This window comes from Pistacia vera, unplaced genomic scaffold (assembly GCF_008641045.1).
Source record: "Pistacia vera cultivar Batoury unplaced genomic scaffold, PisVer_v2 Contig27, whole genome shotgun sequence".
In the NCBI taxonomy this organism is placed as follows: Eukaryota; Viridiplantae; Streptophyta; class Magnoliopsida; order Sapindales; family Anacardiaceae; genus Pistacia; species Pistacia vera.
The window spans coordinates 327,830-444,301 of NW_022196079.1; the positions used below are offsets into that span (position 1 = coordinate 327,830).

The window sequence follows — 116,472 nt, forward strand, 5'->3', positions numbered from 1 at the left end:
AGTTGTTTACTTGCTATCGAATCAATTTTAGTTTGAATTGGGTGAATATAGTGTTACTTTTTTTTATTGACAAGTCATTCATTTATATTTGTTGAACATTTAATGAGTTGATTTTTATATGCATTCATTCGTTTAATTAATTTGTACAGCTAGTATTATTCATTCAGTTTTTACATATTGAATCTACAATCAGAGACCTGCCTTTCCAATTTCCATATGTACTGATTTAAAGTTAGATAAGTCTTAAATGGTTCCAGAAGCTAATTGTGGAGATTTTTTTTTTTTTTTTTTTTTTTTTTTATTTCTTTATTTTTAATAATTCCTATTTTTTTGAAATCTAGCTGGTCATGCTCATCTGAGTACTCATTGCATATACCATCAATTTAAACTCTATTTTCTTTTCAAATTACGTTCTTTTCTAGGTATACAGGGCAGGTGATAAAATTTCTAGCTTATCTACTTACAAATATGTTCAAACTGATTTCTTTTCGGAGACTCCGTCATTGTTAGAGATAAATGAATACCATCCAATCAGTCTCTGTGGAACCGCTAACATCAAAATTTGAGTCAAATAGTCAAATTACAAGCTAGATCCGACAATACCCATCGACGCCTCAATTTAATTCAAGCCCAACAAAGAATCAAACAGATCTGAAGTACATAACAGCATAAGCCATGGGGTTATCAACCTTAAACAGAGTATCTTCACTCGTTTCTCTTGTCCTCTTTTTTGTGTTCCATTGTCCACTTTATACTGCTTCTAGTTCTACTGAAGAAGCGCGGCTCTTCTCAGATGGAAAGCCAGTCTTCAAAACCAGAGCCGGTCTTTCTTGTCTTCGTGGACCTTCTACAAGTAAATGCAACCAATTCTACTCGTCCGAAACTGGAATCTCTTGCAACCATAGCGGAAGTGTTCTTAGTATTACCCTGATTAATACAAGCTTAAAAGGTACGCTACATGAATTCTCCTTCTCATTATTTTCCAGTCTTGCTTACCTTGATCTGGGAAAGAATGAAATTTTTGGTACCATCCCACCTCAAATTGGTTACCTCTCGACACTCAAATACCTTGATTTGTCAGCTAATCAGTTTTCCGGTAAAATACCTCCAGAAATTGGCCTCCTAACACACCTAGAGGTTCTCTATCTGGCTGATAATCAGTTAAATGGTTCAATTCTACAAGAAGTTCTCTAATTGAACTCACCTTGTACAATAACCATTTGAACAACCTAGTCCCAGCTTCTTTGGGCAATTTGAGCAACCTGGCTCAGTTGTATCTTTATAATAACTCACTTTCTGGCACCATTCCTCCAAATTTGGGAAACCTTTCTAATTTGGTTGAACTTTGCACAGATTCCAACTATCTAACCAGTCCGATCCCTTCTAGCTTTCAAAATCTAAGAAAGTTATCTGTGCTGCACATGTTCAACAATCAACATTCCGGTTCCATTCCCAAGAGATAGCCAATTTGGAATCTCTCATCAATCTAAGGTTACATACAAACAATTTTTGTAGGTTGATTCCAACGTAACTGGGTGGTTTGAGAAACCTCACCTGTCTTTTCCTAAAGCATAATAAACTTTCTGGTTCTATTCCTTTGGAGATTGAAAACTTGAACTCTCTTTTGTATCTAGGGCTGAGCTAAAATCAGTTTGTTGGTAACATGAGTAATTTGAAAATTTTAAACCTCCAAGAACCAGCTTTTTTGTTCCATTCCCTGGGAGACAGGAAATTCGAGGTTTCTCACTCATATATGGATGAGCCAAAACTCAATTCAGTGGTTCCCTTCTTTTTTGGGAAATAAGAGCAACTTGGAACTTCTATATCTCAACATAAACAAGTTTTCTGGTCCGAGATAGGAAATCTGAAGTTTCTTTCTTATCTATGGTTGGATAAGATCAACTTGATGGTCCTATACTCCTATTCCTCGCTCCCTTGGTAATCTTAGTAACATAATGATGCTGTACTTCAGCAACAATACTCTTTCAGGTCCCATTCCTGATGAGATAGCAAACCTAAAATCTCTTTCTTTTCTCGGGTTGGGCGTAAATAAACTCTCTGGGTTTCTTCCTCTTTCTTTAGGTAATTTAAGCAACTTAGAAATTTTGCACCTCCGAGAGAATAAGCTTTCTGGCACCTTCCTCCGAGAAATTTGGAAACTTCAAAAAGTTTATTAGTGTTACAGAAGAATTTCTCTGGGTATTTGCCCCTAACTATTTGTGCAAGTAGGTTCCTAGAGGATATATCTCTTCGTGACAACAATTTTGTTGGTCCAATCCCCACAGATTTACGGTTGCACAACTTTAGTCAGACTTCGCCTAGAACGTAACCAGCTCACTGGAAACATATCTGAAGATTTGGCAATTATCCAAATTTGGAATTTTTAGGTCTCAGTCAAAACAAACTTTACGGAGAAGTCTCAAGCAACAGGGCAAAGTGTCCACAATTAGGCACGCTAAATGTTTCAGGGAATAGTATTACCGGGAGCATACCTCCGGAGTTTGGAAACTCTCCTAAACTACATGAATTTGATCTTTTAACTCGGAAAGTTAACTAATCTAACCATTTTGAATTTTAAGGGGAATCAACTTTCTGGTGGTATACCTGATGAGTTTGGCTCACTTTCCAAACTTGAGTGCCTTGACTTATCTGCTAATAGATTGAGCAAGTCAGTCCCCACAAATCTTGGGCACTTATCAAAATTGTACCACTTGAATTTTAGCAACAATCAGTTAAGCCAAGAAATTCCAGTCGAGTTGGGAAATTTAGCGCATTTGTCGGAGCTAGATTTGAGTCACAACTTGCTTGGAGGAGTGATACCAGATCAAATATGCAATTTAAAGAGCTTGGAAAAGTTCAATCTGTCCCACAATAATCTCTTCGGCTCTTCGGTTTTATTCCCATAGAAAGTTGAATCATTTTAGTACATGATGAAGATTCTGCTGCAGAAGAAAAGGCATGCAGTGAAGAAGCAGATGCAAGAGGATGAAACATGTCCAGAATGTGGCATGCTGCAGCAGAGAGAAAAGAATGCTGCGGCGGAAGAAGAATGCCGCAGCATAGATAAAGTCTTGTCGCGGTGCCAAGAAGTAATCTGTTCTGGAAAAATTCCAGAAAGCAGCATGCCGTGCGGAAGAAAAGTGCTGCGGCAATGGCCAATGAAGTACAGTTTTAGATTGGGTTAACTTATAGTTACTTTCAGTTATATTTAAACTTCTCTTCAGTTATTGTTTAATTATATTTGAACGGTTAAGTAAGTTATGAAATCTCATTCCTTTACAAATCTATAAAAAGGGATTGTAAGATGAATGTATTATGAAAAAATATTAAGAAAAAGTAATGAAGTGAAATTTAACTTCACAAGTTCTTATTTAGAATTTAGAAACTAGAGACTTGATTTTCTTGCCTTCTAAATTCCAACAATTCCGAACTGTTTTGCTGATATGTATGGCTTGTCAAGCATTGACATATCCTATAACAAGTTGGAGGGTCCAATCCCCAAGAGTAAAACATTTCAAGAAACTCCTATAGAGGCATTACAAGGGAATAAAGCATTGTGGGATGATGTTAACGGACTACAACCTTGCAATGCTGCCATGTCACATAAACAAGTCTTTGGGAAAAGCCTATTAATCTTGTTTGGAATTGTGCTTCCTCTTTAAGTAGTCCTTACTCTTTCAGTTGTGGCGATTGTAATTTTTTTCAAGTTTCGAAGAGGGAAGATAAACTCACAAAAACAAAGCAGTGGTACTAACAGGGAAGAATTCTGTTCAATATCAACTTTTGAAGGAATTGCGTATGAAGAAATTATAACAGTGACAAGGATTTTGACAACATGTACCTTATTAGGAAGGGCGGACATGGAAGTGTTNAAGTTTCGAAGAGGGAAGATAAACTCACAAAAACAAAGCAGTGGTACTAACAGGGAAGAATTCTGTTCAATATCAACTTTTGAAGGAATTGCGTATGAAGAAATTATAACAGTGACAAGGATTTTGACAACATGTACCTTATTAGGAAGGGCGGACATGGAAGTGTTTACAGAGCAGAGCTACCATCAGGAGATATTAGAGCAATAAAGAAAATTCATTCCTTATCTATTGATGAGTTAGTAGATCGAAATGAGTCTTTAAGTGAAATAAGGGCATTGACAAAGCTACAATATCAAAATATTGTTAAATTTCATGGTTCTTGTTCAAATGCTCAGCATTCATTCTTAGTATACGAGTACTTAGAAAAGAGGTAGTTTGGCTACAATTTTGAGAGCTAAAGCAGCAACAGAGCTAGAGTGGACTGTGGATGAAGAGAACAAACATTTTACAAGGAGTGGCTCAAGCTTTGTCTTATATGCACCATGATTGTAGTCTACAGATTGTCTATCGAGACATATCAAGTAAGAATGTGTTGCTAGATCATGAATATGAGCTCATGTTTCCAACTTTGGAACTGCCAAATTTCTCAAGCAAGACTCATCAAATTGGAGTGAAGTACTTGCAGGCACATATGGATATGTTGCACTAGGTATTTGTTCATTCATTCTAACCTTTATTGGATGTACATGCATGGGTGATATTCAAAATATATGTCTTTCACTTTCAGAGCTTGGTTACACAATGAAGGTAACTGAAAAATGTGATGTGCATAGCTTTGGAGTTTTAACACTGGAAGTGATCATAGGGAAACATCCTGGAGATTTTCTTTCATCTCTTTCAGCTTCGCCTCCCAACATGGGACATTGAGCTTAATGATATATATATATAGACACACTAGACTCAAGGCTCCCAGCACCATCACTTGAAGTTGAGGAAAAACTGAAATGCATCTTGGAGGTGGCCACATTGCGCTTAGATGAGAATCCAGAATCTAGACTAACCATGCAGATTGTCTGTGAGAAGTATATACTTTAGCTGCTGGTAGACACCCAAAAGGTTGTTTGCTTTCTGTTGTAAGTACTAGCCACATCAATTTCGAAGCTCCAGAGTGATTGCGAACAAACTACAGATCCTTCTCTGTTTTATATTTACTCATGAATATAGCTTAGTTGTCACCTCAAATGTCGCAAATTATTGATTGGTTAAAAACAAGAATTATTTGAGAGCTGCATGGCTTTAACCCTACCATCATCTACAAGAAAAATCCTTTAGGTGAAATGGTTGTTGTGAAGTGTGAACACTGATTGAGTTTGAATTTATGTGTAAATCCTAATAAACGTTCGAAAGATGCAATCCATGGATTGATTATATGATGAATGATGTTTACTTTTTGCTTAAATATCCCTTTCTTTTTTCTATTTGAAAAATTAACCTTAATGAAAATAATTATAAGAGCAAAATAGTTCTAACACACTTGTGTTACTATTCATATGTTTCTTGACCATAAATCATAATTTATTAGATAGTCTTTAAATTTTTAATCTCTATACATATAAACATTGTTTCAGCTCAATCCTATTTGCTGGAGAAATTACGTGTTGTGAAATCTCATCAACAGGGAAATGCAGTGGGCTCTTGGAGCCTTTCACCAGGATACTCAAGATTAGGGCTTGAGCCAAATCAATCACATAGAGAAAATTGCATTTGCATTTCATTATTTGTACCTATCTTAATACGTACTTTTTATGTTAGAAAATAAAACAAATTTACAACACTACTTTTTAAGAAAAAATTTCAGTGGAACAGTTCAATTGAAAATTCTTGGTAAGGAATCGGATTTTTCTTTAAAGTAAACGACTTTGTCCACCCAAGGTTTGCCTTAATGACCCTTACCCGCCCAAAAGTTTCAAAATACCACTTTTCCACCCAAAATTGATATTCTGTTACTATCTAAAGTTGAATCTAGCAGTGAAAATTATCTTGTCATCACCAATTGAACTCCAATTTTCTCTCTACAAAATCCCTCTCACTACTGTACCTAATTTTTGTCGACTGTGACTACTGCAAAGCTAGAGTTTTGCTTTAGTTGATTTTTTACTTATTCCAAGATGAATGTTCAATTGGTCACCACCATTCCGTCCATCGGCCTTCACTCTACAAGCCCTTTTACTTTGCTCTTGGTAACTCCTAAACGCCGATTGAGAAAGTGAATATATTTTGGACATTAATGGAATAAAATGTGGTGGGAAAGTGGAATTTTGAAACTTTTAGGTGGGAAAGTGTAATTAAGGCAAACTTTGGGTGGGGAAAAACGCTCTTTTTTTTTAATATTTGAGGTTTTGGACCTTTTGGTGGTCATTTTCTTGGAAAAAAAATTGTGGAAAATTCATAATTTTTGTCCACACTAGGTGCAAGTTGCAGGAAATTTCTCTGTCGAGTAAATTAAAGACGGTGGTAGACTTTTTGAGCACCTAAAGATCTTCTACAGAAATATTCCGTGTTATGTCTAATTATGGTCAGAATCAGAAAACAAGAGAAACAATGGAGTTGTCAGCTTTAACAGAGGTTTTTCACTTTGCTGTGTTATGTTACACTTTACAAATAATCTTGTTCTGATTCTTCTGATGAAGCGATGCCCTCGTCCAATGGAAAGCCAGTCTTCGGAATCAGGACCAGTCTTCCTGCCTTCGTGGACTCTTATCCCGTTAATTTCCCAGTAAGCGCATGTACTTGGTCGGAATTTTGCGACCATGCCGAACGTGGTGAAAGCATTATCCTTACGAGTACAAGTTTAGAAGGTACACTGTGAATTATCCTTCTCATTATTTTCTCACCTTGTATCTTGATCTGAGCATGAATCAACTCTTTGGAAGCCTCCACCTCAGATTGGTAATCTCTCCAACCTCAGACACCTTAATTGTCAAATAATCGATTGGATGGGAATATACCTCCAGAAATTGGCCTTTTAACACACCTTAAAGAGCTTGCCTTGTCCCATAACCACTTGGGCGGTCTCATTCCTTCTTCTTTGGGCAATTTGAGCAACTTGGCTCAATTGTCTTTTCTAATAATTCACTTTCGGGCTCAATTCCTAAGGAGATAGGAAATCTGAAATTACTTTCAGCTAGAGTTGAAGCAAAATCAATCAGTGGTTCTATTCCTCCTTCTATCGGTAATATGAGTAACTTAGAATTTTTGTATTAGGTAAGAATAGCCTTTCTGGTCATCCTCAATTTATGGAAAATTTGAAGTCTCTTTCTGATCTAGGGTTGTGGAAACTCAATTAAGTGGTGTGCTTCCTTCTTTCATTGGTAATTTGAGCAATCTAAATATTTATACCTCTGCCATAACAACTTTTCTGGTTCCATTCCAAAGAGTAGGAAAATTAAAATCTTTTCTTACTTAGGATTAAAGAAAACAACTCAGTGGTTCAATTCCTGTTTCAATTTATAATTAAGTGACTTAAAATTTTGATCTTGTCGGAATTAGTCTGCTGGTTCTGTTCATCAGAAATTGGAAATTTCATGAACTTGACTGGACTGGACTACAGGACAACCATTTCACTGGAAATTTGCCCATAGGTTTGCCGAAGTGGATCACTCAAGTACTTCAATGTACAAACAACCATTTTTTTGGTCCAATCCCATAAGCTTGAAAAATTGTATAGCCTAGTCAGAGTACTGGTCGGACACAATCAGCTCACTGGACATATCACGAAAGATTTTGGCATCTACCCAAATTGACTTTCTTAGATCTCAGCCATAATAAATTTTATGGGAAATCTCATCCAATTGGATAAAGTGCCCGCAATTAAGTACCCTAAAGATTGCATGGAATCAAATTACGGGAAGGATACCAAGAGATTGGAAATTATCTCAATTGCATGTGCTTGATCTTTCTTCGAATCATTTGGTTGGGAAGATTCCTAAGGAACTAGGAAAGTTGGTTTCTATGAACAATTGGTTTTGAATGGGAATCAACTTTCTGGAGGTATACCTCAGGAACTTGGCTTACTCATTGAACTTGAGTACCTTGACTTGTCTGCAAATAGATTGAAAAGTCAATCCCAAAGATCTTGGGTACATGTTGAAATTACACTACTTGAATTTGAGTAACAATAGTTCGATGAAGAAATTCCAGTTCATTGGCAAAGTTATTCAATTACAGCTCTAGATTTGAGTCAAACTTGCTAAAAGGGAGATATTGTCAAATATGGTTTGGAGAATTTGGATAGCCTTAATCTCTTTACAATAACCTCTCTGGTTCATTCCGGTTGTTTTGCAGAAGACTTTGTCATTTATAGATATACCTATAATGAAGTTGCTGGGTCGAATTCCCAATATAGAGCATTTCTAGCCGCCCTGGAAGCATTAGAAGGGAATAGAGGATTGTGTGGTGCTGCTATACTTGCAAAAATTTCCCATTACCCAACAGAACTTAAGCAAGGGCCGGCAATTGGTGTTCAGTATTGTGTTCCCTCTTTTAGGAGCACTTACTCTTTTAATTGTTGATTAAAATGTTAATTATTTGTCAAAGAAGGAGAAAGAAAAACGAGAGCACATTAATTAGTTGTCCAAGAGGGGAGAGAAGAAATCATGAGAGCGTGGGGGAATTTTGGATTTCAACTTATCAGTCATTGCGAAAAGGTAACTTAAAGAAATCATGAGAGCAACTGAAAATTTTGATGCCAAGATTGTATTGGGAGGGGAGGATGTGAAGGTGTTTACAGAGCAGAATTAACAGTGGCTGTTGTAGCAGTAAAAAATTTGAACTCATTCTTTGCATCCTGTGAGATGGCAAACCAAAAACATTATTGAATGAAGTTAAAACATTAACGGAATACATCATCGAAATATTGTGAGGTATTTTGGTTTTTATTACATGCTCAACACTCTTTTTAATTTATGAGTACCTTGAAAAGGGTAGCTTGATAAAGTTCTGGGATGTGAGATAAGCAAAGGAACTGGGGTGGAATAAGGAATAAGTATTTTAAAAGGTGTGGCTCAGCCTTGTCTTACCTACATCATGATTGTTTCCCACCAATTGTCCATCGAATATATCAAGCAAGAATGTGTTGCTTGATTTAGACATGAAGCTCATGTCTCGGACTTTGGAGCTGCAAGGTTCTCCAGCCAGGCTCAACAATTGGACTGTAGTTTTGGGTACATATGGATCTTGCACCAGGTATACATATAATTCATCTATTGCAACCTTTAAGAGAATGGATGAGGATGACACATGTATATGATGATCTATTTGTCTGTCATTTTTGCAGAGCTTGCTTACACAATGAAGGTAACTGAAAAATGTGATGTATATAGCTTCGGAGTGTTAGCACTAGAGGATCAAAGGAAAACATCCAGGTGATATTATTCTTTCTCTGTCTCTTCTTTGACTAGGGTGAAGAAGAACAGGCTACTGAGATATTGTGGACCAACGTCTTCCATTTCCTCCACCTGCACTTCATGCTAAACTTACAGCAATTTGTAACCTTGCTAGTACTTGCTTGGATGTCAATCCACAATTGAGGCCAACCATGGACATGGTTTCCAAGAGATTATGAGCACAAAAGGCAATTTGTGGGTATCTGCAAAAGCAGTGCGTTGTAAAATCAGTTACTTGTGTAAAACAATGAATCCTTCTGAACCCTCCAACTGCGGAGTATTTATCTACATGTAGTTTGATTGTTATCAGTTATCACAAGTTATGAAATAAACCTGGATTGTCATTATTTAGAAGTTAGATCACACTTTTAGAGTTAGATCCTAGTAAGGTTCATCAACAAAAAATATAAGTTTCAAAGTAACTGTATGCGAGCATTGGGATCGAAGGACGCCACAGTATCCTTTTTGCGTGATTAAAGCCTCTTCTTGGGCTGCAAAAGATTGGGGATTGGGGTTCATGTTGCAGTCATCAGTTTGGTGTCCTCTCAATCTCATTTCTTTCGTCACACGGGGTTTAATAGGACTCCGAAATATATATATAGCTGAGTATTAGCCTAAATACATCACAATGAATCTGATATTTATATATCTTATTTTTTCATAGCTAATTTTATATTAGGATACCAAATATTAAATAATTCGATTAAGCTAACACATTTAATTTTAGTTGATCATTTTTTCTTCTTTTTGTTGAATTCGATTAGTTCAAGATGGGATTAGATCAAATATTTAAAGAAGGTTTGATAGATTGGAATAAATTAAAAAATTTTAAAATTAACTAGTTGATGGTTTTTCTTGTGATAATTTATCTACGATAAAAAACAATGCTAAAATTTAAACTTAACCATTCATATAATACAGCACTAATTTATTCCTTCAGATGAATTGTACTTACACAGTACGATTGAATGAAAACTGAATTCATTATATTTTCTAAGCAAGCTATATCTTGTATTGCTGCTTGTCATTGTATTTCCGATCCAAACGAGAAGGTAGCTAGGTAGGCGAAGCGGCATGGCAATCAATTTCTATTTATTGAGCAACATATTAATTGAATCTGAAAATAATTGAAAATTAGAATTATTTGATTAGTAAAGATGGTGATTGAGACAATAGGGGGGCCGAGTCATGAAAATTCGTTTAGAAGTACAACCACTCACACGAGGGTGATCTAAGCAAATAAGATAAAGACCCTTACTTAAATCAAATACATTATCAGTATTTACTTGAATGTCCTACTCTGCCAACGATCAGATTCCTTCTTCAACATAACCTCATTTTTTTCTTAGTGCAATAATAGGCAAATTTATGTGTAGATTTTCTCAACAAAAAAATAAACCTGAAATGAAGACATTGGAGAGTTTTCAGCACCGAGGTCTTGTGCGGTAATGTTACAAGAAAAAAACTGAAAGTGATCATAGGGAAACATCCAGTAGATTTTCCTTCACACTTTCAGGTTCGCCTCCCAACGTGGACATTGAGCTTTAATGATATGCTAGACTCAAGGCTCCCACCACCATCACGTCAAGTTGAGAAAAACTGAAATGCATCTTGGAGGTGGCTATATTGTGTTTAGATGAAAATCCAGAATCTAGACCAACCATGCAGATTGTCCTTGAAAAGTAATATTTTAGCTGCTAGTGACAACCAAAGGGTGTTTGCTTTCTGTTGTAAACTACTTTTTGTGTTTTCCAAGTTAATTTTTGTTGCAAGTACTGGCTACATTTTCACTTAACATTTCGAAGTTCCAGAGTGATTGCTAACAAACTGTCGAACAAAAAATTCTGATCACACAGAAAAAAAAAAAAAATAATAATAATAGAAGAAGAAGAGAGATAAATAGATCGATTGGATTCAACGTTCTGCCACATATGGATACCTTGCACCGGTAATATAGCTAGTTGTAAATGACCTTATTCAAATAAATGGTATATGAAATGAATATTCAACATTTGATTTTTCTTATCAGAGCTTGCTCACACAATCATCCTCTCTCTATCATCTCCTTAGACGAGGTTGAACATGGTGCTAAGTATTGTCTGGACCAATGCCTTCCACTTGAAGTTCTTTTTGAAGTGATAACCATAGAAAGCTATCAACTGCTTGCCTAAAAACCAACCTACAATCAAACCAACCGTGTACATGATTTCTTAGATGTAGAATAAGTCCTTGATCTCTTTACACCGTCAAACCAAGACAAATTACTATGTTGTGAAAGGTCATAAATCGAGGAAATGCAAGTTTCATCCGCCCCACGCGGTGGGCTGTGAGGCTTTGAGCCCAAACCAATCACATAGAGATAGAGATTTTACATTATACAAATCAAACTATGTTTGCATTTGTATTTTTATTTATTTGTACTCTTTTAATACTTCTTTATGAATTAATTACGCAACCTTTTCTAGGGGTCAAATTAAAATCTGGCATTTTCTAATGGTTTATAAATAAGACCTTTAATCCAATTCTTTTTCACTTTATCTCTTCATTCTGGCAACTAGGGAAAACCACCTAGCACTTCAGTTGCTATAGTCCAATCAACTCTAGCACTAGAGTAATTTCTTTTTATTTTTATTTTTTAGAAACTTAACAATAAATATTACACATACAGTATAATCAGTATAGTTTTAGTTTGTTTAGTTTGTTAATAAATTCAGTTTAGTCTGTTAATTTGTGTAAGGTTGTACTTAATTTAGTTAACTTTGGTTAGTGGTAACTATGGTTATCTTGTTGTATATAAAGAAACATTACTCATCATAAAGACAGATTGCAACTTTCCCAAATATTTTCTTCTTTGTATCATTTCCATGTAAATCACATGGTATCAGAGCATCAGAAGCTTTCTGCATCTCGATCAAAATAGTTCGATTAGGGTATGATTTTACTTTAATCGAGCTCAAAGAAGCTTAATCTTCTTCAATTTCTTTAGAATCTAGCTCAAAAGCTATTGTTCTCTCATTTCGATTCCAGCTTTATTTGTATTCTTCTAATCGAAATAGCTAATATGATTGAAGATTTTAGTTGCTCCTTCAATAGACTCCAACTCACCTCTCTATGTTCATCCATTAGATATGCCAGGATCTGTGTTGGTATCTGAACAGCTCGTCGGAACTGAAAACTATGGTATTTGGAGTCAACCATGACAGTTTCATTTTGTGCAAAAAATAAGTTAGGGTTTGTGGATGAACATGCAAAAGCCTCAGTTCATTCTAGCTTAGTTCCGCAAGGGAGAGGTGCAACTCGCTAGTTCTTGCTTGGATCTTTAATTCTGTTTCAAAGGACATTTTTAATGGGATAGTGTATTCAACAAGTTCTGCTCAGGTATGGCAAGACCTAAAGGAACAATAAAACAAAATCAATGGTCAAGAGTCTTTGGTTCATCGAGAAATTTTTAATTTGACTTAAGGCACAACTTCGGTAGCAATCTATTTGAACAAGCTTAAGTTGCTTTGGATGACTTGATTCATTAGTAACTCTGCCTGCTCCAGATAGTGTCTTGGAAAAAGTATATCTGGAACATCTAAATCAACAAAAGCTATTGCAATTCTTGATGGGATGAATGATTCGTACTTAAGTCAAGTGTTCGAAGCATTCTGCCTAGTGTAAAAAGCTATTTTGTGGTTCATCAGGACGAAGTGAAATTTTTTTGGCTAGGATGAATAAAAATATGAAGTAATACTGCTTTGTATGCACACAATAATGGCAAAGGACAAAACCAGGGGCAGAAGTACAAGGGAAAAAACCATATATTGAATGTGACTTTTGTCACATACCTGGACACAAAAAAGAGAATTGCTATAAGCTAATTGGTTATCCAGATGATTACAATTTACAAAAGGAAAAAGTAATTCAAGGCTGAAGTCTCTACAACCAAGCAAATGAATAGAATTTGACCACTGAGTCTTCGGAATGGAAATTCCACAGCACTGGTTGGACCAGTTCTAACCACTGAGCAATACAATCAAATCTTACAATTGTTGAGCAAAGAAATGTCTCACCTTCAGCAGCCAATCTCGCAGATACCTCTATTGCCTTACTTTCTGTTTTGATAACAATAAATGGATAATTGATACAGGAGAAACCGATCATATGACCTTCAATTTTCATCCTGAAATCACCTGCTGCCATAGGACCTTCACCAAGTATCTTGTAGGTCTACCAAATGGTACTAAGACTATGTAAAAAATGTAAGGTCAGTTGATCTAGACAGTAGTTTGCATTTATCTAATGTCTTACATATCCTACTTTCACCACAATTTACTCTTTGTTTCCAAACTTACAACCTCTAATAATTTATTTGTTACCTTTTATCCTGAATTTGTTTAATTCAGGATACTACAATGAAATTGAAGGGGATTGGTAAGCATAGTCAAGGTCTATATTACTTTGATCCAAATTTGAACATTTCTTCTTTTGTATCAAACATAGGGCATATGAATAAAATGTTTGTAATATCTTACATTCATCAAATATTGTATCCCTTGTTTTGCAATCAAATAAAATGCCTATTTTTCCTGCAACTTTTATGTCTAATTCTTTGAATCATGATTCTGCATTATGGCACCAAAGGCTAGGACATGTGTCCTATACCACTTTACCACTTATACACCCTAAATTGTATCAATCAAATTCATCAAATCATTCTCACTATTCTTTTTGTCCACTGGCAAGCATACTAGACTACTTTTTCCTCATAGTGAATCAAATTTGCACACATTTTGACCTTCTGCACATGGACGTTTAGGGTCCATATAGGACACCTACCTGGCAATGCTAGATCTTTCTTACCATAGTTGGTGACCATTCTAAGGTAACATGGTTATTTCTTATGCAATTTAAATCCGACACTTTTTCCACCACAAACAATTTCTTCAAATGGTTCACACACAATATCACTTACACCCGAAATGCATAGGTCAGATAATGACACATAATTTTTAAAAAAACCTTCATGATATGTTGCATAGCAAGGGGATTATTCATCAAAATTCTTGTGCTTACTCCCCTCAACGAATGGAATTGTAGAGAGGAAGCATAGACACATTTTAGAGGTTGCTAGGGCCTTAAAAATTCAGTCCCATGTTCCCATTCATTTAGGGGCTACTGTGTACAGCTGTTGTTTACCTCTTAATAGAATTCCTACCTCTGTTCTTAATGGATTGTCACCCTTTGAATTTTTTTTTCATAAACCCCCTGCATTGCATCTAAAGGTGGAACATTTGGGCAGGGTTAGGCGGGTCAACCCTAACCCGGTCCGTAAAAATGCGGGTTAAACCGGTAGCAACCCTCGGGCAGGTCGGGTTGCACAATGGCAACTCGCAACCCGACGGGTTGTTGTTTTGTCTCTTTTGCAGAGACCCGCCAACCCATCAGGTTGGCTGTTGCAACCCGGCGGGTTGGCCGAAAAAAAAAAAAAAAAGTTTTATTTTATTTTTCAAATTACCCCTTTACCCTAGAAATATAGCCGTTTTATAGTCGTTGGGGGGTCTTTTTCGTATTTTTCTTTCCCATTTTTTCCTATAAATTGGCCCTAAACTCTCACATTTTTTCACAACTCAAATTCTCTCATTCTCTAATCTCTAATCTCTCAATTATTCATTTATTCTCTTAATCTCTTTGTTATCAATTTGCTCGTATTTAATTTTTATTAGTTTTTGCAATTTTTAATTCATATTTCCAATTTTCCAAATTCAATTTCCAATTCCAATCTCTTTCTTTAATTTTATTTCTTCTACATCAATATTTTTTTTCAACTACAATGGATAGATATTTCTCTCCCATCATTACAATGATAACGGAAACTATTATCCTAGTCTTAGTCCCGCTGATTTTATAACATAAATGCAGGAGGAGATTTTAATAGTCCCGCTTTCTATCTCAGAATCCGATACACCCAAAATATGCCTCCGATTCCAACAGCTCCCGGTGGTTCTAGAAGTCGTCCTCGTAATCGTCGTACGTCCAACGTCATCTCAAGCTGAGGCGGGATCATCAATTGCCGTCGAAAGTGAAGACAGACACACATCAGACGTTTGGGCGCATTTCGACAAGTTTTACGAGACAGAAAAGGTGTTCAATTCAAGAAAGCGAGATGCAAATACTGTGGAAATATTTATAGCTGATTCAGGTAATTGTACTAGTACTTAAAAAGGCATGCTATAAAACATATTAATTAACATGGAAATAGAGAAAGCAATCAAACTCAAATAACTAATATGGGTACTAATTGCGTTATTATTCTGATGTATATAGGGAACAGTTAGTTTTATATATATTGCAACTGATCAACCTATTAATATGGCTGAAGATAAATATTTTGAAAGATTTGTTCAAAATTCATTTTTTCCAGGATAAAAGTTATTCTAAAACTGCAACTAGAAATGATTTAATAAAATTGTTTAAAAAATGAAATTAGAATTAAAAAATAAATACATACTTGTCATGTAGTGTGGCTCTAACTACCGATATTTTGAGTGGTAGAGCAAACAAGATTATATTTGTGTGACAGTCATATTTTGATAATGAATGTAAATTAAAAAATCTTTATTAGGATTTAGATTAATGGGTTGATCATAGTGGTGAACAATTTATATAAAATTGTTGAAGTTTTAGAAGATTATGACGTGTTAGTAAAGTGATAAGTTTAACTTTAGATAATGCAAGTTCTAACAGTAAAGCTATAAATTATTTCAAAGTAATTATCCTTTATATAACAATTTGAAGTTTTTTCACCAACGTTGTGCATGCATGTTATTATTAATTGTGAAAAGTAGACGAAAACAATTAAAGAAAATATTAATAGAATTAGAGATTGTTTAGCTTGGATTACTAGTAGTAATAAAAGAAATGCTGAATTTCAAGACGTTTGTATAAAATCAAATATGTCTCCTAGAACTTTTGCATTAGACATGCCTGTGATAGAAATAGTACTTATTTAATGCTTGATTCATGTTTACCTTATGCTAATATAATTAGTTATTTTGTAGAAATAATAGAGATCCTCATTATTTGGTAGAAAATGATTGGCAATAGCTAAGGTATTTATCTTTTCTTAAAACTTTTTACAATCTACTTTACAACTTTCTGGTGTGTATTATCCTACTAGTTCAGTGGTAATATACAATTAAAAACTTTCCGAGTTATTTATAAAAAACAAAGACATGTAATTAAATGACCAATAAAGGCAATGAATTTTTTTTTAAAAAAAATATTGGGAACCCATTCCTTTTCTTTATTGTTTAGGTGCTATATTTGATCTCTAGAATTAATTAGCAGGTTTAGAAAATGGTTTTGACAATTATGTGAAATTTAGAAACGAAGACATAGCCATCAAATAGAAGAGGTAAAAAATACACGTTTCGAAGTATATTTCCAGTATGAAACAGGTATGGGAACCGCAAAGAGGCGAAACATCCAGGAAGCTGCATCAGAAGAAACAAATGAAGACTTCTACTCTTGGGTTCAATGAATAGGCCGAAGAGGACCCGAATCCGAAGCACAACCTCCTCTCAGAAGCTCACCAAAAAACAACTAATGTACTGTCTTCCATGTAGTCGCAGAATAAGAGCTTCAACAATATTTGGCAATCCCCTGAAATGTTACCAGTTGATCCAACAGAGAGCCAACATTGATCTCTAGACTATGGAGAGCCAGAAAATGTATTTTCCGGATTATCAAGACTTGCCTTGATGTTTTCGCTGTTCATGTCTCAACCGTCTCATCCGAACAAACATTTAGTGCAATGGAAGAATTTTAAATGAAAGGAGGACTAAACTTTCACCACAAATGATTGAAGTCCTCACATGTCTTCGAGATTGGGAACGGTCGTGCCATCAAGGTCAATACGAGGTTGTCGACGATACTTTAATAGAATCATTTCAATTTTGTAATATAGATGATACAGATGAGGGAGGTCTAGTGAACCCCAAAATAGTTGTTTTGTAAATGTAACTTGACAAATTAATTGTCAATTATTGCACTCTTTTTTCCTTACTAAGTTTTTGTCCTATTGGGTTTTTCTTGGTGAGGTTTTTAACGAGGCAATAATTATTGTAATTTCTTATTTTATTTTTAATAAATGAATAAATTTAATTATTCTATATTACAATTTTAATGTATTAAAATTGAATAAATTTGGAATGTTAACAAAAAAAAAAATTAATTTAATTTGATTATTGATATTTGAAAAGAAATTAACAATTAACTAAAAACAATTACGTTTATAAATTGTTAATTATTCATTTGAAAAGTTAATTAAACATTTAAACTAAACAAAATAAAACAAAACAAAATTAAAAAAAAAATTCAAAAAGCGGGTTAACCCAGCCCAACTCGACGGGTTAGGGTTGGCGGTTCGGGTTGGGCCAGCCAATGTCATCGAGCGGGTCAGAACCGACCAGCCATTAACAGCAACCCGTCGCGGGCCGGGTAGGGTCGGGCGAGGTGGGTTGCTTTTCCACCTCTAATTGCATCATTTGAAAGTTTTTGAATCCTTGGCTTATGCAACCATCCTCCTTGCAAAGATAAACTATCTCTGAGAGCTATTCTCTCAGTTTTCTTGGGGTATTCTTAACTCAAAAAGGTTACCTACTTTACAATTGTCCTCCATTCTGTGACTGTCATAGGGATGTTGTTTTCTATGAAAACATTTTCCCTTTTGCTTGTCCAAACCTTCACAATGTTTTTTCCCCTGATTCTGATTTTCTTGTTTCAGAATCAGATATTTCTTCATCTATACCTCTTCAGATAATGCTCACCATCAGTCTAGCTCCAAACACTACTACTCACCTCTTTTACCTTTCTTAATCACCAAGTTTTAGAGTCTTCTCCTCTTCCCTCTACTGTTTTCCTCCTGTTTTGAGGAGATCCAACAGACAATATGTCCTGACATGATCCATCCGAATTTTTCATCCCGTAGGATCGGGTGCTCCCAAGACTCGAGATACCGAGACGTGCCATGTAGAAAACTTTGAAACTTGTTAAAGGACTTACTTTTTCTAGATACATCAAGTATTTCCATTGAGTAATACTAGCCTTACAAAGAGGCATACAAGACCCATACAAGAGTCAAATCCAGCCTTTGAAATTCATGATTGCTCTTTCTCTCTTCTTTTTCCCTTCTTTCAAGGCTAGATTTGACTCTTTGTATGAGTCTTGTATACCTCTTTATAAGGCTAGTATACTCATTTCGATTTCCAGCATCTCAAAAAAAAAAAAAAAAAAAAAAAAAAAAAAAAAAAAAAGGTAAAACCGTCTTTCGTTTACAAAAGAAAGATTTAGGGAAACTTGTGGTGTCAGGTTTTCCACTTATACAATACTTTCCAAAAACTAAACAAAAGGAAATACATGATGGGAAACATGAGTTTTTGAAGCGGAAGTCAAATACAATACGACGTAATATAAAACCACATAAAAAGATGTGACGTGTGGCACAACCTTGAGCGGGGCTATTGCTCGGCAAGATCTCCGGAGGTCCTGGTAAGGGGGAAAAACATTTAAAAATGGGTGAGCTAAAATACTCAGTGAGTGGGGGAAAGAGGAGTTTATAAAAGTTCTTAAAAAAAAAAAAAAAAATAATGATAACATACAACAATTCTTAAGCAAATCTGATGAGAATATAATTCTATGAATATGCAATGGAAGCAAACACCCCATTCACGTATACAATATGTGATTTATTTCTAACCACCCTGCACTCAGTAAACTATACTCTGACTTACTTCCTTTAACTGTATCGGGTTCTGAATAAAACCTCAACATTTGGTATTAGAACTCTCACCCACAACTAGTACCCTGGGGAAACATTGTCATACTTGGTGGGCATCCCACAGCAAGCAGAGTGAGGTATGTACTTTCATACCGGCAAGGTCTATCACGCACAGGCAAAGCCTCAAAACTTCATACCTGGCAGACTACTCAACGCCTAGCAGAGCACTGATAACTGTCATACGCATGCGTAGAGCCAAAATCTGTATCACTGGGGGATGGGTACTTCGTAGGGTGGCATAGAACTACCAAGAAAAATCCATGCATATTCTTAATTGACATATCACTCATGAATATGTCACATATTGGCTTATAAATTCTGCATGTTGACATAACATTCAAAAATCACATACAAGGGTGAAACTACATTTTCTAAACATGTTTTAAAACTAACAGTTCAACCTTTTTTTTTAAAATAATAATGTCCAACTAAGTAAACCCCCCACCATAATTAATCCATATTCAAATAAGCCCACAATTAAGAAATAAAAACCCAACAGTCAACTATTTCAATAAACCAAACACCTTTAACCCTATTTACTAAAACTCAACACCATTGGCCCAATTTCTCCCATTAAATCCCAAACACCAATTTAATTAAATCCAAAACCAAGTCCTATACCATCAATTAACACATATAAGATGTCAAACTCTAATTTGATCACATATGCAGATAATATAATCAAAGATATATATATATCAAGGAGTAATGATTTATTATGCATGCGAAAATGTGCATCTTATGGAAATAAAAGGGGCCACCGAATGTTTAAATGCATACTCAGAACTCAATACAATTTCCACTCAATTGCCTTAACTTCCAGCATTTTAAACACCATGGAAACAATTTTCTTAAAGCCGTTCCAGCTAGAAGCATGCAAGCGTATTCAACCAACCAACTTTTAGTTCAAAAATATAACTCAAGCATCTCCCAAAATGCTGTCCAGCCGAATGCATGAAATCAAAATATCCAGCCACCATAGAGTTTATTGAAACAACCAAATGCATGCAAGTTCAATTACATTCCATTTTAAAAACTCAAATCAACCACTAAATATGTCCGAAAAACATCAAGAGAAAATAAATCAAGCAAGCTTCACTTTAGCTCAAACCTCATCAAAATACAAAAATGCATACTACAATTAACATGCAGCATAGATCTAAACTTTTAAGGAAAGTTTTCATTTAATCCACTCACTATTCTAGCTCAGCCAAAGCTCCCTACACTCTCCTCCACTCTCTCTTCTGATCCTAGCATCAGGAACAACAATGGTTAGTTTTTTTCTATTGGATTGAAAGAATGAGAGACTACCTCCCAAGCTGCATGCATGAATTACCAGAACTTGGGTTACAACCAGTCTGCTCTTCTTTTCTCCTCCCATTATTTTCATTCATCTCCTCCATTTCTCTCTCCTTCTACCATTTTCAGACGAACCCATTTCTTCTCTTCTCCTTTTCTTATTCTTCTTCTTATTCTATCCTCTTTCTATCTTTCTCTCTTTCTCCTTTCGTTTTCCTTTTTTTTTTTTTTTTTTTGCTCAGCTCTCGCTTTCTCCCTCAGCTCTCGTCTTCTTCTTCTTCTTCTTCATTGGGTGAACAGCCCATTTCTTTTCGAGGAATTTAATTCCCAGGCCATCCCAAGTTCCATTTAACAAAATGGCCATGAAAATCTTTTTGATATTTTTTGGGTTAAAAAATATGACATGGCACACTTAAGGGTAATTAAGCAGCAAAAAGGATTTGGTGAAAAGATTAAACATTTGTGGTTAAAGTATAATAAAGAGAAGTTGATTTAAAATTGAAAGGCAAAACACATTTCTCTCAGCTTCTCTTTCTCCACAACAGGATTCAAACACCTTTCTCTCTCTCTCGTTTTTTCTTCAATTTTCTGCAATTTCTCAATTTCTTTGCTCTTGCATTTTGTCATTCTGCCATTCCTGATTAAGTTATAAGGCTGTGAGATCCTTAAAGAAACAGAAAAAAACTCATCTACTCCCAAATTGTAGGCACCACTAGGTCTACCAAAAATGGAGAAGAAGAAGTTGTGGTGGAGTAACTTCCGATGATGAAGTTGCTCCACCAGGAAGGAGACGACGTTGACGGAAGACATTCTATTTGCAGAACAAGGGAGGCAAGAGTTGAAATTGAAACTGAGGGAGGATGCTGACCCAAATTCCAAGCGTAGGACATGATCGCTAAGCGACCAAGAGTAAAAGCAAAGGATCGCTTAAGCAAGCTGGTATAAGCGATTTTAGATCGCTTAAGCGATCATGCATCTGGGCAGAAGTTGATTCTGCTTGGACATGATCGCTTAAGCATTATAAATCGTTTAAAGCAACAAAGTTAAAAAAGGATCGTAAGCGATCATGCGTCTGGGCACTTATTTATTATCTTGTTCATGATCGTTTAAGCGACCAATAGTAAAAGCGAAGAATCTCTTAAGCAATTGTGCATCTAGGCAGAAGTTTATTCTGCCTCGGACATGATCGTTAAGGATTTGTAATTGCTTAAGCGACCAAGGTTAAAAGCAAAGGATCGCTTAACGGATAGAACAAATCGCTTAAGCGATTGTGCGTCTTGACACTTATTGATTCTGTCTTGTTCGTGATCGCTTAAGCGACCAAGTGTAACAGCATAGAATCGCTTAAGCGATAACATAAATACAACCAGATCTCTTAAGCAACTAGTCTAAAAACAGGATTGCTTAAGTGAGAAATGAAATCTCTTAAGCGATCCAGTGTATTTGGATTATTTTTATTGATTTCACTAGATTGGTTAAGCGATAACGCTATCTTAGAAATATAAGATTACGATTCATTCAGTGGACTATGACCATTATTATATTTAATTAAATTAGTTCTTTAACGGCTATATTAAACATATATGGTGTAGAATGTTTATGTCTATATTAAACATATCAGGTGTACGATCGTTCAGTGGATCATGACCATTATTATATTTAATTAATTAGTTCTTTTACGCGATATTAAACATATATGGTGTAGAAGTGTACATCTAATTAAACATATCAGGTGTACGATTTGTTCAATAGACCATGACCGTTATTATTTTTAATTAAATTAGTTCTTTTACGGCTATATTAAACACATATGGTGTAGAATGTTTACGTCTATATTAACATACAGGTGTATGATTCGTTCAGTGGACTATGACGTATTATATTTATTAATTAGTTCTTTTACGGCTATATTAAACATATATGGTGTAGAATGTTTACGTTTATATTAAACATATCAGGTGTACGATCATTCAGTGGACATGACCGATATTATATTTAATTAAATTATTCTTTTACGGCTATATTAATATATATGGTGTAGAATGTTATGTCTATATTAAATATATCAGGTGTACAATTCATTTAGTGGCCCGTGGCCGATATTATATTTAATTAAATTAGTTTTTTTACGGCTATATTAAACATTATGGTGTAGATGTTTACATCTATATTAAACATATCAGGTGCACGATTTGTTCAATAGATCATGACCATTATATTTTAATAAATTAGTTCTTTTACAGCTATATTAAACACATAGGTGTAGAATGTTTATGTCTATATTAAACATATCAGGTGTACGATTCGTTCATTGGACCATGACCGTTATTATATTTTAATTAAATTAGTTCTTTTACGGCTATATTAAACACATATGGTGTAGAATGTTTACGTCTATATTAAACATATAGGTTTACGATTTATTCAGTGGACTGTGACGTTATTATATTTTATTAAATTAGTTCTTTTAACGGCTATATTAAACATATTGGTGTAGAATGTTTACGCCTATATTAAACATATCAGGTGTACGATTCATTCAGTGGATCTGACCGATATTATATTTAATTAAATAGTTCTTTTACGGCTATATTAAACATTTATGGTGTATAATGTTATGTCTATATTAAATATATAGGTGTACGATTCATTCAATGGACCATGACCGATATTAATTTAATTAATTAGTTCTTTACGGCTATATTAAACATATATAGTGTAGAATGTTTACATCATATTAAACATATAGGTATACGATTTGTTCAATAGACCATGACCATTATTTATTTTAATTAAATTAGTTCTTTTACGGCTATATAAACACATAGGTGTGTAGAATGTTTACGTCTATATTAACATATATAGTGTAATGTTTACGTCTATATAAACATATTAGGTGTACGATTCATTCAGTGGACTATGACCGTTATTATATTTAATTAAATTAGTTCTTTTACATCTATATTAAACATATGTCCATAACATGGAAAATAAATATTGAAGTAAATTACCTAATCGCTTAAGCGATCCCGTCTATTTAGCCTTGGTCTACAGAGTGCCTAGCAGATGGTTGCAGAGTTCAATTTATATCAATATTATATTTTTTTTATATTACTTTCTTGCCAAGAACTAACAAAAATAATAGAATAATAATAGATTTTTCAATTTTATATACGGTGCTGATTGACAAAGACGAAGTGTTCTTTTACATTCTATTGAAATGAAAAAAATAATTAATAATTATAAAAAATGCCTAAATATTAAATAAACATTATGGAATATAATTCTTGCCGAAGTATATAGCTTACTGCATCACTTAAGCGATCCAGTATATGCCTAAGGATTAGTACAAAAACCTGATCGCTTAAGCGATCTGCGCATATATATGATCGCTTAAGTGATCTGCTGCCATTACCAGACTTAACCAGATCGCTTAGGCGATCTTCTTTCATATACCAGATCGCTTAGGCGATCTTCTTTCATATACCAGATCGCTTAAGCGATCTATCAGATCCAAACACATTTTCAGCCATCTCCACCTACAATCGTGTATCACCCCTAGCTACTCACAATGCAAGAAATATTCAACAAATTTCACTCCTTTCAACTTGCATTACATCAACACAACCCAACAACCTAAACAACTAAATCAAAATCAAAATCATAACCCAAACCCCATCCATATTAAATCTTTGTAAATCTAATATAAAATATAAAGAGGAGATACCATACTTAGATGAAATTTCAGGAGGAGGAGGAGGGGTTCTTTGGCAGAGAAGATGTTAATGGTGGAGGAAGAAGAAAGTGTTATGGAGGAGGAACAAGAAGATATAGAGGAATGAGGAAGAAGAAGATGCGGACGAAGAAGAAGTGTAACGAGTCTAAGAAGAAACAAAAAACCATGGTGGAGATGCGTTAATGGCGGGAGGAAGAAGAATGTGTTTGGGTTTGTTTGCAAGAATTTCAGGTTTTTGGGAATATAGTATAATTTTTAAAAGATTACATAATACTTCTTTAATCATAATTAAGCACTAATCAAGTTTAATTACCTTTAATCAATAATATGGCTATTTAGTTAAAACTTTAAAACTTGATAGCCTTTTAATTAAATTCAAACTTGAGATGTTGATTTAATAAACCGCCCCTTTCTTTTTCTTTTAAACAAAAGTCTTTCTTTTTCTTTTTCTGAAATTTTATCTGCCCCCCCAAAATTCTCTTAATTTCGTCTAACCCCACCACATAAGCTTTTCCTAGCAAAAGTGTCCAGATTTTTCCCTCTTGATACATGCAAACCCATCAGAATTTATTTCTTTTGCTTTCACCCCTCAACGCACAATTTAAAAACTGACAGAAATACCCTTTTCTTACAACAATACCATAAAATCAAATAGAAAGGGAAGTAAATAACTAAATAAAATTCATGCTATTACTAAATTAGAATGGGGTTTTACATGTCCCCCTATTTGGACTCAAAACTTTATTTATCCCACTATTGCTCGTTCTTCATCAGCTAACCACATTCAGTACCCCATTTCAAATTCTATTTCTTATTCCACTATCTCACCCTCATATAAAGCCTTTCTCTCCAATCTTTCACTAGTTGAAAATACCTCATTTGCTCAACCATCCAAAGACCAACATTGGATAAATGCTATGAACAAGGAAATCCAGGCTTTGGAGCTTAATCACACCTGGTCATTGGTACCCTCACCTCTTGGAAAAGATCCCATTGGCTGCAAATGGGTTTACAAACTGAAATATAAGGCAGATGGTACTCTTGATAGATATAAGGCACGTTTGGTGGATGAAGGCTACACACAGCAGGCGGGTATCGATTATGCAGAAACTTTTTCCCCTGTTGTGGAGATGGTTACTATTAGGAAAATTTTAGCCTTGGCTTCTATGCACAATTGACCTCTTTATTAACTAGATGTTGATAATGCTTTCTTGCAAGGAGATTTGCAAGAAGAAATTTATATGAGTCTTCCTCATGGTTTGTCCAAGCACAAGGGGAAAGATCTTGTCTGCAGGTTGCACAAGTCCCTCTATGGCTTGAAACAGGATTTTAGGGCCTGAAACTACAAGCTCACTTTAGCTCTCTTGGATGGTGGATTCCAACAGTCGAAATCTGATTACTCTTTGTTTGTTAAGCACCAAAATTCTCACATTGTCCTATTGTTAGTTTATGTAGATGACATTGTCATCACTGGTACTAGTTTGGACCTGAAACAACAGATTAAGGACTTGCTACATTCTAATTTCAAACTAAAAGACTTGGGGCTACTAAGATATTTCTTGGGATTAGAAGTTGCAAGATCCTCCAAGGGCATCAGTTTATGTCAAAGAAAGTATGCCCTGTTGGAAGTATTAAATCAATATAGTTTTAGTTTGTTCATAAATTCAGTTTAGTCTGTTAGTTTGTTAGGAAGGTTGTTAGGTTGTTACTTAATTCAATTAATTTAGTTAACCCAGGTTAGTAGTTAACTATGGTTATCTTGTTGTATATAAAGTAAAGAAACATTACTCATCAATAGACGACATATTGCAACTTTCCCAAATACTCTCTTCTCTGTATCATTTCCATGTAAATCAACATTGTATTTACTATTCTTTTTTTCGAAATAATAGATTTTATTCTTTAATTATTATAAAATATAATTATTTAATTTATTTATTAGTTTAAAGAAGTTTTAATATTTAATTAATGCTAATTTGGACAATAATAATAATAATAATAAAATCTAATGCTCAAGTAGAGTCACTCCAGTGCTAAAGTCACATGAATTAAAGGGTTGGAGTTGCTAAAGTGAAAACATAAAAGTAGTAGAAGGGTAAAAATAGATGAAAAGTCTTATCTATTAAATCAATTATAATTTTTCAAAAATAAAAAAAAAAATCTTTTAAATAATATTTTTATTAGAAAAAAAAAACTTGACAAAATCACGTTCTAAGAAAATTTTGAGTGGAACAATTCAATTGAAAACTTACTCCGTTGATTAAGGAATCGAGTTTTCTTTAATGTATGAGGTTTTGGTAGTCATTTTCTTGGAAAAAAGTGTGAGAAAATTCATAATTTTTGTCCACACTAGGTGCAAGTTGCAGGAAATTTCTCTGTCAAGTAAATTAAAGACGGTGGTAGACTTTTTAACCACCTAAAGGTCTTTGTATATACAAATATTCCGTGTTATGTCTGAATTATGGTCATAATCAGAAAACAAGAGAAACAATGGAGTTTTCAGCCTTTAACAGAGTGTTTTCACTTGTTTCACTTTGGGTGGCATATTCACTGCATGCAGATACTGTTAGTAAAAAAGTTCGCTACATGCAAAAGCAAAAATTTTCTAAGACTGCGGACACTTACGAGTTAAGGTTTCGAAGGTCGCTTCCGAATTGAAGAAGCCGTACTTCCTCAAATTTACAGTTGTCACGAGCAGTTTCACGTCGCGACAATAATCTGACAGGTTACTAAATGATACTATTTGGTTGAAGTCAGTGAGATTTGTCAACCTGGTCAACTTGTTTCCTGTGAAGAGACAAGAAAGATCGTTAGAAAGCAAAGCCAAAAAGAAAAGAAAAAATTCACTAAGTACAAGAAGGGAAGACCTACTCAGTTCCCTGAATTGGCAGACGCCGTCGTAATGAAAAAATAAAAACTTAGTCTCATACGCCCTGACATTGCTGGGGTAATTAAAGATGCCTCCCTCTATCAAAGATCGCTTTGAGAGGTAATAAGAATCTTTATCCTTGCTCTTCTTCAAGTAATACGAGCAAGCGAGCTCTAGCGCAGTTAGCTGGCCGAGGCCATTTTCGACGCACGCGATATACATAGCCACGACTATCATATATGCATTCGGTGTCAGCTGTAGAGGTGCGACCTCGAAGTAATCTAGGATCGACCTAATAAAGGGGTGGAAAGGAATTAATGCCCCGCATTTGAAAATGGACTCGGAGACCATGGCCATTCCCTCTGGGGGAATTTCAACTATGTACGACATGTACTGGACTACGTCTACGCTAAGTGCGTACTAGTCTACCATCCTCTGTATCTCCTCCATGGTGTCCAGTGATAGAATCTCCTATGAAGAACCCTCTGGGGCTTCCTGCGCCTGCGAGCTCGTCCCCTCATTTGTTCTGGTCATTGTAGGGTTCATCTCTTCTACAGTCTGAAAAAGGGGGACACGCAGAGATTACTCAGTCTCCGTACATAATTTTGTATGACGACATGGAAGAACAAGACCCTAGTATATCTTCCAAAAACCCTAAAAAATCCTTTGGGACCACCCCCAATGATTCGTACCCTAAAAACCTATTTTTTACAGAAGACTAGCCATAAACACCATTATCGCCTGAATAAGCTACATTCGAAGCAGAAAAAAGGATAAGTAATGGAAGGATCTTCCTTACCTCTTGGCTATAGAGGGTGAACTTCTTGCTATAAACAGAAAGTGCGCACCAACTTGAAGGATTGAAAATCTGGTCTTGCGAGAGCTTTTTGCTTTTCCTGAAAGTATGAATGTTGTGACATTGCTTAAGGCTAGCCTAGGGTTTTATAGTGGAGGAAATGGCGATTGTCTTCCCGAAGCCAAGCGACATTTGGGTGGAATGCGTCTCTCGCCGTTGATCGCGACCATGTGTCATCAATCGACGAGAAGGAGTAATCACCACACTTTGAGAAATTCAATCGTCGCTTCTCTCTGTTGAAATAATCGAACGACGGCTCGATTCTCTTCTCCATATTAAATGCGCTCTCATCCGCATTTAATGCCCTGATAAAGAATGTCATTTAAGTATGGCTCGCATTTAAGGCGCATGGCTGGCACTTATTGTGCACAGGACACGTTTGTCAGAATAAAGGATACTTCATTAATGGATTAGCTGTCAAGCGCAACATATAACATCTGAAGAGGTAGTTGGAATAGAACACTCTTCGTCACATGTAGGTTGCAGAATGATCTGATTACTTGCCTCCAGCAGAAATCTGCTAAGTGTAATCAGGTCACGGACCTTGGTTAAGATAAGAGGCGCATCGATACGACACTAAGTAGGGTCTAATCCAGGTCGTCAACTTTGCGGAAGAAGACCATCTCAGGTCGCTCGTAGAAAAATGTTCTGCGACCTCTTTATAGCCAAGTTGGCTCGACTAGGCGTCATGTGGGATATGTCAAATCATGGCATAATTATGAAGTTCTCAAGGTTCGATCCTTAAACCTTAAAAACTGGGGAACTTCTGTTATGCTTGAAAAAGTAGGGCTGACATGAAGCCTTGTCAGTAAAGGATGGTCAGAGCTAAAAAGGGTTCTGTGTCGTCTAAGTACGGCCACGTCGCACCTGGTGCAAGTGGTATGGCTCCTGTCGGTGCAGCAGGTGAGTGCCAGGCCAGCAAGCGGCTGGAGATCGCCCACGTGTCAATGCCCTGCTTTAATCGAGGAAATCCCTCAGGCAACTGACCAATGGGACGCAAAGAAAGGATTTAGACGGCACCTACCCATTTCCAGCTTTTATAATCATTACCTTGAACTCTCTCACTATAAATAGAGGATTTCCCTCTCATTTGGGGGGATTAGCTAATTTTACGCTGGAATAGCTCTCTCTCTCTCTCTCTCTCTCTTGTATTCTCTCTCTAAATTGTAACTCAGCTCGCTGAACGTGACCTGACCTCTCTCTCTTATTAATATAATAGCAGTAGACGTAGGATTCACTTTTGAGCATTCGAACCACTTTAAATATTACTTTCAGGTTTGTTAATTCAATTCCCTCATATGACGGGTGATTTCTAAGTCTCTTTAGCATTTCACACATCGAAGTTGGTGTCAAATCAAGCATCAACAGTGTACAATTAATTTGCTAATTAAACTCTGGAAGTTGAGTGTTAAGCGCAGCCACGCATATAGCAAACAAATGGTTTTTCATAAATGAATGCAAGTTTAATGCGTCTGAGCATACATGATTCATACATCTGTCACTGCCAGAGGATAAGCAACGATAGTATACATCCACATAAACAGGTTGTACAAAATTTTTCGAATAGAATTTCTCAACAAACAAATTTCAATAATGTTAGGTCCACAACCTTCTCTCACAATCTTCGCCGTGACAGTTCGTCATTGGTTAGTTACAAATAGGTAGAAGAGAACATTTACGAGCTGACCAATGACAAGTTATCATCTCAAGGTTTGTGAGAGAAAGTTATGAAATTGGATTATAGACTTAGCATTACTCAACAAATTTACTGACCTTGAAAATTGGTGTCAATAGAAGCATTAAAAGGGAAAGAGGATTGTGTGGGTGATCCTGGCAGACTACAACCTTGCAAAGTTCTCGCACAGACAAAAAGAGATTATGAAAGAGCAGACTAATTGTGCTCGCAATCGTAAGGGACGGAACGAGATGGTAGTCACCGCTGCAGAAAAATTATATTAAAAAGTTATTATCTTTAAATTTATAATTAATATATTATGTTATTTAATAAACTTAATATATTTACATAATTAATATGTTAACTTCATGAACACCTTTATTAAGAAAAATAAAAAATCTAATCAGAACTAAGAAAAATATCAAAAACTATTGTTAGAATTCAACTTGCATCATCTTTGCACTTATTTCTGCAACTCTCTTCCTCTATTTCTTAAATTTACAGTCAAAGCAACTACGTTTTCATTTCAACAGATATTAGTTTAAGTTAATGTCATGAAGGCGTTTTTTTTTCATTCATCTCCCAATTCAAAATAAATTATACATTCTAAGTGGTGAAGTTCACAATATAAATAGGTATTTTTTTTTATTCATACAATCTTCTTACATCAACAAAGCTAATTTTCATGTATAGTTTTAAATTTTGTTAGCCCTCCACAAAAAAAAAAAAAAAACTTGTTTTCGTCCCGACAGTCATTCAATTGATTTGCACGTCCAATATTTATGAGTACTTGAAAAGGGCAATTTAAACAAGAAAAAAGCTAGAATATAACGAGATATACATCATCCATATTATCTCTGTGAATTTTGTGATATCGAAATTTTTTTCTCTACTTTTATCTTAAATTAATTTAAAATTTTTAGGTATTAATAATTTTTTGACATGCACACATTGTTTTGTTGTACCACATCATCTTGATACATAGAATTTTTTTCTCCTTGAATAAAATTTGAGATGTGAAGCAGTAGCAAGAGAACTAATTAAGTTGGGGTAAGAGAAAACATATTTTGAAAGGGGGAAAGTCTTAGGGATGTGGCACATGCATGTCCTAAGGACATTTAACTTATTCAATGTAACCTTAATAGGAAATGGATGATGTATATCATGATCTCATTTCTTTCATTTTTGCATGCTAGCTTACACAACGAAGGTAACTGAAATGTGCTATGTGTAGCTTCGAAATGTTAGCACTACTAAGGCAGTGTGAAGAGGGAAGAATTTATTTTGGTATAACTTTGGATGGAAAAATAATGTACCAAGAAACCGTGAGTACCACAAAGAATTTTGATGGAAGTATTGCATGGGAAGTGTGGATTTGTAAGTGTTATAGACACAACTATTATCAGGGAATATTGTAGCAATTTCACTCTCTATGTCCAGGTGACATTGAAGACCAAAAGAGATTTAAATGACATAAGGCATTAACTAAGATACCACACCGAAATATCGTGAATTTTTGTTTGTTTCTGTCTATATTCTCAACAGTAGACTTGGAAGAGGTAGCTTGGCCAAGTTCTTGAGCAATGAAAGCTACAGCAAGAGAATGGATTGGGGGTAAAAGAATAAATGTCTTAAAAGGTGGTCTCTCATGCGGCGTCCTATATGCACCATGATTTAACTCTTAGTCATAATTGCATCGCTTGACGCTTATATTTTCACGGGAATCATATCCTAAATTTTAAAATTTATTAATTTAATTTGCATTAATAGTTGCTACTTTAGCTAATTGTGGATCTAATGATTATTCCTCGGGATCATACAAATCTACAGTTTTATTATAAGCATGTTATCTTAAACCGTCCACACGTCTCAATATGACATCAGATATTGACTCGCGAACACCGCTCGTTCGATTTATAAAAGAAAAAGAAAGGGCAGTTTGAGAATGTTGACGTGGCAATACAAGAAAGGCCATGGCATATCCCGTAGATACATTTTCGTGTATAAAAAAAAGGCGATTCACTTGTCTCTTACTAGTCATTTTAGTTTTCGGTTCTACGAGCGCAGAGAGAAGAAGAAGTGAAGCAAATAACCAGAGCTACAATGTCAACTCTCACCGTTCCAAATCAAGTTCCCTCTGTGTCCGAAGACTGTGAGCAGCTAAGAAAAGCCTTGCAGGTCTCCTCTATACAACGCCTTTTATAAGTCCTCTGTTTTGTCTATCAAACTTATGTTTCATGATTCATTTTGATCATCACATTTCAACGATCTGATCGGTTCTTATTTCTCGATGACGGTTTGGGACAATATATGTAGGTTTTTTTTCTTATGTTTTATGTTTCTTTTTCTTCTGTTGAGCATGATCTTTTTTAAGATAAAGTTAATACAGGGTTTTGAGTGCGATCTTTGTTTTTGATTGATGGAAAGATGATCTGTCAAAGAAATGTGTTTTTTTTTTTTTTTTGTTGTAACGATGGCGAAGTTTTATGATGTGACATGAATTTGTTGAAGATATTAGTTTGGAATGTAAACGGCAAATAAGTTGATCTAAGGATGATTGTAATGATCGATGGTGTTAGAATCCTTTAATCTTTAAGCTATTGCTTTCCAAGTTAACTTTTTTGTCCGGTGGATTCTCATTGGTTGCTTGGTGATCTGATGCTTATATAACATTATTTCAGTTACCGTAATTTGATTCACATAGTGCTATATAATTATAGACTCTGATTTGGAAATCTTTTCCGGAATATAAGTGTTTTTACTTATAAATTAAAGCATATTGATATTTGTGATGATGGAACTGTTTGTCTGAATTTTTGAACTTGGAGCCTCCAAAAATGGTTCCATGGAAATTAGTTACTGAACTTGGAAAATGTTCTAACATCAAGTACAATTGCAGGATGGGGAACAAATGAGGGGCTGATCATATCCATCCTGGCCCATAGAAATGCTGCACAACGTAAGTTGATTCGACAAACATATGCTGAAACTTATGGAGAAGATCTCCTCAAGGCGCTGGACAAAGAACTATCTAATGACTTTGAGGTCTGTTTTTTAGCGCATGTCTGTTCTACTGTGGTGTAAAATATACTCAATGCCTTGTTCGTAGATTATTGTAAGGATTCATCACAGAACACAGGGCAAAATAGATCTTATCTTTCTTTGAGATTGGTTGTATAGTTGATAAAATCAAAATTTATGGTACTGATCTAAATTTTGTGGAGTAAGGTTTTAGCATGGTGTTTTAAGAGGCTGACATACTTGTTTCACCTAATTTTTCATCATCAGAGAGTGGTGCTGCTTTGGACTCTAGATCCTGCTGAACGTGATGCATTTTTGGCTAATGAAGCCACCAAGAGGTGGACTTCAAGCAATCAAGTTCTTATGGAAATTGCCTGCACAAGGTCTTCAAATCAGTTGCTTCAGGCAAGGCAAGCTTATCATGCTCGTTACAAGAAATCTCTTGAAGAGGATGTTGCACATCATACTACTGGGGACTTCCGCAAGGTAGGTTTCAAGAATATCAGCATTTACCCTTTCAAGCAAATATCAACATTTATGATTATGATTTAAAAAAAAATTATTCCTCAAGTTCCTTATATATTGCATGGAATCTAATTTTTATTTTCAGTTGTTCATAGAATAATATACTTGATTTTTCGTAACTTTTTTCACTCTCAGAATGCAGTGACAATTTTGAGGTGAGCTGATATATAAGTACATGAAATTGGTTTCTGACCACATTTATACTGTGTGTTCTGTGGAATTAGTAACTGTATGTTTGGTTGTGATGACCTGATGAATTTGGGTCAGATGGACTGCAAGATCACAAACTATATTGTTATATACTTTTGATTGAAAGGAAAATGAGAACGATTTCCTGAACTCTTACTTTGGTGGAATTGAGTTTCCAGTACTAGTGATTTATAAAATTAAAAGGATAATGATTTTAGTGGATAGAATATGCTAGTACTTCTAATTTCTAAAGGCCAGTCCGAAGTTACTAAACTTACTTGGGTGAAGAAAGGCAGTCGAATCAATCTTCTGTAGCTATTCTTGTAATACTTTAGAAAATGAAAATGATTATGTTTCTGAGCTTTGAAACATTTCATCTGGAATTCTAAGTTTGCCCGTCTTTTCTGTTTATTTGAGATTCTTATTGTGTTCTGAATTTTACCTTTTCTAATTCTTGTTGGTCTTCCTGTGCTTTATGGTTAATGGAATTGCTTGTATGCATTGACATTGTGGATGGCTTGGTGCTGCAATACATTCATATATACCAGCTTTTGCTACCTCTTGTGACCTCATACCGGTATGAGGGAGATGAGGTGAACATGACACTAGCAAAATCAGAAGCTAAGATACTCCATGAGAAGATCTCTAAGAAGGCATACACTGATGAGGATCTCATCAGGATCTTGGCTACAAGAAGCAAAGCACAGATTAATGCAACTTTGAATCACTACAAAAATGAATTTGGCAATGATATCAACAAGGTATTGTGAGCTTCAAAGGCAGTATTTAGCAAGATGTTTTCCAAGATTATTCTTTTCTAACTAAATTACTTGTTTCCTAGCCCATTATCGGCCAGGAATTTCAACTTCCTGAGAAGTCAATTTCTATTTCTTAATCACCCCCGTAATAGAATTTTACTGTTCTTGGCACTATTTGCAGGACTTGAAGACTGATCCTAAGGACGAGTACCTTGCACTACTGAGGGCCACAGTTAAATGTTTGATCCGCCCTGAGAGGTACTTCGAAAAGGTTCTTCGTTTGGCAATTAATAGACAAGGAACAGATGAAGGAGCTCTGACCAGAGTTGTCACCACAAGGGCAGAGATTGACATGAAGGTCATTAAAGAAGAATACCAGAAAAGGAACAGTGTTCCTCTCGATCGTGCCATTGTCAAGGACACCACTGGGGACTATGAAAAAATACTTCTGGCATTGATAGGACACGGTGATGCCTGAGTAGCTGTCAACTGCGAGAGATAAAAGAGGCTATCTATCTATTAAGCATGTTTGCTTGTTGGTGTTAGCGGTTTGCTACATGTTTTGTTTCATTGTCATCTTATGGTTTTGTGAGTTTTAAAGAACCTTTTATGCTTACCTGAATAATATGGAGTTCGCTATGCTATTAAACTACCATATTTATGAATAAGTTTATTTTGTCGAAAATTGGAAGTAGTTTCGTCAGCGGGTTATTTATACTTTCATTCTTACGGTTTTAAGTAAATTTTTCACTTACATTCAGTATTATGAGACAATTATCACTGGGGATCCTGGATATAAATTGTTTTAATGGATTAAATTGTTTGTATCCTTAATATTAGGTTTATCTATAAATTTATCTCTCATGTGTCTTAAGCAATGAAATTAATGATTATTTAATTTATTCTAAATTTGAAATGGTGTTTCAATAGTTAGTCTCACACTTATATCTATTAATTAAAATACCATTTTAAGTTTGAAATAAATTAAATAGTCATAAACTTCATCGTTTAAACGATTTAACACATATCGTTTAAAAGATAAGTTTATAGATAAATTTATATCGCTTAAACGATAAGCTTATATTATTTCACTTAAGCGAATAGTCTTCATAACTATTTAATTTATTTTAAACTTGAAATGATATTTTAATTAATAGATATAAGTTTTGTAATTTACTTCAAACCTTAAAGACAAGAAAAGAGCGAAAATTAAAAATCACGAATCATTATCAAAATTAAAACTCTTAATTTTTTATTTAACTAAATATTTTTGTAATCTTATTTATTTTTATTTATCTAAATAATTTTGGAATCTTCCAATTAGGGCTGTAAACGAGCCGAGTCGACTTGGCTCGATAAGGCTCGACTCAAACTCGGTTCGTTAACCGAGTCGTAAAGCTCAGCTCGTGGGCTTGCAAGCCTGGTCCGGCTCGAGTAAGCACTGTACACTTACACAGGATGCTTTGGTGATTTTTTAAATGATTAGGTATTAAACTGATATTTTCCAGTAAAAAAAAGTTAAAAAAAATGACAATTCCCCCCCCCAAGTGCGAATTCTTAAACACGATACACCAAAATCCCAAATCAATTTCATCCCAATCCCACTTGTCCTAAATCCCAAATCGCAAACAAAGCAACCAAGTAAACAAAGCAATCCCAAATCCCACTGACGGCGACAGACCTGCGATGCAAATCCGATGAAGAAGACGTGGTTCACGGCGAAGAGTTGATGGCGAGTTTGGCGACAGCTCTGCGACGCAAATCTGAAGAAGAAGACGTGGTTCACAGCGAAGAGTTGACGGCGACTGGGAGGTGTGTTGGTGCTGCCGACAAACCGTGGTGGAGATCGATAAAATTTTGGGGATTACAGTGACTGGGAGGTGTGGTTTACTGGTTTTAGGGATTAAAAAATTCAAGGGGTGTTTTATCATTTTTTAAAATTTAGGGATCAGGCTCGCGAGCCGACTCGAACTCGACTGAGCTCGAGCTCGAGTCTCAATTCTGAGGCTTGCCAAGCTCGAGCTCGATAAGCCAAAAGCTCGGCTCGTTTATAGCCCTACCTCCAACATAAAGTCCCAAAACCTTCGGCGTAGGCATGGCAGGTGGAAGAAATGGGAGTTCAGCTAAGTTGGCATCTTTCTGCTATCATATTCCATATTATTAATACATCTTTAATTAATTACTTTGCTCCACCAATTCCACGTAAATTACTTCACGATGTTGGAAGTATTTGAGTCGACATAGTGATCTGTTACTTTAACATGAGCTATGAAACATGAGGTATATGATTGGCGATCAAAAGGGTTAGCAAAAATTTCCATTACCCACATGTCAAAGACGAGAAAAGAGCAAAAAATATTTCTTACTTTAACTTGGATTCATATTAATCTTACTACGAAAATTGAATGATCGATCCAACAGGCTTGACACCATATCATTTTTTATGTTCTTAGAAAGAGATTATATAATTCTCACAACCCAGATCATAGTTCATGAAAATCAACTTCAGAATTGAAGAGGAAATATAGTGCCGCATGGCATTTACCAAGATTAAAAGTAAAAACTGCGGTGCCGACCATGTGAAACATCATACATTAAAAGTTCAGATCAACAAGACAACAACAACAAGAAGAAGACAACAGAACAGTACATACAAGTTGTTTAAGCAAAACAAACAACCAGGAGTAAAAACCTCCAGTTTACATTCTTCAAAATCATAGAGATCATCCGTAGAGATTAAGTTTCCAAGGTTCTCATGAGGGCGTCCGCTTCAAATTTTGAAGGCTATTCTACATCTAGTGCCTCAACACAGATTAAGACTTCTTCTGAATAGGGAACAGGTTAGTAACTTTGGGAGAACAACAACACTTGTTACCACGCACGAATTTACATCACTTCTTTGACAGATTCCGCGAGAAAATCCGCTTACAATATGGGCTGGTTCGTAAGAAAGAGTGCGGCCGAGCAGCTTCAAGCAGTGCAGCATGAAGAAGGCCCTGAAGATAGAAATAAAGGAGTAAGGTTCTATCAAAAGTTTGAAACACATCAGAGAAGTTGCTAAAGGATGTACTTCTCCAAACCTTGGTAACTGTCAATGCAGACTGAATGACATAATTGGCATATGGATCTTGCAGCAACTGTTCAAAATGAGGCACAGACAGCAATTCATGGACAATTTGTGATCGACTCTCTCCAAAATGCTTGAGGCATTTTTCCACGACATGGCTGCTAAATTTCTGCTTTGATAGGTAAACATAATGGCCTTTGAACTGAGCAATTAAGTTGGCAGTGACAGAAGGGATCCTCAACTCTATAATATATTGAACAACATAATTTCTGTCGCAGAATGAATAGAAATCTTCTGAGTCAGAGAATCAGATAAAACCATGGTGCAGAACCAAAATAACTTTAAAAGCAACCACTTCCTGGACTAAAATACTGTCCAAGGTTAAGAGTGGTAAACAAAAAAATACAACGAAACAAGAAAATTAGCCTATGATATATATGGGTAAACATTTATTTCGGGATTATGTATTTAAACTGATGTCTTAGTGTATGAACACTGTAAAACACAATAAATGCTTTATAGAAAGGCATTAAATGACCACTCCTCGTGTACCCAAATTCTAAGCAACCAAGGAGTTAAGCATATATCATTGCAAGACTTTGTGTAAATTTTAGATTGATGGATGGAGAAACCCAGCGATTTAAGGTTGACAAATGTGAGTTTTGAGTTGGCAGACAAGAATAATTTAGGGTGTATAACAAACTTATAAGCAATGACCAATGTCAATGAGAGGGCCAGCTATGAGTAGGGAAAATGAACAAGGAAAGAATGGCCAATGTTCTAAAACTTGGGTTCCTTTTGATCAAGGTTCGTGAAGTTGTGTTGAACTTAGTATCCACTTCAGGATTTTCAAATATGATACACACACATACCTTCAGAATTCTATGATCATGTGGTATCTACATTGCATAGCTCATGAACATGCTTACGAGAGCGGTTGTTAAAAACCCTTGATATTGGGAGATAAGAGGCAAACAGGACACTATAAGCATGAACAATAAAATATATAGAACACCATTGCCTATGTAATACTTAGCTGCGATGCAAGTTCTTCTTCCTTTCTTTAAAAAAAATAAAAAATAAAGAGAGAGAGAGAAACTGAAAGCTACTCTTGGAAGAGACTCACAATGTATATATATATAAAAAGAAAGTGAGCAACTCAGTTTCTTTTCAACAAATTTATGGATATTCAGGTAGCATATCATTATAAAAATGCAGATCGAGTAGCTTTCTTTTATAACCAAAGCAACATGCCAGATAAAAAGACATTAATAATGAGATATTTCATGGAAATAAATATGTAATGGCTCAAAATTTAAGTAAAACGAAACAAACTTTATAATTGCTACAATGACAAATGACCATATATTTACTTGATACCCAGCCAGCACAATGCATCCTTAAATATATGAAAAGAGAGAATTTTTTTCAACGGCTTTCTCGTTGAAATAGATGGATCTATATCTTAAAAATATTGATGAATTTGTTAGCACGAGTTCTCCATTAGTTTATAAAAATTACCTGTATAACGACATCAATATGGTAGCTTAATTTATATTTTATAAAGAACAGCTTGTCCAATTAAGCTAGGCTTTAATTAAACATTGAGGTGGATCAAACAAAACTAAGAAGGCCAAAATAAATTTATTCATCAAAGAACCAGTAATATCTGAAAATATATGTATATAAACTTGGTTTATCATGTCCTATTACGAGTTTGACCGTCAGAAAATAATAAAAAGAATTCACACATTTTAGGTCATACCCGAAGGGATCTTGAGCAAGAAGAAGCCCGTGATTGGAAATTTCAGTGATTAACTTATCACGAAGTTCACCGATTGAATGAGCAATGCATCGTTGCAACACACAGCAACCATGCTGATGAGTAGCAATTTCAACACAAAACTTTGCAGCAGAATCAAAAATAAACTGCAGGAAGAAGTTGACAGGAAAAACAATAAGAAAAAAGATAAAAATTTAGAATACCTGTTGACAGTAGTATGGCAGGTCCAGCAAACTAACTATTCTTTCAATGAAAAACATACATCTAGTTAAAATCTTCACTGATTCAATGAGAAGCTTAGAAGTCATTAATAAAAAACAATCAGACATTTGAAAAGAGAACATTCTAGTAATCAATACTTAAGTCAAAATACATAAAGCAAAGATAAAATATAACTTCTTAAATTGATTTTAAGTTCATCTTGCCATCACTGAGTCGGAGTTGTGACAAATATGACAAGGTTCAGATTGTATTTGTACAGATGAGCTAATCCAGCAATAGGAATTAGATCTATATCAATCCTCTTGGTGCTTCTATTGTTAACAGTTGTATGGACTTTCATTCTATATCTCCCTGCATCCCCACTGGCTACATAACACCCAACATGGCTAGCTCCAAGAACAGTAGAGGCTGTGAAGGCATGGTTGGCCCTGAATCCACGTGTATGTATGTACCAAGCAAAACAAAATTTATAAAATATGCATGCAGGTACATGAGCCAAATCAATGATTAGAATTGATACAATTCTCCATAAAAGCACCAACGTGCACACTGAAAGAGGATTATGAATTGGCAGGATAAATCTACCAAACTAGGAGAATTGTTAATTTCTAGGTAAAGAAGTTGCTTGTTCCTGGTCAACATGAAGCCAGATTTTTTGCTGGCCCCTTACATACCTGGGACTAATCACTGCTAACCAGTTTGCCTGTTAGTTAAACTATCATAGATAGTGTAACAAGGAAAAAGAAGTTTACCCAACTAATGCTCTGTTTCCTGTCTAACGCTGTTATGCATGCATGAACCAAGGCAATGCATAAGATTCAAACCACCACAAATTGATTTAGGAACATGTCCACCTTCCATGAAAATATGACACCAAAATGCTTAATGTACTGTGAAGATGTGACTTACCAAGCTATGAAACACTATAAATTAGCTAATAATTTACATTTGCAACTCATTTGTTAACAAGAATGAAAAACTACTGGATGAGAAAAGCTTCATTTCAAAAACAAAAAAATAATAATAAGATCATATTGGTATTCAAGAATGAGAAAATAAAGCATGAGTACATTAGATCCTTAGAACCAAACTGAAACTTCGCAATGGAAAGATATGGAAGGAAAAAAACTATACCTCATTATCTTCATTTTTAAGACAGTGCAACCAGCGTTGTAACACATGATTTCCATTCAGATCCTTTATGAGATCAAGAAAACCAGGTCTCAGTGCTGCTTTGACTGCTGAAATCTGCTTCCTGGTTTTGAGCGTTTCTATCAACTTCTGTACCACTCGTGTGCTGGAATCATAACAAAAATGTCATTCATTGACAAGAAAAATTTTCAAGAACAAATAACTCAAACAATAAACGACTAAATGAACAAGACAGTTACTAAGTCCTTTATGGAGGAGTTACCCATATGTGTTTAAGCAAATTCTGACAAGCTGTCCTGGTTCTTCGGTGACCATGAGCACAATCTGTGTCCTTTGTTCTTCACTACACACATTTAACAACTTCTGCACAAGGTAATTGCCAAACTGCTCCATCATAAGTTCAACAACATGATCAATAATCTCATTAAATATAATTTGCACATCTTTGTAAGTTCCCTCATCGAACACCCTTTGTAAGAACCGACAACCATTTTGATCCTTCGCCATTAAGTGTATATAACCGCGAAACTCAGCCAAGGAACTAGAACTTGGTAACAAATGCAATGGGAAATAACTTATATTCTGATCATTTTCTGAAAGTCCTCCATTATGAGCACAACTTTCAAGTTTAGAGATTTTCTCTGGAGGGTTTCTGGTTGCAACCTCATTGAGGTTGTTCTTCTTGTGACCACTCAAAGAACCACGTCCGTTGACAACATGATTAAGACTTTTTCCTTGTATGATGAAACTATCTTCGACACCAAAACCATCCACCATCCCTGCTTCATTCAAAGGCACGTGAGAGACAGAAACCCTGTCGTTTGGCATCACACTAGTCCTTTCTTTCAACAATGAACGATTATACAACTGAGTTTCCAAATCTAAACCCAACTCGTGATACATCAAGGGAGTGGAAATCAATTGATTCATGGCACCAATCTCTCCAATAGTATCCAATCGAAGTCGTTGCGAACCAACCAATGCATCATTAAGGTAAGGCCTAGTCCCGATAATACTCCGTGATTGTAAACCCCCATTAGTCCAGCTCCTTCCCTGTTCCTTTCTCTGCTCAAATACACAATTCCTTATGCTATTGCTACCATAACATGGATCCGAACGCATATCAGTAGCTTGACTGTGAAAAAAATTACCATCCTTTAACTCACACTCACCATATCTACCACCCAAACCAATCGACACAGACTTCATTTCATCATCAAAACTCCTAGATACTACACCAGGACAGGTACCGAACCCTTGATAATCACCATTGTTGAGACCATCAGATATGCCATATTTTTCAACATTATAAGGTACAGTACCACCCCAATAACCATGACCAAAACCAAAGCTAACCTCCTCTGGGTTCATCTCATATCTGTTCATTATAATACTATGATCGTTTTGTTCCTTTCCAACGCTCATTCTATAGAAACTTTCACACAAACCCAGTTCATCAAAATCCAACCTATCACGTACAACATTCTTCCTATAACGAGAAGACTCGTTTGATTGAGAATCCAACCACAGTCCACTAACATGATTATCTGTGACAGTTGGTGCTTTAAACTTGTTAACATCCTCAATATCAAAGGGAAAACTCATTGTTGAAAATGGCGAAGAATTATCCTGAGCTAAACAAAACCCATTGGAAGAAAAACAAGAATTTGAAAGAGCAGAAGAGTGTTCTGTTGATAGCTGAGTCACTCTACTAAAAGGTGAACCAGAACCACTCACAAGAGGCGTGTGTTGGTGGCCAATATTGACATATGGAACTTGATGGTGATGAATCTCATTCAACATCTTTTCAAGCTCTTCATCTCTCTTCATTTTCTCTAAAACTCTCTTTTTCTCTATCTGATCACCTACTTTATACATCCTAAAAAAATGAAATTACTTTTTTAATAAATACATAAAATATAAAGATTCAAAAGACTTAATATTGAAGAAAAACAAATCCAAACCAGTATCAAAAACCCAAAACCCACATCAAATATTATCGATTTAAAGGGTATAAAAAGTGAAAGACATTTGTTGCAGAGAAATGAAGAGACTCTTATGCTATGTATTTGAGTGTCATTTGATTTGGTTTGTGGGTTTTTTTTTCTTTTTTTGGTTTAAACTTTAAAGAAGAGTCGAAGAGCGTGAAAGAAAGAAGGAAGAGAGAGATTGGGATTTTGTTTGAAATTCGATATTGACGGTTATATGAAAGTGAGTGTGTACGGTCTGTCGCTGCTCACAGTTGCACCATGAAAATGAAGTCGAGGTGCCCGCGCTACTTTCCGCAGAGAAAAAGCACAGAAGGGAAGAGAGAGAATGAGCAAGACACAGAGAATCTGAGTAGGAGAAATTTGTTTTTATATATATATATTTTATTATTATTTGTTTATTTATTTTTGATTTGTTAGTTATCAAAATCTCTTATGCTAAAACAGAATTCCAATTACTAACCTCTTCCACGCCAAATACTGCTTGATTTTCTCAACTTGAGATTGATCTCTTTTGACCTTCGATTGGGATTCTGTTATATTCTTGGCCAATCAAGATCATGAATCAACGGTAGAGATGAAATCATCTAAACATGTATTGTTAATTATTGATAAATCTTAAAACTATTTTCTTTCCCTTTTTGTTTCCTCACTTACGCGTTTATGTATACATCTATGAATATGAAAGGGCAAAAATGGTTTCTTGTCACTCAAGTAAACCATGAAGACTTCGTCGTCAACCCAAAATCGTCACTTTTGCCTGCATTATCTTATGTTATAAAGTTCAACTTTTTATGATTTATCATTCTTAACACATAAAAAAATGGTTTATTTTTGTCCACAAGCGACCCATTGATTGAAGTTGTCGACATTTAGTGCATTAGCCTTACGAATTTCTGATTTAAGTGTTGGAATTCCATGGTCAAAAAGTTGAGACGATTCCCCTTCTTTACAACTAGGATTTCATGAGACCATAATCCTTTTATACGATTGAGACTTAATATTCAACTACTACAACAAACTTAAGAACACAAGAACGTTATATGAAACTTCCGCACAATTCCCACTCAACCGCCTGAATTTCACCAGTTCTTCACGGCAACTGATTTGAAGCAACCAAGTAATTTCAATTGTTTCGACTTTCGAGATGATATCCCTTCTTGGTGGAAAAATCTTAAAGTGAAAATCAAATGAAATAACATGAATCTTAAAGTGAAAATAAAATGGTATAGCATACGTTTTAGTAATCTTAACTTACTGTTATTGCAGTAATATAAAAATTTTAGGTTTTAAAAATAAATATATATGGTTCACTATTAAAATATCATCTCAAATTTAAAATAAATTAAATAGTTATAAACTTCATCTTTTAAAATATATCTCTTTAAGTGAATAATTATTTAATAAAAATTTTCAAACGTCATAATTATTTAATTAATTACAAATTTGAAATAGTGTTTTAATTAATTTTCTTGACACTATAGTCTTCCACTTATAACACTTTGAAAAAGATGACTGATGCACACTGCACTCCTCGTTGCCTACCCAAATCACGAATCAACAACTGATCCACTATGACTCAGAGTAAGACATTTACATCATTCTTTTAGGCTCTGCAAGTGTGGCGTAACTATGGTATGCTTAAGCTGGAAGTAACGTTTCAATATAATGACAACCGTTTCAGAAAATTTAATATGAACACCGTTTGAATATAAAGAGCCAGTCCTTGATTTGAATGGGAATGGGTGTTGGATAAAGATGGGCACAAAAACAATTACTCAATAAATTAAAACAGTTTAATGATAATCAATGTAGTACTAAGAAATAAAATTAAACCTGGAGAAACGACCATAAATTTCACTAAAACAAGCACTGAAAAGCACAAGATTATGGACATACAAACCCAATTAGCAGACAGTCCATAGCTCTGGCAACATGTTAAAACCTAGAACAAGATTCCCAAAACCCGCAATGCAAGGTCGAATAATATAATCACACCACCACCACTGGGAATAACACAAAACCAGGCACAAAGTGTAAAAAATAACCAAGTTAGACCTAACAAGTTAAACCAAGGCAATGCTGCTCTCGCCGCCTGGAGGCTTGCGTACTCCACCCAGATAGTCTCGCGACTCCGCCTTCCCATCGGCAAAGATGTCACTGCCACTCATCTCCCGCAGTTTTGCCACACTCAGTGACTTCTCAGCAGATGTTGGAGGAACATCACCCTTGAATATGTTGTTTCCAGAAAGCTCAGCAAATTTCTTGTCATATATCTTCTTTGCTGTCTTCATCCCAGATTCCTCACTAGACATTATATTGCTCTGACATCCGACACAAAATTAAATCCAGATTCAGACAAAGTCAGATATTTAAATTCAGTAAACATGAAGCACAAAACAAGTAGCAGACACATGCTGAAGAGAAAGATGAGAATTGCACAATATAAGTACATATTTATAAACTAAGATGAGAATCAAGGAACTAGAAAAAGCCATGTGCAGACACGTAATATTGAATCCAAAATCAACAAAACTGTACTTCCTGGTCCCAGCATTGTGCAATTAGTATGATAACTATGCTCATACACTTGTTCTTAGGCACTCAATACATGCATCCTAACCATCTTAAAAGACAACCAATATATAGAAAAGTTGTTGGAATCTAACATAAGGCATAACTTTATGAAACCTTTTTTATATTAAATATAAAAAAGTAAAGCATTCGTTCGATTAATTATAATCTTGTAGCGGGCATGATTGCATATTGAACCTATCTCCCAATTAAAGCTTAAAAATCCATTGAGAGAGAGAAAAGAGGGAGGAGGGAAGGAATAAAGCAATTTTTTTCATGCATACAAATTAAAAACAACTCACTCACGTCAGAGGTATTGACAGATGACGGTACATTTTGTGCAGCAGTTTCTCCCAAGTTAAAATTTTCCTTCAACGCCAAGGAGCGCACAGCTGGCCGTGGTAAAATTTCTGGAGGGGGTGCAAAGATATCATGTCCACTAAGCTCCTTGCTCTTATATTCAGAAATCTGCTTTTGCAACTTTGCCTCTGCCTCGCTTTCCAGTGTCCCACTTAGCTCACGCTGCTTAGCCACCTCAGGTATAGTAGTAGGCTTCTTGGGAGAAACATTATCTTCCTCACCAAATGAGATATGACTGATTCCAGCAATCGCTTGCTGGCAATTCCAAACATCAGTATATCAAAATTGTCAGTTACTAGATAGTGTATCATGTTGTTCCAAATTTCCATTTATTTGGACAACAGAGGCATGTGACTTTCAAATCTGCAAGAAACCCTAGATACCTGATACATGCGTATTCCTGTTCTGTTATTTGGAGTTGGATTGGCACTATCAGATTCTAATGTATCATTTTCTCCACCGGCCGCGAAAATGCCACTGCCAGTCATCTCCTTCATTTTGTACCCTGAACAAGGTTTCCTGCAAAGTAGTACAAAGTCAATGGTTTTAGAAGTCTAACATAAAAAGAGCACAATTACATCAGTTTTTGAACATTCTATTCCATTGGCAAAATAGATTACTGCATCTCCCCTGTTTTATATGTTTTCTGCTATTAAATAGCCACACATTAGCAGACCCACACACGATAACAAGCATAATTGCTTGGAAAACAACTAACAGTGTTTTTAAATAATAAGGGTAGATGCTGAAAATTTGAGTTGTTTTATTTTAGAACTAAACACTATAGATTTATCTGATATTTATTTGATGTTTTACTATGCCATGTAGGTCATGGCCACATAAAAGATCATGTGGAACGATCGTAAAATGGTAGCCAGCATTGAACTTGGTCCGGTAGGAGGCCAAGCAACATCATTTGGAATTTGAAAACAGCTATCGAAATTCCTTGCATTCATTTACTCAGTTTCTAAAACACACATATTAATTGACATAATTTCTAAAATTTATATAGGCTCTATAGATATAGCCGTGGAAGCTAAACACAGGATCGTCTGTGGTAGATCTAAATACAATGGATTAAACCAACGGGGTTTACTGGGCTATAAAAGATCCAAAACAACCAATTTAATTTTCTACTAGCAAGGAAGACAGCTAAATAAATTTAGTAAGGCTTTTCACTAGCAAGGAAGACAGCTAAATAAATTTAGTAAGGCTTTTCAATTACTATTGATAGCCAAAATAAGGAGAGTAATCGAATATATCAGGACAGATCAACCTGAAGAGAGGATGAAACATAGATTAACAGAATTGTACATACAAAGTATTTCACAGAAAACATTAATAAGTCAAATCGAAGTAAAAATCTCTTGACCGTTGCAGACACAACACACGAAACATTAATGAAATCCGTGAAGAGTAAAGACAAAAAGACAGACCAAAAAAAAAAAAAAGAAGAAGTTATTATTGTATAAACCAAACCGAAACCAACAAATTTCAGGACTATCTAAACACATTTAATGCCACCAAATAAAATTATTTTATCTTAAAAAAAAAGAACCTTGTATTTTAAGGAGAAGCAGATCTCACCTTTTGTTTAAGCTCTCAGATTCCTCGTCCGTCACTTGACCCCCAAAAACCACCTTGCTAATCCCATCCGATGGCTACCATTGCACGTGAACCAATCAGAACAAACAAGTAATCATACAAACGCCTAAATCACGACAAAACAAACAGAATTGCACGCACCTGGGCGCGAGTGGATAGGCGCGTGGCGGAGGCGTTAGCAGGTGAATCAGCAGGAGGAGTTTCGGACCAAACGAGCAGATCTGCAGTGGATGTGTGTGGCTTCCTCACTGGAGTGGTTCTCTCCATTTTTACCAAGAACCAAAAAAAAAAAAAAAAAAATACCTATCCAAATTAGGAAGTGAGAGTTAGTAGCAAAATATAAATAGTGGTGAGAAAGCAGGTGTTCTTCTCCGGCAAGATTTGTGTAAAGCAGAGTGTTGTGGTTTTGGTTAAAATGAGCTGAGAAAGAAAGGAAATAAGATGGATGGATGGAAATGAAATGACGAAGATGTCCTCCTCTTCTGATCTGGAACTTTCTTTCTTTAAAGTTTGCTTTTGGGAGTGATGATGAGTGAGAAGGGAGCTAAGCTACTACCCTTGTTCTGTTTTTAAAGCAAAGAAAAAGGAAATTTGAAATGTGGATATATAACCGTCGACGTCCCACTCCCACTCACTCAATTTGAATCTTGTACCGCCCTCTCTCTTTGTTTTTATGCTACGCATGTGCACTCATTCAACTGCCACATGCCGGTCAGCTTAAAACAATTAACCGGCTTTTAATGTTTTAATTTACCATTAACGCCCCTGCGCTTTTAATCATTTGCCACGTGGATTACTTTGATCTTCTAATTATTCGCACAAAAAGGATCAATATAAGATTGGTAATTTTAACTTGAGCTGATTATGTATTATAACGAGAATAAAGGAGAATCTAAGATGATAAATAAAAAAGGTTTTTGAAGCTATGGTTGCTTGTGAACTTAAGTGAAACTCAATCTTCATAAGAGAAATCTCTCGTGATTTGAGGGAACGGGCGTCAAATTTGCCTCTTTTTTAGGCTTTGAATTATTATTTATAACAAAAATAATAACTGATATTTTGAAAGAGATGCTCATCTATTTCATCCACCCATGTGATCATATCAAAGCAACCCAGATGGTGGACTTTGATGCCATTCTTCTCTAGAAACAACATCATTTTGTGGGGCATATGTCACGTGTGCTCAATATTACTACTACTATTTCCCTAACTCATTGGTTATTCATGTGATTTGTGGTTAATCATATTTCATATATATATATATTCAATAATTGAAAGAAAAGAAAAACTTCAGTCTCTTAAAATACCAGTAGAAAGCATATTCTCTGAGTGGTTACTTTAATGGACATGGGGGTATGGGGTAGTCATTGTGAGGGGCATTTACGTCAGAGTATGAAATGTGGGGGTATTTGCCGTGACAATAAAGTTATCCGTTGGAGAAGATAATCTCCCAAGTTGCAGTTAGGCTAACTTTACGGGGATTTCCACATTTTAAATTCTCGTCATTCCTAAATTACTAACATGCTTTCCAAGTTAAACACCCAATTACTGCTAATCACCTTTTATAATCCAATTTCTTACCCAAAATGGAAAGTGAGTAAGTTAGAGAGGCAATCTCAATCCCTGTGGCCCTCACAACATATATTCCCAATATTAAATTAGTCATTAGTTTGAGTTTATGGTAGTAAAGACTAAAGAATCTAAAGTGAAATATGATTTTATGTGCTTAGTTGTACCAAATTAGAATACTTGTTTTTTTTTTTTTTTTAATCAGAGTGTCAGAGTCAGTTTGTGTATACCATAATTAATTTTCGAGGCCAATTGGACACTCTATAAACTCAATATTTCAGATAAGCTATAAATGTGGTAAGTGACCCTAAAATGATTTGAACTCAGAGAATCAATGAAGAGAGCAAACATTCTTGACCACCAGACTACCCTTAGGGGGCGTTTGGTTGGAGGTAATATAAGATTATTGGGGTTATGTCATCTTATATTACTTGATTACCATGTTTTGTTGTTAAGTAATTTAAGATTCCGGTAATTTTGTATTACCAATAGTTGTTACTGTTGGTAATATTGGAGGTAATTTGATTACTTTTATTTTTTAGGTATTGTAAAATTACCTTGGTAATCTTATTTTTGTTACAATTTTGTCCCTTATTAATAAATTTTTTTGACAATAATGCCCTTGTTTTAAAATAAATTTACATTAATATATCATTTCAATTTTATCCTTGTTTAATTAAGTTTTTGGACAATAATGCCCTTCTATTTAAAACAAATTACAGACCATCACTGCCACCTAACCACCACCGTCGATAGCAGGCGAACCACCACAAACCGTTGTTGGAAAGTCACCAGAGTCCCTAAAAATGACCGAGATTCGTTGGGAGGCTCCGAGAAGCTTCAATATGGCTGTTTTCGGCCGTATTGATGACCGAAAATAGCCAGCTCTGGCCATTAGCAACCAGATATATTCTACAATAATTGCCAAGGATTTGGCCATTAATGGCCAGATTTGGCATAATGTGGCCGTTTTCAGCCATCAATATGGCCTGAAACGGCCATATCGAAGCCTTGTAGTCATGGTGAGCTACTCACGATGACTTTCGAAGACTTCCGACAGTGGTTTGCGGTGGCAGCAGGGGATGAGGGTGATTTTGTCATAAATTAAAGTTTTATATAAACAGGGATGTTTTAGCTAAATCTAAAATATTGGGGGTTAAAAAAATTATTCAAAAATTAATAATAAAAATAATATTATATTAATATTTAAAAAGAGGGCAATTTAGTAATTTAAATAACATACCCACCAATTTATTTCCCATAACCAAATATATTAATATAGCATACCCACCAACTAACTAAACACATTTTCCTAAAGATTCCCAGTAATCTTTAAGGTAATATAAGATTCTAGTAATCCAACATTTCCAAAACCAAACGCACCTTTAGGGGGCGTTTGGTTGGAGGTAATGAAAGATTACTGGGGTTATGTCATCTTATATTACTTGATTACCTTGTTTGGTTGTCAAGTAATATAAGATTCTGGTAATCTTGTATTACCAGTGGTTGTTACTGTTGGCAATATTTGAGGTAATCTGATTACTTCAATTTTCGTAGGTATTGTAAGATTACCTTAGTAATCTTATTTTTGTTATAATTCTATCCCTTATTAATAAAAAATTTGGACAATAATGCCCCTATTTAAAAATAAATTTACATTAATATACCATTTCAACTTTACCCTTGTTTAATTAAGTTTTTGGACAATAATGCCCTTATATTTAAAACAAATTACAGACCACCACCACCAACACCACCCAACCACCACCCCAACAGCGGGCCAACCACCACAGACTACCATCGGAAAGTCATTAGAGTCCTTAAAAATGAACGAGATTCGTTGGGAGGCTTTGAGAGGCTTCGATATGGCTGTTTCCGACCATATTGATGGTCGAAAATGGCCATATCAGGCTAGATCTGGGTAAGATCTAGTCGTTAACGGCTAGATCCATCGATCTAAGCGGAAATGGCCAGAATAGATCTAGCAATTTTCAACTAGATCTAGCCTGATATGGCCGTTTTTTGCCATCAATATGACTAGAAACGACCATATCGGAGCCTCACAGTCACAGTGAGTTACTCACGGTGGCAGTGGTTTGCGGTGGCGGCAGGGGGTCAGGGTGGGGGTGATTTTGTCATAAATTATAGTTTTATATAAGCGGGGGTGTTTTACCTAAATCTGAAATATTGGGGGTTAAAAGAAGTTATTCAAAAATTAATAATAAAAATAATATTATTTTAATATTTTAAAAAAAGATAATTTAGTAATTTAAATAATATACCCAACAATTTATCCCCCTTAACCAAATATATTAATATAACATACCCACCAACTAACCAAATATATTAATATAACATACCCACCAACTAACCAAATACATTTTCTTAAAGATTTCTAATAATCTTCAACGTAATATAAGATTTTAGTAATATAATATTTTCAGTAATCCAATATTTTCTGAACTAAACACACCTTTAGGGTTAAATTAGAGTTCTTGCTACTGTAAAATAATTTTGACACAATTTCAGCACACCAGAAGGAAGTCCTGTTTTAGGTTTGATCAATCTAGATCATTTTTTACTTGGTCTAATCATGTCCCTATTATAACTGACTTCTATATATTTAACATATAGTTGTAGGTAAATAATAACCCTATATTCTATAGACTATACATGAATTTGAAAAGGAAGAATGACATCACCATATATATATAAATGATTTAAGACTCACTATTTCAACAACCAATAACAAAGTTACATAAAGAATTCATATTGGCATTAAAATGTGCAAAGGGGGAGAGACACATAAAAAAAATGAGTTGGGTAGAATGATTAGGAACGGCAGTGGCTAGAGGAGAGGGAACAGATAAAACAGTGGACCCTAAACACGAAGCGTGGAAAATAATGATGTGCTCACACACACCAATGTAACCTAACTTGGAACATGCCCAATCCCAAAAACAAAACCAAATTGGAGATTCCTTAAAGAAGCTATAACGTCCATTTTCCTAGGTTTCTATGATTTCTATACATTATCTTTCCCCTTAATTATATTGTCTTAACGTTATTATTAATCAATAATATATATTCGTCATTAGTTAACCAGTCATGTAACAGGATGACCATTATTGCTAACCCTTACCCAACACAGCTGTCCCTCAATTATATACATAATAATATACCAACCAAATATGCTAAATAAACTCACATCTATTGAGCTTTACATGAAATTCAACTGTACCCATATAATATACACGGAATAAAATTATTGTATAACTTGATAATTAAGTGTTGAATATTAAACAAAATACCAAAATTGCAACAACGATTATTAATATGCTCGGGCCCTCATCTCATCCACAGTATTAATACGGTAAAATTGCAGGAAGAAAACAACAAAAGAAACAGTTGAAAACGTTTACATATTAATTTCTTAAAGCTAAACATCAATGTCATCAACAAATGATTAATTTTGATAGCCCAAGAAAAAGGTGCAGTCCCAAAAAACAAAGATATGTCGGCAGGGAACTGATTTTGACATTCCAGATTTTTAAATTAACCTCAATGACTTACAGTACAACTTAAGTATCCGGTATGGAATTTGTTAATATTTATACATAAATTGTGTTAAATAGCGTACAACTTTTACCAAAGTTTTTAAACGATAAGGAGACAAGAAAAAGTAAACGCCCACCGTGGGGCTCGAACCCACGACCACAAGGTTAAGAGCCTTGCGCTCTACCGACTGAGCTAGACGGGCTTTTTGTTGAATTTTCTTTATAATAATTACTAGAAGCATTAAGATTTGCTGCATTTGGTGTATTTATGGAAAGAATCATTACGAAAGTATATAGAGTAATGCTACATTTACATCACTATTTTACACAATTTTCATTACATCATGATGTGACATATGTTACAACCACACAAATTTTTAATATTATAATAGAATTTGTGTGGTTGTAGCATATGTCACATCATGATGTTTACAAAATAGTGTAAAAAAATGGTGCAAGTATAGTATTACTCAAGTATATAATGGTTGGTGTTGAGTAGCCTGTCATAGGTCAACGCCATGCTTCCATAAACTAGACAACATCTATCTTGTATTACTCAGAGCCTTATTGTTGAAGTGAAGATTAAAACGATGCAGTTTTGGAGCTCAAATGAAATGTTGCACTTTGATATTTGTCTATGATGAATCTTGATCATTGATCCACATATGATCTGATGGCTAAGAAGTTTCATTAAGTCAACAATATAAAAAGGGCAGTGCATAGTAAAAAGAGTTGTGTTTTTGTCTCTGGTTGAAGAGCTTCACATTCACGTTTTTCTCTCTATTAAAGGTCTTAGATCGATCTTTGAAATCTTTGTAACTTGTGTGATTGGGTAATCCGTTAGTCAATTAGGAGGGCTTCCTTGCTCTTGTTCTTGGGAGATTCCAGGTGAGTATCTTTAGGATTAGTTACTATGAGGATTTCTTGTAATTGTTGAGAGTTTGATTGAGTTTGTACTTGTTCTTAGTTGAATCTTGTTCTAATAAGTAGTGCAGCGAGCTCGCCCATTTTCGAAACTCAACATGGACGTAGCTTGTCCAATTTGGATAAGTAAACCATGGTAAAATCTGTGTTTTGTGTTGGTTCTTGTTTTTTCTGTGTGGTTTGTGTGATATTTGATCTGTGGGTATTGTCATTTAGTTCCAACACCTATAAATTTGACTTTTATTATATTTTTTTATCAAATTTCATTTCCATCAGTTTTTATATGTTTGAATTTAAGTAGCGGATTTTGCTATATAACTGATCATTTTATACTGCCTTAGCTGCGTAAAATCCTCTCCCTTATTATGTATTAACAGCCATATTTAGTTCACAATTATTATCTTTAATCAAATACATTACCCCGTATATCCAAGAAAGGAGTTGAGAAACCAATTCAATGGTTTTTCATAGGCCGATAACAAATAATAATATAATTTTTTTAGTTCTTAAAAAACTTAATCGAATATGGCATCAACGAATATCAACAAACACAAAAAGAATATATTCTTGAAGGCATCACCAACAGGTAATTGCAACAAAATTTCATAAACTAGAGAGCATGTGATTCATGGATTTCTAAATTGGGTCATATTCTAGAAGCTCAGCCCATTATTAAATCCAAAATACAAGAGTCCACTATACGTGCATTGCCTTTGCCTAGCCCCAACACCCACTAACCGACACGACACAACTCCCGCTTGCTCCACTTTAACCGTTCCATTACCACCAGATGTTTTAAAATTCACGGTAACTGTTAGGCTTAGGCGTTAGCACACGTTCTGTACTCTCTCTCTCTCTCTCTCTCTCACTTTCTTGTTGCTAAACCAAACATTTCACTTCTGTAAACCAGTGAGATCAACTCCTCGGAGTTCAACAATTTGAGAGAGAGTTAGCTTATGGCGACAGTAACTACCATCAAATTCTGGTCGGGATTTCTTCCGACTCAACCGGTTGTTGGCTCGAGAAGTTGTTTCTTCAAAACCAGTTCCATCTTGAAACGCAGTTTTGTTGCGAAAGTTCGTGCTTCTTCAACAGCCTTCGTTGAAACTAAACCATCGGTATGTGAAATTTAGTTTTCTATCTCTCACTTGAATGATTAAATTTTATGTTTATTTCAGTAACATAATTTGTCTGTGTTTAGGAACCAATTGTTGTTGAAAACGAAGTTAACACGAACAAGACAATATTAGCTTGCCCCATATGTTATGAGCCCGTGATGTGGATTGGAGATTCGTATTTGTCTGTGTAAGTCATTTCAATCTTGATATAAAGAGAGTGACGTACACTTCAATTTTCTTATTATCTGTTTTTTTGGTTGTTGGTTTGATTGTGTTGAGTTCTTCCAGGGGATCTATACCTCGTTCTAGTTTGCAATGTAATAATTGTAAGAAGACTTACAGCGGGAAAGAAACACATTTTGATTTAACAGCAGCTAGTGGGGCCAAAGGTTATGGTGAATCCATGCCTTTAGCAACTGAATTTTTCAGGTATTTTCATTTCAATGCTTATTATGACTTTAGGAACAAGCAGTAATACACTCTTGAATTGAGTGAGTTGATATCTGTTAGGGATTGATATATATATATATATATTTTGGACAAGTTGCAGTGGAGATTTAGAGTAGTTTGTTATCTCTATCTATTATTGTTCAGGAGCCTTTTTTTTTTTTTTTTTTTTTTTTTGTGTGTGTGTGTGTGTGTGGTTTATTGGCATGGATACGTCTCTACACTTTTTTCATTAATGTCATATTTGTTATTATAATGCATATTATGAACGTGTTCATTGTATATCTTACCTTTGAAGTCTAATTATTACTATGTATATTCACATTTGTTGGATCAGGACTCCTTTAGTATCATTTCTCTATGAGAGGGGTTGGCGTCAAAATTTTATATGGGGTGGTTTTCCAGGCCCAGAGAAGGAGGTATATGACTAGATTATTTCTCTGTTGCATATATTCTGCAGTGTTCATTCTTTTATAAGATTTTGCGAAAATGGGTCTCTTCATTATCCCAATTACATTTTCGTTTCATGAGGGTAGCAACAACGTTTGTAAAAACTTTAAGAAGGTGCTTCTTGTTAAATCATTTTTTTTTTTTTTCAGCTTTTTAGGGCTTACATATATTAACATTTTATAATGTAAAACATGTTTTTGCAAGTGAACTAAACCAATCCACCTTTTTTAATAGAATTGTAGTGCAGAAACAAGAAACTATCATTATTCTTGAACTGGAAACACGAAAAGAAAGTCACTTTGTCAAATCTTCAACCATTCTATTTCTGATGATGGTACTGAAAAAGAAAATTTGTTTTCGTGCTGCCAAAAACATGATGAACTGGATCGCTTTGCGAACAAAAATGAAATGCCTGTTTATCATTTTATGGCTGATGTGAAATAATTTGTAGGTTTTGTAGGTTAAAGTGTGTCATTGTCATTTCATATTCTTCCTAATTAGAGTTGCTAACCAGATAATATGATCTTAATTGCAGTTTGAATTGATGAAAGATTACCTAAAGCCTGTTTTAGGTGGAAATATCATTGATGCTAGTTGTGGTAGTGGAATGTTCTCGAGACTTTTTGCTAAGAGTGGATTGTTTTCTCTTGTTGTTGCTTTGGACTACTCGGAGAACATGCTGCAGCAATGTTTTGAGTTCATCAAGAAGGAAGAGAACTTTCCTGAAGAGTATGAGCTCAAGTTTCTAAAACATATTTTGTATAATTTGAGAATCTAAACTTGTAACTGATTGTGCCTTTTCCTCTCCTTCAGGAACTATGTCTTGGTTAGAGCTGATATATCTAGACTTCCTTTTGCATCAAGTTCGGTGGATGCATTGCATGCTGGTGCTGCTATACACTGTTGGCCTTCACCATCAACAGCTGTAAGCATTTACTTCTTCAATCTTTTTCGCAATCACTCTTGGAAATATACTTGTTTTATCTTCCCATACATCTTGTTTTTACTTTACTTATATGTTGTTTAACCTTTAACAATTTGGTGGATACTTCATAGGTAGCTGAAATAAGTCGAGTTCTGCGACCTGGAGGAGTGTTTGTGGCTTCCACCTACATCCTTGATGGACCTTTTAATTTTATTCCATTTGTGAGGCTTTTTCGCCAGGTATGCTTTTTCTGCTTGCATATACACAGCTACAATTGGGGATGCAGTTAAACATTTTCCATTGGAATAGATAGTCTTAAGAAAGACTTATAAATCTGACTAGTTTTATCACGTTAATCTTTTGGTTTAGTAGTATCTTAAAGTTCTGTTTAAAGTGGATCATAAACTTTTATCAATATTATATCTGTTAAGTGTTGTCTTCACTTAAGCTAATGGTGGATATTGGTTCCTGTTACAGAACATTATGCAAATATCAGGCAGCTATGCTTTCCTAGCTGAACGTGAACTAGAAGATCTCTGCAAAGCTTGTGGCCTGGTTGGTTTTACGTGCACAAGGAATGGACGTTTTGTGATGTTTACTGCTGCCAAACCCAAATAAGCATTTAGTGCACCATTGGGCACTGCTCTCCGTTTGGTTCACTAAAACTCTATTCATCTGCAAAACTAAAAGTCAAAATATATGTATAACTGCATGTTGTTATGGATGTGTTTATCCAGTATATAGGAATATGATGGAGAGGTCTGTATATATGAATTTCATTAGATGCCTGTGCGCGTGAGTACAATACTTGTGCTTTTTTTATTTATTTTATTTTGATAAGTGGGGTGTCTGGCTCGCTTGTGGAGCATATCAACTAATCCCTTGGAGCCCATTGAATCGTAGTAGGTGACAGTAAAATTTGAATCTAGAAAATCAATGAAAAGAGTAAACCTTCTTGATCATATTTAAGTACGACTCCTAAGTTCTTTTCTACTACTCAGATTTATTTATTTGAGGATGCAACTTCATTACTTTCCATAAACTTTAATGTTCTCTTCACTTACAGAAATTTTAATTAATTCTCAAAATATCGCAAAACAAATTTACAGAATTCACTGTTCGTTTAATGCTTTGGTATGCTTCACAGCATGTAATTCAAAATAGGGAATTGGAACTAGATCAAATCGAAAGATAAATTCTAAATCCTATGTTTTATGACATTTTTATACGTATAATTGGTTCTTGTTGACGTCTTTCCAAAATTTATCTCCGGTTGAAGATCTCGACCAAACCCTATATTATATGGCTTCTACAAAATTCATGGACAAATCTTTCACTTCTTCAGAATCCTTGAAAGTTCTTCACGATTTACACCAAGACTTTATCAAATTTTCAGATCAGTAGATAGAGCCAACTTCAGCTTTCTGGGGATTATATTCACCAGAAGCAAAAACTGTAACACGAAAAACCGTATGTTCTCATCATTGTCATGAAGATTAAAGGCCTCTTTAGCTATTCACCTAAATTGGAGAATGTCAACTGGCGGTGAAGTAATATCTTCTCATCATTTTCATCAAGATCAAGACCATCTTCCTCGTAATCCACTTCAATAACACTTCTTTCCTTACTGTATGTCACGTCTGATCCAGATAACTGAACTTGGGAATATTCTCCACCAGCAGGCCAATCATCAGATTCTAATTGCTGCATTTCTGATTCAATTAGTGCCTCCATTCTTGCCCTCGCCCTGTCTCTTGGATAAGTGGAGTAGAGGTACGAGTAGATGAGACAACAGAGAGCCATGGGAATTCCTATTGATGTGTACAGTGCCTTAGCCAATGATGCAGCATTCTCCCTATCTGTAGCAATTTCTTCAGATGCAGTAGATCCTTCAGGAACAGGTTTATAACCGTAAACATGCTGAGCTAATATCCCAACTACAGGTGGAGCAAATGACGAGAGTATGGACTCAAAAGATCGGTCTAGAGCATAGACGCTAGTTCGAGATTTCTCTGGAACGATCTCTGCAAAAATTGGACTGCATAGACCACATTGCAAAATTTGTTAATATATTAATAAAAACATAGTTTCGAAGTTTGATCCATTTTCAAGCAAAAGTTAATCCTATTTCTTGAAGCTACACAACCCATTTTTCTTCTTGTTTTTCAAAGCACTTCATGATATTTTATTGAAGAGCATTTGAAACCATATGAAAATAATTTATACACATCATCCTATCCAAGTTATTGAAATAAGTATTGTTTTCCCTATATCATTTAATTAATGCTAGCTGATGTACTTGTGTTGCCATGCTTTTGGAAATTGAAAAGAAAAAATGCATTCTTTTGCATGAAATTCCAAATAACTAGCAACTCAACTAGATTCCTTTTTTTTTTTTTTTTCCTCTTTCGACCAGGAGATAAAAGAAATATTAGCTGAAAACCAATACCCATAATGTTTCACTATGTGATTATAGCTCAGAATTTATGGAGAAAAAAAGGGAGGAAGAAAGGTATTTTTAAGAGAGTGTACTTGTTTGTAGCTGGACCATTCCATGATATGCACAACCCCATGATGACCAGGACCAAACCATGCATCACTGCTGTGGATGGATCATCAGGTAAACCAAGCAGAAGTACTGCAGCTAGAGGGATGGCTGATGCTGAGCTTAGTTGAGCTAGAATTATCCTCCCTGAATTTGGAAGACGAATAGATAGGAAATCCCCCATGCTACCTCCAAACAGCCCTCCAAGGGAACTGGCAATTACAAACAAGGCAATCAAGAATGCGGTTTTCCCATGGGAGAATCCAATAAGCTCTAACCACATTGGGGCAAATGACAAAGCTGACCAGGGGAATGAACCTGTAACCCCCTGGGCAACAATAATCTGGAAAGATGGAATCCTTATAACAGATTTGGCTTCCTGAACGAGGTTCTTTACTTCTGAACAAAAAGATTTACTTGAAACTTGGTCAATAGTTTTTGTCCTATCATCTGAAAAGTGCGGGTCATTTGCAAAAAGGCGGACTAAAATACCAACCACAACACTGATTAGTCCGACAAGATGGAAGGCAATCCTCCAACCAGGAATTCCCATGAATGTTATAGGAGCTATCATTACTGATAAGAGACCACCAATAATTGAACCAAGGTTGCTTGTTAGTTGCAGCCATCCAAAAGCCACACCACGGTTGCTATCATCAGTTGAGTCAGCAACAAGGGATTGAATTGCAGGAGCAACTATTGCAAGGCCAATCCCATTCAGAGCTCTGGATAATGCAACCTGCTCAACAAAAGTTAAATGACTTTAATACAAATACACCTAGTTGGTATGTCGTGGTAAACTTAGTTTGTTCTGAAGTATTGAAAATTTTATGTACACATTACTGAAGACCAGACTTTCAAGAAATGCATCAATCCAGAAAAAAACACTCATTTTTTTCTTAGATATGATTCTAATATTTAGAATATTTTGTGACTTGAACCGAACAACTTAATAGAAACCATATACTATCACATTGGTTTCAGATCATAACTTAAACTGCGTATCCTATGCTCATTTCACATGGTTTCTTCACCAAAGTTATTCTTACCCAAACATCTGAAATGGCCTTTGTTGTTAGATGGCATAAATCTAACTTATTGTGGACTGCAACAGCATCTCTAGTTCCTACAATCAAAGTCAAACTCCTTATGCCTAAGTCCCTATTTCTTTTTGCCTGCTACTTTACATGGAAATTAAAAAGATTTGTGTAATTCATAAGATAAGGTAGGAATGAGAAAGAAACTTAACTATGGATCTTAAATATCAATATTTCAACCCCAAAATCAAAATCGGCAATTTTCACAATTCAATATAAATTTCTATCCTTAAACTTTTTATCAGTTTCGGTGTCCCACTTAAGCAGAATCCCTACATCTCTTGCATTTCTGTGTAATACTGGTTTGAAAAGGAACAGGCTATTCCAAACTCCGCCAAACCTATAGGTTTTAACACTTCGGAAATGTGTTAAGCAGCCTAACACTCACACAAACTCAAAGACTAACAGTATGCAAATGAGAGAGATAATGTAGAGACAATGTAAATTCTATATTGAAGGATAACAACTTATGAACTTTACAAAGGGGAGTGACCTATTTATAGGCTAAACCTCCTCAAAGATATGACTAGATACATTGTATACTTAATCCTTAAGTAATACTAGGTGGCAACCTTAGGTGGCAACTTTGGGAATGGATAATGCTTATCCTTAAAGTTCCTTTGCCATTAAGTTCACTTAGCTATGAAGTTTACTTAGCTAGCTGGTCGTGACAATTTTCACAATTCAATATAAATTTCTATCCTTAAACTTTTTATCAGTTTCGTGTCCCACTAGGCAGCAATCTTACTCTCTTGCATTTCTGTGTAATACTGGTTTGAAAAGGAACTGGCTATTCCAAACCTATTAAGTTTTTGTCCCAAAAATAACAGAGTGCGGTTCTCAATCAGTTGAGATTAAAAAGGAGCTTCCTCACTTCTTATCTTATTTGGAATTAGTTTATCAAAGATAAGTGTATTATTGCACCAAATTGAGAGTTTCACATTCAGAAAGCTATAAATGAATTATAACGAGTTCTTAATTTGTTTTGTTCGAACCCCTTCGCAAATAAAAATTAAAAGAAGCTCAATTAATACCTTCATCCGAAAGCAACAATCAATACCATATGCAGAAATTTAGAAGTTAATAATAAAAGCAATCTACAATTACTTTATATAGCAATTAACATTTCAACCACCCACTTTCAGTTCACTACGTGATCAAAATTAAGCATAAAAGAAAAAGAAATTAAAACTTTGATGATCACAATTCACAAATTCTGATTAATTACTAATACCAATTCAACAATTTGACTAAGTTGACTTGTACTTTCTTCATTCCCCAACCATAAACAACTCAAATACCAGAACTAGTTACTTCTATTTCCTTTTCTGATCAACCAAATAAGTGACAAAACCATTCTAACAATTTTATTTTACTCAAAATTTCAAATCTAATATATTTTTGACCTGAAAGAAAGTGGAGGAGAAGGCAACAAGGAAGGTAGCAGCAGCCCAAAGAAATGCACCAAGCGCGATAACATGGGCACGGTTATGGCGCACCGCCAGGTAAGCTGCAATTGGGTAACAAGACGACTGAACAATGGACCTAAACAAGGTCAAAGAGCCTAACCCAGTTGGGTCTGTGTGCAGGGCTGCACCAACTTCTTTGTACACTCCAGGCAACAAAGATTCATCAGCTCTCTCCATGATCCCCGCAAGGTTCACCAGAACCAGAGTCAGCGTTTCTGGTTTCATTTTTTCAGACCTGTGTTTGGTGCTACTATGTTGCGTTGTGCTATTTGTTTGGTTAACGTAGAGAGCAAGTGTCGGATTTGAAGGTTTTGACGTTGTCTTGTAAGAGATAAAGACGACAAGGTCCATGACAAATGGCTATGTTTATGGGAAATAAAAGATTTATTTGTGTTACGTGTAAGAAGAGGGATTTTTGGTGGGCTTGACCTTCAATTAACAGTTTCCGTATGTGCTCAAATATAATAGGAAATTAAATGCTATAATATGTGTTTATTGGTAGTGATAATGGGCAAAAATCAATGAGGAGAATGTAACAGATAAACATAGCATACGTCATTCAGTAAAACCTGATTGCGAATCTGTTCATAAAGGAAAAGAAATAAAGGGGCTACAGCTAAGATGCCTTTGCAATGGATTAATGGAACAATTTTGGATGTGAAAACTTGAAATGTGTTGGCCCTTTTATTAGTTGAATGCTGAGGACCAACCGTTCAACAGTGAAGCCCAAAATGTGACGGGGTCCATGCTCATAGGCCACTTCTGAGTTGAGCTTAGATACAACAAGGGTACTGTTATTGGGCTTTGGCATGGGCTTGGAAAATGATGGGCTGGGCCTATAAACAATTTAACGAAAGTATTGATGCATGGAGATGAGATTGGAGGGGGCAAAGTGAGAAAGGTGTGAAGGTGAGGGAAGGCATAAAAGTGAAAGCGACGAGAGAGGAGAAGCAACGGTCCAAATATGATTAGCAGGTGCAGAGGCAGAGGCAGCCACCGCCTCTACTCCTCCAAATGGGCTCCACCACATCATCCATCTAATTATGATCTTCATCTCCCACGTGGATCTTTCATCTAACCGTACACTTGGATTACTCTTCCTTCATTCGCGCCCTCTCCCCTCCTTATGACACGTGTTTTTCTTTCAATTCTCACTGACGTCGTATTATACGTCACATTGCTGTGACTCAACGCCCCGTCGTTCCAGTTTTTTCTTTTTTTTATTTTTAATTTAAAAAATGAGTAGTTGAAGCTTTGTCTACCGGAATATAACCTTTACAATTCAGCAAAATGTTCCCCCTCCCTATTTCCTTTTTGTTTTATTATGAATTATAATTTAGGTGATTAATCATGTTACATTATGTGATTAGACAGTGATTAGATATTAGACGTTATGTTAATAATTAAATAAAATTAAATATCTTAATTATAAATTGTGGGTATTTTTGTAAAATAAAGTTTTGCCAATACGAAGAAGAAGAAGAAGAAGAGTGAGGAAGAGAATAATAACATAAACAGGAACCCCACAGGCACTCATTGTATGGTGATTTAGATAGGATTCTACAACAATTTCCAATGTAGAATATTCGTGGGATATGAATTGATTTGGTTAATTATTATCTACACACAATGGCTAAAAAAAAAAAAGCTTGTGTAAAATCTACTTCTTTGATCATTAGCATCACAAATCTCAAAGGCTATTTTTAACTTAACATTTTAATAAAGAAATTATCTTATATGTAAAGTTTTTATCGAAAAGGAAAATGGTAGTGGGGAACATGTGGGGTTCATGAAAATCACGTAAGACCTGCTCAGGCAGACATAGTTAAGTTTTTATAAATGTCTGCAGCACTTCACACACAAACACAAATGAATTGAAATCTAAGCCTTTCATGAGCTATTTATGTATTAATGTATCCATGGAGGGAGCCAGCTAACTTTGTCTCTAAATATCAATATTTTCAGTAACAATTAATAATAGACCACATTCAGAGCAATTCATCAAGTAGTTTTCATTGGTATGGCGTTAATTATTTGAAGTTTCAACATGGAAAAACAACAAGCTTATATGACTTTCACAAGTCAAAGCTTCTACAAAAATTTCCAGTTTTTACCTTATAACACAGTTTATACTGAAGGATAATGACTGTTAACAATTAAACACACAGGCTGTCTTGAAACTTTGGTCTGGTGTGGACAAGATTATAAAGAGGTGGGCTCGTGTCCTTCCATCAGGCTGAAGAATTCTCTGCATTATCGATCGTAACATGCTGCAGAAAAAGGAATCAAATACTATACGAAATATATATATATATATATATATACATATATTAGATGAGTAGTTGACAAGAAAGTTCTTGGAGTTAAATTGTGAAAGCAAAACCAGTTGAAGAATTCTCAAGCAGCCAAGGATTTCAAACCTTCTAGAGCCAAAAGATGAATAAGAGTCTATAAAGACTAGGTAGTTCAACTTGACCTACTTTAACTATTATATATAATATTTTAGCAATGTTTGTGGGTTTTGGGCGATCGATCTTTCCAACGAAGGACTTTTCTCTAGTGGGCTACCTAACTGCACTATGAAAGAGACAACTAGGGATGCCAACTTCTTCAATATTAATTGGCTTCTATACATTATACATGCTGTGGTCTCCTTCCTATATTTTATAAATAGGCTATGGTGATCGATCAATTCCAATTCCAATTCAAATTCCAAATTCTATACATATGAATTGTATGTATATATAATAAGCCATAGATACTGTGATATCACATGTTTGTGGAGAGGGCCATGGCTTGCTCTGGAAAAGTACTTAAATAACAAAAAAAAAATTGAGCACATCATTAATATACAGTCTACCCAAGACTTTTGTTTTCATCAACGCATGTCTAGTGCAATAAAGTCTTGAATTCGAAGGCATGGAATACTTTGTGCGGCAAATGCAAATATTCCAAGACGACTAGTCGCATGGAATTAATCATGGATCTGCTTCTGCGTAAAATTGAAACATTAGTGTTTAACAACTGTAATTATTCTTCGCTTTGAAATAATGTGCTCAGCAAACCCTTGTGTAAGCCAAAGAATTGAATTGTCAAAGGTGTCCAAAATCTTCTCGCCGGATCCAAAGCTTATGGTCTAATATTGCGCGCAGCAGAAGTCTTAACTCTAAGCTACAACTTCATGGTTTCTGAGTATTCAAATATTAAAATAGACCCTCTTGCGTCAGATTGTACTATGCTTTCATCACTGCTTACGCATGCAAAGTTAAACCAAATTAGAAGTTAAATTACAATGAATTAGTTAATAGTTAAAGGCAGATTAATTGAAAAGGAGAGTTTCCTATTAAAGGGTTAAATATGTTTGATATATAGGTAACTGTAAGTTTTTTTTTTTTTTTGTCGCATCCAGCAATTGAATAGATGGTCGATCTCCTGAAGAAAGATGTGTTTTGAAAGTGCATAAAAGGTTTAGGGGGGTTGGCTCTAAATTGAAGTAATGCTTTATTCAGATGGAAATAGTGAATGTGTATCTCTTATCTCACATGTCCCTGAAGACTGAGTGAGAGAGAGGTAGATGGATAGAGAGAAGAAAAAAATATATATCATCATTGCTAAAAACCAGATTATTCTCTGGCATGGGCCACCATGATTCCAAAAGAGAAAGAGTCACATGTCACCACATCCTCTCAACATGTCCTCTTCTTCCAATTTGCCATGGCTAATCATCTCTTCCAAATTATTTTCATTATCTTTTTTCTTTTTTAATTAATTCCATTTGTATCATTCAATTCAATATCCTTTTGTTATCTTGTTTCATGTATATATGACCCTTCTTAATTTACACTTGTTTTAATGAATTTATTTGTCAAGTTACTACTGGTCAGTATTAAATTAAACTTGTTATTATCAGTTAGGAAGAGTATTAATTATAATCTAATAGTTGTACTAATTAAAGATGGAGATGGAGCATGTGAGGGAAGATCTAGGATAGGGCATATTTATAATTGAATTGAATTAGGCATTCATCCACCCAATAGATTTGTTTGTTTGATTATCTAATTGAGTAAGTGATGTGCGTGAGACACATGCTTATCATAATTTAACAACTCCCCTTACTAAAAATATCTGATTTTCTGGCCTTGATTTTTATACAACACCAACAAAATATTAAAACAATAAAGAATGGCGTACGGGAAATGGATAGAGAGGATTTTGTGTTAGAATGATAATGAAATGGTCAGTGTAAAAGGGAGCATGAGAGACCTAGTGCACATGTCTAAACACTTAATATATTAAGAATGAAATCTTCCCCCAAGAGATTTATTAAAGATTCGTTAATAGCTTAGCAAATTTTAATGGGGTTGTGCTTGTGTTATTGTTGACCGGCCGCAAGGCAACAAGCATTAATAAATTAAAACAAAGAGTAATTAGATGAAATTGTAGTTTATGATTGCGGCAGGTAGGGATTCCCCTAATCTTGCCACCAATCGCTCCCCCTAATCATCTCTTTACTTCAAAAGTTGACATAAATGTTAAATCATGCAAGAGACATAACACGAGGATAAATGCCCATGATCCTTGTCATTAAAACAATATAAGTAACAACCATGATGATTACAAGATAATTCATAACACAGAAATCAGTAGAAATTAGTAACTTAATAGTCGTCACATTAAAAATAAATTCAAGTATGGAGATGAAATTCGATGGTAATTAATTTAAGTATGGAGATGAAGAGGTAACAAGTCAGAATCAACGGATTAAACCTGCGGGCACGGCACTTAGGGTCCCTTGTCATATTGATATAGCAATTCAAAAACAAGACTTGGACCACCCTTTTTACAAGCAGCCATTTGTCTGGCCTAATGGCTAGACAAGTCCATATGGACATAGGTGACTCAGGAATAATGCCCGTTTATGAACACGGCACCGACCTATTTGTTTTCTACGAGTAGACAAAGTACGAGGAAGAAAATCTTGCTTCTAATTGATCTTATAGTTGTTCCATGTCCAACAAGTAAATTTATTTAACACAAACAAAACAAGTGACCATATATTAAACAAAAACAAATTGAAATTTTCGATGGGAAGAAGAAAGATATATAGTATCTACATTCTAAACTGAATTTCATATATTTATTTCTAATTAACAAGAAAGACTATATGACCGATCTCTGCAGCAAAACCCTCTTCAAAAGTAATTAATTTCTGGCTTCTGCACTGTTAAGTTCTTATACATACAAGTATTAATCCTAATCTGAAGGACAAATCCATGAATCAACAGTACCTTCACCCCTAGAAGAAACATTCTCCAAAGTCTTATCATGGTGAAAATCTGATGAAGATGCCGAGTAGTTCAACTTACAACTGGTAACCCTTTGTGATGAATTCCCATTAATATTCCCATCGAAAGGCCTCATGTGATCCTGTCCAGAAGCTACATGACTCGATAGCCCGCAAAGGCTTGCATTAACGTGTCCATGGCCGCTCATAGCCAATTCCTCGAAACCAGGCATACCAAAACTTGCTTGAGATTTTCCACCAAAACCAGGCACAGTAATATTTGAAGGGTTGAGAGGAGGCTGTAGAAAAGACTGGAATGGGTTTTGTTGCATGTTCAACAAATTATGAGTCTCTTTATTGAGGCCTGAATCAGAAAGCAGTTGGAAGTTATTGATAGAAGGCGAATTAAAAGCGTTACTTGCAGTTGAAATGGAGGTGGTTATAGCATTGTCGTTAGCACTAGCAATAGCATCAACCACCGAAGTAGAAGAAGATACAAAGGGGTTTGGTTGAAACTTTTGAGTGGTAGGACGAAGAGGGTACAGAGGTCCCATTGGTTCAACATGCCCTGCCTTTATACCCGAGCCTGAGACTGAGCCAAAAAGATCGAGGCGGCGAGTATACGATGAGCCAGAAAAAGGTTGTGCCGGGATTCCAGTGAATTCTTGCACCATTGCTCTAAAATTGGACGTGTCTGTGGTGAGAACAGTTGTTGGTGCTCTTCTTGAAGCTCTTGTTCTTTTCTTTGGATTCTTCGCAACATTAATCTGATCGGATGCTGCTAAAGATCTCGTACCATTATGATCATGGAGTAACCTTGATTGCATGGATGGTGAGCCTGGAAATGAACCACGATTGAATCCTTGAGCGGCTAACATTGAATGACTTGTTGAGGATGAGCCTTGTAGGTTACCAGTGTCGGTGCAGTTGGGTTCTGATCTTAGGCTACTAGAACCAACTAAGTCAAGATTTAGCAAGGAGCTGGGCTGGTTTGAGTTAGGTTGAGATCGAGATTGAGGGAGAGCATGGAGATAATTTGATGAAGGATCAAAGTAAGTGGGTTGTTGGTTATGGTGGTGAGAGAAGAGTGAAGGGTACTGTGGGTTTGATAAGGAACCAAAGTTGTTACTTGAAGGGTTCAAGAAAGATGGAGCTGACTCAGACCGTGAATCATACTCTTCATCACCACCACTCGAGGATTGCATACTACTATTACCAGAATCCATAGCTTTGATGAATCGAAAATATAGTAGTCTTGGGAAAGAAAACAAATATATTCTAGTTGAAAAAAGTTGAAGAAACCTGCAAAGAGATGGTGATAGTTGCAAAGTTGAAGATGAAAAAAAGAAATGAGAGAAGAAAGATATGTGTAAAAGGCAATTATGAGAAAACTGCAAAAGAACCCAAGAAGTAGTGAATGGATAAAAGTATATTCATATCTTGAAAAGCAGGTGCTTTGAGAAAGTTGCCATATCTTTTAACCTTGATCTGCAAATGGAGGCAAATCTCTTCCTTGTCTTTTCACTTCACTTGGAGCAAATTTTTTTGAGAAAAAGAAGATATCATGTAGATCTTATATAAGAAAAGCACCCACAGAGAGGATAGAAGAGAAGAGAAGAGAGGAGAAAGAAATATATAAAAGGTAAAGATGAGGAGGCTAGCTAGATATATATAATATATATCAGGTTCCTATTCTGTTTCTTCTTCTTCTTCTTCTTCTTCTTCAACTTCTTCGTCCTGTTCCTACAGTCTATGATCTGATTAGACAGGTGCTAGGGTTTTGGGGAAGGAAATAAAAAGGAGAGGAAAGAAAGGAGAGGAAAGGTTATTTACGCTTTATTGGTGAAAAAAAGAGGAGGTCTCAACATATGTTTCCACTAAGAAGATCCTCTAGAGAGTGCAGAGTGGGGTCGCCATTGGAGAAGAGAAAAGAGTTGCCGGTGGCTGGCAACGGGTCAAACTCAAAGTGAATATGAGAGAGAGAGAGAGAGAGAGAGAGAGGGTGTTGGCTGGCTGGTAGTATGTTTTGAATGTGAAAGGGGGAAAGGGATATCATGGGCTTTTTAATTTTTAAGTGTTTGGAATTTGGAAATAAATAAAAACAAACAATTAAATAGAAAATAAAATTATAAACCAAGGTGCGTAAAGGACCAACTTGGAGGGGTCATATGAAATAACAAAAACTCTTTCCAGCACTACTATGCTAATAAATTATTATTAATCTCCAATATTATATAATTTCATATAGATGACTATTTATTTACTTTGTTCATTTCTTTTATATTATCTTACTTTCAAATAAATCAAATAATAGTTTTCTCTCTAGATGTATAATAACTGTGACGAATTTCTTATGCAATATGTTTAAATTTTAGAAAAGGATTAAAATAAATAATAACACGTGAAGTATTTATCTAGTATAATATGATAAGGTATTTCCATCGCTAATGATTAATGTGGAACAACTATACATACACGAGTTTTCATGATTGGTGAAATATTCGCATCCCCATGCCTGGCCTCCATTATAGTTATGCCATATCAAAAACACAACCGAACCAAACCTTCTTCTTCAGACTTCAGCCTTTGACCAAGTCAAAACTCAGAAACAAATCCAAGTTATAATTGAGCAATATCAGAGAATCTTTTACCATCTCTAAATTCAGATTGAGATGTTTATGTTTTTTTTCATATTAAAAACACGTAGATGCCTGTCAATATAATATATTCTTTGAGAATTTATTCTATTGTTTATAATCTGCAAATGAGTGCTTCGGTTCGGTTTTTATTTTGGATGGTTAGATCAGTGCTGCAACCATCAAAACCATATAATAAACAAATACTAATTATATATGCTATAGTTAATACTTTAATTATACAACAAATCTTTCATACTTGACATAAAGCTTGTGTATTAAAGATTTTAATAAAATATAAAGTCTTTATCATTGTACATGTTTATATATTATTCTGTAACAAGGCAATTGGCCAGCCCTGCCCTACCCTACCCTACATAAACCAAATCCTATGAACTGATTTAAAGATCCAAATTCATCAATTCTATTACGTCTTTTATGCCTATACGGAATATTAAATCTGCCGTCCTATCTGTATTGTAAAAATTAATGTGATGGCTGTATCACTTTCACATGATATATATTTCTTTATGTTTAAATCAAACACATGTGGTTTCGATAACTCCTTTGTATAGCCATTTATGAACACTCAACGCATGATCTTGTTTTCGTTTCCTTTTCATTATTAGAAATTCAAATTATTTCATGTCATGCGCATTAGAAAATGAGGAATCTGGCCTCGTGAAGCGTGTAGAATATTAGTATTATTATTTTTTAATATACAAAAAAATAAAAAAATTGCTGTAAATAATTATGAGTATGATGATTAAAACCAATGAATATTATGTACTCATGAAGTAGCAGATAATTATAATTTGATTTATTCTTTTAAGGCTTTTTGAAGATGCCAATTAAACATTGTCTACAGACAAGACAAGCCTAACATAGATTCAAAGCAATAATTAGTTATTATATCTTCTGTTTCTGCAGATGTTATTCTTGAGTATTATATTTAGGTTAATTAAGTGAATCCCAAAATTAGCTTTATAAAAGTAAAATGAAAAGAAAATATTGATTAGTATTATTAATTGCATGCAAATTAAAGTTGCTCCAATAATTATTTTTTTTCTCTAGAAACGAAGATCAAACCGCTGGCTACTCAAGATTCCAAACCACGTTTTAATGCACTCATTTTGATTATCATAATACTGCATGGTATGTGAAGTTAATCAAGGAATTACAAACGGATACATAGATGCCCACATCCACAGGGTGTTAAAGGTTGTACGGACGTACCTCTTAAACTTGATCAATATTACTTTCATAAATATAAACACAATTTGCAAGCGGTTTATTATTATTATTTTTTATAATCTTCACTGCTACATAATCGTTCTAGCTATGAAATTATTCTTATGATAAATTATATGACAAGAGATCCGAATCTAAACCCTTTCGTCATACATGCATGCACCAAATTTTGTTTTTGAGTATTCAAAACATTCCTTATTAAAACCCATTCTAAAAAAAAAAAACCTTTCAATTACAATCCTAAGTACGAAATTAAGCAACATTTACAACAACAATAAGTTCCGTCCTCTCATACATTTATTTATTTGTTTCCACTCAAATGTAAATACGTCTAGAGTTCTATCCTATAAAAAATACCGTGACAAAATATACTTTGGATCCCAACCAATCAGAGTTCTACACTTAATATTGTAACACCTCCTTAATTAAGGACAGCAAGATAAATAATATTACTTACCAAATCAATTATCATATTAATTAAGAGAATTATCTTTATTATTCCATTCTTTTATTTTTCCCTAAATGAACTAATGAGAACGAAGGCTATTTGGTACGTTTTAAAATTTGGGCCTTAAGAAATTATAGGTCATTATTGCCAAAAGCTAAGTGGGCCTGTTGTTCTGTCCAATTGGGGTAATTTTATCAACCTGAAACTTTACCTAATCATAGTGGGATGATGAATTGCTGACTATATATTTTAAATCAAAAAGACAAAAACTACCCTTACAAGCTAACGTCGTTAAGTTGCAAATAGACGTGATTGTTGAATCACAAATTTGCCCCTGCTTTTACAATTTGTTATAGCATTGACCGAGGAACCAGAGTTAAAGACGGATAGCCTTGGAAAGTATTTACACTTCAAACTTCTGCTATTTTCATTTAATTTAGAAGCACTTATGCATCATTCTTTTGCCCCCCACCCCAAAACAAAGTGAAAATTAAAGCTCTAGGGAGAGCCCAGCTGGATAACCCCAGCTTAGCTTGCATGTGAGTGCATGAGGGAGAAGCCTGATATACGTTCTGATGGAAGTCGTAAAGTTCCCTTTAATGTTTTGCTTAATTGGAGTAATGAATTTGTTCCGAAGAAATCGAGGAATCCAGTATAGCATGCAGATCAAGCCCATGAAACGGAATTTTTTTTTTTCCTAAAAGCATTATTTTATCACGTATATTAACTAGCTCTTAGCTACATATGTAATGTGAATCCAGGCTCTAGCTAGGTTTGTGTTTGAATAATTTGTCAAAAGAATAATATTATTATTAATTTCAACAATATTCGGCACTTAGATTATTTAAGATACTGCCCCTCGTATTTATATTTTATACGTACTAGGCATTGCGAAGCTTTCTAGAGGAGAATCTATAAACATATGTTTCTTTTCTGCCTCGTGCAGATTTTTATTATTTTTCCATATATCCTTTTTCTAGTTACTGTATATTGATTTAGTTTTATGTGGTTTAGTTCCTGCAAATTTTTTAACCAGATCTAATTTATTGACAATTACTTTCAACACAAAAGAATTGATATTGGTCATAATTCACAAAATAGTGAATTGAAAATATGGTTCTTTAATCTTAAAGGGTTGGTTTGACAGTTAAAGAAATTTATCATATTTTTTGAGTTTTTTATTTAAATCTTAAAATTATTTATTATAATGTGATTTATTTAATCTTTTAAGTTAATTTATAGAATGTTTAATAGATTATAAAAATTAGTTTAGTCAATTATGAATGGTCCCAACACTCTAGTTACGAAAAAGGAAAAATAGATGCGGCTTCTCCCTTGCATTTGCTGTCAAATCTGTCATCCCAATTTGACAAATACGTTTCTCCAGAAAATGGATAACTTACGCATTTATTATACTAGTTTTTTTGTGTCAATACCAATCTCACATGATTTTGCTATTAAAGACTTCAGAACTAAAGCCCACAAGGCCTCCTCCATCTGCAGGTAGTTCTGGTAATTTGACTTGAATTTTATTAACTTGGAATTGGACCCCATGCCACCATGTAACTTATCATTATATCCAGAGGATATCGTCTATCCAGTGTGATGAAACAATGTATCTAATGGGATCAGGCTTCACATCACAATCGTCCTTCAACGATCAATACTAACGGAAACAATGCGGGACCCTGTGGTCCATGATCACATCATATACAATAAATTTATTGAATTATTATTAGGAGAGTCTTATGTACGTTATTTTACGTGTTAGAGATATTAATGGACGTCTGTTAATACGTACAATGGCACAAATTTCTGAGCCTCTTTATCGTGAAAGTAAGTGTGCATTGAGCGGAGTGATATACAGCCAGAATGTCTTGTAGAGGCTGATCCCGATGCCAAGCAAAACCAATGAGATAGGCCTTCCACATATTAATATGCTTATAACTCAAGTTTGCGCGGTTTTCAAAGGCCTCGGATCACGACATCACATGTTCTCCTTTACGTAAATTTGTTTGTATCTTTTTCTCATCCTCTATACGTATCACTTTAATCTTCATCAAGCCTTGAGTCCCAAGACTTTGTCCACTTCCACATCTTGTAACTATCACTTTCTACTCTTTAAACCGTGAATTCCAAGCCTGCTCAATTGTGTCACAATCTCTCTAACATTTAATTTGAAGATTCCAACGTAGAGAAGAAGCTGTTTGGAACTTTGGATAACAAGTTCATTAATTTTGACAAAGAAAAATAGAAAAGGATCGATTTATCTATATCAACATATCTTTATCTGTGCCTTTATGTGTATTGCCGACTGGTGAGCAAGCCGGCATTACAATATTTTGTCTTGATATCCGGTGGCTCATTGCCGTAATATAATATATATATTTAACCTTTCATGTCAAGCATTTTTTGTACAAGATGGAATGACAGGCCATCCAAAATCATTTTAGTAACCCCACCATTGATTTTAAGTAATCGTTGGCTGGCATCAATTCAGAGTGGCAAATCAACGTCTCTCTCTTACTAAAGGATTTGTTAAATTATTGGATGATCAAGCTAGAGCTAATCGTATAATTATCAAACCTTGAGTGTTACAGAAGTTTATGAAGATTGTGATTAGAATGCTAGAAAATATTATTAGGAATCCTCATGATTAAAAACAAGTCCCTTCCCAAGGGCCAAGGATGAGGCGATGATTTATATATTATATATTGTCGATATTCATAACATACATGACACGTGCTTTTAGATTGCACAGTGGAGAAGGTATCTATACATGATTGGCCCAAAGAAATCATTAGACATTGACATGGATGACATTGACATACCAACTTTTAATTATCTGGTAATTTACTACCTTAATCAACATATTAATTTAAATTCATATTATTGGATTTTGATCACATATGCCAGGTAGGTCTTGTTAATTTAATTGATCCACGTAAATCACTATAGCTAGTTTAATTTCTACCGTCGTTTACATTAAGAACGACTGTAATGAGAGTCATCTTAAATTAAGAACGTGTCATATTTTGTTTAATTAAATAATGCCAGATTTCTGAATCTGCAAGCAAAGATGGCGAAAGTGGATACTTCGGCCACCACTAGTAGAGGTCCAAATGGCACTCCATTTAATTAGTTATATAATCTCCAATTCATTCTGGCAAAAATGATCATCAATTGGACTCTTTTTTTTCTCCAAAGTGTGAATATGTAAAGACAAATAGAAGAGAAGGGATTTATAGTAGAGTTCCTCCTTTTCTCTGTAAGCTGTAAACTTTGACTGAGCTTTTAGATTTTTATTATTCTGAGTCTCTGCCACTTTTAGTATTGATTCATTTAAAGCATATGTGATGACCACAGATTGCTTAAAAAGAATAAAAAACACGTGGTGTCGGCATGCTTCAAATGCAGAAAAAAAACATGTTTAAATATCTTTATTAATTTAGATATAACAATAAGATCATGAAATGTTGAAGAGAAATGGGTTTTAAACTAAATATAATATCATAAAATCTCCACTGAAAGCTTTGTTAATTATGAACAATAGGGCTATTGAAATTATTGATAATCTTTGTAGTAATGTTAAATATATATAAAACAATTAAAAGGGTTATAAATGGAGTTGGATGTTATGTATGTATTGTTGCCGCTCGAAGCTGTTGTGATTAGGAAGTGTGATGAGTTATTATGTGAAGAGAGATTTAGAAAAGCCGGCATCGACTGATAAATAGTAAATGGTAGAAAAGAATGTGTAGGTTTTTGGTCATCGACAAATCGTCTTTGCCTTCCTTTTGCATGAATGTGTTTAGAGCCATTACTATCACATAAACCGACAACGGATGACTGCTACCAACCCAACAAATAGGTAAAGAAAAGAAGGTCAGATCAGAAGCAAAGACCAAAACCGGTCCAAATAAGGCATACAGCTGGCCGTCATAGTCCTGGCCCAGCAACTCCATGCCGAGCACTCCTTTACTTTGCCGTCCGATTCTCTCACATCGAATCTGTTTCTGCCAAGTGCTTAAAATTTGACTCGCTATATTTGTTCTTTACGATACACATCAAGCATAATCATCAAATAAACCAGTAAGCCCAACTGGTATTGCCAGCTATATAATTAAGAGACGTATTTATCATTTCATTTGGCTTGGCGTTTGGGGGAGACTAATTTTTGCCAATTAGGCCAGTGTTTATCCATTTTCACGATTATTAAAGCTGAAAACACTAACTCATAATAAATGAATTGAAATGTCAATGTTCCTGCCCATATACCAGTTGTTGTATGAAAGAGAAAGACCATATATAATATATATTTGTTTTAAGTTTTAACCATACATTCTAAAGGATATTGAAAACAGAGTTTGGGAGTATTGGTAATTATGAATATCTTGTCATTGTTTTATTAAACTAAAAGGTTAAATTTGGATGACGGTGGTGGCTAAGTCAAATTAGAAGATTCTATCTTGATGAAGGCGATGAAATTATTTTAACTTATAGAAGATAAAGATTCTATGTTAGTATGGGAGATGATTGTATATATTTAACGCAGAAGACTAATTTAAATGACAATAATTGGGAAACAGAAACCTTAATAACCTTCTTATTGTTGAAATAATAGCAAAAAACACACAATAAAGAAAAACAGAAAAGTAAAGAGAACATACAATTTAATCTAGTTCATTTCAATTAAGGAACTACGCTTAACATTCAAATAGAGAATTCTTATTGAATATTAGAAATCTATAGCATATACAAACTAGATGACGGTAATTTATTCTCACTCTCTATTTTTTTTCATACTAGGTTTATCACTATTACATAATATATATAATAGAAAACCTAATCTCATTTAGGTTTACCCGAATCTAACCAAACCCAGAGCCAAATATTAGTAAACTAATTCTAAACCCAATTACTAATTGGGATTATTGTGAAGGGACCGTCGTCCACTCATCGAGAGGGACCCCCAAATGAATCGTCATAAACTGATAATCTATCAAAGCTAAGAGAAGTCACTTAATTCATATAATCTAATAATAAATCTATATGGGGCCTCCACTACCATAAGAGATGAAGGTGTTCTCAGTTTTCTAGCATTAGTTTTTTTTATTAATGACACCAAGTTGCAAATTTTGAATATGAATAGATATTACCCACTGTTCCTTTTTGTACGTTTTGTTTCATGTGGCCCTGCCCCTTAATGCAGGATTTTAGAGGAAGAAAATCTTTACACAATTATTTTAGAATCTTAGTGCTACAGATGCTTCCCCAATTTATATAAACCACTGTACATTTTTCAAGTCTTGACTCTCATCTCTCTCTCTCTCTCTCACTGTCCAAAAGAGATAAAGGTGGTTACTTCAAGGCCACTCCAGTAGTCTTTTAACTTCAATTTAAACACTGGGGACTAATGACTATGCCTGTTACATTGAATCCTTCACATTCAAGCCTTCTCTTGATCATTTCCTCTCTTTATTAACAATTTTCACATTAATATTCTTTCAATTGTTTAAACTTAAATTTTTTCTCAACCACTCTTTGATTGTATTTATTATACTAGGAGTACAGATACATCATGCTTCATTGATTGATTCATTGTACTAGAAATAACATTCATATCTTCCATAAGTTCCAGCTTCAGGGGAGGTATCAGAGACCCACCGGAGAATTCATCATGGCTGAAATGACCAAGTATTCAATGGAGCACGAATTGGGTTGTGGTCTTATGGGAGGAATTTTTCAACGCCGGAGCTTCTGGCCAGGAAAAAAATCAGTACCTTCATTATCCTCCAATGGCACCAGCAACAATAATTTGAAACTACCTATCTTTCAAAATTCAAAGAAACCTCCCAGTCATGATTCCAAGATACGGCATAGTACCTCTGCAGACAGTTCCCTTGTAGACTCCGCCAATGTAGCGAAACCTTCTGAAAAACCAGACAAAAAACATAGTAGGAGGCCTAGTTCAGAGCCTCCTAGGTCTTCAACTTCTCAGCAGAGAAGTCATAGTAGAAGGCCTTCAGACGCTGCGAGAAGCTTAACCTCATCCTCCTCTAGTTCCGGCAAACCAAAGGCGACGCAAGTTCAGGATTCAACCGACAAGAGAAAGCTGAGTAAAGATCCCCCTTGTACCTCGACAGAACTTAGCACTGTAGTCGTTTCTAATTACCAAAAATCCGGCGTTAACAAAGCTCTTGCTCGAGCTACTTCGAGTAATATAATGCTTATAGGCCAACTGGGGAACTTGAAGCAGCTTGGAACTGGGAGTGTGCTGGGGAACAATAGTCCTAATGCAACAATTAAGACTGTTGATTACCTTTACAGGAATCTTCAAGAGGGAACTTCCAAGTCTAAACACAGATCTGGCCAGAGTAGACTAGGTGGTAATGGTGTTATGGGCAATATTGTGAGGCAGCCTAGTGGTGAATTTCCTAAAGTTAAAGGTTTGACGAATAAATTGGATCCTGAAGTATTGAAGTCTATGGGAAATGACGCGTACAAGAAGGGTAGATTTGAAGATGCCTTATCTTTATATGATGGTGCAATTGCTCTGAATTCGAATAATGCCACTTACAGAAGCAATAAGAGTGCTGCTTTGATAGGTTTAGGCAGCCTAATGGAGGCTCTTGTAGAGTGCAAAGAGGCTATTAGGATTGATCCTTCTTATTGCAGAGCTCAGCACCGTTTGGCAACAATATATCTCAGGTATTTATCTAATTAAAATTGCATGTACACGAGGAAATGAAAATTTAGAATTTTAAGTTTCTCTTTTAACAAGTATGTGAATTACACCCTGCAGACTAGGAGAGGCAGAGAAAGCATTACATCATTACAAACAGTCAGGTTCCCTTGTTGACCGCGAAGACATTGCCAAAGCTGAGGCTCTTCAAAAACACCTTAACAGATGCAATGGAGCTCGGAATTTAAAGGAGTGGAGCGATTTGTTAAAGGGGACCCAATTTGCAATATCAGTTGGTGCTGATTCGGCTCCAATAGTAAGCTTCATATATGCCAAGCTTATATGTCTTAACGTGATTAGTTCCCTTGGTATGCCTATGCTAAATAGTATTGAGCCCCTAATGCAGGTGTATGCTCTGCAAACTGAAGCCTTGTTAAGGCTCCAAAGACATCAAGAGGCCTATGCCACCTACAATAAGGGACCAAAATTTCTCATTGAATCATGTACAAAATTGTTTGGCGCTGCTGGTAGCGCTTATATCTTGGTGATGAAGGCGCAAGTTTACATGGCCACAGGCAGGTTTGTGTACATTTTTAATTTAATATAGTTGAGTGTTACTAATTTGGGTGTGGGCAATTTGATGCCATCTGCAAAAACAAACGAACATTTTAATCCCAACTCAATTTGGTTTGTGTTATTGGTGAATAGGCTTGAAGATGCTGTGAAAGTAGCTCAGCATGCGGCTCAACTTGATCCAAACAACCAAGAGATTGTTACCGTAGTAAAGAGAGCTAAAGCGATAGCATCAACCAGACTGAGTGGTAACTTGTTGTTCAAGGCATCAAAATACTTGGAAGCATGTAATATGTACAGCGAAGGACTAGAGCACGAGCCATACAACTCAATCTTACTTTGCAATCGAGCAGCTTGTCGATCTAAGCTTGGCCAATACGAAAAAGCTGTGGAAGATTGCACGACCGCGCTTATTTTGCAGCCTACTTACAGTAAGGCCAGGCTACGCAGGGCAGATTGCAATGCTAAGGTGAATTATAGTTACTTGAGATTTAAGGCTATTTTAAACAATTTTGTTGACCCTTTACTCAATGGTTAATGCCAACATTGGTTTTATTTTTTAATATCCTTATAATATTTCCTATGAATTTGGTGTCATTAGCTGGAAAGATGGGAAGCTTCAGTTCAAGACTATGAGATGCTGATCAGAGAGATTCCAGGAGATGAGGAGGTGGGGCGCGCATTGTTTGAGGCACGAGTGCAGCTTAAAAAGGAACGTGGCGAAGATGTTAAGGACATGAAATTTGGTTCAAATCTGGTTTTCATCTCTAGCAATGAACGGTTTAGACACTTTGTAACCTCACCTGGTTAGTCTTTTAACCAACAATTTGTTTAAAACTTGTCATGTATTCAAATTTAATGGGAAAATTGACCTCTGATGTGAACAACAGGGATGGCAGTGGTGCTATTCTGTAACAAGGCCAATCACAAGCAAGTATTGCAGCTTATGGAACAAGTCTGCAAGAGATTCCCATCTGTCAACTTCCTCAAGGTGAAAATCAAAACTCAAATTAAACTAAAAAGACTTGAAGTTTAGAATTAAAAAAAAAAAAAAAAATTAATCATAGATCAATGAATTATTCTGGAACCTTGGCATGGGCCTACCAATATATATGCTTTGGGATAATCATTTTAGAAATCCCCACTTAGTATTTAAGGAAAGAGGTAAACACAATGATTATAATATCTTTAAAGTGAAATTTGATAGAAAGAAAAGCAATAGAATGTTTAATGTTATAGTGGAGGTTAACACTAATTATGGCTTTACCATTTTAAAACTTCTTAGTTTATTATATAGTTGTCTGATATGTCTTTCTGGCAATTAATTAATTAGGTGGAGGTCGAAGACCACCCTTACTTAGCTAAATCAGAAGCTGTAAGCTCTATTCCAGCCTTCAAGATATACAAGAACGGATCAAGAGTCAAAGAAATTCCTGGAAACAACCGCGAATTGTTAGAAAAATCAGTTAAACTGTACAGCAGCCGAAGAAACATATTGTAATTAGAGAAAAAATTTAACAGAAAGAAAGAAAAGAACCAAGCTGGGAAAAAAATAATGTGGGCTAATGGCCTTAATGACTTTGGCGGCATTGCATATTAGTTATTAAGCAAAGAAAATGAGGATAAGAAGGAATCATTGGGGCACAACAAAGTAAATTCTTGAAGAGAGATTTAAGAGATGGGTTCTTTTGTGATGATAATTTCTATAGTAATTATTTTTTTATTGACTTTGACTGGATGCTTAACCAATGTTTTGTGCGGTCCTTTATTCTTATTTCTTTTTTGTTTGTTTATTAGGTGAAAAGAGGACTTGATTAGAAATGTTGATTTTACTAGCAATAAGGGTGGCTTTGATTTAAGGAATATTATATTACTAAAAATATTATACTAATGGAAAGATTGATTATTGGAAGAATATTTAAACAAATGTGTTTGATTGATTGGAATAAATTAGTTGATATGTTATATTAATATGTTTAGTTAGGAGAAATAGATCGGTGGGTATGTTATTTAAATTATTGAATTGTCCTTTAATTAAATATTATTATTTAGATTATTATATAACTCTCCTACATTTAAAAACTTAGCAAAAACCACCTCATAATAAAAGTTTAGAAAATCAACAATACACCCCCACCAGCCTTGCCACTGCTGATCGCGGGTAGTCGGCAACCTAATGGCGCACAGACGACCGAAAATGGCCTCCATGTGCCTATATGGCCATTTCTGACTAGATCTTTGGTCGAAAATAGCTAGATTGTGCAACAGATCTGGTCGAAAATGACCAAATTAGATCTGGGCGCACGACGGCTGGCTGCCAGCGGCGACAAGTGGGTGAGGGTGGTGGCTTAGGCGGGCTACAATTTGTTTTGAATTTAAGGGTAATTTTGTCTCAAAAGTTAATTGATTTGGGTAAAATTGTAAAAGATAGATTCATGTAAATTAATTTAAAAACAAGGGCATTATTGTCTTAAAATTTTATTAATAAGGGATAGAATTATAACAAAAATAAGATTACTTTGGTAATCTTAAAATACCTAAGAAAATTGAGATAATCATACTACCTCCTGTATTACCAATAATTACTATTGGTTATAGAAGATTATCGGAATCTTGTATTACTTGATAACCAAACATAATAATTAAGTAATATAAGATGACATTATCTCAATAATCTCACTTACCCCCAACCAAACGCACCCTAAAAGATTGTGATAGGATTCTGTGTCTCATGTTTGAAACTCAGAACATTAAATCTATGACATTACATCTTCAACAACCAAAATTGTTAAACAAGAGCTTGGATTTGTTTGAATTGACATAAACGTACTCTTTATATTCTAATGCTCTTATGAAAAAAAAAATCTTTTATTCCCTTTATATTACAGGCTATCACTACATCCTGCTCTAAATCAAATAAATTCTCTCATTTAAATAATTGGTTTAAAAATATTAATTATTGAGATTATTGAGATTCATAAATTAGAAAAGATAAAATACATAAAGGATAGACATTTATTACTTTGACAAATGAATTACTTTTTCCCACCCAAACAATGGTTTTGATACTGCCCCACCCATAAACTATTAAAATATCACTTTATTACCCAAATTTATATTCCATTTTCAATTCTGACATTGTTGCGACCCTACACCATTATCATTCTCTTCCCCGATCATCACTCATCAAAATCCCTCAAACTCTGCTTTTGTCGATCCCATCAATCGAGCGATTGAGGTTTGCGCAGCTCAAGTCAAATTCCGATCAATCTCAACCACCAAGATCTAACTTTCGAACATCAAAAGACTCATCAGCCTCTCCTCTTCAAAAACCTCAATAATCTAGACTAAATTTGCTCTTTGTTCGCCATCTATGGGTGGAAAAATGTCGTTAAACTATTATTTGGGTAGAAAAAAATCGTTAACTCTTGTAAGGTAGATATTTTGCTTGCCTACAGCCTACTGCGTTGAAGGCCATAATTGTCAACTGTGACAATCTAATGAGCCCCAATAGGCAGCATCAAAGCCCATGCTCAAAGTCCACAGCAGCCCAGGACCTGCTCAAGTCCTACATCTAATCCACATTCTACATCTGAACATTTTTCAAATCTCATGACAATGGCGTCCTTGGACCAACTTTATCAGATGGTTGCTATATACATATTTTCTAGAGCCCTTTAATTGATGCTTTTTAGTACATTCATTGAATCATTGTTAACCAAATCATTTTCTTTTTCTGATCCATCTCCTTACGGTTATTGTTCAAAAGATCGAATATTGCAGTTACTGGTCAAAAGATCAGTAAATCAAACGTTTTTCTCCCGGGAAATTTACAACATTTTAAATGGATTTTTAAGATCAATTTCGTCTTTCTTCAGATAAATCAATACTTCATTGGAGGTCCATCAAGTTCTTGCTTTCTGGGATATCAAGGAAATGTACTCCTCTTAATTTCACCCTAAGCCTCCATTTTTTCCTAACATAGGTAAGTGGCGAGTTGAAATATTTCAGTCTCGATGAACACAAAAGAATAGAGCATAAATTAAGTCATATAATTAACATTAGGTCAAAATTAATCGATTCTTGGTCTGTTGTCCCGGCGTGACAGAGGACATAATTATGAACCATTATTAGAACAACGAACATTCTAGTTTTATTATTTACTTTGTCCCTTTTACCGAGAGAAGTTAAAATCCACGACACAAAAAAGGACTCCGAATCCACTAAATAACAAACATGACATTGCAGCCATCATTTGGTTTTGGCAGATTTAGATCCCAAGTTGGTAATGGTGGCTATGGTAACGACAATATATTGCAGCATCAATGCCATGTGAATTACGTTGTACTCACTTCAACCTCTGTTTCTTCCATTATTTTCCTTTACTTACTGATTTGACCCGTAACATAAGCTATTGGCAATCTGATCAGAAACGCTATTCACTATTTAAACAGAGAATATGCAGGAAAAAGACATTACATTAGCCCCATCGCTCGGGTCAAATCAGCAGTATATATCAATTGTAGAGAGATCCGAGATCAAAATCCATGTGACTGTAAGATAATTGGATTTTGTATGCATTTAATACACACCCACATGTGACAGGCCAATCGGATAACACAGAGATATGGATCTTTTTGAGCAATACAACAAATCTAATTATAGATTATTTTTGCGACTCTCAATAGATGAGCAAATACATTAACATTAACACAAAATGTACATGGGCAGCAAAAAATTATTTCCATTGGAAGGAAAGAAAATTAAGCTGTACAAATTTGATAACATAACAAATTAAAAGTAAGCTATAGATATGGTGATGATGAGGAAGATGGTTTTCCCAGTTTCCAAACAACGACTTATATAGGGAATATATTTTTGATGAGAAACAAACCACATAAAAGTATTTAAAAAGAAGAAGGAAAAGTAAAAAAGGTAAGATAAAATTTTAACTAGCAGGATAATTGAAAATGAAATGGAGAAAAGTAGTAGCAGACACCAGGATGATCATGAGGAATCATCTCTTCCAACTTCGACTTCTTGATAATAGATCTTTCATGCCGCCAACAATCCATGTCTCTTTTGCTATATCAGATGAAATTTTGTAGAAATCAGTGTCATTTTTCGTCACTACCAAGTTCTCTTTATTATTTCTCTTTTCTTCTTCCATTAACGACTTCAAATTCTTTGTATTTTTTGTTTTCTTCTCCTCTTTTTTTCTGTCTTCTTCTTCTTCTTCTTCTTCTTCTTTATCGTCATCTACTTTTTCCTTTTTTTGTTCTTCTTCTTCTTTTTCCTCTAACCAGCTCTTAGCAGGAGCTGACCTGCAGCGCATAAGCAACAGAGCATTTGGTGGAGGAGCTGCAGGTGCACCAACTGATTCATCATCAAGAGAACACCTTTCCTTATCTTTATTTCTTTCGTCTTTGTAAAAATTATTGCTTTGATTTTCTTGTAACACCATAAACCACTTAGAAAAAACGGTTCTTGGTGTCTCATTACCATCACTTACTTCTACAACCTCAGGGTTTTCTTGACATTCCTCGTCTTCTTCATCATCATCATCATCATCAGTTGTAATATTTTCTCTATGTGGGAAAGCACCAAAACACCGAAAATCGAATCGTATGCTTCTTAAACATGTTAAGAAGTGCATGATATCTTTCTTGAACCCAAGAGACTCAATCCATGTAGGCTTTTTCTTGTGCTTCCTGTTGTTGTGAATTCTCTCAATCTCTTCCATCACTGATTGCCAGCTCTTGCATGCACTTGTCTTGTGCCTCACTTTGATCTGTCCAGCGCAGGTTACTTTTGGGGAGGTTGGTTCCGTGATCTCCGGACCACCCATTTGCTTGTTTTTGGCCCATAAGAGAGGGCTAGCTTGCCCAACACTACTTCTGGAGGTTGATTTCTTTGGATGGTGGTTGTGGTTGTGGTGGTGGTGGTGGTGATGGTGATAGTGGTGGTGGGTGTTGTTGTGGCGTTTGTTGGGCTCTGATGACCTCGCCGGGCTACAAATGGGCTTTGGCATTAAAGTTAAATGAGCTCGAGATGGAAAACATACTAAGAGATCAGTTGATGGAGGTCCTTTGGCTTCTCTTCCTTTCATGGTGGTGGTGGTTTTGTTTGATCTTGTTTCACTTGTTTTCTTCTTCTTCGCTCTGATTTAAAACTTGGTGGAGCTTTATGAACTGTATGGTTTGTGTGTGCTAGGAATTTAGATGGTATTTTAAAAGAAAGGAGGGAGGCATTTACAGCTTTATTTGCTTTTCTCCTTTTCTTGTGTTCCTCTTTACCATCTGTTTCTTCAATTTTCTAACACACAAACACTCCTTTTTGCTGCCCTTTGAAATGGGGTCACAAGTGAGCTTCTTTCTTTCCCTTTACTTTATTTCTAATCCTTGCCAAACACATTTAAATATTAAAGAAAGTAGAATGGGAAAGTTAAAGCCCACGAGCTTTGTTTCATGATCCAATCATACCGTCAACTTGTGAGCCCATGCCAGTTACAAACACTACTCATATTCATATATATCCTATTGCCAGTGCCAGTGCCAGTGCCAGTGCCAGTGCCCACACATATCTCCAACCACACCCTTCAAATATATTGAATGAGTTAACGACTTCTTCCCACACAAATAATGACTTAATGACACTCTCTCACCTATAAACTTTTAAAATACTATTTTATTACTTAAATTTGTATTCTGATGGAGAACAAAGAGTAAACTCGGTTCAAACTGTTTGAGTTTTTGAAAAGAAGAGACCGATAGTCTTTTGATGGCGGAAGGTTGGATTTTGGTGATTGAGATTTATTAGAATTTGACTTGAAAGGAGCAGTTGCACAAACCCTAATCGCTCGATTGTAGGTGATTGGCAGGATTGACAGAAGTAGGGTTTGAGGGGTTTTGGTGAGTGATGAGAGAATAGTGGTGGTGTAGGGTTGCAACAATGCTAGAATCAGAAACAAAATATAAATTTGAGTAGTAAAATGATATTTTAAAAGTTTGTGGGTGAAAAAATTCGTTTACCCTGTATTGAATTGGGATTTATTTTGTTAGTACTGGACTGTCAAGTCACGCCTGCCTATCTTAGAATAATATTATGGGTTATTAAAAGCAAAGCCTTTAGATGTGGAAAGGAATATGGTCATCAGATTTTAGACGGAGTTTAATGATAGGTTTAAAAATTGATATCATAATAAATCAAAGAAGATGAAAGGCAAACCAAAGTTTTAAGAGGGAAATTTAATTGAGATGAATTAAGTAAGATAGCCATAATGAGAGTACTAATGCACTTGAGAGTTGTGTAGGAAAAGGGGTGGCCCCCTCTCCCCCTCCACCCACTACACCTTGCGTTAGGATTAGACTTCCTTTTCTTTAATTTGGGACCTTCCACGAATCACCCTCTTCTCTCCTATCTTCTTCTTTATGATTTTTAATTATTTTTGTATAACTATTAAGATAGATGCTCGTTAGTCTGTGGGGTTCTCTGGAACCCATCGTTGTTCTCCCCAATAATACTGGTTAATGGTTTTTCTACCGTTTCTAGACGCATTAATTTGAGCAGCTTGGACAACTAAACCCTTTAAATTATATTCACAAGTTATGGTCTTATCTCAAAAAGTCTTTGATTGTATCCATGTACCAACAAGTGGGCATTGGTTAGTAGTTAATGTTGTTTCAGGGAGGACGGTGGTCAAAGAAAAAAAATGGTGGATAGTATGGAGAAGGGCAGCTTTTACAATTGCACTTACACAGAAGCCGAAGCGAGCCGTTTTCACTTTTGATTTGGAACTTTTTAAGGACAGACTCAAAAAGCATGCGGGCGGATGCGGAAGAAGCCAAGCCTAACGTTAGGTAGATACAATAAATGAATATACTAAAGTATGTAAAGTATATATCTCTTATTCTATAATCCTTCATGTTCTGTTCTTCAATCTGTATATAAGTTTGACATGTAGGGCTGGGGAAAAAAGGCATGGCAGTGGAGAAGTTTTAGCTTTTAAAAGTGTTTGATATGTGGGACTTGGGAGCATTTGTTATTATTGTTTGAGTTAACGATTTTTATCCCACCCAAATAATGGTTTAATGACATTTTATCACCTACAGACTTTTAAAATACCATTTTATTATTTAAATTTATATTTTGACAATGAACAAAGAGCAAGCCCGGTTTAGACTGTTGAGGCTTTTAAAGAGGAGAGGCCATTGAGTCTTTTGATAGTGGAATGTTAGATTTTGGTGGTTGAGATTTATTAAAATTTGACTTGGGAGGGGCGGCTGCATAAACCTTAATCGCTTGATTGTAGACGATTGATGGGGTCGATGAGAGTAGGGTTTAAGGGGTTTTGGTGAGTGATGATCGAGGAAGACAATGATGGTAGTTTAGGGTTGCAACGATGCCGAAATAAAAAACTGAATATAAATTTGGGTAATAAAGTGGTATTTTAAAAGCTTATACATCAGAAAAAGTCATTTACTCTAATTGTTTTTGTTGAAAGCATACTTGGGAGAGAAATTGCAAATTGGTCTTTGTTAATTAAGAGAAGGTAGTTGTAATATAATAATAAGACTTAATTGATTCAATGTTAATCATGACTTAAACCTACTGGTTATAAGTCGAATTCAACAGTCGTGATAATTATGATAGAAGGTTACACCGAAGATATTGATATTATTGAAGAATTGAAGTTGATGATATCAAAGAGCTTAATTGATTTACCAAGAATCATTGGTTGTGAATTTAATTTGTAACCGTAGATAACAAGGTTCGATTCCCTTTTTAATTAAATGCACTAATCTTTGATTCCATGCAATGCAGTATGGTTTGAGAAGAAATGAGTAAGTAGGAGTCTAGGACGGCCCTTCATAATCATAATGGAACCCATTGTTGACGCATGATTACCCAAATAAGATGATAAATCTACTCAAATCATTTTTCATATTTAATTTTATATAATATGGTTTCTTTCCATCAAGATAGCATCGTCTTAAAATGATGATGATTTAAATCCTGTATGTATCTCATCACCAATAAGGCAATGACATATATCCTTTGCCATGGCCCTTAAGACCCTACCTCTGCATAGTGCTTACAAAAATATAGTTTTGGCCATACTGATTTTTTTTAATTTCGTGTTATTTTTCCGTTTTAATCATGTACTTAATAATATGGAATACGTATTGGTGAAATAGTAAAGAGTCTTAAACCGATGTCGATGCCTTATAATAAACCCAGAATGATAGTACACATTGTTTACTGGTTCCAGTTCCACACACGCAAACAGAATACGCATGCATGTCTTAATACAAATTTGATTAGTAACCCTCTGTTATATTTCAAAGTGATTTCTTCTGTTTTGGGATAGCCGGGATTTTGGTTTCAAAACTTGGGAAAAGTGAAGGTTTGGGAGTGAGAAATGATGGATGATTATAAATATGATGATGCTTCTACTATAAGTTTGTTAATTGAAATTGGCGGATCATAAACAGCTCTTTCCAATCATAGCTACTGATGATTGCAATTGCTTTGCATATTTGAAGATCAAATGATGACTGCAGTCTGCACTGCATTTGCAATAAGCATGACGCAGCGGCTTATGTTATTCAAGTTTAATTCCTTATGGTAGATTATGGGTTTCGAATTGAATTCAAATCGGCCCAGACCAACACAAACTCAAGCCCGAACCCTATGTCCATCACAAGAAAAATCCCTGCAAAATCCTAATGTTCTCAGAAAGGGGCTAAAGCTAAAAAAAAAAAAAAAAACCTCAAATAAAACAGTCGAAATCCCGAACCCTTTTTGAAACTACTCTCAATTGCTTCTTTACAGCGGTAGATTCAATCTTTGAGTCTTACATTCCAATAACAGGCAAGTTTTGTTTTCTTATCTTCAAACCCTGTTCTTTATAATTTGTATGCTAACAATATCTCCACATTGATGAATTCTTGTATTTGCAAAACCCTAGTTTTTGTGTACTTCAAGCACTCTTCACACCTCCACAAACCACCAATTGCATGCTCATCACTCTCGCTCTTCTTCTTCTCTTCTTATTCTTCTTCTTGACGCCCCGAAAATGGAAAAAAATCAAAAGTTACTTTAGCTGATTACTTGATCAATCGGCACCAATTCTCCCCTGACGCTGCTTTAAAAGCCTCATTAACAACAAAATATTTGAAAAAACCTGAAAACTCGGACTCTGTACTCTTATTTCTTAAAGAAAGTGGTACAGCAATTCCCATATTGAGAAAATGATTAGTGCCTAATGTACTCATTGCTAGCATTGTTAATACAGTTAAACCCAAAATCAAGGTTTTTCAAGATTTGGGTTTTTCATCAACTAACATTGCTGATGTAATGTCTTCTGATCCCTGGATTTTTAACGGAAGTGTAGATAAACTTGTACCATCGATTTTGGTGTTGAAGAGTGTTTCAGGATCAAATGCAAGTGTGGCTAAGCTGTTGAAGACATCTGGGTGGTTTCTGAAATGTGATTTGGAGAAGACTATGATGCCTATTATAGAATTTTTGAAGAGTTTTGGAGTTAGTTCTACACAAATGTTTCGATGTGTTTAATTTCCCTAGGTTTTGGCTCCATAAGCCTGATAGTTTTAAGGAGTTTGTGAAAAGAGTTGATGAGATTGGATTTGATAGGAAATCTAAGATGTTTCTTCCTCTAATTCTGACGATTGGTTCAATGAGCATGGAGACTTTGGAGCTGCTTAAGTTGAAGTGCTTCAGGAGCTTGGGATTTAAAGAAGATGGTATTGTTTCTGCTTTTAGGAGGTCACCTCAGACCTTTGTCATATCGAAGAGGAAGATTAGAGAGGTAACAGAGGTGATGCTTAGTAGAGGAAACTTGGATATATCTGTTATAGTTAACAACCCATGGCTGCTTATTTGCAATGTTGAGCGAAGGCTAAAACCTGGGCCAAGGGTTTTTGACATTCTGGAAAGTAAGATTTTGCTTAGGAGGAAAACTAAATTAACTTCAATTTGTATACGATTTCTGAAAAGATTTTCCTAGAGAAGTATGGGCTTCCCCATTCTGATGAAGTTGGGGAATTATCCCCTCTAGTGAGGACTCATAATTAATGAATTTATGTATTTTTTATCGAAAATTTAATTGATATCGAAACACGATCTTTTGATGATTTTGTTATTGCTAGTGAAATTAAAATTGCCAGCCTGAGTTCATGTTCACAATTTTTCAAGTCTCTTTTCTTTATTGCCTAAAAAACAAGGAAAAACACTTTGACATTTCTATTAGTTTTTGATCGAGCCATAATGTCCAGTGGACACCCTCATTAGAGGTCGAGATGGATCGAATTCAAAACCTTTTAAGTAATACACTTAAAAGTCTTAGTTGACCGTTCGACAACTCAATGGTGGTTCAATATTTGTAGTTTAGCAGTACGAACACTAAACCCTTTGTGGAAGGAGATTTTTGCTTCACAGAATACAAACAGTAGTAATATGACTTATTTCAAATATAAAAACAAGGGTATACTATGGAATTTTAAAATTAAATAAGGATAAGATGGTAATATACTTGGTCAAACTAGCTTATAAGCAAAAAAAAAAAAAAGTACCTCTCCCCCAACTTATTTTTTTTGGCTTATAAGCTCGACTTATAAGCTCAAAAAGTTATAACAAAGCGGTCAGCTAAAATTTAGAGCTTATAAGCAAGTTTGACCAGCTTAAAGCTTAGGACAACACCCACTTACATTTTGTCAAGCGAAAATCTTGATAACAACGATTTTCATTCCCTTCCAATATTTCTTGGATCAACATGTGACCAGTTCTTATAGAAGTACGACATGGGATTTTATCAATGTAATTTATATAATATAAAATAATGCACTTAACTGTGATTTCACAAATAGTCATCCAACTACGATTTTGTTCTTCCCATTGACTCACCAAAGCTTGTAATTCATCCTCTTTATCGTCATGGCCATCAACCACAAAATTGTAATCAGTAGAAACCAAATTTGAAATATCCCACGGCTCCATTAAACTAAAAAATGAAAAAATAATAGTCAAGTATATGTCTTCAATAACAAAAAATAGAAAATAATAACAAATATATTCATTGCAATGGTCACTCATCACAATTATCCAAACAAATTTATCATTCAACAAACAAGTTACTTTGTTTGAAACACAACATTAATAAAAATAAAAATGAAATGAACAAAGAATCCTAAGGATAAGACATAAAAGAAATGACTATGGACTCTTTTCCTCTGACTTCATGTAGTTATACTTCAGCCAATTCAAACGAACTTCATTATCATCATGACAAAAAAAGACCTCTCTCATATCTTTCTTAGTAAAGAGGTTAGAGGCATAAAAATAAAGAGGACTCGATACTTCAATTCCAGGCATCTTCTTTAGCATATCCATACATTCTGTTATTGTTGGTTCATGTTGCAACGAACTAGAAGATTCGGTAGTACTCTTATCACTAAGCATAGCAATAAGAGAATCTATATTCTCTTTCAATGATGATGCAACCGAGCTTTTCCCTTTCTTCATATTGTTATTGGTTCCTCCAATTTTTCTTTTATTAAGAGATGAAGATGGGAATTTGATGGGGACATGTTCAAATTCTTCTATATTTCTTCCTACCACATCATTGTCATCATCCCTTTCAAAATCAACATCAATTTCTTCATCTCTATTTTCACTCATCCCTAATGATTCACCCGCAAATTCATTTTCAATGTTGAGGTCATCAATTTGGCTAGGTGCCCATGCTCGATCACCAGTGGCAGTAATATCAAAAAATAAAGCATCATAGCGGTACCATATTAATGACAAATCCTTGTTTTTAAATTTCTTATACTCTTTATTCACCTGCAATGTTGTTAATTTAGAAAATTAGTGACATTTCAAACAATTAATATCAATTAAAAGTAAACATACATAAAAAAAAAAAGTTGTAACTACCTTTATTTTATCATTCCACCATTCGTCATCAGCAATAATTGTTTTTCTCACATCATCCCAACCTAAACCTGTCTCCGCTCGCATCAATTGCTTGAAAAGAGTCCAATCTTTTTTCATGGCATCCCAATGATTTCTCATCTGTTTTCTATTATAATTAATACCAGTCCTTTCATTGAATGCCTTGATCAAATTGTTCCATCCAATAGAAGATAAATGACAATTTGGTCGATTTCCTTTTCTAATTTCTTCTTCGCAAAGTTCAATAAAATTAAGGTGGAGCATGTCATCCCATTTCGCTGATACTTGAGATTGTGTTACTTTTGTTGTACTTTTATCCATCTAGAATTTTAGATTGAAAGAATATTGAATCAAATGTTGAATCAAATATCAAGAAAAAATGGTCCCAATTGGATTGTTTCTAGTGGACATGCCCACACTTGATCATAAAACTATATCAATCCATGTTCAACAGCATAATAGAAAATAATATATCAAATTCATCAAAAATTCAAAACTTTGAAGAATAAATAACAACAAAATCACAAAATTTCAACACTTAAAAAGCATTATTTCAGCTCAATTAAACTCTAAAACCTTCACTTCAACGTGCAAGTCAAAATCAAGCAAATGGGTTATTGATAGAGACAACAGATGAAGAAAATAGGCGAAATAGTAATGAGGAATAGGGGACTACTGCTCAAAATATTATATTATTTGTAATAGAATATAAGCATTACTTATAGAGACAACAGATGAAGAAAATAGGCGAAATAGTAATAAGGAACAGGGGACTACTACTCTTTCTTGTCAATTATTGCGGTTTTAATCACATGATTCATTGACTGTACTATTATAGGCCCACAAAGCTTGAGGAATTGGGTGCTGCAGGAATCAAATTACTCAATGGGTATCAGCAAGGACTTGGTGCATTAATTATACATTAATACTCTTTTTCTTCTTATTTTATGTATTCCGTGATAGAATTTCTTCGACGACCTCCTATTGACAAAACATCTAAGCTGATTGAGAATACTGTTAAAGGCTTAAAGCTAATGAAACCCAGAGAGTTCAACGTCCAACTCAAAATCAAGCAAATAGGTCATATCAAACCACAGCAAAAATCACACAAGGGAACAGAGACAACAATATATTAAATTAAACAAAATGCTCTAAACCCTAAATTCCACCATTAAACTAGAAAATTACAAGAACAAAATCTCAAATTTAAAAAAAAAAAAAAATTATTTACCTTGATGAAGAGAGAGCAGTGAACCCTAAACCCTTTGTGGAAGGAGATTTTTGCTTCACAGAATACAAACAGATAGTAATATGACTTATTTCAAATATAAAAACAAGGGTATACTATGGAATTTTAAAATTAAATAAGGATAAGATGGTAATATACTTGGTCAAACTAGCTTATAAGCAAAAAAAAAAAAAAAGTACCTCTCCCCCAACTTATTTTTTTTGGCTTATAAGCTCGACTTATAAGCTCAAAAAGTTATAAACAAACGGGTCAGCTAAAATTTAGAGCTTATAAGCAAGTTTGACCAGCTTATAAGCTTAGACAAACACCCCCTTAAAGAAGATGGTATTGTTTCTGCTTTTAGGAGGTCACCTCAGACCTTTGTCATATCGAAGAGGAAGATTAGAGAGGTAACAGAGGTGATGCTTAGTAGAGGAAACTTGGATATATCTGTTATAGTTAACAACCCATGGCTGCTTATTTGCAACGTTGAGCGAAGGCTAAAACCTGGGCCAAGGGTTTTTGACATTCTGGAAAGTAAGAATTTGCTTAGGAGGAAAACTAAATTAACTTCAATTTGTATACGATTTCTAAAAAGATTTTCCTAGAGAAGTATGGGCTTCCCCATTCTGATGAAGTTGGGGAATTATCCCCTCTAGTGAGGACTCATTATTAATGAATTTATGTATTTTTTATCAAAAATTTAATTGATATCGAAACATGATCTTTTGATGATTTTGTTATTGCTAGTGAAATTAAAATTGCCAGCCTGAGTTCATGTTCACAATTTTTCAAGTCTCTTTTCTTTATTGCCTAAAAAACAAGGAAAAACACTTTGACATTTCTATTAGTTTTTGATCGAGCCATAATGTCCAGTGGACACCCTCATTAGAGGTCGAGATGGATCGAATTCAAAACATTTTAAATAATACACTTAAAAGTCTTAGTTGACCATTCGATAACTCAATGGTGGTTCAATATTTGTAGTTTACCTCTTATGTTTTACCTAAAAATCTATAAATAGACTCGTAATGTCATCATCTTATTCATAACTCCACAAGGAGAGAGGCAGTGGTAGTCATGTTTTGAATCCTTGGTTTTATTCCAATGTTGAATTGAACGCTCGATTTTGTAGTGAAAGTTTCTAAACTTAAACCTATGTTATCGTTAAATTATTATGCGTATGCAATTTTCAATTTAGAATACTGTGTTCGTGGTTTTAAACGTAAAAGAAGTTGTTATTAACAAACACATGTATAGTACCAGAATAGTGAGATTTTGTAATTTGTTTTGGTTCGTTGAATGGAAATTATTTTAATTTTAAGGTTTCTTAAAAATTTTAATCATTTTTCTATTGACAACCACATGTTTTGATATAAATAGCTTGGCGCGTTTGTTTAATTATTTTGAGTAATATTTTTAAAATATTATTATAAAGTTGAATAGGATTATTATTTTAAGAATATGATTTGAAAAAAAAAGTGTTTGGTAGAGTATTTAACTGAGTTATTATTACGAAAATATGATTTGATGTTTGATAAAGTATTTAGGATAACATATAAAGTTGAATAAATTGTAGAAAAAATATTTGGTATATTTTTTTATAAAGGATTTATTGATAGAATTCTTTGTTGCTTTTTGTTAAATTAATTTTTATTATTATACAGTAAAAACTTACCAATTAACGTTTTAATATTATTAAATATTTAATTGGTAATTTCGTAATCACTAACTTCAAGACAAATTTGGAACTATTAATTTCAAGTACTAATACATCGTTTAAAAACATTACATTAATACATCTCTGACAAAGCCACTGATTGTCAACCTTTAGAATCATTTATACAATTATACTCCATTAACAACTACGACATTGGTCATATGTTGTTCCTATATTTTAGTCGTTATGTTATCCCGCACATGCGCCATGTCGTCAATAATACGTTGCTGTGGTTGACTCGATCCCTCCCCATTTCCTTCATTAGCTACCCTGTTTTGGTCATGCAAATATGCTTCCGCAGTATACTGTTCAAAGATTTCATCCTACATATTGTACCTTCTAATAAAATTATGAAGTACACAACATGCCAAACAATCCGAGCTTGTTTCTCTAACAGGTAATTATTCATTCCATCAAGAATCCAGAATCTTTTCTTTAGAACACCAAAGGTTCTCTCAACAATATTACAGAGTGATGCATGCCTGTAGTTAAACAACGTCTGTGGATCATTTTGGTTACGACGACGATCATGTAGATGGTAAGGAACTCGTTTATAAGGGGCAAGGAACCCCCCTCTATTTGCATAACCCGCATCAACAAAATAGTATTTACCTGTAATCAACTGACACATGTTATTTGATATTTTAATCCAAAAAAACAGAGCAAATATACTATAATCCGTAAAGAAGCTAGTTGTATCTTGTGGGGATGCGTGAATCCATAATTAGGATCATCAAGAACCAAATTTAAAACCTTTGAGTCGTGGGCAGATCCTTCCCAACCAATGACGACATAAGTGAACATCATCTTGAAGTTGGATACAACCATGACATTCTGCGACAATGTTCTTTTACAATTCCGGAAGACATTAGCCAACTCAACTGAAACTCAAGCATCGACATGTGTGCCATTAATCGCCCTTATACAGTCCTGTGGACAAAAGATAACATTCAATAATATCAACCGACTGTCAACATAAATAACACAAAGAACTGAAGCACGTACAAATAATAATAATGATAATATAATAAAAGTACCTTAAAGAACGGATAATATTTTGGGTTTGTCGATATTTCCTCTGGAACTTCACTAAAGTCCGGTGCCTTGATAAACTTTGTCTGCAACCCCCATATTGCGTTGCAAACTTTGCCCACATATCTAGAAATTGTCTCACCCGAATGTTGGAAATCATCCATAATAGTACTGTATGTCTCGTTTTTTCCAATGGTTGTCAAAAATATCATAACCTGTTCTTCAATACTCATATTGTTAAAGTCTCGCAAGCTCCCTTGTTGTGCCAAAATGTAACATAAGTATTTAAAACATTGTTTGTCCATGCGACACTTCGCAATATTCTGTCAGGATGGCCATTAAGTACTTCCAACATTTTATTGTGACTAGTTAATGCGGATATATGTCGTAATCGCCATCCATGTGTTCCAAAGTCTGTTTCTAACGCGACAACTGCGCACATTGCAACCACAACATCTACCAGAATTTCCCTTTCTTCATCAGCATCATTTCCATTAGGAGTTGTACGCCTAGATGACGCCATCTAAATCTATACATTTGCAAAACATTGATCATCAATTCATATTTTTGTGGTACTTAAGAAAATATAACATTCAATATTTAATTGTACTTCCAATCGCCAACTTATATGAAACATGCTCTAACATTAAAACAATAGCACATTGTATAAGTACATACAATAGCAAACATAATTACGACGAAACTAAATCAAGATGCTATAAAAAAAAACAACCATATAAGGGATCAGTGCCCACTAGTTAGTACAAAATTGTGGGACTACACGTACGACAAACATGCTCATCCTAATCAATTCGAAAACCTAGTATAAACCCAATTTAACCTATGCTCAATTGGCATTTGTACGAATGCCTCCCTAAACCCTAGATTATCATATAAGCAATCAACAACTTTAATGTAAACATCTGTATGAACTTTCATAGACGTCAAAATGTCCAAACAGATGGACATGGAAAATGGATCAGATTGACTGGTGTTCTCTCCGACCCCTTCATCTTCACTACGATTTCCAGCCCCGAATCCCCTACTCCTTTCGACAAGTACGTCTGTCAGTCTGCCAATCACATCCACAAGTTCTTCTCTCCAGTCGGATATCTTCTTCCTCCTCCTAGGTCTTCCATGACCAGAGATGTTTAATCGTTTTTCTCGTGTTGTTTGATCCGGATCAGGTTCAAACTCACTGTCGTCATTCTCAGTCGCTCCATGTTCAGATGAATTGTTGTTCGAATCCACTGGTTCGAATGTTGATGTGTACGCGAATCTTCCAGTGGCGCTTTGCTTTTCAAAAATGTCCTCATATAACTACTTATACGGAAGTCCTTTATGAAAAAACTGCGCTGCCTATTTGTTATGCTGGTAACGAAAACAAAGATACATTAATATGTGTTTGTCAAGGAAAAAGTCATAAAACATACGATGTCGTAGATTAATATGAATTACAAATATGAAAAGTTACTTTGACATATTCTCTCCAAACCTCTACGAAACAGGTTGGCGTTTGGTTCTGATGATCCCAACAGAAACTCGTGTGTTGCATAAGTTTGCGCCAAGCATTATAAGTATTTTTCAACCAGAAGAACTTAGAAACTAATTGTCCTACGTCGAGCTTCTTCCAAGCCAACGGTTCCAAATCAACCAACATATTCTAGTAATCCGTCGTTTTAATTGCAGTACCATGGGCATTTTTCACACGCTCAGACAACAGAATCAGAAATTGGTAGGTCATTTCATCGGACTAGCTAACGTTATAACTCATCTAACAACAATACAATGGAACGACAAACAAAATTGAGACATTGTAATAATGAAGCAAACACATCAACACTCACATACGCAAATTAAACCCTCAAAACTAAATGTAGAGAAACTGTTACCTCATTTGATCTAAAACTACTTGAAGGTGTCAATACATGAGAAGATATGGGCAAGGTTGACCAACAGCATCTACGACAGACTCGAAGTATGTAAAAACGTTGAAACTACCTCTTTTGCCTATAATAGTACTGAATCCTACAACGTGACACTTTCATTACAAACACATCTCTTCATCCGACAACTCCAAACCTGCAAAATAGATGGATATCTTATATTAGTAAGAGTTAACTACAGAATCAACGAAAACGATATGATTTAATAGTCTCAAAAAGCATCATTTTTAAAGTATTTCCAAATGTTACAAAAACATGAACGAATTAAATTAATATAATATGTTGTAATTTAAAATAAAAAATAGATGTCCCAACTACAAATTTCGTGTTGCCGAAACTTGTTGGTAAAATAACCGAACCCAGTTTTGCAAATTTTGATTGACGAAATTGCCCCTTTCACATTTCTTTACCTCTTAGAAAGGCATTTTATCCCCTATTCCAAATAATTTTTTTTTAACTGCAAATTGCCCCTTTCAGATTTTCATTTAATTCACGTATTTCATATCATGTTCGTTTCCCCCCTCATCTTCCCTTCTTATTTTTTTTACCTTTTGAAAAACCCAAACCCGTTTGGAACTTTGGTGGTTCTTGGTTGGAGGTGGGTGGCCGACGGTGGGTGAACGTCACTGGGAAATGTGCACCGATGGTGGCAATCGGAAGATGGTGGCCTCGGGTTGGAGGAGGGTGGCCGACGATAGGTGAACTTCACCACAAAAGGTGCGCCGACGGTGGTTAAAAAGGATGGTGGGCTCGGGTTGGATGAGGAAACCGAGATGGTGGCGGATCTCCAGTTCTGGGCGCCGGTGGTTGCGCTCTAAACTGGTGGCCTGGGGCTGGAGCAGGGTGGCCCAAGGTGGTCCGAAGAACCCGAAAATGGTGGTTGGTGATCGTGGTCGTACCTGCTGGCCTTGCTTTGTCGGAGGAAACCAAAAGATGGTGGTGTTTCTTGAGTCAGCGGAAGAATGTGTTTTGTAATGCAGGTGGAAGAGAGTGTTATGGTGGTTGTAACATGGAAGAGGGTGGCGGTGCGTCTGTAATTTTTGAAGAAGAAATGTGGAAGAGGGTAGCGGTGGTTCTGATCTTTGAAGAATAATGTGGAAGCCGTGGTATAGGGTGGAAGGCTGGAAGCCGTAGATAAGCTGAAGAAGAAGGAGAAGAAAGAAGGAAAATAAAAAAAAAGTAAACTGCCGTCACAAGTTTCCGATCTTTGAAGAAGAAGGTGGATGCCAAACTGGAGAAGGAGAAAAAAGAAGAACGAAGGAAAGAAAATAAGAGTAAACTGTGGCGGTGGACGGTGGTTGTGATCTTTGAAGTAGAAGATGGAAGTGATATATGAAGGTGGACCCGTGGAAGAAAACTGAAGAAGAAGGGGAAAAATGAGGAAAGAAGGAAAAATAAAATAAAAAAAGTCTGCACCGCCGCCTGCATAATCAGAAGTCAGGAATCAAATTTCTAAAATCTGATTTCCTGAATAATGAGCCAAATGCTTATTTAAAAAATCAGATTACAAAAGTTAAATATAATAATGAAACAAACGGTTCAAGCTTTGGTTTAGGTTNGATGATCCCAACAGAAACTCGTGTGTTGCATAAGTTTGCGCCAAGCATTATAAGTATTTTTCAACCAGAAGAACTTAGAAACTAATTGTCCTACGTCGAGCTTCTTCCAAGCCAACGGTTCCAAATCAACCAACATATTCTAGTAATCCGTCGTTTTAATTGCAGTACCATGGGCATTTTTCACACGCTCAGACAACAGAATCAGAAATTGGTAGGTCATTTCATCGGACTAGCTAACGTTATAACTCATCTAACAACAATACAATGGAACGACAAACAAAATTGAGACATTGTAATAATGAAGCAAACACATCAACACTCACATACGCAAATTAAACCCTCAAAACTAAATGTAGAGAAACTGTTACCTCATTTGATCTAAAACTACTTGAAGGTGTCAATACATGAGAAGATATGGGCAAGGTTGACCAACAGCATCTACGACAGACTCGAAGTATGTAAAAACGTTGAAACTACCTCCTTTGCCTATAATAGTACTGAATCCTACGAGGTGACACTTTCATTACAAACACATCTCTTCATCCGACAACTCCAAACCTGCAAAATAGATGGATATCTTATATTAGTAAGAGTTAACTACAGAATCAACGAAAACGATATGATTTAATAGTCTCAAAAAGCATCATTTTTAAAGTATTTCCAAATGTTACAAAAACATGAACGAATTAAATTAATATAATATGTTGTAATTTAAAATAAAAAATAGATGTCCCAACTACAAATTTCGTGTTGCCGAAACTTGTTGGTAAAATAACCGAACCCAGTTTTGCAAATTTTGATTGACGAAATTGCCCCTTTCACATTTCTTTACCTCTTAGAAAGGCATTTTATCCCCTATTCCAAATAATTTTTTTTTAACTGCAAATTGCCCCTTTCAGATTTTCATTTAATTCACGTATTTCATATCATGTTCGTTTCCCCCCTCATCTTCCCTTCTTATTTTTTTTACCTTTTGAAAAACCCAAACCCGTTTGGAACTTTGGTGGTTCTTGGTTGGAGGTGGGTGGCCGACGGTGGGTGAACGTCACTGGGAAATGTGCACCGATGGTGGCAATCGGAAGATGGTGGCCTCGGGTTGGAGGAGGGTGGCCGACGATAGGTGAACTTCACCACAAAAGGTGCGCCGACGGTGGTTAAAAAGGATGGTGGGCTCGGGTTGGATGAGGAAACCGAGATGGTGGCGGATCTCCAGTTCTGGGCGCCGGTGGTTGCGCTCTAAACTGGTGGCCTGGGGCTGGAGCAGGGTGGCCCAAGGTGGTCCGAAGAACCCGAAAATGGTGGTTGGTGATCGTGGTCGTACCTGCTGGCCTTGCTTTGTCGGAGGAAACCAAAAGATGGTGGTGTTTCTTGAGTCAGCGGAAGAATGTGTTTTGTAATGCAGGTGGAAGAGAGTGTTATGGTGGTTGTAACATGGAAGAGGGTGGCGGTGCGTCTGTAATTTTTGAAGAAGAAATGTGGAAGAGGGTAGCGGTGGTTCTGATCTTTGAAGAATAATGTGGAAGCCGTGGTATAGGGTGGAAGGCTGGAAGCCGTAGATAAGCTGAAGAAGAAGGAGAAGAAAGAAGGAAAATAAAAAAAAAGTAAACTGCCGTCACAAGTTTCCGATCTTTGAAGAAGAAGGTGGATGCCAAACTGGAGAAGGAGAAAAAAGAAGAACGAAGGAAAGAAAATAAGAGTAAACTGTGGCGGTGGACGGTGGTTGTGATCTTTGAAGTAGAAGATGGAAGTGATATATGAAGGTGGACCCGTGGAAGAAAACTGAAGAAGAAGGGGAAAAATGAGGAAAGAAGGAAAAATAAAATAAAAAAAGTCTGCACCGCCGCCTGCATAATCAGAAGTCAGGAATCAAATTTCTAAAATCTGATTTCCTGAATAATGAGCCAAATGCTTATTTAAAAAATCAGATTACAAAAGTTAAATATAATAATGAAACAAACGGTTCAAGCTTTGGTTTAGGTTACTTTCAATTAAACTTTGGGCTGGATATGGATCCGAACCCATAGCATATCGGGTTAAGATATCTTAACATGGAGCCCATTCCCGCCCACACAAATGAAAGGAGAACTGAAGAGTGAAGAAAGCTCAGATCCCTAATTTCCAAATTTGAGTGCTTAAACCCTAAACCTATCACTCATCATTACAGGAAGTCAGGAACCTCGTTCGGCTGAGACGACTGCCTGGTTTCCGTCCGAATCTTTCCATTTCAGAATAACAGGCAAGCTTTGTTTCTTTTTACTTTACATTATTGATGTGCTAAACAACTGCTAAAACTTCTTAAAAGTCCTCACATGATGAATCCCTTTATTTGCAAAACCCTAATATCACTTTACTTGAAGAACTCTCTGCACGTCCGAAAACCACCGATTACATACTCAATTTCGCTCCATTTCTTCTCTACTTCTTCGTCTAGGTCAAAATCTAAAATTTCCTTGGCTGATTACTTAATCAATCAGCACAGTTTCTCTCCTGAAGCGGCCTTAAAAGTCTCATATCTCCAAACTCACCTTAAAAATCCTGAAAAGTTGGATTCTATACTGTCATTTCTCAAAGAAAGTGGTTTCTCCGATACCCGTATTGAGATAATCGTTAGAAGAACACCTAAGATCCTCTCTTCCAGTCTTGATCGTACTATTAAGCCCAAGATCAAGATTTTGCAAGACTTGGGTTTGTCATCAACGGATATTGTTGAAATATTAACTGCTGATCCCTGGTTTTTAACGAGAAGTGTGAAGAAGGTAATTCTACCATCAATTTCGGTGTTGAAGAGTGTTTTAGGATCCAATGCTGATTTTGGTAAGATTATAAAGAGAGGTGGGTGGTTTCTGAAATTGGATTTGGAGAAGACTCTGATACCTAATATAGAAATTTTGAAGGGTTGTGGAATTGCCAGTTCGCAGATTGTTAGATTCATATGTAGTTTCCCCAAACTTTTTCTCCATAAGCCTGATGGCATTAGGAATTTTGTTAAAAGAGTTGAAGAAATGGGATTTGATAGGAAATCTAGGACGTATCTTCCTGCTATTCGAGTAATAAGTTCGATGAATAAGGAGCTTTGGGAGCGAAAGGTGAATCTTTTCAAGAGATTGGGATACAGTGATGATCATATTCTTTCAATATTCAGGAGCACACCCCAAGTATTTTCAACATCTGAGAAGAAGATTGAAGGGATAACCAAATTGCTGCTTCAAAGAGGGAACGTGGATATTTCACTTATCGCTGACAACCCTGTACTCCTTCTATGCAGCATTGAGCACAGATTAAAACCTCGGCTAGAAGTTTTTGACTTACTGACAAGTAAGAATTTAATTCAGAAGGAAATCAGTTTGGTTACCATTTTTATGACATGTGAAACGAAGTTCATACAGAAATATGTGCTTCCTTATTCTGATGAACTTGGAAAACTAATGTATTTTTGGTTAGAAGACATCAAAACTATGAATTGTAATAAAGATCTAAATTTGATCTTAGGATGTTCTGAGGGCTGATTGATATGTAGGTGTTACTATTTTGCTCCAATGAATCATATCTTTTTATTTATTTGTTGTTTTCTGTGGTGTTAAATTGAGGATAAAGTTTAAATTTTACTTGTTTTTTGTTGATTGAACCTAGTTAGTGCATCAAAGTTAAATAAATTGGGAATTGTTGTCTTAATATTCAATATCTGCACTCACTGCCGCCACCTTTTGTTGTATGTTCAAAACCAAAGAACAATTTGTTGTATATTCTTTCTAGAGTACTTTAAGTCACTGAAACTACATTCAAAGTATTGTGTACTCTGGCTTAAATGTTCCGAATGGAGGAAATTTTTTGCTGAAAGGATGCTTCAAACTATACAGGAAACGAAATTTATCCTTGATGATTTGTACCTCAATTTGAATCTGCTGGTGGCTTTTATTTATTTATTTTTTTTCTTAATTAGTTCATAATTTGACATGTGAAAATTTTGCCAAGCCACTTAGCAATGTTTGTGCCTTCAAGATTCTATTTCTAGATGATAAAAAAATAAAAAATAAAAAAGATTCTAGATGATATGCCCCCAAGTTTGTATTCTATTATCTACCACAGATTTGAGACCCAGTACGGACTTAGATCACCCATAAATTATAAGAAATGTGTTGAAGCAGCTGTAATTTAAAAAGAAAAAATAGAAAATTTCATTTTTGTGGTGTAGAATGTGAAAAACGATCATTTTTGTTCGCTGGAGTTGTGAATTCTGTTGTTTTTCGAGATTTGTTTCTTTCATGTGTTTTCCAGTTTTTTCTCTTCTGCAGCTCTTCCAAGAATCGATTCCACAATTTACTTTCATTAAACGTTTTAGTATGTGTAGAATGGAGGGTCATCTTCTATCATTCTATCTCCAGTATGTCTGCCAAACCCTCATTTTGCCAGATTGTATAGGTGCATTGAATAAACTTTTCAACATTCAAAAATCTTCAAGACAAGTTAATCACCCAGTTAGGATATTGAAACCTTTCATTTCAGATGCAGTAAGTAATCAAGTATGCCCATGGATATCACCGGGCTTTGAATTCTTGGTTATGAAATTCTCTGCTACATGAATTGGATGTTGAATGAAGTTTTCTTAGGCCAATAACTACTACTGTTAAGACGAAGTTGTAGGAATTAACATGTATTCATACAAGTGCTCATAACAGAACTTGGAATTCCTTGTTTCAGAAATTTATGATATTGAACCAAATTATTTACACACAAATTACAATCAAACTGTTGTTACAAATTACGAAAACAAAAGGAAAACCCAACCAAACTAAATCAAACCTCAACTCGTTCAACATCAAAACGAGTTCATTTCTAACATATAACTCCTACTCTTAAGCAATTCTTGCACAGCTTCTCTATATATCCCATCACCAAACGCCCCCAGTGCTAGTTCACCATCATCCACGTCGTCTTTCCCCTCACTAGGCCTAACAACCACCAGGGTGGCACCCTCCACCCAAACCCCAGCCTTCAGCATCAGCTTTGGCTCGTGCCTCATCCGCATTTTCACACTCGGCACCATCGTCCGACTCCTGTCCCACTGCCCTTCGCTAACATGCGCCCCTCCTAACCTACACTCTCTCATCCCTTCCTTATCCATCACCACTGTACCCTCCCCTTCTCTATCAATTAAAACTAAACTCTCCATCTCTTCATGCTGTCTAACCACGTCTTCCAACATAAAGTGTTTGGCGGAAGCCACGATTAACGCGCTTATTGTCCACATCACTCTCGTCTTTAATCCTCCCACAATGTCAATCTCAGCCCCTTCTCCGGGATTTTCGCTAGCTGTTGTTGAAGCCGACTTGAACCCGATAATCACGCAACTCTTTAAACTTCTACCGAACTCAGCTCTCCATTTCACAGATACGCCTTTGTCTAAAGTTAGATCACCGGCGGGTAACTCAATCCGAAGATTCCTCACTCGATCGAACTTTGTTAAAATTTGGGCAGGTGAGTTCTGGACTAGGGTTCGGGTCGGATTGTGGGGTTTGATTGAGGTGGATAGAAGGTCGTTGAGGGACTTAAAGAAGATTTTAAGGAAGGTAACGAGGAGTGAATCGGATTCCGACTCGGGCGAGATGACTCGGTCGACTGTTAACGAGAGGGATTCGGTTTGCGGGACTATTGAGTTGAAACGTTTTGAGACGGCACGGCAACGGATCAGGGACTTGATGTCGGAGACTGAGTTGAAGATGAGAAGGATGAGGGAGTCCGGGAGTTGATCAAAGCCGTCCATTTTTTTACAGTCGATCATTTAGGATTTTGGGTGTTTGTAAACTGGGTAAGCTCTGTGTCTCTGCCTTTTAATGGCAAATAAATTGAGTGAATGAAAGATAAAGGAATGGGTGTTGTGCATTAAAAGATTGTACATTTGACCGTTGACATGAGCAGCATGGGGCCCACACTTAAGAGTGCCGGCTTTGGAATTAATGCAACGGTACTATTTGTTATCAGATTTGAAACTGTAATAACACAAACTCAAGGCCAGCTGTGAGATTAAGTTTTTGTTTTAAAAAATGTTTAATGATTTTAGAGGAAATCTTTTACGAGCGTATTTTATAAGAATGGGAAGGTCGTGTTTAATCATTTATGCAAGTGAGATTATTGAGTTAGGTTTAATAATGTTGTCAAGCCTAATCCATGATAATTGATATTGATAGGTATAAGAGTAAACTCATGCCATTTTTATTTCCATGCATAGAGAGGTCATGGCTCATGAGGGGGAGTACTTTGGAATTCTTTAATGAATTGATTAACTTAAAATTTTAATAGATGCATAAATCCGTTTGTTAAAATATTAGCATCAATGAAAGATATTGTCAAATTCGGCATTCCATATTAGTCAGAATATTTAATAGAAACTTAGATATAAGCTATCCATTATAGTATTATACACCTCAGCTTGAGATGGAGACATTTTGAATTTGACTCTATCAACGCATTTGATCAACGTAACTCATAATGGCTCTGTCAATTCACTCGTGTTCTCCCCTGTTTGGACGCCCAACCGCATAACCATTCAACAAGTTGTAGCTGTTTCAGTAGACTGTTCTATTCAATGAGATGTCGATTGGACGAAAAATCAAAGGAACAATTTATATGATAAGTGATTTACAACATAAATAAGGTAATATTGGTATTGGCCTGTCTCAAAACGGACAGTAATGCTTTGGTCGGTCTCATGTCTAGATAAGAACAAGAGTAAACGACTTTTTCCCACCTAAGGTTTGCCTTAATTACTTTCCCACCTAAAAATTTTCAAAATATCAATTTACTATCCAAAGTTTATATTCCATTTACTACCCATAACACCCTTTTTGATTCGGTAGCAAACGGAGAGCAAACTTAATCCAGATTGTTAGAGCTTTTGAAGAAAGGATGCTATTGAGTCTTTTGGTGATGACAAATTAGATTTTAGTAGTCAAGATTGGTATAAATCTAACTTGGGAAGGGCGATTGCATGTTCTATAAATTGCTCGATTACTGGCGACTGGCAAGGTCAATGGGAGCAAGGTTTGAATGGTTTTGGTGAATAACGATCAGGGAAGAGACTAGTGGTGGTGTGGGGTCGGAACAATGTCTGAATTGGCTAGCGATTGACAGCAATTAGCGGAGTTGGCGGGAGCGCACTCACTGGCCAATTCCGATAATGTTGCGACCCCACACCATCACCATTTTCTTCCTTGATCATCACTAACCCTCAAATCTTGTTTCTGTCAACCTTACCAATCACCGACTATCGAGCAATTTATGGAATATACATTTGCCTCTTCCGAGTCATATTCCGACCACTAAAATCCAATCTATCACCCCCAAAAGACTCACCAACCTTTCCTCTTCAAAAGCCCCAGTAACTTAGACCAAGTTTGCTCTCCGCTCGTCGTCAGATCACAAATCCTAAAGGATGTGTATTTTGGATAATAATAGAATATAAATTTTGGGTAATAAATTAGTATTTTGAAATTTTTTGGGTGTAAAAGCGTTGTTGAAGCAAGCCTTGGCAGGGAAAAAGTCGTTTATTCTAAGAACAGTGTGATGTTATGGTTGGTTCAATGTCTTGGTCAGACCGCCAACGTAAAGTTGAATGCGACATGACGTCTAAAACCAGAGGCCCATAATAGCACATTGCATTGTTGTTAAGGTTTTTAATTAAAGGTTAATAAATTGACCCCGTAAACTGTATAAACAACTTCCAAAAATAGTTAATGAATTTAAAACTAAATCTTATCTTTTTGTTTTTCACTAGAAAATCAACTGACTTTTGTTCCCACTCCCTCTCTCAGACCCTCCCATTATCATTTTTTTTTCTTATTCATGCAAAGCAACCTCCATTATCGAATTTCAAAGATACTAACCTCTCCTCTTGTCTTGTCTCTACCACCGCTCCGCATCTTATCATGGCGGAGCGGCTCCCGACTGCCACTGATCCAAATGTCAACCCCAATCAACCATTTCTTCATGACTCCAATGACCCCACCTCGAGGTCCGGCACTTACGTGGTTCAGATTCCAAAAGATCAAGTTTATCGCGTACCACCTCCAGAAAACGCGTTGATCGTTGAACGCCATGATAAAGAGAAGGCAAAATCCTGTTGTTCATGCTGCATTTGTTGTGGTGTGTTCATTGCTATTGTTGTTATTGCTATTGGGGTCATGGCAGCCATTACCATTATTTTTCTTAAAACTTAAGGGCGCGCCTTGTGGATTCTAGTTAATGTATAGAAACCAAGAGTAAGATATTAAGTTAAAAGAGTTGAAATTTCGGAGAAAGAGTGGGGATTTCGCACTAGTAAGGCGGTGTTTGTACATTAATGAGTTTTTCATTTAGGTTTGATCGGTTCAGAAAATTAGTATATATATGAAGGAGGTATACGCCTCTTTGTGTATTGGGGGCGTCAGCCAGTTAGGATGTAATTGAGTTAGATTTTAGACTGGTGGGATTAATTGTTAAATATAATCTGCTAAATGTGCTCGTATTATTTTCCAATCCTGTAAAACTGATCGCTGAGTAAAATTCTAACTGAGGTTTGAATAGACGTAGAAAGTAATTGAATTGGTGTTGGTTTCAGAGAAATTCATCCTTTTGGTTGCGCTTTGTTGTTGTTATTATTATTATTATTTCGTAATCGTTTGAAGCTGATATATAGCATTGTATATGTATATATTAAGGTTATGAATTCATAAAAGGCATGCATTTCTCTAATTTTGTCACTTTTTTTTTTTTTGGGTTTACCAGGGCTGACATTTTATTTAATCTCTTTTTTTTTTCTTTTTTTTATGTTCCTCAACAGTTTCATTCTTTTCCGTAGATATTTTACATCAATACGTGTTGAATTAGGACCCGATGAAACAACTTCTATGTTTAATTTTAGTTTTGGTTTTGGTTAGTTTAAGAATTAATCTACATATAACGAAAGGCACATATTTTACTTTTCTTTGCCTAAACTCATGCATTACATGTGTGAAGTCGAGAAATACTTACACAGGGAAGTCCCACCACCTCACTATACTAACGTGATGACTGATGAGACTATCCAATTAAATAAATGCATCAATTATTAATGACAATAAATAGTTATTTTTTAATCATGGTGATGCTGGAATGAAGGAGAATTTTTTTTTGAATATGTGATAATTAAACATGTTGTCAGCGTTTGAGACGGCAAGAGTGGCAGGACTGAAGCCTGAGTATTATATATTTTATGTATGTCTAAGCGTTGTACAACCTCCAATTTATACAAGAGTGTGGAAATAATAAAGGAAATACAATTAATTGTAATTACATAAAATTAGGGAGGAATTTAGGGAAATGTAATTGCTGAAATCATGTAATGAGACTGCTGGAATCATGTACCTGAAATTAAGTCATAATCTCAGCATTCCATATTTCATCACGCGTCATTATGTCTTCAAATGGTCTTATCACCTCAGTAAAATGAGGTGATGAGACTATCTTATATGTATAAAAACTAGATGGCACGTCCGCGTGTTATATGATTTTATTTATTATTTTATTTTTATTTTATTATCAAATTTTTATATTTTAAAAAATTGTAAACCATTATTGTTTCATAAAAAAAAATATGACAAATATTGATTATAATAGAACATTGTTATTATTCTTTTTTTTTTTTAATTGGGTTTTTATGTTTAATTGGTCCCTGTGTTTACTGCTTATTGGTGTTGATAAAATAGGGATGATTCACATGCATTCAATTAATGTATGCAGTACAGATCTTTCACATTCCTCTTTTAATTTGATAAAATGCAAGTGATGGAAGATTGAAAATGTCAGTTTGTAATTCAGCGGGAATTGAATTAATTGAATTTAAATTAATTAATTGAAGAACAAAATAATACTGGAACATTTTAGTGATAGGATATATTCCATTTTCAAAGCAAAAGAAGAGTTGCAACACTTTTCTTACAACAATTTGGTACATAATAATATAATTGAAATGACATTTTTGCCCTTCTTAAAATTAGTAGTTCCTGCATGGAATATAACCATTGCTTTGAGGTCCAACAGTTAATCTTTCACCATTTTAAGAGGCTACCCAGCACCATGAAATGAGCAAAAATAAAATAAAATAAAATAAAACTTGTCATCCTTCATCATCCAACACAAACTCTATTCGCCACAAAACACAAACTATTACTGGCTACAGAGTCCACAACAAAAACATGTATAACCTATCTAAGAATGTAAGTTTGCAACTTTTTGATAATAAAATATGTTTTATTGATAAACACTTTGCAATATAACATTGTTTATAAGACACAGAAAAACAAAATAAATGGACAATATATATATATATATAGTTCATACTGTGTCTAAGCCAAAAAAGAAGTATTCATTAAATTATTCCGAATGTCACCCCCATCAATACTCACTGTGACCATCATTGCCAAAGGTTGGCTGCATAATAAAGGAATCAAAACTGAATCAATTTACGTTCANCTAGAACATTTTAGTGATAGAATATATTCCCTTTTCAAAGCAAAAGAAGAGTTGTAACACTTTTCTTACAACAATTTGGTACATAATAATATAATTGAAATGACAATTTTACCCTTCTTAAAATTAGTAGTTCCTGCATGGAATATAACCATTTCTTTGAGGTCCAACAGTTAATCTTTCACCATTTTAAGAGGCTACCCAGCACCATGAAATGAGCAAAAATAAAATAAAATAAAACTTGTTATCCTTCATCATCCAACATAAACTCTATTCGCCACAAAATACAAACTATTACTGGCTACAGAGTCCATAACAAAAACATGTATAACCTATCTAAGAATGTAAGTTTGTAACATTTTGATAATAAAATATGCTTCATTGATAAACACTTTGCAATATAACATTGTTTATAAGACACATAAAAACAAAATAAATGGTCACACACACACACACACACACACACACACACACACACACACACACACACACACATATATATATATATAGTTCATACTGTGTCTACGCCAAAAAAGAAGTGTTCATTAAATTATTCCGAATGTCACCCTCATCAATGCTCACTGTGACCATCATTGCCGAATGTTGGCTGCATAATAAAGAAATCAAAACTGAATCAATTTACGTTCAGAAATAAATCAGTAATAATATGAAATTTCATAAACAAACAATAGTTTAAAGTAAGCACCTATTAGTGAGGCAATGGCTGGCTACACTTGGAATGATCACTTCTGGTTGCTCAACAGGTGGTGTATAGGTTGTTGTTGTAGGTGGAACAACTCTTAGTCGAATACAAAGAGAAAGATGGGAACTGTAGTTCCAAGTTCCATGAATATATCAAAAACTAATAATGAAACAAGCATCATTGATTCTCCAAGGAGCTTGATACTGGAGCTTAGTTTGTCCTCAAGTCAAGAGGTTAGTCAAATTAGCCAAATATGAATATGAATATCCAAGAATTTGTCAAACATCCGCATATGTTTTAATCCAAAGTTAAGTTCTACGCAAAAGTTCACTAAAAACTTAAAAATTTATATTTGAAAAACTCTTTCTGCAAGAAGTTTGAGTTTATACTTAAAGAAAATAATGGGTTACTAAATTTAGTTTGGTTGCATAAAAGCACCAAGAAAAAAAAATTTCAACTGCATTTAGACATTAAGAAAACTTACAATTATAGTTATTGTAAATAGACAAATTAATACAATAACTTTGACACCACGTAATTTTAAGCAACGTGAACAAATATTATGATCCAGGAGAAATTATATAACTATATAAATTCAGCATAAACACTCTATTTGTTGTGATAAACCGCACAAAAAATCAACACATAATAGACATATACATAGTTTCAATTTAATGAATTATGCTTTTAATACAAACTACCTGTTCGAATCCATGAATGGTAAAAAATATGTCATTTCACATTCATATATATCAAGTAAATATTAACATTAGCATTGAAATTAAAATTAAGATACTTGATACAATTCAGATAAATCATATAACAAACTGTTAATATATCAACATATATATATGGTTCAAAGTAATGAGTCATTTAACTGATACAACCTATCTTTTCACATTCATGAAATTTAAAATAATACCTTATCAATCCATTAATATTCACATTCATTCATTCATGAATATTAATTAATATTAATATTTATGTACCCTTTCACATTCAATTAATTAGTATTAATATTAATATATCTTTACCCCTTCACATTCAATTAAACAAAAACAATGAATTAAACTAAATTCATCAAACAAAACATATAATCATGCATATGAATTATTATTATTAATTAATTCTAATATTAATATATCTGTACCCCTTCACATTCAGTTAATTATTACTAATATTAACATATCTTTACCCCTAGCCTTCACATTCAATTAAACAAAAACAATGAATTAAAATAAATTCATCGAACAAAACGTATAATCATAAAACTAAATTTTAATTATAAAACATATAATCATAAAACATTTAATGTGAATGTGAAGTGTATTTATCTAATTAAACACATCCAACAAACATTGAATGTATCTTGTTATATAGATATCTGTTATTAATAATACCAAATAGCTTAAACCAATAACATGCAGACACTTGTAGCAATTATAGAGCTTCTGAGATCCTATGTGGCAATAAAATATCAAGTGCCTCAGAATTATATAGATATAAACAATGAATCAGACTAAATTCATCAAACAAAACATATAATCATGCATATTGATATATCTATACCCCTTCACATTCAGTTAATTATTACTAATATTAGTATATCTTTACCCCTTCTTCCTTGCTTTCTTGTCCACCCAACTAATTCACTTTGGAAAGTCAATCTAAAATTGCCTCATTTTCCCAAGTTGACCCTCAGAGAATTGCAGATTCATTTGTATTCCTCTCATGTTTGAATTAAAAAACAGAAAAATTTATGACCGTTAAATTGTGAGAACAAAAATAGGCATTTAATAGTTTGTTATGTCATGATTTAATCAATAAAATTAAATTATTATTTTGAATGGTTACTCATGGTAACTGAAAGGTTGAAGTTGAAAGCATTATAATATAAACAGTTCAAAGTGTTTATGGGGTGCATTTTGTTAGGTTATTTTTCTTTGAAATTAATTCCATTATTGCTATAATTAGTCAATATAGTTGTCCATTTTATAGTACAATTCCTGGTTATTATATTGTTTAATATATACATTTAATATTGTATGATAGTATCAAAGTGTTTATGGGGATAGAGTCTGTTATACTATTGTTATTTACATGCTTTCGATTATTTACTTGTTTTGTACGCATCATATAATGTCTCTGTTCACTGGGTTTCTTAGACTTTTTAGTTTCCAAAAGTTGATGTTGAAAGCATAATGATATTAATAGTTCAAAGTGTTATGGAGTGGAGTCTGTTACATCATTTTTTATTTATAGGTTTCTAATTATTTACTTGTCTTCTAATTACAATATAATATTTCTGTTGACAGGGTTTCTTAGGGTCCTTAGAAATAAAGCAATTTGGCTAGATTCACCCAATGTGATTGCACAATTAGAAAGAAATCAAAGGATTCTAGAACTTGAGAAGAAAAGGTGTACTGGGGACATAATTTTGTTACAAAAAAGAATCGAAGAAACTATAAATGAATTAAAAGACAAACAGGAGATTGTAAAAGTCATTGGAAAATCTTGTGCAAGAGTCGAGGAACAGCTTGATGTCCTTAAGAAACAAGAAAAAGAATTATTGGATGAAAACGTAGACTTACAACCTGCTCTTGCAAAAACAGAAAGACAAAGAGATCAAGCTGTTGATATTGTGACAGACATGTTTATCAAAACCCGAAAAGCAAGTGTCTACATGTTATTGGTTTAGGCTTTAATTGTTGCAAGTGTTTGCATGTTATTGGTTTATACTATTTTGTATTATTACTAACAGATATATTCAATGTTTTGTAGATGTTAACTGTTTTATTATTATTAAATTAGATCAAGAGAAACTCTTTACATTCATGATAAATGTTTTATGACTATACGTTATCTTTCATTGTTTCTCTCTAATTGAATGTGGAGGGGTACAGAACGTGAAAGGGTAGATATATATATATAATATTTATTATAATTAATATGCATGAATAAATGCGAGCATTAATATATTGATAAGGTGTATTGTTGAATTTCGTGAATTTGATGAGATGCGTTGTATCACTTAAAGGATTCGTTGCTTTGAATCCTATATATATGTGGATATATTAACAATTTGTTACATGATTTATCTGAAAAAAAAAGAGGTAGTCAACTTTTAATTGTGCTGAAGCATTTAAATCGAGTTTCCTAGAAGCCTGTGCATATTTTTTAGAAGAAGCCATGCTGGAAGATAGTATCTCTGCTGATGTCAATAATCTTTGAAACATTAACTTATATAAAGTTCGCAAGAAAAACTTGTTAATTGCTTTGTATTTTTGATATCTCTTACCAACAGCTGAAGGTTTATCAATAATATTTTTTGCCTGTTCATTGTATTCTAGCTCTTGGTGTTTTGTTCCTTCACCCTTTTCTTTACTTATGTTTGAGGTACCTGAATTAGAAGATTGCATTGTACTACATTGTTCTTGTTCTTCGATAGATGATCTGGTAGTTGATGTTTTGTCAGTAATTTTTGGTGTTAAAGCCTGATGTTGAATCGCATCTGCTGTTGATGAATCCTTTCCATCTTCCTCTTCTACTGCCTGTAATTTTTGTATAAACTATTAATAGCATGTTAATGTCAAGCAACTATTGCTATCATTTGAATTTTTAAATATGTGTTACTTAAAATAAAAAATAAAATATGCTGACCTCTTCCAATCGTTGTAGCTTGTAATCATTTTCTAGTTCATCATTGACTGAAAATTTTTTTAATACAGTATAAGTCTCATATCCTTGTTTCAAATCAGTTTCTGACAACTTAATTTTGAAAACAAAAGCCTTTCCACAAAAAGCATTTACAACATCTGGAATTCTTTCATGCTTGTTTTCTTGGGTTTTCAATAACTGGGAACATGACAATCCAACCAATTTCTGGCATACTGAATCAAACATTATAAAAGCCGCTTCAACAATGCCATCTGTGACTGCAATATCAACTTTATACCTATTATAACAAACAATATTCATTAATAAATATCAAATGTTAATGTTATAATGCATTGTCTTACAACAATTATTTAATTTTCAATAAAAAACCGATTCACCTCATTTGTGGAAATTTTATCTCCTTGTTGCATTTAACACAGTAGAAATTGCTATTGTTCATATTATGAATTTTCTTCTTACAAACACTACAAGATAAGTAACACCAACCAAATCTGCATTGACTTCAATTATTTTTGCCTTTATTGTATATTCTGTAATCCAATCCCAGTTATACCACATAAGGCTGGTAAGATATTTAAAAGATACTTTATTTTGAAACATCTCCTCCTCAACCGATATCTCATTTAGCTTTCTCTTTTGCAATTTAACAACTGGAATATTTTCATTATTGCAAATTGTACAGTAAATGAGACATAAATTGTATAATTATTTCTTAAAATATTTGCAGAAAAGGCTGCTAAAACACAAACTTTCTCTGTAAAAGATGGACCTCGTCAATTTCTAGATTGATATAGATTCTTGATCCCGAAGTACTATTAAGATATATCTTACCTGTACATTTAAAATCACGAATTATTAAACCATAAATTTCTATCCAATATCAAAAGCCTAAAATACCTTGAAACTCTTTAACGTTTGTTGATGTGATCATTATTACAACTGATTTGTCATCTCCCATTAGCAAGCTCTCATCAATTTTTTTTGAAATTTCTTCCCATAATAAAACTCCAAATGTCTCCCTGAAAATAACATCGATGTAAGATAATATAATCGTACCACATTATTATGATATTCAGAAAAGAACTTATTGTTCAATCTGTAAAATGATATCTCGTTTATAACTGTTTGTTGAAACGATTTTTTCGATCTCACCTACTCCATTCAAAATACCTATAACATCTGTAAACCATTTACTATATTTAGAATTATAGTAGATAATATAGATGCACAACATAAATAGTAATAAAAGGTTTACCTAATAACAAATATGTGTCATTTTTTCTATTTTGCAGATCATTGATACCGGCAAATTGAAATTTAAACTCTGGAATAGCAACTGTTACTTCCTTGATCTCCTCGATGGAAGTATTCATGAGAAATTGTAAACAATAAGCACCTTTAACAGACTTGTAAGTAGCAGCACATGGTATAAACTTCACATTTTTAGTCAGAAATATATGACCTTTATGAATTTGGTTCTTAAATTTTACAACTCTATTTTTTGGTATAGTCCCATGCATCACATCATGCTGTAAAATAATTACAAATAAAAAAGGTTAATGAACTTACACAATTTCAAGGTTGGTAAAATTATATAATTTAACAAAAATACATAATACCTCTTCATCAATAAGAATCATATAAAGACTAATCAGCTTGGTGTCCCTTCTGAAATTAAAACATTCCCACAATCTAGAAACCCTGACAATCAATATCCAATCATCTCGCAATTGATTAATATCTTNTATTGTTCATATTAGGAATTTTCTTCTTACAAACACTGCAAGATAAGTAACACCAACCAAATCTGCCATTGACTCCAATTATTTTTGCCTTTATTGTATATTCTGTAATCCAATCCCAGTTATACCACATAAGGCTGGTAAGATATTTCAAAGATACTCTATTTTGAAACATCTCCTCCTCAACCGATATCTCATTTAGCTTTCTCTTTTGCAATTTAACAACTGGAATATTTTTCATTACTGCAAATCGTACAGCAAATGAGACATAAATTGTATAATTATTTCTTAAAATATTTGCAGAAAAGGCTGCTAAAACACGTACTTTCTCTGCAAAAGATGGACCTCGTCAATTTCTAGATTGATATAGATTCTTGATCCCGAAGTACTATTAAGATATATCTTACCTGTACAATTAAAATCACAAATTATTAAACCATAAATTTCTATCCAATATCAAAAGCCTAAAATACCTTGAAACTCTTTAACATTTGTTGATGTGATCATTATGACAACTAATTTGTCATCTCCCATTAGCAAGCTCTCATCAATTTTTTTTTGAAATTTCTTCCCATAATGAAACTCTAAATGTCTCCCTGAAAATAACATCAATGTAAGATAATCAAATCGTACCACATTATTATGATATTCAGAAAAGAATTTACTGTTCAATCTGCAAAATGATATCTCGTTTATAACTGTTTGTTGATACGATTTTTTCGATCTCACCTACTCCATTCAAAATACCTATAATATCTGTAAACCATTTACTGTATTTAGAATTATAGTAGATAATATAGGTGTACAACATGAATAGTAATAAAAGGTTTACCTAATAATAAAGATGTGTCATTTTTTCTATTTTGCAAATCATTGATACCAGCAAATTGAAATTTAAACTCTGGAATAGCAACTGTTACTTCTTTGATCTCCTCGACGGAAGTATTCATGAGAAATTGTAAACAATAAGCACCTTCAACATGCTTGTAAGTAGTAGCACATGGTATAAACTTCACATTTTTAATCAGATATATATGGCCTTCACAAATTTGGCTCTTAAATTTTACAACTATATTTTTTGGTATAGTCCCATGCATCACATCATGCTGTAAAATAATTACAAATAAAAAAGGTTAACGAACTTACACAATTTCAATGTTGGTAAAATTATATAATTTAATAAAAATATATAATACCTCTTCATCAATAAGAATCATATCAAGACTAATCAGCTCGTTGTCCCTTCTGAAATTAAAATATTCCCACAATCTAGAAACCCTGACAATCAATATCCAATCATCTCGCAATTGATTAATATCTTTAAACAAAATATTCGAAATTGTCATAACTATCCTGCAAAGATATTAATCCTAAGACGTGTGATATTTCAAATTGTATTTTGTTATGTTTATATAAGAACAACAAAATGTGAAAAGACATAATAGCAAGAGATTGTTTCTCGTAAGTAGTTACATTTATTGAACATATTTAGTGCATAATTTCCACTAAATTGATGTGATAACTAAAGGGTTGATGAATATTATCATGTTTATATTAAATGCATGTACATATGTAGAATATCAATAGTTAAGAGATTGTGATAAATAGTTAGATTTAGTGAATATATTTTAAATATTAGGAACAACAAAATGCCAAAAGGCAGAATAGTAA

The 116,472-nt window shown here is 34.8% G+C and overlaps 12 protein-coding genes and 1 non-coding gene across 14 annotated transcripts; 6 read left to right on the forward strand and 7 right to left on the reverse strand.

The window, feature by feature from the left end:
• Positions 1–675: 675 nt before the first annotated feature.
• LOC116133455 (MDIS1-interacting receptor like kinase 2-like) lies at positions 676–1,194 on the forward strand. The gene has a single exon (XM_031419160.1). It carries the CDS (start codon positions 676–678, stop codon positions 1,192–1,194), a length of 519 nt encoding a protein of 172 aa, XP_031275020.1.
• Positions 1,195–32,398: 31,204 nt separating this feature from the next.
• LOC116133438 (annexin D1-like) lies at positions 32,399–34,646 on the forward strand. The gene is made up of 4 exons (XM_031419142.1): positions 32,399–32,559; positions 32,803–33,021; positions 33,798–34,010; positions 34,189–34,646. Exons 2-4 carry the CDS (start codon positions 32,899–32,901, stop codon positions 34,483–34,485), a joined length of 633 nt encoding a protein of 210 aa, XP_031275002.1. The 5' UTR covers positions 32,399–32,559; positions 32,803–32,898; the 3' UTR covers positions 34,486–34,646.
• A 1,989-nt stretch (positions 34,647–36,635) lies between these two features.
• LOC116133439 (putative pumilio homolog 7, chloroplastic) lies at positions 36,636–42,115 on the reverse strand. Of its 2 annotated transcripts, none has more exons than XM_031419143.1 (5): positions 40,494–42,115; positions 40,214–40,376; positions 38,840–39,003; positions 37,088–37,343; positions 36,636–37,003 (listed from the first exon to the last, which is right to left on the reverse strand). In XM_031419143.1, the coding sequence occupies exons 1-5, from the start codon at positions 42,107–42,109 to the stop codon at positions 36,899–36,901; spliced, it is 2,304 nt and encodes a 767-aa protein (XP_031275003.1). In that variant the 5' UTR covers positions 42,110–42,115; the 3' UTR covers positions 36,636–36,898. The 2 variants fall into 2 exon arrangements, 1 of the variants encoding a protein (XP_031275003.1); XR_004128552.1 differs by lacking the exon at positions 36,636–37,003 and adding an exon at positions 38,596–38,698 and having other exon boundaries at positions 37,263–37,343.
• Positions 42,116–44,019: 1,904 nt separating this feature from the next.
• On the reverse strand, positions 44,020–47,201 carry LOC116133446. The gene is made up of 5 exons (XM_031419153.1): positions 46,900–47,201; positions 46,741–46,814; positions 45,537–45,672; positions 45,100–45,408; positions 44,020–44,543 (listed from the first exon to the last, which is right to left on the reverse strand). Exons 1-5 carry the CDS (start codon positions 47,023–47,025, stop codon positions 44,286–44,288), a joined length of 903 nt encoding a protein of 300 aa, XP_031275013.1. The 5' UTR covers positions 47,026–47,201; the 3' UTR covers positions 44,020–44,285.
• A 4,813-nt stretch (positions 47,202–52,014) lies between these two features.
• On the reverse strand, positions 52,015–52,087 carry TRNAK-CUU. The gene has a single exon. It is a non-coding gene; the product is annotated as a tRNA-Lys (tRNA).
• Positions 52,088–53,699: 1,612 nt separating this feature from the next.
• Positions 53,700–56,537, forward strand: LOC116133443 (uncharacterized methyltransferase At1g78140, chloroplastic). The gene is made up of 8 exons (XM_031419148.1): positions 53,700–53,926; positions 54,010–54,113; positions 54,215–54,355; positions 54,711–54,792; positions 55,359–55,552; positions 55,637–55,748; positions 55,880–55,987; positions 56,226–56,537. Exons 1-8 carry the CDS (start codon positions 53,765–53,767, stop codon positions 56,364–56,366), a joined length of 1,044 nt encoding a protein of 347 aa, XP_031275008.1. The 5' UTR covers positions 53,700–53,764; the 3' UTR covers positions 56,367–56,537.
• Positions 56,538–56,786: 249 nt separating this feature from the next.
• LOC116133440 lies at positions 56,787–61,234 on the reverse strand. Its single transcript, XM_031419144.1, has 3 exons — positions 60,797–61,234; positions 58,281–59,032; positions 56,787–57,786 (listed from the first exon to the last, which is right to left on the reverse strand). Exons 1-3 carry the CDS (start codon positions 61,208–61,210, stop codon positions 57,261–57,263), a joined length of 1,692 nt encoding a protein of 563 aa, XP_031275004.1. The 5' UTR covers positions 61,211–61,234; the 3' UTR covers positions 56,787–57,260.
• Positions 61,235–65,546: 4,312 nt separating this feature from the next.
• LOC116133414 lies at positions 65,547–68,065 on the reverse strand. The gene has a single exon (XM_031419113.1). The coding sequence runs from the start codon at positions 67,367–67,369 to the stop codon at positions 66,113–66,115; it is 1,257 nt and encodes a 418-aa protein (XP_031274973.1). The 5' UTR covers positions 67,370–68,065; the 3' UTR covers positions 65,547–66,112.
• Positions 68,066–75,869: 7,804 nt separating this feature from the next.
• LOC116133477 (TPR repeat-containing thioredoxin TTL1-like) lies at positions 75,870–79,428 on the forward strand. Its single transcript, XM_031419182.1, has 7 exons — positions 75,870–77,189; positions 77,284–77,479; positions 77,570–77,742; positions 77,872–78,205; positions 78,338–78,542; positions 78,627–78,727; positions 79,070–79,428. The coding sequence occupies exons 1-7, from the start codon at positions 76,159–76,161 to the stop codon at positions 79,235–79,237; spliced, it is 2,208 nt and encodes a 735-aa protein (XP_031275042.1). The 5' UTR covers positions 75,870–76,158; the 3' UTR covers positions 79,238–79,428.
• Positions 79,429–82,527: 3,099 nt separating this feature from the next.
• On the reverse strand, positions 82,528–84,020 carry LOC116133472 (DNA ligase 1). The gene has a single exon (XM_031419177.1). The coding sequence runs from the start codon at positions 83,843–83,845 to the stop codon at positions 82,754–82,756; it is 1,092 nt and encodes a 363-aa protein (XP_031275037.1). The 5' UTR covers positions 83,846–84,020; the 3' UTR covers positions 82,528–82,753.
• Positions 84,021–100,505: 16,485 nt separating this feature from the next.
• LOC116133456 lies at positions 100,506–101,702 on the forward strand. The gene has a single exon (XM_031419161.1). The coding sequence runs from the start codon at positions 100,506–100,508 to the stop codon at positions 101,700–101,702; it is 1,197 nt and encodes a 398-aa protein (XP_031275021.1).
• A 1,151-nt stretch (positions 101,703–102,853) lies between these two features.
• On the reverse strand, positions 102,854–104,037 carry LOC116133441 (F-box protein At1g22220-like). Its single transcript, XM_031419145.1, has one exon. It carries the CDS (start codon positions 103,973–103,975, stop codon positions 103,013–103,015), a length of 963 nt encoding a protein of 320 aa, XP_031275005.1. The 5' UTR covers positions 103,976–104,037; the 3' UTR covers positions 102,854–103,012.
• A 2,081-nt stretch (positions 104,038–106,118) lies between these two features.
• Positions 106,119–106,409, forward strand: LOC116133457 (NDR1/HIN1-like protein 13). Its single transcript, XM_031419162.1, has one exon. It carries the CDS (start codon positions 106,119–106,121, stop codon positions 106,407–106,409), a length of 291 nt encoding a protein of 96 aa, XP_031275022.1.
• The last annotated feature ends 10,063 nt before the right edge of the window (positions 106,410–116,472 follow it).

What these genes read in the sequence shown, in the direction of transcription:
- LOC116133446 (XM_031419153.1), bottom strand. Translation starts at nt 47,025, where the DNA reads ATGGAGAGAACCACTCCAGTGAGGAAGCCACACACATCCACTGCAGAT. An exon ending in TCTGAGAGCTTAAACAAAAG is followed by an intron (nt 45,673 to 46,740) that starts GTGAGATCTGCT and finishes ACTACTTTGCAG; the next exon opens with GAAACCTTGTTCAGGGTACA. An exon ending in CATCTGTCAATACCTCTGAC is followed by an intron (nt 44,544 to 45,099) that starts GTGAGTGAGTTG and finishes GTCGGATGTCAG; the next exon opens with AGCAATATAATGTCTAGTGA.
- LOC116133472 (XM_031419177.1), bottom strand. Translation starts at nt 83,845, where the DNA reads ATGAAAGGAAGAGAAGCCAAAGGACCTCCATCAACTGATCTCTTAGTA.
- LOC116133439 (XM_031419143.1), bottom strand. Translation starts at nt 42,109, where the DNA reads ATGTATAAAGTAGGTGATCAGATAGAGAAAAAGAGAGTTTTAGAGAAA. An exon ending in ATTTGCTTAAACACATATGG is followed by an intron (nt 40,377 to 40,493) that starts GTAACTCCTCCA and finishes TTATGATTCCAG; the next exon opens with CACACGAGTGGTACAGAAGT. An exon ending in CTTGCTCAAGATCCCTTCGG is followed by an intron (nt 37,344 to 38,839) that starts GTATGACCTAAA and finishes ATTCTGCGACAG; the next exon opens with AAATTATGTTGTTCAATATA.
- LOC116133457 (XM_031419162.1), top strand. Translation starts at nt 106,119, where the DNA reads ATGGCGGAGCGGCTCCCGACTGCCACTGATCCAAATGTCAACCCCAAT.
- LOC116133414 (XM_031419113.1), bottom strand. Translation starts at nt 67,369, where the DNA reads ATGGATTCTGGTAATAGTAGTATGCAATCCTCGAGTGGTGGTGATGAA.
- LOC116133441 (XM_031419145.1), bottom strand. Translation starts at nt 103,975, where the DNA reads ATGATCGACTGTAAAAAAATGGACGGCTTTGATCAACTCCCGGACTCC.
- LOC116133438 (XM_031419142.1), top strand. Translation starts at nt 32,899, where the DNA reads ATGGAAATTGCCTGCACAAGGTCTTCAAATCAGTTGCTTCAGGCAAGG. An exon ending in CTACTGGGGACTTCCGCAAG is followed by an intron (nt 33,022 to 33,797) that starts GTAGGTTTCAAG and finishes CATATATACCAG; the next exon opens with CTTTTGCTACCTCTTGTGAC. An exon ending in TTGGCAATGATATCAACAAG is followed by an intron (nt 34,011 to 34,188) that starts GTATTGTGAGCT and finishes CACTATTTGCAG; the next exon opens with GACTTGAAGACTGATCCTAA.
- LOC116133455 (XM_031419160.1), top strand. Translation starts at nt 676, where the DNA reads ATGGGGTTATCAACCTTAAACAGAGTATCTTCACTCGTTTCTCTTGTC.
- LOC116133477 (XM_031419182.1), top strand. Translation starts at nt 76,159, where the DNA reads ATGGCTGAAATGACCAAGTATTCAATGGAGCACGAATTGGGTTGTGGT. An exon ending in TTGGCAACAATATATCTCAG is followed by an intron (nt 77,190 to 77,283) that starts GTATTTATCTAA and finishes TACACCCTGCAG; the next exon opens with ACTAGGAGAGGCAGAGAAAG. An exon ending in GGGCAGATTGCAATGCTAAG is followed by an intron (nt 78,206 to 78,337) that starts GTGAATTATAGT and finishes TGGTGTCATTAG; the next exon opens with CTGGAAAGATGGGAAGCTTC.
- LOC116133440 (XM_031419144.1), bottom strand. Translation starts at nt 61,210, where the DNA reads ATGGACCTTGTCGTCTTTATCTCTTACAAGACAACGTCAAAACCTTCA. An exon ending in TCTCCTCCACTTTCTTTCAG is followed by an intron (nt 59,033 to 60,796) that starts GTCAAAAATATA and finishes TTTGTTGAGCAG; the next exon opens with GTTGCATTATCCAGAGCTCT. An exon ending in AATGGTCCAGCTACAAACAA is followed by an intron (nt 57,787 to 58,280) that starts GTACACTCTCTT and finishes TGGTCTATGCAG; the next exon opens with TCCAATTTTTGCAGAGATCG.
- LOC116133443 (XM_031419148.1), top strand. Translation starts at nt 53,765, where the DNA reads ATGGCGACAGTAACTACCATCAAATTCTGGTCGGGATTTCTTCCGACT. An exon ending in GGAGATTCGTATTTGTCTGT is followed by an intron (nt 54,114 to 54,214) that starts GTAAGTCATTTC and finishes GAGTTCTTCCAG; the next exon opens with GGGATCTATACCTCGTTCTA. An exon ending in GGCCTTCACCATCAACAGCT is followed by an intron (nt 55,749 to 55,879) that starts GTAAGCATTTAC and finishes GATACTTCATAG; the next exon opens with GTAGCTGAAATAAGTCGAGT.
- LOC116133456 (XM_031419161.1), top strand. Translation starts at nt 100,506, where the DNA reads ATGATGAATCCCTTTATTTGCAAAACCCTAATATCACTTTACTTGAAG.